Source organism: Caloenas nicobarica, chromosome 3 (assembly GCF_036013445.1).
Source record: "Caloenas nicobarica isolate bCalNic1 chromosome 3, bCalNic1.hap1, whole genome shotgun sequence".
Taxonomy (NCBI): domain Eukaryota; kingdom Metazoa; phylum Chordata; class Aves; order Columbiformes; family Columbidae; genus Caloenas; species Caloenas nicobarica.
The window spans coordinates 37175797-37319975 of NC_088247.1; the positions used below are offsets into that span (position 1 = coordinate 37175797).

At 40.2% G+C, this 144179-nt stretch overlaps 2 protein-coding genes across 8 annotated transcripts; one reads left to right on the plus strand and one right to left on the minus strand.

The window, feature by feature from the left end:
- Positions 1-22316: 22316 nt before the first annotated feature.
- Positions 22317-47128, plus strand: MRAP2 (melanocortin 2 receptor accessory protein 2). Of its 3 annotated transcripts, XM_065630694.1 has the most exons (8): positions 22317-22462; positions 28098-28195; positions 28858-29020; positions 31988-32092; positions 33311-33460; positions 37197-37296; positions 42565-42976; positions 43261-47128. In XM_065630694.1, the coding sequence occupies exons 5-7, from the start codon at positions 33334-33336 to the stop codon at positions 42956-42958; spliced, it is 621 nt and encodes a 206-aa protein (XP_065486766.1). In that variant the 5' UTR covers positions 22317-22462; positions 28098-28195; positions 28858-29020; positions 31988-32092; positions 33311-33333; the 3' UTR covers positions 42959-42976; positions 43261-47128. The 3 variants fall into 3 exon arrangements, with proteins under 3 accessions (XP_065486766.1, XP_065486767.1, XP_065486768.1); XM_065630695.1 differs by lacking the exon at positions 33311-33460; XM_065630696.1 differs by lacking the exons at positions 31988-32092; positions 33311-33460.
- On the minus strand, positions 44054-95700 carry CEP162 (centrosomal protein 162). 5 transcript variants are annotated; one of them, XR_010605902.1, is made up of 30 exons: positions 95455-95602; positions 94456-94626; positions 93508-93611; positions 88144-88282; positions 79612-79749; positions 79164-79350; positions 78126-78178; positions 75750-75865; positions 74756-74786; positions 74241-74363; positions 73393-73584; positions 73139-73220; positions 72039-72306; positions 70906-71173; positions 69088-69230; positions 68042-68269; positions 67230-67367; positions 66191-66303; positions 65372-65480; positions 63463-63589; positions 62384-62547; positions 60822-60926; positions 59525-59749; positions 57749-58419; positions 56726-56867; positions 54689-54787; positions 52279-52413; positions 49908-50129; positions 47014-47112; positions 44054-44424 (listed from the first exon to the last, which is right to left on the minus strand). XR_010605902.1 is itself a non-coding variant. In XM_065630691.1 (29 exons), the coding sequence occupies exons 3-28, from the start codon at positions 93565-93567 to the stop codon at positions 49908-49910; spliced, it is 4278 nt and encodes a 1425-aa protein (XP_065486763.1). In that variant the 5' UTR covers positions 93568-93611; positions 94456-94626; positions 95612-95700; the 3' UTR covers positions 46928-47112. The 5 variants fall into 5 exon arrangements, 4 of the variants coding, with proteins under 4 accessions (XP_065486763.1, XP_065486762.1, XP_065486764.1 ...); XM_065630691.1 differs by lacking the exons at positions 44054-44424; positions 95455-95602 and adding an exon at positions 95612-95700 and having other exon boundaries at positions 46928-47112; XM_065630690.1 differs by lacking the exon at positions 44054-44424 and having other exon boundaries at positions 46928-47112.
- Positions 95701-144179: the final 48479 nt, after the last annotated feature.

The window sequence follows — 144179 nt, forward strand, 5'->3', positions numbered from 1 at the left end:
TATAGTTCAGTTTCATGAAGATTCTGTTTTTAGAGAGTATAACCCACCCGTCACATTCTGAAGATACCTCCTTTGTTTATCATAATTGTTCACATCTCTATTCACTTGACTTGTTTTGCAGTAATGATAACAACAGCAGTAGCTGATTTTTCCCTTGAAACATACAGCCATTGGGGTGGTGTAGCCACATATGTGCTTTTATAAAGAAATAACAAGCAACTTTGCTTACAGTTCTGGATTACTAGACGCAATTTGTAAATTTGGATACTCAAGTATCCAGCACAATGTGTTTTCACCATAATGTCCCTTATGGTATGGTAGCTAGTCTACTTAGGAAAAATTATATTAATAAAAAGGAGGAATTCCTATGATTTTGAGTTGAATGGATGTTCAGTGGCTGTATCTAGCTTTTTTTAATGTGTCGCTGTTTTAATACCTGTAGATCAGATTAAGACTATGTATCATTTAATGGTTTTAGAGGTAGAAATAGTTAATAGAAGGTAGAGAAGTATTATTTAAGGATTTTTTTTGAAAAAATAATTAACAAAGTAAGTAATTTTCTCTTTGCTCAAAGGCATAGAATGTAGGTATTGTTTGTGTATACTGATGACAGGTTCCTACAAAAGAAAATCCTAATAGAATAGGACTGGGTGATTAGAGATTACAGGTGAAAGCTTGCAGAGACAGTAATAATAAAATAGCATAGCTGGAAAGCAGTGAGTTAGTTTATATGAAACTATACTCGTGTATTACAAATAAGGGGGCAAAAGCCTTGTCAGTGAAGTCACTGGGCTCAGCCAAACAGTTTTCCTTTGATGAAACAGTGAAGGATAAATGGTAACGTGCAGGTCAAAGCAAAGATGACCATCAGTAGGAACGCATGACAGCTGCAGCAGGGGAACTGCTGCCTGGGTTTCCTCACATGGCCGCGCTGAGCCCATAGCTGGGTGCTGGGGAAAGGGGGGTGCCATCCCCCAGGGCCTCTCCTGCACGCTGGGGACAACTCTGCTCAGTGAAGAGCCTTGAGGATGTCCTTCAGCTCCTTAAACTCCTGCTTTTTCATCTCTTTCTTCTTATGGGTAAGTTCTTTACCACCTTCAGTTCACTCAGCTCGCCAAGAGGAGTGAGATGAATGTCAAGGCTAATGCAAAGGGAAGGGCCAAGTGTGTGGCTGGGATTTGGAAATGATCAGTAACCCCACAATGAAGGACTTGTGAATAATTGGTTTTAAGCTAACCTGCACAATTGTGGTGGGTTTTCTTTTTTGTTTTTTGATTGTTTGCTTTTTATTTATTTATTTTTATTTGTTTTGTTTTGTTTTGTTTTGGCGTGGGTTTTTTTGTTTGGTCTTTGTTTTTAATAGGACTGAACATCAGTGAGGCAGGGATGTGGCAGCCCCCTTCTGTGTGAGATGGGGTGATCTACAAGCTTCCCCACCATATTTTGCTATCTTCGACAGGAATTTTTCAAAAATATCCATAACCTGTTTCTGAACCTCTGTAAACAAGTGGATGTACAGCCATTGTCCCTGTACAGAGGCAATCTTCCAGCATATGTCACTAAATCTCCTGTCTCATTTAGGTCTTTGATCACTTGTGATGTAAAATAATATCTGATTAGAACTGAAGCAGAGATGTTTCCAAGTGTTCCTGCAGTCTGGATGTATCTCTTTGGAGTCCTGCAAAATACTGTGAAATGAGGTTTAAGGGGTTTTTTTAATTTCTTTTTGTAACTGTCTTCAAGGTAGATTTCTCTTGTATTTTTTTTTTCAAGATTCAATATACTACTAAAGGATTAACAGTTTTCTAAATTTTCCTTATTTTAAATGGTCTGATTAATATACCCATTTTTACAAAATCATTTGCAAAAATCTTGCTTCATTTTCTACAGGTATATAAATCTACTCAGGGCAGGGGCTATGTGATTTTTCTCACTTGGCAGCATAAACGTGGAGAAATTTGGGTTAAAACAAAAAACCAGACAAACCTCTTCTTACCCCAGAGCCACATTTCAACTTCTTGAGCAGATATTGTGAATATAAAATTTGTCAATAATGGGGGGAAAAAACCCTCAATTTATGTTCTTACAGAACTGTCTTAGCATGTGTGATCAGTGATTTTACATTGTAGTCAGAGTCCAAATGTATGTATTCCTGGGACAGAGTAAATATTCCCTGGCTGTCTTTCCATACAGTCCTATGTGTACGCAATACAGATTCACCTCTTAGTTAACTACCTGTCTCTCATTCTTTCATTTTCCTTTTGTTGGCCCAATTTCATATTTTCCCAAGCTGAAGTTTCAGCGCAGGCCAGGATGCTTTGTTCCTATAGCAACAGAGAACTGTCTTCACACAAACTGGGCATGCTGAGTTGCTGTGGCAACACAGGTAAGAAATCCTGGTAGGTGCAGAAAAGTGCCAAACCTGTACTGGCTGCTAAGTCCAGGCATCTGGCATCTGCCAAGAGCTGGTGCTGGATGCCCCAGAAGGGAGCGAAGGGCTCCCTAGGATGCAGATGATGGTATTAAACCTTAAAACAGAAGAATATTCCTCCCAGCGTGCATATTCATCTGTGTTTAACCATGAAGAGAGTGCTCACCTGGCGTATTTTGTAAATCCCAAGGGATTTATTGAGTCTGTTACTGATGATTTGGCCTGTGCATGTCAAAGAGGAATGTCTGGGGTTTGTTGTCAACCTGCAAATGTTTCTATTCGAAATGCACTTTCTTGGCAATCTTGCCTGTATTTGTACCTGCAGGTAGGAAACAAGGCCCTGTTAGAAGTATTTTCTCCTTGTTGAAATAAAGAACCCATTTAAAATGCACTGAGATGAGGCGAGGAAGATCTAGTAATTGTGAATTTAAAAGCAAGGAAAACAAGAAGTTTGAGTCTCTTGTGGGAAGATGCACAGATATGTCTATATCCACCTGGCAGAAAGTGGCAATGAGGGAGAGACTCAAGATTATGTGGCAGAGGAATAACTTCATGCTGCTCAAATTGAGTAGACTGTTAGTTATGCAAGAGAAGCTTTTGCCAGCATATATTTAAAGACAGGTATGTTAGTTAAAACACAGTATGATATAAGCTATTTCCTCACTAAATCAGAAGAAATACCTGGCTCATTCCCAATAAAGATGCAAAAAAGTTGCTAAACCAATTGACCAGCTCAGGGTGGGGAAAAGGGTGTCGTCCTGCTTCCCCTTCTGGCCTTGTTGATCTCTGCTTTGAACTATGTCCCTCACCATCAAATGGAGGTCGGTATAGAAGAACATAAAGCAAAATGCTGAGCATCAGCTCCAAAAAAAGTGAAGGGGAGACAATTTTAGCGAGAAGTCATCTTCTTTAGTTAAAGTTGTGGAAACTAAACCCCAAATGGTGATTGTGTCAAGGAAGAGTGTGCAGGAGAAGCCAGGTTGGTGCTGCTCCAATGCATGCTTGGAGGTGAGCGACAGCTCTAAACATCAACTGTTTGGGAGATGAAAGGAAATGAAGACCAGGAAGATTATAATTTAGGGGCTCCTGTGCACTATAAAATGAAAAAAAAAAAAGCCTTTACTATGTTGATGGTCGATACAGTTGTTAATGCTCTAAATGATGAAAGATGCTCTTAGACCGCTGGCAGGAGGATACATAAAATGTAACTGTGCTTTACATTTTTGAGGCAAGACTTCTACAAATTGGGAACCTGAGTGCAGGAGCAGAAAAGCTAACTCTAAGAGGCACAAAGAGCAGCTGAGCACTTCAGTGCCCACCGTCTTGAGCAATGCCATGTGTGTATTAAGGAAGAGCTACCTCCTATCTCCACAGCAGGCTGAACCACTGTTCAAAAGCCCATCTGATGCCTCTGGTAGCTCAGACTGTTTGGAGCAGCAGAGTTTGCTCCTAAGTGCCACGGACACTGTGAGTCTAAGGTAGAGTAAGGTGGTCTTCACCTACCCTCTAGCCCATAGCCGTTCAATAAGACGAATGAAAGCCCAGTAAATTCTATATGGCAGCAGGTCTAAGTCCAAAAAAGTGTTCAAATAACCATCCTAAATTTATCTACAGCGCCATCAAGATTCTACACCATTCCTCCTAGGAAAAACAACTCTGTTAGCAGGACTTCTCCAGTACACTTGCTAAATGAACAATGTTATTTTTCCGTGCAGAAAATCCTGTGAAATTATTTTCCTATAAGGAATACTGAATATTGAAATCCTAAATAATAGATTTCCTGGGTGGTAGGACTTATATGCGAAGATTCTTCTACATATTTTGAAACAAGTGAATCAAGTTAAATAATTTAATAACTTCCCTGTTGTTCTTTTCACAAATGGTAGAAAACTTGCCAGCAAAGGTTCAGAGTTTACATGCTGAGTTATGGCTTTGTCCTTTTCTTGCGAAACAGCCAGAAACTTAACCAGCCCTCCCCAGCTTGCACCCTGGAAACCACACAGCTCTGTGGAGGCTGCGTTGACTCCGTTCAGGCCCTTAACGTGAGGGATACTAGAGGACTGGTGCTCCACCACCTTGGGACTTTGTGAATACAGTAAAGATGGACCCTGCCAAAATGGTTTTGCAAACCTCGCACCTTCTCTTGCATCTACTGAAGAGTGGTCGGCTGTGTAAGGAAGAGCGCAGGGTTTGTCTCACAGTCTGATGCAGACTGGAGAACATACGCAGCATCCCAGCTTCTGCAGAGAGCCAGTTTGCAGAGCAGGTGTTTGGCCCACCATATGCTCTGATTGAAGAAAATCGTTCATCCCTCTAAAAGACCGGAACTAGTGGATTTTCAGGTGTATAGTTTTGGTCTTCCCCCTAACTGGAGTCAGCTTGTTCTTGCATTTCTCTTGGTTGATGATGCAAGCAGCTACCGAGGCTTTATCAGGTGTTTTATTTTTATTCACATTAAACAAAAGTATTGGTTGTTTTAAATGTGAATGTATGAGATTTCGGTTGCCTTTTGAACTCATCTCCTAGACTCTCACAAGGACAATTTGAGAGATGTTTTACAACTTATACTGTTTACCTAATACCAAGTGACAAAATCAGGGGAATTTCAGTAGTAGGTTTTCTTGTGTCCTTGCACCTACAGGACTGAATCCGCTTAATTTGCTAAACCCAGCTCAGGTGAGCAAGAGTTGCAGTAAGGGCTTTACGTGCTGCATGGGAGCAGAGGCAGTCCACTCTGGTTTCGGAGTTGCATCAATCCACTTTCGGGGGAAATTGTTTGCCTTGCCTCTCCTCTTTTTGCAGGACAGTAGCACTACGTTGAAAGCATTTAGGATTTTCTCTGAGCTTTAGCTTAGATTGAAAGCATTTACTTTTATTGGAAACATTGCCTCTCTAAAAAGTCCGCTCAACAGGACCTTTGATGAGGCTTTCACAAGGTCTCCTGCGGAACCGCACATGGTCAGTGAAGAAGGACAAGAGAGGAAAGGAATTCTCTATCGAGTAACGTACCAGTCTCTGCTTATACAGGCTGTCTGGGTGAATTGTTTTTCAGACTTGTTTATATATCACTTTGTCCAGTGAGACTAATCTCTAGCTTAGTTTACCTCATCAGTGCTGTTGCCTCAAAATGTCTCTCAGCACCTGCTCCCTCCACTTTAAAGGCTCCAGCCACCTCATATACACGAATGTAGCTTATGTGCTTCACAGCACTGATGACTTGTGTGTGCCTGTCCCCTGTGACTAACACTGTGCTCACCATCCCCTCGACAGTGCTCTCCTCTGCTCCCTGCTGCTCTCTTCCCTTTCCCCTTAGGCTGAGTGACTGGCAAACAGAATCATTTAAACTCAGGTCGACCGTCTCAAATTTCAGCCTGAAGTCTCCTCTTTCTGTTTCAGACATAAAGCTGGTGTGCCATCATTTTTTTTTCCCTATTTCAGTTTGTCTAAGAGAAGAAATTGCATCTCCAGCAAACCATATCTTGCTAAAGTTAAAAAAAAAAAAAGCCACAACCATTTAGCACATGTTGAGGATGTAGGAACATGGTGTCTTGCCTATTTAAGGAGGAGATTTGCCAATCTCTCTCTTGAAAAGGCCTTATAATGAAGATACAACTTATCTTGGTGAACACTTAAATCAGTGTAGTGTTCCCTGGCATTCTTTTAGTAAAATAGGAATAATTTTGTAATAAAATGTGTCAGCATATCTATAGCTACTAAAGAGCTTTTCCCAGCCCAGAAAATAATTGTTTTGGAAAATAATCTTTTAAACATTCGTAACTAATAAAGATCTGGCAACAAAACTGATAAGTAGAGGCAGAACTTTTATGTAGGCTCTTCCTGATTATTACTATGACTACTTCAAAGTGATGGCAAATAAAAATCAAATGCAGCTCCTTTTTCTTTTTATCCTTTGTCAGATATGAAGAAAGCCCGTGTACCCTGTGCATAATTGCTTATTTTTCGACAAGAAATTCTTTTTTTCAATTCTTCAAGGTAGCAGAAAAATTAATGGAATTTGTATACTGCAAGCAAAGGACGATTAGAAATAACTGAACTGCTTGAAATATATTTTCATCAGTTGTTAACCTTTTAATGATGACTAGTACTATGAAGACACCTGTTTTGGCTTCATCAGCCCATCAGTTACCACTGAGAGAACCTACTGTGAACTCTACTTTGGTATCCCAACGTGTCCTCCAGCAAAATCGGGCAGCAGATTTAATGCTTCTGCTTTTGTCTGTCCTGCGTCAGTGGTTGGTTTCATGGTGTCATTGAAATGCAGTTGTTAAATTGGAAGCCACAAACTAAGACTGATGGACAGCTTGGATTATACCGAAACAGTTAAATACTTTAGAAAGCCAAATGGTCTCTCAGAGCAAGACAGTAAGGTGTCCTGATCTGACAGGCAGGGTGAATGCTCCAGAGCATTTTTCATGTGTCTGGCTTTGCTTAGGATTAGTTTCTGTAGTCCGACCCTGAAACCAAGTTTATGCCATGAACCTGGAAAACCCATGCAGCCTGGCTTCTGCATATGGCAGAGATCCCTTTGACAGCATGGGATGTGGGTTTCTTGCCAGCTGGAAGGCTTTTTTTTCTCTAGATTCAGTAATTAGTGAATATCTGTGTTCCCCAAAACTTATGTAGATATGGCAGTATAAGCAAGAGTTCCTTTGGATTTGAGGAAATTAAGAAATAATTACCAAAAGTGATTTGCTACCCTAATCCTGTAACAACTGGGTAGTTACCATAGTAATGAAAGTGTTATTCAGTATAAGAGAGAAAATAGCTGGAACGTGCCATGGGTGTTTTGGAACAACACCTAGTTCAGATTCCCCTCACTGGGAATAAAGCCAACAGAAGAATGTCACAGCTAATAAAACAGGACACCAACAAGACCAGAGTATGTCTCAGGTGGGCAAAATCCTAGAGAAAGAGGCACAGAACATATTTTTTCTTCTGTATTCCATGCACAGTTGTACTGTTTTGGCAGTCCAGCCAGTTTCCTACATGAAACGTGTTTTGCTTTTATTTCCCCTTTCAAATAGACTGGTATCATGGCAGTATTTGCAAATAAATTTTACATACTCAAGAGAGTACGAGAGTGAGGCAAGTTCAGAATTTATGTCCTTTTAAACTGTGTACAGTGAAACTCAAAGGTAGTGAATTTTTACTCAATAAAAAATGACTATACACATTTTTAAATGCAGTAGAATCTCCTCTTGGTAAAGCTATTAAGAGTTAATGTAATTCTAAGCACAGCAACAATGCTTAATTGTGTATTGGGATGGTCACACAACCTGAACACCAGAAAAAGGAGCTGATAGACCAAGGCCCAGAGAAGTGGGGTTATCTGGGAGCATCTCTTTGTATGTGCTGCTTGACAGGTGAGGGTGTGCCTCATGCAGGATAAAATCCATCACTCAGGCACAGAGGTTTCTCCTTTCCTGTTACACATTGGAAGTGGCTGATCTTGCAACTGCAGAAAGTCCCCTTGTTGTTTAGGCTAGGGCTCTATGCCCATTCAGCTCAATGCACATTGAGTCTAGGAAGCAAAGGTTATTCCTGTGCTGATGGGGTTTTCTGACCTTGCCGGTCTTTTGTGAGCCTGCAACGTCAGCAGGACATTCCTCTTTCATCCTCAGTCCTGATCTGCTCAGATCTCAGATTTAAAACTAGGTTGAGAACTTGGTTTAATGAAGATGCTTCAGTTTTCTCATACTTCCCTCATCAAATAGTCTACTAGTTCCTCACAAAATGGAAAACTGCTGACCATTCCTTGCCTAACAGTTACTGGGGAGCTTTGCCGGGATGCCAAGAAGGTAAGAACCCTCTGACAGCATGTGGGGTACAATGGGCTGAGCCTACTTCTATGTTCACTAGTCACGCAGGGTGGGATTTGCAACCTGTCAGTGAACTTATACAAAAAATCTTGGGAACCAAGACTCAGGCAAAGCTTTTAGTAGAAGGAAGACAGGTAGTCTCTTGGGAAGAGGGTCCTCAAAAAACAGCCCTGATGTAGAGAAGGCCTTTCCCCTGGGCTTGTTAAAAACTCTGCTTCCGTTAGCCCAAAGAAGATGCTGCTGCTCAGCAAAGCTTCTTGTCCTGTTTCTGCTTTGTAGAGCAGCTGTTGTACTCATTGCTCTCTATGACGGAAGATAAGGCTGGCCCACACTTCTTCTTTGGCACTGTTTTCAAAAAGGGACAGGCCTGACCAAAGATGGATGCAGCCTATATGTTGTATTTCTCAGCAGGTGCTTTGGCTTTGGACTCTTGAAAAGCAAACAATTGACTTAGCCTACTTCTATGTCTACTAGTCATCCATCTCTTTGGAACTGAAAGATGCTCCTGATTGTAAGTTTTAGTAAATTAACTCTTCTTTCCAACTCAGGACTGTGTGTCATAAGGTGGTGAAAATACTTTTAGCAATGGTGGCACCAGCAACTAGAATGTGAACCCCTAGGCACTGGAAAAAATACTTCTAGCTGATGCTGTGATAGTGTCTGTCCTAGTACTTGTGAAACTGTTTAGTTTGAAAAATGCTGCTCCTTTGGGGTAAGGAACCTATTAGCTACTAGTTAGCAGGGCAGCATCCTTAAATGCAGGAGACCTTCAGTCCCTTCTGTTTGTGGAGAAACAGCACCGGCATGTCCTGCTTCTCAAAGCACTCATGGCCAGTAGGGTAGCAGGGACCAACCTGTGACCTTAAAACAGTCCAAGTGTGGCTTCTTTCCCGGGACTGTGCTGGCTTGGATGTGGAGAGCTGCATTCAGGTGAGGCACCACGGCTGGGACTCCTTAGGGGACATGGTGTTCCCTCATTTAGTGCCTTTTGAGAGGGACCGTCTTCACGTGCATCTATGGGATCATCAGCTAGCTCATTTCCAGATGAGCACAATGACTATAGTGAATCATTTTTGGAGTAACAAAATTGACTGTATATATGTCTGTGCTGGGACTGAATGTACTTCCCAGCCTGGCTGGGAGATAAAATTAGAATGAAACAAGGATGAGAGCTGCACTTATCTGAAGCTGACTTGGGCTCTTCAGTATCTCTCACTGATGAAAATATGGACTTAAAAATAGTGCCCACTATCTTGTTCCTAACTTGGGATGATTTCCTGTGTTGGTGGAAGTGAAGGGTAGGAAAGCTTATTTCTTCTCTCTTCCTCCCCCAACTCAGCCTTCACTGAAGAGAAGGAACAGCAGCATAGTAGAGAAATAATAGGTGTTGAGGAAAACATGAACTTGACACAACCCCCAGTTTCAGAGTGCCTCAGAGCATTTCTTGATAAAACGCCAAGCTGAATAACCAGAGAAGAGAGCTGAGCTAAATGTAAATGTTTTGACCGGTGAGTGTTACTTTGCCGACAGGTTCACCAGGGTGTTTAGAGATGGGAATGGGATGCTCTAAGAAGGGTTTGAAAAAGAAAATGAAACCAGCATGAAATTCTCTAATGCCTTCAGAAATCCAGCGGTGAGGCCAAGGTGCAAAACATTTCCTTCTTTTTTCCTTTGGTTTCAAGGAGCATAAGGACAGGCCCTGAATGCATATTCTTCTCTTGTCACCTGGGCCTGTGGGGAACTCTTTTGAAGAACATAAGCAGTAAATGTATGTCTTCTCCCTCACCTCTTCCTGTTGGGCAAAAACGTTTGGTATGACAGAATTTAATCAAATTGCTGATTTGCCTCCCTTGCTTCTTTTGTAAGAATGGTGGGTGTTTTTTTCAAGTCTAGGCTGCTGTTGAATACAAACCTCAAAACTGCTTTTTAATAAAAACTATCTCATCTTTGAAAAGAATCTGTTCTGCACTGCTCAGGTATAATTACCACGGACACTGTTTGAATGGCATAATTTAAGTCCTTTATCTCATGGAAGAAAAAGAACTAATGATTACAAGTATTTCCATTATTTAGGAAGTGCAGACTTCTTAAAACCAATTCAGTTCTTTGGTGGCAAGTGACTTCTCTCATCCCACAGAGCATTGCAGAACATACACATACTCGACTGCATGAACCTCAGAGAGAGGTGGGTGCGGGGCCTTTGTTTCAGCTTTTGTTACAGGTAAGTGCAGGGATCTGAATGTGTATATGGTATTTTCAGAAAGCAGACTCTGTGTACATCATCTTCTAAAGTGGAGTCTCTGAGGTGCTCCAAGATCACAGTAAACCCTGGTCTGCTGGAGCAGTGGCAGAAGGCAGTCTAGGGCCATAGCTTCTGGTGAGGTGTGTTTGGGCTGAGTGATGGAAGATTTGTTTCTGTATTATATTCCATCTTCCCATCAAATCTATTCTTGGATATGTTATTTTATTGCTGCTGTCAAGAAACTGTGATCTGTTCAAAGGGCCTGGAAGTCTGAGCTGAGCATCTTGTATGTCCTGCCTGCCCACCACTGGTTGTTGCCTCTGTCTCTGCAAGGGGCTAGATCCAAAACCTCTTTATTCTGCCATGTGGCTATACCTCCTGGAAAGCTGTCTTACATTTACTCCAATTACTCTACATGTCCCTCTTATACTCCTCACTCTCAGTAAGGTACTTAACATAACAGTGCACATGTGTCAAGACTGTTTACGCTGCTCTTTGTTGCTACAACCTGCCATTCAAGAATTGTCACTGATACTGTGCACGTATCCCCACTGTCTGGGCAAGTCACTTTCTGAAACATTTGGTAAATAAATTACTGAGCTGGTATTGCCATTAGTTCTATTCAAGAAACACCAGCTTGATACTTACACTAAAATTGATATTTTTTTCTGCTATGCAGCATGATAAAACCAGACTCTGGTAGGTTGCTTCTGAAGAGCGACATCTGCAATAAATTTCCTTTTAGCTTATTTTTTCTGTCCTCTTTCAAGACAAAGTATTTTTTCCAAAATGATCATTGCTCTGTAGTGTGGGCTATTGAAAGTGTCTTTATTGGGTCTTGCTGACCTGGAGCTAACTGTTCTGGAAGTCTGCTCCCCAGTGAGCCTTCAGTGACAAGGTGAAGCTTAATTTGGGGTAGATCTTCAACCATCAGGGTTTTTCTGGAGCTTACTGCTATCCCTTCTGGTTTCCATGTTCCCTTCCCAGCTGTAATTTTAACAACCTTCACCAGAGTGAAAAGTGTAAGTACAGAACAGACCCGTTTGGACAAGGAGATGGGATGCTGGCAAGAAAAGGCTGAAGGAGTGAGAATGTGCTGAGTGCCAGGACACACACAATCTTTTTTCATCAGCTGGTTTTGATGTCTTTAAGACTTTTTCTGTTAATGTCAGTTGTATCCTGTAGTTATTTCTAACAGCTAACACTTGTAAATCTGTCTTTGCTATTAGTTAGGCAGTACCCAGACGCTGTCCATTAACTTCATTGATAAATGAACATATTCAGCAAGAAGATGAGTGGACAACTGCTGTTTGTTGTTAAATTGGATAGAAAATCTTTGTGGTTGAATCTACTAGCTGAAGAACCCCAACTGTCAGATTTAAACATCCGTGAGTTAAAATTGGCATTGAGGTATAGGTAAAAAAGATGCTTTTGCTGTAATAAAAATTTAACAGAAATGCAGCTTCTTATTCACATCACAACTTAAGAAGCGTTTCCCCTCCCTTTGGAATGGGAAAATCGAAAGATGTACAACACACTCTCCTCCTTTTTAAGTGTTATGACATTCTTAACAGCAGGGGGGGAAAAAGGGCTCATCCAGAAGTAAATCTAATATTACTCTTCTCTTCTGGGAGGGTAAGATTTGAACTGAAACATTTCTTCATCAGTTGCATAGCAATGTAATCTGCTTGCTATCACATGGTGTATCAGCCTGAGTTTTCCATTCAGCTTCTGATTACAAGTGCCCCAAAACTGGGACAATCCTCCATTCTTTTCTAATACCAAATGCAAGGTTTGAAAAGACTATTCACAAAGATAAATATCTCAAAAGACACAAGTAAGGAAAATAAGTTCAAATTGGGTCTCGGTGCAAGAACGTTTCAGTGAATTCTGTAACTGGCCGAACTCTTGCTGAATAAACATCATGTCTGGCGATGTCTTGAGAACAGTGAAAAGTCTCTGCTCTTGCAATCCAACACACAGAGGTTCATCTATATCTTCTCACGGATAGATACATTACCCTGCAGACTGCATGTGAACTGATCACTTAATCTATATCTATATCCTAAGAGATACAAGCTCATGTTCACCAATAGTACTACCGTGGCCAAATAACTCCTGGTTGACTTAGTAAGCAGGCAGAATTATGGTCTTCTTGGATACAAAAAGCAGGTGAACATGTGTTTAACTGCCCTGATCTCCTCCCCATGCATACAGGTTTTGTCTGGGATAGAATTACTTTTCTTCATAGATGCTTACATGATTCTATGTTTTGGATTTGTGACCAAAACAGGGATGTTTTAGCTATTGCTGAGCAGTGCTTGCACAGCGTCAAGGCCTTTTCTACTTCTCACACTGCCCTGCCAGCAAGTTGCACAAGAAGCTGGGGGGAGACATAACTGGGACAGCTGACCTCAACAGACCAAAGGGATATTCCTACTCATGTGATGTCACACTCAGCAATAAAAGCTAGAGAAAGAAGGGGGAAGGAGGAAACATTCAGAGTTATGACATTGGTCTTCCCAAGTAACTGTTGTGATGAAGTCCCTCTTTCTTGGAAATGGCTGCTGATGGGCAGTAGTGAATGAATTCCTTACTTCGCCTCACTTGTGTTCACAACATTTGCTTTCCCCTTTAAACTGTCTTTATCTGAACCCATGGGTTTTCTCACTTTTAACCTTTCTATTCTCTCCTGGATTCCACTGAGAGAGAGTGAGCGAGCGGCTGTGTGGGACTCAGCTGCCTACCGGGGCAAACCCACAACATGTGGGCAGTGAAATTTCAAGTGAGTATTTGACAGGCTAGGCAAAGCTTTCACAGTCCAAAGAGACTCTAAAGTGAGCTTCAGGCTATATTTCAGACTTGGAGAGTAAAGGTTGATGATCTCATGTTTGAAGTTGTCAGGCTCCCTGAAACTTCAGGCTTGGCTTGCAGCAAAAGCAGCTTTTTGTGTCATTTAGATGAGAGAAAGAAAGGATGGCCTGTCTGCCCCCAAAATCTGAGAGAGGTGTTTTTAATCATGGGATTCACAGAATCACAGAATGGTTGGGGTTGGAAGGGACCTCTGGAGATCATCCAGTCCAATCCACCTGCTAAAGCACGTTCACCTAGATTATGCTGGTATCTCCAGCCTTATGTTCTCCTGACATACCTTGTTTTTGTGCTCTTGTTGCTTCTGTAAAAATGATGAGAAAATGAAGTTTAAATATATTGTATTCCTATATTTGACTTGTTTTTTCTACTGGAAAATCACAGAAATATTTGATACCAGCTGAAACCAGTCAGTGCAGCACAGTGACAAGACACATCCATCAGCAGTTCAGCAGAGTTTACTTCTCACTGCTAATGATGGAGAATTTAATCATACTCACAAGCTAAGATTTGGGAACAGATTTTCCAGTGCATTTTAATACCTCCCCCTTGGAATTGGTATCTGGGGTTTCTTTCCCTGGACACAAAGTGCGACTGTATTTTTCTACTTTGGGCTTCTCAGTTCTCTCTTTGGGCATCTTGCTATAACATCCCCCCTCTCCCATTTAAGCTCAACATGCTTCAGGAAAGGTCCTTCCCCACTATATGGACTTGTACTATGCTTCCTACAATGAAACTGCAATATCTGGAGCTACTGCCAAGGCCTATGTTAAAAAAAAAAATAAAAGAACTGAAGTTCTTCAACTTCATTTGGAGCTCCTTAGCTGTCTCTTCTTATATGTCATGTGTTTTGTTTTGTTCTTTATTTTTTTCTTTTTCTGGATGTTGTACTCAACAAACTCGGACATCAGTCACTTTTCATTATCATAATGGCCTTATTAAAAGATGATAACTTGCTTATCAGGAACTTGATTTAAAAGAAAGATGTAGGCATATTATGAGTTTTGTTTTCATACCCTCCCATGTAATCCGAAAACTATTTTTCTTGAAGATATGCAAAACTGACAAGAAGTTAATAATCAGCTCTTGCTGGAAAGAAGTACCTCAGCATTAATTGTGTCTCTCATGAGGAGACTTCAGGCGTATCACCTCCACCCACACTAATCATAAAACCAGTACTGCGAATTTTTTCACAGTTATATCCCTGTCAAGCTGATGCAAATTTATGACTGTTGTGCTCCTTTTAAATATTAAAATGACTGCATAAATCTGCCTATTATTTATATTATTGAGCTGTTTGAACTTCACTCACTGCTCAAAGACCATTCTAGTACAAGAACTAGCATATCAGGCCTATTGTCACAGGAGGGCTTTTTCGTATTTGATGGTTTAAATGTACCTGGTATCCAACTTTTCGCTTAGCTTTCTAAACCATATGCCTGACTATGTTATGTTCTTTTGGCAGTGGTTTTTGGTTTCCTCTTTCTTGGGAATGGTCGTGCACGTGTATGTCCAGAGTTCACAGAGGGCTGAATGGTGCTTGAAGCTGGTGGCACCCACCTCTGTCCTTCGCTCTGTCCCATTAAGTTCCATTTGAGAACAAGTTGCCAATGAGGCTCTCAGGAACAGTGCTGACTTGGAAACACAGCGTTGCTCATACTAGGTCCAACAGAGCCACTGGACTCACGTTTTGACCTAAGTAAGATGAAAAGAGGTGTTTTTCCCCTACCAAGGAAAGATCTTGGATGGATACAAAATCTTCTTATTGAGCACAGACTTATAAATTCCATACTTGTACAGCCTCTGACACAAGGGACTTTCACTGAAGTAAGGCTGCATGCTACCTGTTGAGGTTTTCAACACTGCAAAGCAGAACTTTTCCATACTATGAAATAATCTTTGAGCCATTGGATGATCCAAGTTCCAGACCCTGAGTGAAGAAAGGCCTGCAGGTTAGCAAGTTCAGCCTTTTGATTCACTAGAAAGCCCTCTATGATATGGGCAGCCTCATTCAAAGGAGCAGGAATGAATACTCCACACTTATTTGCTGGTAAAATGTTCTGACCTCCTGTCCTTGTGCTGGCCAGCAGGATTCCTGTATCGATCACCCTTGCTCTCCATGCTCTCCATCTGCTGAGGTTATTTGGCTTCTAGAGCACTTTAGTTCTCATCATGCAGAAGATAAAACAGTGTGTGGTCTTCTCTGTGACACAGCAGGCAGCTTAAACGTACTCTGTTGAACTCAAGAGTCAGATTTGAAGCTGGCCAAAAGTCTGAGGTCTGCAGACGAAAGGCACTTTGCTATTCAAATAGCACTTACTTACATATTAATAGCTATTTCTGAACCCTATCCTAGTCCAAGCAGAAAGATTATTTCTTTGAAGAAACATGACTCACAAAGATTAGGGGCTAAAAAACCCAATCGTAGTGGAAGTAGATTTAGTTTTATCGAAGGAAACTTTTCAAAGCTGAAGGTAGATAAAAGCCAGTATATTACATATAGACTTTAGTGAGCTGTGGTTTTATACCAATTGGGGATCCGAAATGAATTTTTTAAAACACCAAACCCGTTAAAGAGCAAAATTTTCACTAGAGGTTAAATAAGAGATGAGTTCTAAAGATATGCTTCGTATTTTAAGTGCCTAAGAGAAATGGAAACTGTTAAAATTTTAGGACTGTCTATCGATCACCTTGAGGGAAGAAGGCAATTCCTTCCCAGCAAGGATCTTTTCTTTCACTAGAGATGGTGATTCATTCTTAGTTGCATATTTCTTCCGTACACCCACCAGTATTGGTGCTACGTGACAACTGCCCATGTATCATAAACAGGGTTTGTTTTTATAATATAGTAAACTGTATTTAAGGGGCTCCCCAAAAACGTGATGCATTTCCCTAGAAGAACATGCTTCTTAAATGAACGTTGTCATTACAGTGACTGTTCAGTATCTGTACTATTTTGTTGGACAGTTGGTGTTCTTGTAGAAGTGGGGTGTTGGCCTATGAGTTTTGAAGAAATGAAATTGCTGCTGTGCAATCAGCACAGAACAAACACCTCCTTACTGTCACACTGTCAGCATTTTCAGAGAAGTACTCCTTTCACCTCTCTCATGACCCTCAAGGTATTTACCTGAACCAGAAGAGTGTGGCAAGTATAGTTCATAACTGTACTGCATACTGAAAACCACAGACTGAAAAGAAAGTTTATGTTGTGGTGTATACTGCTTCTGCTTACTTCCCACCCTCAGTTTACCCCTTACAGATCTACTCTGTAAAGGTTAAACTACTTGTCTCTCTTTTTTTGGAGCTAACAACCTCACAGGCTTATGTCTTTCTAGTATCCACCTCTGCTTTACAGGTATCAGCCACCTTTTCCTTCAAACCATTTAATAGATTAACATAAATCAAGTTAAAATCTTCTTCGAATTGTACTTAGCTTTGAGGATGTAGCTTCTCCTTCAGACCAGAAGAAGGGCTGTGTGCATGTTAATTTGCCTGTCTGATTATATCAGTTCATCTAACAAGAGAAATTGTCTCTTGCAGCAAAAAACCACCTCACAGAAAGTATTGTAATAATTTTGAATGGTGAGTTGTGTGGTGGTTCAGCAATTCTATTTCTCAGCAGGTGCAGCCCTGGTTGATAAAGATCCTTTCTACAGCAGTGAAAAAGTTATTGTGAATCTTCGAAGAGCATTTCTGGCAGAGAGAGATACCTGCCGTAAGTTACAAGCCCTGCCCTAAGGAGAAGCCAGCAAGAAAGGAAATATTGAAAAAAAAATACTGAAGCTTTACAACCTGCTCTGAGTAAGGGATGAGCATATGATAGCCTTTGTACAGGACCAGAGAATGAATATCTGAACGCCATCTCTCTTGTGTAAGGGAATGATTTTCATGAAGGATTTTCAGATCCTGCCTTTGCAGTGGTCCACGTGAGCACATGCCCGTTTATCCCCCCAGGAGAGAATGCACCACTCCCAGGCCCACCTGAGCAACGACTGGAGGTACAAGTGGGAGAACACAGACTGAGCAGGGCAGTGGGTGAAGTAAAACCTATGGCAATCTAAACTGTTGTGTCAATACTTGCAAGGCATGCCAATATTAATATGCTAGGCAGGTCACCCCTACCTAGGGAAAAATATAGATCTGTGAAAAGAGAATAGAATTGCTGCAGAGAGAGAGCTGCCCTTGCTAGGAATTCTGGGGATACTTCCAGGGGAAAGATTTCCTTTCCTGCAGCTTCAGGACAGCGAGTTTCTTACAGACAACTTCAGGGACGCTTGAATTTCAGCGCAGGGGTCTGTGAGCACTTGTGAGCCTGATGTCTGAACTCAGGGTCCCTCCTTCCCTTCCTGTAGAGTCCCTGGAGAGACACAACTGCCTCAGCTTCCACTGCAGAACTGCTCCTCTGCACAGCACAGCAGAACCCACACAGTAAAAGCAAATTAGGTTTGCCAGTTCCTCAGTCTGTAAAATAAAGTATATGTCACCTGGAAGGGTTATTGCTTAGGGCAGTTAGGCATACTTGTGATTTGCACCAGTTGCTGTGGCTTATCAAATACAGACGGTGAACATGGCGTTCTGATAGGGCTTTGAACTACATGCTGTAGCTTATCAAATTTCAGGGACATGGAGCACATTTCTGTGTTGTTACTTACTGATGCTGGGCTCGGCAGGCACTGCAGATCATTGTGCTAAAGTATGGCAGAATCATAATCTGTAAAATAAACTAGGATATAGTGCCTATGAATCATGACTAGTTTTGCCAGAATAAAGCTGCTTCGTATCCAGCATAATATTCAGAAAACAGTACCTGGAATTTATTGGACTGAAGTCTGCCTGTCCCTGTCTCCTTGCTTTGCGTACAAGAATGAACTAGGTATCTTTGAGGGGGTTTTTTCCCTCTACATCTCCCAGAAGCAGGAGCTGTTCTAGGAATGAGAAAAGACGCTCCATAAATTAGGGTGAAACATGCTAGCTGAAAAGATTTTATTTTGTGTTCAAAATACCAAGAAAAAGGGATGTTGTGCTAATGCATTAACAAAAGGACTAGATGAGAGTATCTGTATAGGCACAGCCTAGATCACTTGCCACAGGTGGACAGAAGAATATAAAGACTGGTACAGCATTCATCTAATAAACTAAAGCACAGACTACGAGTATTGTGGGCAATTTGCTTTCTTTTCAGAAGTTAATACCTGAGAGGTAACTGCAAGTGTTGGGGGGTGAGACAATTGTCCAGGAATCTGATTACTGATATTTGCTGGTGGTTAAAGAGAGCTCTTTGTTTTAACCACTGACGGTAAAAGTAGGTATGGGTTTATTCCAAGCCTAAGTATCACTTAGTATTTTTAAGAGCATTAGGGTATATCTAGCAATTATAAACCAGTTTTTAAACTAGATTTAAATGTTTGGTTCATAGAAATAACTGCAAGTCACATGCAATATCTGCACTGTGTTCAGATAAGAAAATTAACCACATTAAAATGCCGAGAAGCACACATCAGATGGGGTCACGGTTCAGGTTTCAAACAGCTGTCAGTGGCAGGCTGGTATAGGTATGAGCTTACTTGATTTTTTTATTATTCTTAAAAGGTACTTCAGAACATTCGGTTTATAGAGGGAAAAACACAGGCCGAAGGTCACACACAAAGAAAAAAGGAGTGTATACTAGAAATTCGTGATTCTGAAGAAGTTTTAAAGGACAAAACTGTCAGTACAATGGAGTTATGTCAGCTCGGTGTCTTACTTAAGGGGAATACTCAGGATTATTAGACAGGTGATATTTATCTCGCTTGTGGCTGATGCTGGAGTTATTGCCTAAGTTCTGATCTACCTTTATTGAAAAACTAAAATGGGTTACCAGAAGTAAAAAAAATCACTCTAAGAGAGACAGTGTTCTAGATTATGAACCTTATCCAAAGAATGTTAATTATAGTTACACAGTTACCACAAGAATATACCAAGAAGCTATTTGCTTATTAACATGGAAGTGATACTAAGAGTTTCAAACTCCAACTGGAAATGACGCAGCGGTTTCAGCAGGTGAGCACAAAAGCACCACTAGATGCTCCAGTGGAGGAAGGTGGATGCTCCTACTGCTGCTGTGGGCAAGGAAGGTCTCTCAGAAGCGATTATTCTGCTAGCACAACATGGAGTTTCCCCATGGTATTTCTGCAACCTTGACTTAGTATTAATTCCATCTTAAAAATTGTCACTTGTGAAAGTGATATGGCTACAAGATATGAACATAGTTCATTACTCACACATTTTTGAATTACTGTAATGTGTATCTGTAGATTTGTGTTGAGCCTGCATGGATGGCTTCTGTTAAAACCTTACTCTCCATTCATTGATGTTTTAGTTCTAGTGTTTGATTTAGTTTCGTGTTGTAAGGTACATAAAGTATGCTTTCCCCTTTAAAACTATTTCTTTCAAAACATGAGAAACAGTGGAACTCAAGATAGTTTGAGAGTTTTTTGAGAGTGTAATACAGAAAAACTGTAAATGTGCTAAAGTTTGTTTCTTTATACTGTTTTTATTAACATACAAATGCAACCAAACAACTTTATTTTTGTAACATAGTCCTACTTGTCGTAAGTCGTGCAGGAAAATCCCTCTGATGCCTTCCACTTAAACCAGCACAGATCTGAAAGAACAGCAAGGCTCTTGACTCTGTAATACTCTTCCTTTTCAAGGCTGTTTTTTTCCTGTGTCAATTCTAAGCAAGCTACAGTGAAGAGGATTTTTTTTTCCTTTCCAGTGCTTTCTAGATGACTGCTAAACCCCAGGCAGCAACTAACAATACATTAATCTAAAGATTTGGCAAGAGACAAGGACTGGTAGAATGAATTTCTGCAGAATTTGTTTTAATTGTCTCTACCTGTGTGCCACTAAACCCTGGGCTGATGCCACAGCTGCTGAACCGTAAGAGGGCAGCTGCTACGGATGAAACTCCATCCTCATTCTGGCCAGCCACAGTGTGAGTGGCTGCGCTGCCTCTCCTCTTCCCTCAGCTGAATTCCTTTGCCTTTTGAAAATTCTCACTGCTGGCTCTATTAGGAGGAAGAAACACTAATGATGTGCATGAAGAGACAGAGAATTAAATGATAGGAGGAACAGAAAACAGGTTGTGCAGCACTCTTATCTACACTTGGGGTTTATGCACCTGCAGTTCCACATCTCATGAGGAAAGAACAGTACATTCCTTCCGCTGCAATCTCAGCCATCTTGCTATTACTGAAGTCATTAATTCCACATTTCCACTAATAATAAGTGTTAGAAATGAAATTAAGAATCTTGAGGAAATGCTACAATTCTCCTTCATTAGTCCAGCTGTGGTATGTTTTTGTTTGGCCTGTTCTGCATTTGGTATAAAAGCTCTAAAACCTTTTCTGAAAGGACAAAGCACAAGAGATGTGGTGGAAGTGGGGTACTGGCCACATGAGGCGTTTTTCTTTTGGAGGCAATTTGAATGCTAATTTTTTTTTTTTTAAGGCTGAGAAAAATGCATGAAAGCCTGAGTCACTCTGCCTTTTCAACAGCAGTGGAATTAGCAGATGGGAGGTTCCCATTGTGCTTGTTCACTTTTCTGATCATAATCATGATGCATAGGAATCAGTTCTACATTTTTGAGATGAAGATGACAGTATTGATAGCTTTTATGACTGTTGCTGGAGGGAGACAGCACTGTCCAAGATGATACTTCTGCCTGGAAAGAAATATATGAAAACTAGTGGTTTCACAGACGCCCTTACTTGCACACGACCTGCCTTTGACTGCAAGAAGACAAATGGATACAAACCACATTGAGAAGCTGATACAAAAGAGTAAGTACCAGAGCTCTAATAAGGATCCACCGTAACATTTGAGGGTGGGTATTGCAGCAGGTGGGTGGCTTCGTTGGGTAAATCAGACTTGTTTCCTAGTACTGGATTGAAAAATCAAGTGATGCCATCCATTACAGCACGTGATTGCCACAAAGATGATTAAAAGCCACAAAGGTAGTGAAGGGGCTGGAGCATGTGATGTATGAGAGTCTAAGTGAACTGTGACTGCTTAGCCTAGGAGAGGCTCAGGGTTCTCTTACCAATGTGCATAAATAACTGATGGTGGGAGTAAAGAAGGTGGAGTGAGATTCTTCTCAGTCAGACTGAAAAGATTATTACTGAGATTCTTCTCAGTCTTCTCTTGTCAGACAGGACAAGAGGCAATGGGCACAAATTGCAACAACAGGAACTTCCATTATGTCCTACCAACCCTCAATGAGTCTGTCATTTCTTGTGCTTTGATAACTGCACACAGAAGAGTGAGGTACTGATTTCACATACTCTTAAAGGCCTCTTCATCTCAGGAAGCTGCAGTTCATCGGGATGGAAACGGTGTGAGAAGCCACACAATCCCCACAGTTTTAATGCACTGCCAGCTGGGCCTGGCTGCCCAGGGCCAAGGACCCCACTCACAATGGTTCCCTGTGGGGGCCTACCTATGTGCAAACGCGCTGGCCCCTCCACTCCCAGCAGGGCAGCCCATCCTTCTCGGCTGTCCTCACCCGCCAGTGTTCCGCCTTGAGATCTGTGTGCTCCGGCGCGGCAAGCGACACACGGTGGGCACTGCCAGGTCGTGCTCCGCCCCTGCCAGCAGCCGGGCCGCTCCCTGCTCCGCTCCTTCCCTCTCCCCTCGACGCCCGCGGCCGCCATCGCGGTCCCGGTCCCCGCCGGCCGGGCCGCCTCACGGCCACGAGCGCTGCCCGCACCTGCGCCCGCCCGCGGGGCCGCTCCCGCCCGCGCTGCCCATTGGCCCGGCCGCGTCACGTGCCCGTGCCATGCCGCCCGGGCGGGCTGGGGCTCCGCGGCTGCTGCTGATTCATTGGCTCCGGTCCGGCTCGGCGAGGCTCGCGCGCGGCGTCGCGCGGCGCGGCCGTTGGCGCCGCGCAGGCAGGCAGGTAGGAGGGCGGGCGCCACCCCAACCGGCGTCATCCCGCCCGCCTGCCCCTCAGCGCTGCCTCGTCCCGCCGCCGCGGGGCTGCGCCTTTTCGCCCGGGACGGAGCGGCGCTGCGGGGGTTTGCCCCGCGCTCGGTGCGGGTAAGCGCGGTGAGGGGCCGGCGCTGCGGCGGGGGGTGGTGGAGCGGCGGGAGGGCCGGGGCGGTGCTGCCCTGCCCTGCCTCCCGGCGGGGCGCGGGCGGCGGCGCCGCTGCCCCGAGTGCCGGCAGTTCAGCCTGCGTTACCGGGCGGCTGGGTGGTTCTGAAACCGAGACCTGTTGACTTTCGCAAGCCTCGAGCTCTTAAATACTCCTCTGATTTTTATTTGATTTGAAGTAAATTGTTGAAAGCGCTTGAGGTTGGCGCTGTTCGTTTGATTGACGTGGAAAACGCAACCTGCAGAAAGCTTGTGTCTCGTTTCCCAATTTGTAACAGAGTGATTCCTTCTGATGTTATCAAAACAAAACCAAAGCAAAACAGCTAGAAAACACAGAGCTTGCTTGGAATACATGGGAATTATTTTCAGTCCCCTCAAATTATATGTCGCGTTCTGCTCTGACTGCTGAGCATTTGAATAGACTTGAAAATTCAACCTGTTGGCAAAAATGAGCAAGATAAGTTTGTGGTGTGTTTCTTGTGGTGTGGTTTTTTTTTTTTCTTTTTTTTTCCTAGATGACATTTCCTTTTGTGCTTTCAGACCAAAGGCATGAAAAGGCTAGACATGAGGAAGAAATTTTTTACAGTGAGGGTGGTGAAACACTGGAACACGATGCCCAGAGAGGTGGTAGATGCCCCATCCCTGGAGACATTCAAGGCCAGGCTGGACGGGGCTCTGAGCAACCTGATCTAGTTGAAGATGTCCCTGCTCATGGCAGGGGAGTTGGACTAGGTGATCTTTGAAGGTCCCTTCCAACCCAAACTATTCTATGATTTTATGATGACTGTCTCTTCTCCATGCAGCCTTAGATTACTTCTCCTGTTTTCAGTCTTGCCCTTTTCCCTTTCCCCCATGTGCTTTTCTCTAGTTTTCTCCTGATTCTCACACTTTTTACCCCCCTCTCCCCCCGCAACTGTCTCTTTCTTAACAGTTATCTCTGCACAGTGTTTGGTGAGCAGCCTCTGTTGACAGTGACTGGCGTGATACTCAGTTCAAGTGCCTCTACTGACCTTTCTGCCTTTCTTTTTGCTGGAGATGATCACTTCATTAGCTGGCAAAACTTCCCTCTGAACAGTCTCTGTTCCCTGACATTTGCATCTTATCCTGACATATCAAGCTTGTGCAGAAGTTAATGCCAGATGGTGATTGGAAGCATAGGCATACCAGGAGAAGTTTGCCACTTCTCCTGTGACAGGTGTAGCTAGTAGAGGGATGGGACAGCAGTGGCAATGCTGTCTTTAAGTGTCTCAGCAAGGCTGCTCAGGGATTGTTTGCGAGAACATTGAGGCACTTTTATTTCCAGATGTGTTTCCCAGCTCACTGCCCTGTTTTGGAGCTGCTCCCTCTGCTCCTGTCTGTTACTCTCATTTGAGTTCCCCAGAAGCTGTATACACAGGGATGCAGATTTACATAAGTGCTGTGGAAATAAATAGATGTTTTGGTTTCTGCTTGGAGATAATCGGATAACATTGTATCAAATACTGCTTGTTTTTTCTTGTCCATTCATGGTTTCCTATTCAGTTTCCTAATCAGAGAGTCAAGATAATTTTTAACCACAGCAGTAAATACCTGGAAAGAAGCCAGGGGAACAGCAACTCTCCATTGACTGAGAACAGTCTGGTTCTATTCTTGCCAAAAATAATGAGACATTCTGGGTGTATCAATTGCAAGCAAAAATGTATAAAACAAATCAAGCTATTGCAAGAGAATACCTTTTATTTTTTGAAGGAAAAAAATAATTGAGAATATTAAGAGCTGGACAAAGTAGTTTACTCCCTATTCTTGTGCTGGTTGTCTGCCTGTACTTTGTGGTGGAAGAGGTTTTAAGGTGAAGGACAGAAGTTAACTCTGGCAGCTTGTTCAACAGTTTAAATCAAATTACCAGTCTTTAAACCAGTAATATGAGCTATTAGTGCCAAATTTTAGTTCAAATTTTAGTACAAAGAAAATGAAGGCTCTATTCTGCGTACTCACTGCAATAGGCTTTGGTTGTACTGTCGTAATGATGTTTCCTTGGTCTCTAGTTTAGAGCCTGGTGTAGCACAGAGATGTGGCAGGAATTAAGAATGGGAGAATTCAGATGTGTGCTTGTGAGTTGTGTACTGCTGTCTGATTTACTTGAAAAGAAATTTATATTTGAGGCACCACAATAAATTTTTTGCTTCTTCAGAAGCACTGGAGGGAATAATTATATGTAAAAGACAGGGAAAAAAAGAAAAAGTTCTTGTTTGAAAAAATCCCAAACCAGTTTTACTTCTAATAAATAGCTCTGTTTCAGTGCCTGTTTGAAATTCTCACTGAACTGATTAAAGCAAACTTTCTGTATTGTATTGTAGGCTAACTACAAAAGTTCAGAAAATATTTGTCATTCAAGTGTGAAAGTTTTCACGAAAAGCTGTATTTTTTTAATCTTATTAGTTCTTGGGGAAATGTAACACATAACTGACTTTTCAAATTGAAAAACTCAACCGTTACTTTGTGTCTGAGAGATTATGGCTTTACAGACCCTGCGTGGGTGAGAGCATAAACTGAACATTTTTCCACCGTAGCACGGAGTGTGATAGTAGCTCTGAACAAATGGTCTATCATACCTGTTTTTTTTTCCATCTCTGCCAGTCTATCTTCTGCTGGTTTCAGCGTAGACTAGGAACAAACCTATTTCTTTAGGGAGAACCACCGAGAAGTGAAGAGGTGCTATGGGAGGTGTGCTGTGGCCTCTACCTCAGATCAGATAGACATTATGTGAAGATTAGAGTCTTATTTTATAATGGGAGAGGGGAAATGTACTCAGCTTCCACTCTGCTTGTCAGCCTTGGTGCTTTGGTGGTTTTTCATGGATGCGAAGCCAAAACAGAGCTATGAAATGAGGTCTAAATGCACTCATCTGTTTTCTCGGCTGTGCAAGCCTACCAACAGCTGCTCTGCACTTAAACCCAGGTCTAGCACGCTGCAATGGGGAGCTCCACAGGTTTGGGAAGGTTGGGCCCGGCAGTGGCAGTGAGGCACGGGGCCTCTTCACAGCCAGGTGACAGACATGAAGGGAACCTGGGTAATTTCGGCTCCTAATCAGTGCTGAGATCCCAGAAGCAATCACACGAGTAGTTCCTTCTTTCAGCCTCGCCCCTGTTAAAAATGGTCAGTTTAGGTATGGTTATTTGAAATACTCCTGGTTGTCTCATCTCTTGGATTAAGTTGTTTTTTGGCTACGCTGAGCACTGTGCTTCTAGTGTTTCTTCACGATTTGCAGACTAGCTGATTTGAGTAAATCTAGTCTAGTGACCCTATGCTTAGGGTTACATGCATTGACATAAATTCACAGTGAGATTTTTTTCTTCTTTTTCAAAATTAAATTTAATTCTTTTAGTTACAGAAAATTACAGTGTTTGTTCTGTGGAAGAAGAAGAGCTTTCCTTTCTCTCTAATCTGAATACGGCATCAGATTGTCAGACTTCAGGATTAACAAGGAAACCAAAACATCTCTCTCTCAGTGCTGAGCTTTCTGTGAGAATAAAGCTAATAAAAAGAGACAGTTAATAAAATAAAATAAAATAAGACTACTTTGCTAAGCCGGGAAAAATCAGGAGGATAGTACAGCCCAAAAGCAGAGGCATTCAGGGCAGGCCAGTTGCAAACTTGCTCTACAGTTTACTCTTACCTCATTAGTGGATATGCCAGACCTCTTTCAGTTGAGGGTTTTCTATAACAAATCAGCCTGGGACCTCTGAAAGGTTGAAAGTTAAAAATTTGTAGTGTGAAAGGTTAAAGTTGGCAGTATTTTAAACAGTTGAGAGGAATAGCTGAGTGTTGAATATACTTACATGTACCACTGATGTCAGCATTTGTAATGTTATAGGACTGGAAGTTCGCAGTACTTTAGTCCTCACTGATAGCACTTTTTCTAGTCTTGTTGGTCTTGAGAGAACTTGGGTTTTGAAGCTGCCAGATGTGCACATCTGAAAGGAGGTTGACTCTTAGTGAGGAGATGAAGATGGGCTCGGCTGTACCCAGAGCTCTGTTCTGACCAGAGCCTTGCCGTGTCCCAGCCATGTCCTGAGCCTGCTGCCCTCCAGAAGCAGGTTCAGTGGAGGTTCAGCTGGGGCATGTCTGGGAAAAGATTGTTGAAAACATAATCTTCCCTCTTTAAAACATGCTCAGAAATTTAAACCTGTTATTCAGATGCAGTTTTATCTATTTGTTTTCTCTTCAGAAAAATAGAATTTTCATTGCTTAAAAGGAAGGTTTAGTCTTATTTTCTAGTGTGACTGTAGTAACTGTCAAGGTGTTTTTTTATTATTTGGGTGGAAGGGTAAGTTTTTGTAATATATCAGTTTTTGCCATCTTGAATGTCAAAATGAAGCGGTTTTTTGAGCTTGACTGGAGCTCAGTTTCGTACACTGGAGCCACATGATGGATTGATTGTGTAATTCTGCCCTAGCTGCAGGAAATAAGTAGAATTATGGCTAATGTCACTTTATTATTTGTAGATAATACTGTCTCTTAAGACTGTATATTCTGGCTGCAATTTTTAAGGCTTTTAGTACTGGACTTAAGCTAAGCTATTTGCGTTAGTGTGTTTTGCGAGCAAGTCCCAATAGCTCTACACTAACTGTTCCATCTCCCTTTACTGTCAGCACAGGACTGTAACTTTTTAAGAGCAGAAGGAATACATAGTTTCTGTGATGCAGCCTTAGGTATAGTTCAGCTGTCTTCTCAGACAAGGCTTATGAGTGAGCTTTTATATGTTTGCTCTATCTATTTTCAAATCCATATAGTCGTGAGCTCATAGTACAGTTTGATTTCATATTAGTTTCTGTTTGACTTCCAGGTGGCCCCTGCTGAGTTGAATGCTAAGCAGGCATTAGTGCTTGCATCCATCATTATCTTCTGTTAGGAAAACATTTAACAAAGAAAAGACCAAAACAGTTTGCCAAATTTTACTTTGAAATCATAACATTTAAATTAAGTACAAACAGTAGCTTTACAATTAGCATGCAAATTGTATATAATGGTGTGGAGACCATATTTTACACTGCAATACACACAGCACAAGACATTAAGTGTTAGTACATGGACAATAAGACATTTTCATGAGAATTTATATGTGTGGTATATAAGCAGTTTATTGTTGGAGTCTAGTTTACATTGCACAGTTATAAGGATAATAAAATGTATGTTATATGATGTATAACAGAGTGGTATGAGGCACAAGTGTCTGCAACTTTGTAATTTCTCATCCTTAGTTCCCAGGATAAGCATTGACTAAACCAATGTTTTTTTCTTACTATTGTTACAAAGTCCTTTTGCGATGAATCCAACATCATTCTTGCTATTTTAGTGCCATAGCTCATGCATATGATGCTCTTGGTGAGCATTAATCACAAACATAACCAATGTTAACAGTGGTACTTTATTTCCTCTCCAAGGAAAGTCCCAGGTGTTATGCACTCACAGTTAGCATGTATGATTAGTTTGTCCTTTTTTTTTTTTTTCATTTGTACAGTCAGTTTTCAGCCATCTTTCTATTTTTCTTGCTAAATTTCAGTTGTTCAGTATACCTTGGTTTCCTCTCTTTTATTGCAGGCAAGAAGATTGGGTATTCCCCTGAAAAGACCACAAGTTTGATCTCAAACCCTGCACCTCTACAGTCTTGAGAATTAGCAAGAAGCAAGGACCATTTGGTTAAGTATTTCCTGCAGACTCCTTTCTCATCAGTGGTTGGGAGTGGCACAGCTTGTTCGAAGCAATATCCATGTAGCAGGATTGTAGAAAGATGGAGTCTGTGGTAACTTTCAGCTCATGCAGTATGGAGTAAATCAGTTTGTGACTGCTTTCCTTGCTGACTTCTTTCCCTCTGACCTCACCTATTAGTCTTTGCGATAGAGTAAAAAGGAACATGGTGGCGGGTGATTCCCTTCCTCCTCCATGCAGAATATTGTTGCAGGTATGGGAACAGCCTGAGTTGTTAACTTCTCATAGCTAGCAACTTTTGGGTTAATTGTAGCGCCTAGGTGATGGAGCTGATGCCTGAAGGTGTAGTGTGAAGCTTTCTCAGGCTAGGACTTCTTACAGTTTGAAACATTGCTACTTTTTTTTTTTCTGCATAGCTTTTGGGATGTTCACAGTTTGCAAGGGGCCATCAGTTTGTTTATTTATTCTATGAAGACTGTAAAGTGCTTAGACTCTCTAGCAGTAAGCAGCATGGAAGTATGTGGAAATACAAATGTAGCTTTGGATTGAAAATTTACCAGATTGCTTGTGTCTACCGTATTGGTAGTTTCGCTTGTTCCAGAAATGAACAGTACATTGACTAGTCCACATGGATTTTTTCTTGTGCATGCAGATCAGGTTCAGAGGTGGTTGTTGCTGGTTACATTCGAGGCTGGTTCCAGATGTGCACAAAAACAGATTTGCCTTTGTGCCACCCATGGTGGTATAAACCAGGAAATTGTGCTTCAGATACGGAGTGGGACCAGTTCTGCCTTTACACTGACTCAGTTTGAAAGGTAAGTGGCTGTAAGCATTGTGTGGTGTGCCCGTGATGTCCAGATTGAAGCAAATAGTCTTAAGCACAGTAGTGTCTGGCTCCCAACTTCTGCAGTTCAGAGATGTGCAGATATAGCCCAATGGCCGAACTGCCTTGCTCAGATATGCCTGGCAGGCAAGCTGTGGGCCTTACAAACTTTCACATGGGTTACAAATGAGTTCTTCTTAAGGTATAATTCAGCTCCAGGAGTTGCAGTCGTGTCTCCATGGGGAGTGTCTGGGTACCTGTTGACATCCTCTATCTGCAGAGGCCAACCCAGTGCTCCAGAAGAAAGCCACAAGCACTTGCCCTTTTTAGTTTCCAGGAGACTGATCTGCCTGAATCTCCTGGCTGGCAGCACTGAACACAGCCCTGCTTTGGGGTTTCTTGAGTGATCAAAGTGAAGCTTTTTGTTGCTCACTTACTCCTGAAGGAAATGAGCCAGGGTGAGGAAATGCTGTCTGCATCCATGACCATCAAAGTCAACAAGGGGGGGCTTTCATGTTTGCCTCAAACAATTCCTGTCCCCTCTGCAAAAAACCCTCAGCAAGGTCAATTAGAGGAGCTCCCTGTCATGCTTCAGAGCTGTGGGATGAATCACTGCTATCCACCCCTGGCAAAAAGGGCTCTTTGAGTGCATCTCCTGCGGGAATTCCTTCCCAGAAGCCCTTATCTGGCACCTGCAGTCCCTCCATGACCTGCTGCAGCCTGGCAGATAGGATGCCAGCAGCCTGTCACATGTGTTTGCCCTGCTTTGCTCTTCGGGAGATACATGGTTCACTGTTTTTGCTGGGCTGGTCCTTGTTCCACTATATGAGGCTGACCTTTTTAAGTAGAAAAGTTTAGCTTTAACATGTTTCAGGCTGAGGGTTTGGAAGCATTTGGACAGACAAAGCTTACAAGTGAGTTGTGAACTAGTTTAGGACAATGTTTATGCTTAGCTGTACTGGATCATTTAGAGGTGTATTTTATATTTCCCACAAATCCTGAGACAAAGGTTTAGCCTGATAGCTGGTGATCCAAGTTTCAGTTAGCACCTGTCCCTCTGATAGTGGTTTGTCTACAGTGGAAGCAAGTCTAGAAATGTTTGTAGTCAGTGGTGAAACACCAGAGCTTCAAGTCCTAACCTAAGACTAAAACCAGACAGATTCTTTGTGTCCTGGAAGTGGCTCTTCTCCCCATAGATCATAAATGAACACCAGTGACTAGATCGGGAGAGAGATCTGCATGTGGCCCAATTAATCCAATCTGCCTGCACTTGGGGTTGAAGAAGAAACTATTTCCAGACTGTGCATATACCCTATTCTGAAGTTTTCTGCCTGCCTATTACTGTTCTGTTCAGCTTTTTTTTATAATACTAAAATCAAGGAGGTGACAATGAGCATTGGTGATTCCATATGAGAAATATTTAAATGAAAGACTTCTCTAGAAAGCTATAAAAGCGAAAAGCAGCCCTTAAACAGGAATGCATAATAGACACATCATCAACAAAACATGAAGGAGAGAGGGAAAAGAATGGTGGGAACCCTGTGCAGCACTATGTAGTCTCTTAGGACTCAGTCACAAAACGAAACACAGTCTTGTAAGAGAAAACTGACAGAGCTGAGATGGGAGCAAACTAGGATAAGAATCTTAAGTTATTCTCTGTGCTGTTTGCTTCTCCCAGAAGGCAGCAGTTACCTTGCTTGATTAAAAACAAGAACAACTCTGCCTGAAATTTAATTAGACATTCTTTCTTTGATTCTAGGAAATAATGTCTTCTAGTCACCAGGAAATCAGAGGAGGAACTTTACTGTTAACACAGTCACTTAAAGTAACAAGTACCTCTTTCTGTCGTATTCTTTAAGGGCTGCAAGTAAAGAGTGGGAAACATTCTCAGCCATAAACTGGATTGTCCATTACAGCCATCTTTTTTCTTCCTCCTCTATGCTTCAGGCTATTTATTCTTGCTGGGAGCTTTCTGAGTGCCTAAAGGAGAGTGAGGGTAACGTGAAGCTCCTTTTCCTGACCCAAGCAATGGGGTTGGTCACTTCTCTTCTCATTCCACCTGCCTCCTTCCTGTTGGCAAATTGTTTATTGTGAAAACTAAGCTGGTTTGAGTTGATAAATAGATCCATTTCTTGTTTTAAAGGATTTATATACTTGCTAGTCAAGTTTTGGTATGTATTTAAGGTTCTGAACATTGTAACTGGGTATGAAGTTTACTTTTTCAGGAATACTTCACTGTTTATTTAAAATTGTTTTGAGACATTCCTGCCAGCATTTACTCATGCTAAAATAGCTGCAGAAAGATTTTTTTTTACAAATTAGCTGCAGAAAGAATTTTTTTACAAATTTGAAAAGCTGTTCAAATTCCCTGGGTGAATTTGTGTTCCTCATTTTGTGCCTGATTTTCTATTCTTTACGTGTGGCCCTCCTAGCAGAATGATGTACTTTACTTGCACAGCCTTAGTCAATCTAATTATCCTTAGGAAGGACTAAAGGTTCAGTTATTTTGAGTGACATGGCTATTTAGGGCCTTTCTTTTCAGTAAGTTTTATTTGGATATGACTTTGTGCTCTGAGAAGTTTCACTGTTCACAGAACAACTAATTGCAATAGTTTTTTGAACTACATGAAGTCTTCACCCTGATGGGTTTTAAGTGAATGCAAAATTACCCAAAGCTCAATTCACTTTTTCAGAAAGTATTTTGTAATATGTTCCAAAGTGGATGTCCTGACTCCAACTGTTGAAGCAGCTGTTTTGCACAGAGATGTGCTCTCTTTTGGTATGCATAAAACTGTCTTAACATTCTGAAAAAAATACTCTGCAAAATACAAATCCTTAATGTAGTATTGTGGTAATGACAGAAATATCTGCCAAGACAATTTAATGATGCGTAATGTTGCATTGCAGGTCTTTGTTAATCTGTGGGGAAAATCACTCCTGCTTTATTTTCTTTCTATAGTGACATATTGAAGCTGTTTATTAGCACAGAGAAATTTAGGCTGGAAGGGACCTCTGGTGGTCATCTGGTCCAACCTCCTGCTCAAAGCATGATCAACTAGATCAGGTACATTTTTTCCTTGTATCTAATTTAAATTTTCAGTTTCCCAATTTGTGTCTTTTGCATCTTGTCCTTTTACTTTGCACCTGCCTCTGTCATCTCTGCACCCTCTGACTGTAATTGTAACTGTAGAGATCACTAAGTTCTCGTGGGAGCCTTCTCTTCTCTAGGCTGAACAAACCCAGTTTCCTTAGGCTCTTGTGCATCCTGTGCTTCAGCTCCCTGACCATCTTGGTGGGCTCCCACTGGATGTGCCCCAGCATATCCATGTCTTTCTGTTATTTGAGATACCAAAACCAGGTACAGTACCCCAGATCCAGTCTTACCAGTGGTGAGCAGAGAAGAATAAATACTTCTCTTGACCTGCTGGCTACACTCTTGTTAATTCAGCCCAATACACACTTGGCCTTCTTCACCACATGGTATATTACTGACTCATGTTCAGCTTGTTGTCCATGACAGGTCCTTCTCTGCAGAGCTGCTCCCCAGCAGTCAACCCCCAGGGTGCACTGCTGCGTGGGATTTTTCCCTCCCAGATACAGGACTTTGCATTGGTGATCCTCATGAGTTTCCTCTCACTCCCTTTCTCCAGCTTGTCCAGGTCCCTCTGAGTAACAGTCTGCCCTCCAGCCTCTTGACTGTCTCCATATAACCCAGGAACTTACTACAAATGCACTCCATTTCACTGTCCAGCTCTTTTAGGAATATGTTAAACACTATTAGCCCAGTATCAGTCTGAGTGGTACTGCTGGTAACCAACTGCCAGTTGGACTTTGTATGGATGATAAAACCCTTTGAGACTGGTGGTCCAGCCATTTCTCCATCCAGATTTTCATGGCAGCATTCACCCTAAACTGCTGAGGCTGGTGGTCTTTGGTATTTACTATTTTTGAGCTATAAAAGCTATATTCAATCTAAGGAGCCTGGGTTTGATACCTTTGTACACTTAACAGGCATCTGTGTGGAAGTGAACACAGAAGAGAAACCATTTGTTGACCAGTGGTTGGCCAGCAAAGACAGGCGAGGGAATGTGATGGCTTTGTCTGATGTGGCAGTGATACTGGATTTTAAAGGCAAAGGTGAGAGAGGACCTTTGTAAGTGTGAGTGGCTATTCTTGGGAACACTGGTGAGAAAGAGATCCCATAAATAGGAAAGGATTCTGTATAAAATGAAAAGAGGCACTAGAAGTGTGTACTCTCTAGTAACACATTTCATATCCACAGGTATTTATTTATTGAGGTGCAAGATGTCTGCCCTGAGGCTGATTTCTAACAGAACCTCCCAGCAGGCCTTGTCTAACTCTGATTACACCTGGGAGTACGAGTACTATGAGTATGGACCAGTGTCGTTTGAAGGCCTGAAGGCTCATAAATGTAAGTTCAGTAGAGATACACTTCATTGCAGCTGAGCTTGCCCATCTTGCTGTTCCTACTCTTCATTGTAACTGATTATTCCACAAAAATATCTCTCTCCTAATTTTTTTGATTCTCAGCAATTAGAGTTATTACTCTGTTTATTAGATTATTATAATTGTTTATGATTCTATATCTTGACCGCTTTTCTTGTGTGTGAGAGAACCACAGATTTCTTGGCTGTGGTAGAAATTTGTTAATACTGAGGAACATCAGAGGATCAGGAACAGTTTATAACAGCAAATACAGCCATTGGCGACTACTTGGTATAGATCTGTTTTGCTCTGGTTTTGTTCCTGTTAATGCTAAAAGGGAAGTGATGGGCAGCCTTACAGCTTTTGTTTTTCTTTGTAGAAAATAAATTGAAGGCTATAACAGATCTAAAGAAGAAATTTCTCTTTCTGAAGAAACTTTTGTCCTTGGGACTTCATAGGAGGAGCGTGCCGAATTCAGAATTCTGCTAATACAGGAGCTGTTTTACAGTAGAAGTAACAGGTGGAGGGCAGGGATCAGAGATGAACACTATGGGTAGGAACTGTGAGGAAGTTTAGCTAGGACAAGCTAGTACAACTGGACCAACATTGATGTAAAGTCTAGGCAATGGCTTTGACTTTTAGGAAATTCTTTTTTTTTGGAGGAGGTGGGAAGGAAATGGTGGGTTAAAAAAAAAAAAGTAACAGAGACTAACTCAGAATTACTGGAGGTGTTTTGCAAGCACTTTACCAAAGAGAAGCAAATAATTTTGTTTATTTCTGAGCTGGATGCACTGTGAGAGGGTTTGAGCACCAGTCTTGGAGAAGGGTCTCCATCCAGTGCTGGAGCACTGGTCCAGGGTGGGATACATACTTTCTGCCTCGTTTGATAATGATGAGGATTCAGAGTGGGAAAGAGGGATTGTGGTGGTAATCAGTAGCCCAGAAAGGCTGGTCTCCCTTGGCTCTGCATAGTCAAGAGGTTTTGGAGAGACTCTGTAATGGTCCAAAGAAACTTGTTGCAATTCTTAATAACTTCCAGAAGAACTAGAGCAGAAGTTGCTTTTCAACCTGAATTGTACTTTACCTTTTTTTTTTCCCCAAAGTCTGCTGATTGTGGTATGTATTTTTACAAATGTTAGGTACTTGAAAAATGTAGGTTAGCTGTTATCATGTTTCTATTTATATTCCATTCTTCCATTTAATCAGAAGCCAAACCTGATTACAAAGATTAGCTGCAGTGTTATGTACATGCCCTCTTTTTAGCTTGGTGTGTCCAAGAGTGTGACAGGAGAAAAAAAATATAAATAAGTCACCTCTGGATTGCGGAAGGTGTAGTGGCAAAATGGAGAGAGACCTAAATGAAACACTGAAGAGAACCTGGGCCACCTGCTTTAATTTTAAACAAATCCAAAGAATGTAATTGATACAGCAGAGGGTTGGAAGGGTGTCAGAAGCCACAGTAAAGCAAGGAAAATGTAGCTTTGGGCTCAGTAAACTTAGGAATTCTGTTGAGGTTGGAATGCCAAAAAAAAACCAAACCAAAAAACAAAATGCATGACAGGCTTGTTATTCATGAATTACAGGAACACACAATGCTGGCATGTGTGGTTTTTGTGGAGAGTAGTAGTTTTTCAGAATCTTGATTTATTTTTTGTCTTTAGGGTTTTTTTCCTTTGTTAGGTTTTGCAGCACGATCAGTATAATCTATGTGCATATTTTTTAAGACATCTTACTTGGTCAGGCTTCACGTTCTGGTTATCAGTGCAGTTGCATATGATTGAAGCATATCTGACTAATTAGTAGGTAATAGTAGCTGTAAATGGCTAAATGGTGATCTTTTGAAATATGAGTATTTCTTTTTAGATGAAATTTTCAGGTACTACAAAGTCTGGTAGAATGGTAGATAATTATGAGCTATCGTGTATTAGTAAGGCCGAACACAAGAGGCATCTTGAACCACTGAATACAGGCTATATTTACAGAATGATACAGAAAATAATATAGGGCTCATAATGCATGGAATTACAGAAATAAACTCATACCAGAGTGCTCTAAGCAAAAAGGAGTATTACAAACTCTCCCCGCTCCCCTCCATCATGGATACCTGTATTTGAACCACCCTCTAGTTATTTTACAAAGAGTATTGAGAGTGGGAGATGTGGCAGAGGAGAGATTTGAAACTTAACCTCTTTAGCTTACCAGAAAAAGGGATTAAAGAGTGATTTGATTGTCATAAAAGTATTTTCACAGGGAGAAAATCTCAAATTGCATCAGGTACTTTACAGAGAAAGAGCAAATGGTTTGAATTGATTTCCAGCTCCCAAATCTGCCTTTTAACATGGAAGATATTTCACAGTGAGAATGTGATTAACCACTGGGGTCAAGCAACAGGCAGGAGAGCTGATTCCTTGTTTTCTGGTGTCTTTAGTTAGTCCTGTAGGAGATGGACCATGCTGGTTAAAGTGCCATGCCTTGCTGTGCTGTGCCTGCTGCACCGGGTCAGATGGACCATCGTGGAGCTTTATAACCAGCGAGGATCTCTGAGGTTCTGTAGTAGCTGCATAACAAGAGGTTGAGGGTAAATCTGGGCACCTGTCCTGACCAAGACTTCCCTCTTGTTTGTTTATATGATAATTTTTTTGAACTCTTTACAGTGGAAGTTTTGAATACTTGCGTAAACAAAAAATAACTGAAATGACAGATGAAAAAGCACCTGTATACTTTGGGTCCTGAACCAGGTCATATTTTGGGTTGTTGCTCTGTAGCTTTGGGCCATGCCAGATTGGGCCAGATTGTTGTCAAGAAATATGTTTGTCCTTCTTTAAGCTCAGAGCTTCCAAGAACTTGATTCCTTCAGCAGCAATTGTGGATCAATGTTGAAGTCATAAGTGGGCATAAATTGTTTTAAGTAGGACTGACAATTTATATAGGAGTCCTTTTGCTGTAAATGAGAACAGTAGGTGCATTTTATGCACACAGGCAAAAAGCCATGCTCTTCCCAATTACTTCTATATTTGGCTATTGCATTGGTGTTTTTCGTGTAATTAGCTGGTGGTTTGACATTTTTGTCCAAATCCATTTGGCTCCTCTGACATTGTATTGCAGTTTTCTGTATGCAAGTTGAAATCCTAAATTAAAAATTACTCAGAAATGTCTTGTATATGTTGGTGGTTGTTATTTGTTGAGGTAGCAAATATATTTTTTCCCTGTGGTTCTGTTTGTTTCATAATCCTCTATCCACTGAAAGAAAGCTAGATCTTCATAAACTTAATGTGTCAAAGAAATCCTAATGGTCTCAGGCAGAAATAATTTAAAATAGCAGGAGTTCAGCTCTACAGGGCTAGAGATTTTTGTTGTAAATCAAATAAACCTCTCTTCTGAGTTCTAGCACTGAAGTTTGTTCCAAAGCAATGTTTGGACATGAGCCAGGCATCACAACGGGAGCTGTTCCTGTTTTACTAACCAAGAGAACTCAGTGTCTTCCCTCCTTCAGCTTGTTTCTTGTTTGTCCAGACATCAGTAGAATTTGGGCTAGAAATGAGAGCTTCAGTGGCAGCTTTCTGTTTAAAAATTGATAAAGATAAATATGATTGTCCTTCCTCTTTGCCATCCAGAAGTAAGGTGCAAAGTCTTTTGGATTTTGCGGTCATGCTGCGTGTGGAAGGGAACTTTCTGCAACTGCAGCTGAAATACTGATCATCTTCTTTTCTCTTTCTCACCAGATTCCATTGTGATTGGATTTTGGGTCGGTCTTGCAGTTTTTGTCATCTTCATGTTTTTTGTCCTGACCCTGCTGACGAAGACAGGAGCACCACATCAAGAGTGAGTCTGAAAACTGGAATAATAGCTCCAGCCTGCTAAGTGGCAAATCTGGTTTTGTGCAGCTCCCAAACAAGCAGCAACAGTGCTGACCTTGCCCTGGCTCAGCACTTTCATGTTCTACTCTGTCCTTACAAATGGGTGCTGTCTAGCAGTGTTTCAAATAATTTTTGTTCCAAGCACTTGTAGGAGACCAGTTCTGTAGAATTGTTATTAACGTGTACTCTATTTAGCAAATATTTAGTAGACATGCAATAAGAAGGGAACAGCTGCATGTGTGCATTTTCATGCTAAAATGAAGTTGGTGGGTAGAATGCCGAACAGGTGGCTTTAGATTACTGTTCTGCAAACAAATGGGGTCATTCTAGGTAGGCTTATGTTATGATGGAGTGGAGAAATGTGAATACTGACAGAGTATATACAAATAAAATGCAGTGCAGATGTTAAATTAAGGAAATTGAAGTCTGGAGGATTTCCACGTTTGTGTGTTCTAGTCCAAAAGGTAGATATTGGTAGTATTTACAAAATCTTTCCTTAACCATGTAGTTCCCCCAGTGTCAGGGTGTCTTAGTTTCTGCTGAGAAATTACAGTAGATGTTGAAGTACAGATCAGCCCACATGTGTTTTAACACCAGGGTCCCCTGAAAGTCACAAACTAGTATTTTTTTCTTGTTCTTTACTGCTAAGTATGTGTGGACTATGCCTGGCCTCAACCATTCATCTGCATTTGTGCAACACACAAGCTGTCAGTGTCTCTTCCTCCGAAAAAGTTTGAACCCACATGTCCTCTCAGGCTTGCATGCCATAAAGTAGAAATAAAAAGCCTCTCTGGAGAGTGAGATCTCTTGGAGGCAGGTAGCAACGATGAGAAGCTGATTGCAAAAGGCAATTGTTAGTGCTTATCACTTTCTAAAGCAGCCCACCTGTCTCTGCCCACTGAAGGCCCTTTGCTATTTAGTCCTATGTTGACTGGCTCTGAAGCTTGCTGTAATAGCACAGCTCTAGAGGCAGAGCCGTACTAGGGAGGACGTGCATATATCATGAGCCTCTTCTGTGCTCCTGATTTTTTGCTTCTGTGAGAAGGAAATAGAGGCAGAAGAATTCAGCTTCCCAGAGCTGACTTGCTGAATTTCATGGCTGGTGTTTTTGCCTCCCTTACAGAGTGTCTTAAAGTAGCCAGACTCTGCTCTGAAGTATATTTAAAGTCCTTGTAAATGTTGGTGTGCTGCTTCTTTTCCCTGCAGATCTTGTTTCTTAGCTGACCAGCTGAGTCTGTATCCCACATGAATAATACGACAGGGGAAGATGTGATGAAGTCAGTTTTATACCAGGGAGAATTTAATATGGATATTTGTCAAAAGTTTGTATACTTGTAAAAATGCACTTTTAGGTAGCAGAGGGCTGCTTGATATCTCCTACTGTATTTCTGCTTTCTTCATCAATTTTCTTAGAATAGGTTGCCTGGAGAGTTTTGTGAAACCTCCATCTTTGGTCACCTTCTACATCCAGATAACCTGACCTGAATTCAGAGTCAGCCTTGCCTTCATCAGGACATTAGGCTAGAGACCTCTAGAGGTCCCTTCCAAACTAAATCTTAATGACTTCAGTTGCTGAAGGGAGCCAAGTCATTTCCTTTCTGTATTCCTTTTAAACTTCCTTGCAGCTTTGGGAGATGTGTGCTTGAATGCTTGCCCAATTAATACGTATGCTGAGTGGGCACCTTTAACAAATTTGAGCACTCTTGAGATTTGGTAACCCCCTGTGTACAGTACTGGAAACAGAACATCCAGGAATATGCTAAGGGGAGCAAATCCTGTTGTTTCCTCTTATTTTTGATACACATATGTAAAAACTGGAGAACATAAATACCTACCTGTAAACCCAGTGCAGACTGTGGTTTTATAACACTTTGCTGCATCTTCTGTCTTTATACCTGACTGGATTCTTCATGACTCATGGTTTCATTAGTGAGCTGTCTTGCAGCCCTCCTTTAGAAATAGATGTTAATGGGGTTCCTGGGTCTTGGGAGAAAGTCAGCCTGATTGATGGACGTGTCTCTAACTTCAGTAAGTCAATTTGACTGCTCCTTAAAGTGCCATTAACATGAGAGATAAGTGTAACTGTGTTCAGATGGATGGATCTGAAGTAGAATACTCTTGATTTTTCTAGTAGTATGCTTTTCTCGGCTCAATATAAAGGGGTATGATAGCATGTACTTTCAAAATTGTACTAGATGTTCAGAATTGGGTACGTGCTCAGACCAGAAGAAAAGGTTCAGGATACGGATGGGGAGAGGCAGAAATTTACTTACTTATGGAAATGATGCCTGTTGCACTTTCCGTTTGCTCGCATGTTAGTGTATGTAGAACATTAGGTCATGCAACAAAAAGGTGTGTTGACAATCTTTCTGAATTGCTGCCTGAAAACTACTGTTGTTCATCACTTGGGAGAAGATAGTACACTATGTTTGTTTCTGCATTTAAAAAGTCCTTAAAAACACATTTGTGCACCAAATGCAGGTGTTCATGTAACGTATCGGTACAAAATCTTGGCTGACGTAATCTCCAAGTTTCATGCAGCTGTTCAAGCAGGTTATACAATTAGTTGCAGTAAAGGTGAAATGACTGATCGTATTTTTATTTTTTAAGAAATCAGGTGGCTTTGGTTAAGGATTCTGGGGTGAAATCTACTCAGTGAAATGCAGATCCACTGAAACAAAAACTTCTACAGATATATGTATGTGTTTGCTGAAAATTTATTCAGGAAGGCTTCTCAGGTTCACGGTAGCACTTCTGCTAAGGATCTGTTCAGATGTCCCAAGTTCCCTTTGGGATGTCAAACCCCGCTGTTTTGGAGGACTGGCTACTTATTGCTTTCCACGGTTTGCCGAGTACCCCAGGTCACTTCAAGGAGTGCTGAGAGAAGGGTTGTTTAAGCTAGAGACGAATGTCAAGTATTCCTCTGTTAGAAGGGTATCCTGGGCAAAATGATCTGTACCCTGACAGGACACTCAGGTCCATTGGGTAATGTCCAGAGCTTAATACTGAATCCAGCAGACCAGAATCCCACATCGTAGGCTGGAAGATTCCTAGGAAAGTGAGCTTGGGTTAGTTCATTAGCAACTGCTTGTTTTGAGTGGTTTTCAGTATGTGTGATGCTCAAGGTGTGTGACATTCACCTGTCTCCTCTTGTGTTGGCAGCTTCTGGGACTCTGAGAGTCCTGTTGGCCCAAATGTTGCAGAAGGGATTTGACTGATCAGGTGTCTGTGCTCCCTTCCACAGTAAAACTGGGATTTCTTATTTTGAGTGTTTTGAAAAGATATATCCTGAGGTATACTTGTATACTGTAATGAGCAAGAGTATGCAAGTTTCTAGTCTAGTTTAAAAAAAAAAATTAATTTCCTCTCCAGAATACAGGAGGATAGTGTTTGTGAATTTCAGAATCTGAAAATATGACTGTGTATTAAATCTCGTGTTCCCTACTCATTAGCACAGGATTGTTCTCGTATGTCTTCAACCTCCTGGGTCATTATGAAGGTTCTTTGCGTCTTCTGTTCTTCCACTTTGGCTGGGTTGCCACTGCTAGTCTTGCATGCCCCTCTGTACAGTCAGCCTTTGCTCCTTCATAGCTCACTGGATTATAAAGCACTTTCCACACCTATGAACTAGTTTTATATCTCTAATAGATGCATTTTAAGTTTTCTTCCAAAGTAATTTCTTCCTAGGCTTATAATGCTTGTACTTCTTTCTGTGCTTATTTGCTACCTCCACTGTCTGTACCACAATACTACATAGAAACTCTTGGTGATGGATTTGCAAAACTACGTACACAAACTCAGAGTGGTGATTTCTGTTGCATTATAAATACATGAATGTCAGTCATCAGTTCTGAAGGCTACCACAGTATTATTCCAGTTTGTTTGCCTCTTGCTGTGTATGCAGTAGATTATTAGTGTGTATGTCATAGATTATTAGTTAGTTACTGGTCTGTGTTGCGTCAGTTTAAACGTTATGTTTCTATTATACATGCTTCATGCAGAATGAGCCAATACAGTTTTGATAAACCAGAGGACTGCTTTGATATGAAGGCCAGCGTAACTGATTTTATTAGGATGGAATTCTTATATCACGTAATGGAAGTAAATTACCATTTGAGAAGCAAGGGTCTCTAAGATTAATTATGGCTAAAAGACTAATGGTAGGTGTCCTTGGAACTTGAAGGTTTTAGGGGCAGATTCCTGAATGTGCCATCTGAGGCTTTCAGAAGCATGTAGGCACCTACCTCCTACTGCAGGACCGAGGGAATTAAATTATAATGTTTCTCTGAAAATCTCTGTAAGTGCTGGTACTCCCTTAGGAGTCCAACCATATGGCTCCAGTGTCATTTGCTACACGTTCACATGTGAGCAGTATGATTTATTAAAATTCTTACCTGACAAAACTTATATTCTGCAAATATGTTTAGACTTTTCACTATTCATCATGCCTCTGCTGCCTTTCAGATGCAAGTAATTTGCATTTTGCGATGATAGCATCAAAATTCAGCCTGACAAAGAATATATTATAATATTATCTGTAAAAATTCCATCTAGCTTGAGCTTTTCTTGCCCCCAGCTGTTGATAGCTTTTGCACAAGTCCATGTAGATTGCAGCTGGTTTGAGCTAACACATCTAGAAAACTCCAAGAAAGATGTAAAGATGTCCTTCCTGGGCTATGTGTCTGGTTAAGGCTGCCAGTCTTTACAGCAGTTTTTAGTTCCAGCTCTCCTGATTTGGAAATCTGAATGTCATTGACTGAGGTCAGTGGAAAAGATGGTTTGATGTCCGGAAAACCAAGCACTCAAATTATGCCTTTAGTGACAGCAGTGCTGCTTATGTCTCGGAAAGATTTTCTCTACTGAAGATTTTTCTCAAAGTGTTCTAAAAGCCATTTTAAAAAAGCTTGATACTATTTGATGTCAAGAGGAAATACTGAAGAGTATTTTTGAGCTCATTCAGTGAGCCAATTATTAAAATATATTGATTCCTAGAAGTACCATTTAAGAGTGCTGGCATTGATAACTTATTCTCATGGAAAATTATCACAGCAAATCAAGACTTAAAATAGCTTCAGCGGGAAATTATAAATAGCACTGGCTTTTAAAGTCTGTTGTCAATAAATTTAGGGTTTCTTTTCTTCCTGATCATAATGGTTTCTGACACCAGTTTTGCTGTTAAGATCTTGGATAGTTCTACTTTCAAGCTTACTGTATTTTTCTTTTTCCTCCTTAGCAATGCAGAACCTTCTGAAAAAAGATTTCGCATGAACAGTTTTGTGGCAGATTTTGGAAGACCTCTAGAGTCGGAGAGGGTCTTTTCTCGTCAAATACCTGAAGAATCCCGGTCACTTTTTCATTTCTGTATTAATGAAGTGGAACATTTGGACAAAGCAAAACAAAGTCAGAAATGTCCAGGTCTGGAGAGTAATATCCACTTCCAGGAAGTTCCCAGGAGCAGTGGAATGTTTGAGGAGGACTTGAACTGCCTCACAAAATTTAATATTCCTAACTTTGTCAACACGGAGCAGAACTCTTCACTAGGTGATGATGATCTCCTCATCTCAGAGCCGCCAATCTTTTTAGAAAGCAAATCAGTCATGCAATCTTCCCATCGGATCCTTGACTGAAAAGTCTTTCACTTTAAGGTAAACATTCCTGCATTCCTGTTATTGTCCAGTCTGAAGCCTTTCTTGGCCTTGTGGTGTTTTGACAGAAGGTATTTTAGACCTATGTGTTTTATTGACAGAACTCGGTTGAGACAAGAAGTAAAAGAGTGGATGTTTTTTTCTGATGCCTTCTGCAGTCTAAACCTTTTGCCCAGCATTATTTTTGCTTCCTGATTTTTTTTTTCTTTGTTTGCTTGGTTTGTTCTTTGTTTTGAAGTGACTGTTTATGCCCAGCTTCTGAAATATATGATAATATTTTGCAGGGACTGTGAAGGCTGGAGGCTGGCATTGGGAGAGATAAGAAAACTCCTCAGCCAAGAAAAGTGTAAACCTCAAGACTGAAGCAAGGAACAAACAGGCAGTCGCTGGGGGAGGTTCTGCAGCTTCTGCCACTCCCAGAAAAGACACCTGAAATTGGGCAGCACCGTGGGTATCTGCTTGGCATGAACATCAGCTGCTGATTCCTAATTGCTTTTTGGTGCAGGTTAAACCCAACTTAAAAGCTTATAGAGCTTTAATACATTGCATATTAAATTGTTTGATTACAGTGTTTACAAAATGCTACCACCACCTGCTGCTGAGTAAAAGCAAATCGGTGCTTGAAATCATAGCACTTCTGAGTGACGTTCTGACAGCTGCGCAGCGATGACCTGGAATTAGCATTCTACACACAAACAGTGATTTTTTTTTTTTTTTTTTAATTGCTGATGCAAACTTCCTGTTTGGTAAAGACAGGATTCAGTAGCTAAATTGCAGGAAATCTGATTAAAAATACCCTTTTTTGCAAATAGAGGTACGGTGGTGGTATGTTAAACTGCTGTTATGCTTTGCTTATAGGCTGAACCTTCACATACTTTTTGGCTCTATACATGGCCCTTTTTTGACCAGTGGGCCACTGAAGGGCAGGCAGGCTTTGAGCTGTTGAGAGGACCAGCTCCAAAAGCATAGCTGAGCTACATGTCTCCTCTGTCTTCTTTTTGTACTCATTTGGGATGCTGTTGCAACCACAGCTTTTTTTCCTAGGGAAAGGTTTGTTAAGGAATTGAATAGGTGTAATTTCAGCCTGGACATTTATTTTTTTAGAGAAGGAACAAGGTTCTGAACCTTAGCCAGTATTTAAATTATGTTTCAGCTTTCCTCCAAAGATGGTAGCTCATGGCCAAATGGTTTTAGAGCAAGCACGTAGGATGCAGAGGAACCAGGTTCAAATCCTTTGCTGGATTTGGAGTAAGAGTGCTCTGCAGGGAGTTAACAAATATTCCACTAACAAATGGAACTAGTGGATTCCAGATCCTGTGCCTGTCTGGGGTTTCTTAAGACTTACCTGCTTTGTACACAGTGTGTTTGTGTCAGAGTGAAAATGTAGCAATGGGCTGCTGATACATTCTTCGGACACTTAAATGCTAATTAATTCATTCTTCCTTCACCTGATGAATAGAAAAACATAGCAAATAAGTTGTGCATTAAAAGAATATAAGAGCTGGGGGAAACCTCTTTTGTTTTCGTCTCCTGTGCTGTTATTATAAACCATTATACCTAAATTTCCTGTTTTCAAATGTAACTCTTGCACTACTTCCTAGTGTTTAAAGTAATGAGATGATACTTAAGGCAAAGCAGACTGTTTAAAACCAGCCAGTTATTGTTGAAAATAGTTCCCAAGAGAAGACTGAAGAGAACCCTGTTACAAATGAGCACAGCTGCACGGGTCTCCAGTAGCTGCTTCAGGGGCAGAAAAGGCTGCCTCTTACAGCAAGTACTTAACCATGAGTGAGTATGAAAGCTGTGGCTGAGGACTTGCCTATTCTCTTCCCAAATTAATAAATTTTGGGAAATCTGCCTTCTGAACATGGCAACAGCTTCCTGCTGAGGCACCTCAAACAGCTGTTAATTATCTAATGGTTAAGCTTTGTCTGAACTGAAGCTCAATATTGTTCTTGCTAACAAGCTCTGGGACTTGTACAAACTGTGGCTTTTATAGCCTATTTCTGGATGAGTGAGCTCCCTTTAGTGATGTTTGATCTGTTCTTTTCATTTTTTTTTTTCCTTTGCCATACTTGAAAACAGGACTGCTGCTTAAACAGGGGAGAAACCTGGGTAGAATCCAGCTCCTCTGCAATCCAGAAATGAAGCTCATTTTTAAAGCATTTGAAACTATGTTTTAGAATAATGCAGGTCTGGTTCCTGAAAAAAGAAAAGCTTGCTATTCCCAGTGGGCTAACCTAAGCTTGTCTTCTGCCATCTTTAAATCTGTGTGGATTTTGTTTAGGCGCATAACTGCTTCTTTGGGAAGAAAGGAGAAGTATACATGTGTATGGATGCTGGTGACATTTAATGCCTAGAAGAAAAGAATTTAATAAAATGATCAAGGGATAATACCAACTTAAGAATACAATTCAAATGTGTTGTAAGTTATATCCCTCTAAAGCATGTATTAATCCTGTAAAGGTATTTAAGTGTTTGGTTCTTGCTTCTGTTCTTCCATCTACTTTTTCCATCTTATCTCCTTTCTATCTTTAAAGTCCTTTATGCTGCTTTTTAAAGAAAAATAACCTGCTGCCCCACACTGCACGGCTCCCACATGGCTTCAGAAGCTCTGTGGCAGCAATACAGTCTGATTCAGATTTTTGCTCTGCCTCTGCAGTAGAGCAAAAGCAAATGCAGAAACTTTCTGCAGTCTTCAAAAGCAGTTATTTTAAAGCTGTTCTTTCTTTCTTTTCCCTTTTTAAGAACTAACAGACATGATGTTTTGTCTCAGGGGAAAGGGGATTGGTATAATAACCAGCTTTGTATAATGTATTTGAAAAAAAAAAAAAAAATCTTCTCCCAGTAAAGCAGCATGAGTTGGTTCACTATGAAGTGAAAAGAGTGTGTTTTGACCATGGTAATCCTTCAAAAGGAGTACTTGTAATTTAATGGAGTTTGAAAATGGAATTTCTTACTGCTTGGTCTGTCTGTTTCAGAGCTTCGTCTCAAAATTCACTAAATGCATCACCTGTGGTAGATTTAACTTCATGGAGAGTTCCCCTAGCATAATTACATATGTTTGCTTGCATAAACATGCACTATATTCTGTAAGAAGTTACTAGGTCAAGGTATGTATTTCAGTTTTCAAAGGTAAATATTTGTGAAATGTTTTTCTGTGTAAACAAGTTTCACTTGTGTAACTTTTTAAAAAACAAATAAAACCAAAATAACCTACAATGTAAAGCCAGAAAATACTTACTTATAGAGAAAAGAAATGGAAAGGTAAAACCATGAACTTCTCCACTGGCAACTAGTGATGAAATGTTCTCTGAGGCTAAAAGGTGAAATAAGTGATGTGTATTGGTCATTGGTCATGCAATTTAGTATTTATGCATTTGAGCTGTAGATCTTGAATACTTTATAACTGACACTTTTTGCCACTGTGTGATTGAAAGCACCCCACAAAACCCTCCCAGAGAAAGAACTGCAGTGTGCTTTTCTACTCTGGCCTGTCCTTCTGGCAGTGAAAGATGACAAAGCTAAATAAATTAACTGGACATACTGGAGAGCTGGACTGAACTTACTCAAGTAGCTTCAGGTCCTGACAGGTAGCAAGGACAGTACAGAGCCAGAGTGTTTCACCACATGCTTTCCAGAAAGAGCAAGTTTCCAAGAAGAGCAAGAGTTGGAGGCCTGTGCTTTCTTGTTTTTGGACAGGAGGCATGTAGTTAGCTGTATGAGAGGCTAAACATTACAGTTCAAAGTTATCAGATGACTTCCTGTTCAAAAGTGTCAGGGTAGCACTTGATGCCTGGCCCCACTTCCCTGCAGAACTGGATTTGCACAGCTAGTGCTAGGATACAGATCTGTTTGACTTCTTTTTTTCCAGAATAGGTTAAATACTGAATAGAGTAGCAGACCTCAAAATGTATTCTATACTATCAAATAAAGTCTTCATCCATGATAACCTATTTAATTTGTTACAAGAAAAATTGACATGTATTTCAGAAAACTTGCAATAGAACACACTGCCACAAATGCCATGATGAGACCTGATATTCTTCTGCACACTCTGTTTTCTTCTCTTGCAGCAAATGTCTTCCTTGTAATCTAGGTCACTGAGTCACCCAGCCAGCTGCTCACTTGATTTCCTAAAAAAGCGTCAAACATGACAATTCAAATTATTATACTCCAGCTGCTTTGCTGTAAACAAGTGAATTCCAGCTACCCATAAGGCATTGATTCATAGAAATGATGTTTCAGATTCTTTTAATCCATTCATTATAATGCCTCATGGAAATGTGTGATTAAACAGTATGGCATAAAAAAAGGAAAAACATATACAAGAGTATATAATTCTATTATTCTCTGAAAGATCCCACTGAAATTCTGAGTGGAATACAGTAAAAGCTAATAACCTGTTTTGTCAGCCTTCTTGCTCTGTTTCAGGGTATTTTTCCCTTTCAATATGGTTAAGTCTGCTGGGAAGTCAAGAACTAAAAACTCTTGGGCATAGAATTTAAAACTTGGCCCTTAGCTCTCCAAAAAGAGTACCATTGCTACACCACTCAAGAGCAGAGACAGTCTGTTACTGTGTAGAGTGCCCACTTCATGGGGGATGCCTAAAAACTGGAGACCGTGCTTCAGTGAGTGTACAGCTACCTATATACCCGTAAGAACGCAGTATAAACCATATTGTAACTTATAGTAATGGTAAATAGTATTGTCCCTGCTCAGTAAAATAGAGTCAGAGAGATAATTTAATTTGAAATTTAATTCAAACTAAGTAAGATACCAGCATTTGCTGAGAAATTAGTATAAGAATTTTAAAAGGTGTTTGAGTGAACTGTGTGAGCACTAAACACCAACTCCCTCTTGATGACCTAAGGATTCTACATTTGAGAGAGTTACCAGCAACGCTTCCCCTCGGCAGTGCCCAAGCACAGCTACAGCCAGAACCTGGCCTTCCTGGCAACACAAGGGTTGCTGCACTTAAAAAAAAACCAATTAATTTCAGGTCATGCATTTTAAGACAATATTACGGACCCAGCAAATCGCACAGGAAATAAATGGTAAGTTGAAATTAGTCAGTTTTATCCTTTTTCATTTGTAAAACAGTCCCAAATCAAGAAAATAGAGCATATTTACACAAATAGCTGATATTTTATATACAAAGCATTATTGTATTTACACATTTTATGAATAAAGACTAATACTTCATTATTGGGGGACAAAATACCCATACTAAAAATACTGAAAAATCTGAATATGAAGCAACCAAGATTACTATATTAATTGTTAACTGACCACTTTTTTATATCTCTATATAATGTGTATACAATCTCACTTTGTGTGTGTGTGTGTACGCTCAAAAAAACCCCACCACCCAACTGTTGCTTACTGTGTCTAGATGGTATAATTTGTTATACTATTTTGTTCTTTATGTGTGCTCAGTCCCATGCTTGTATAAGCCAAAAATGCATGCTTACTGCTGGTCCCTGAAGAAGCATGACATGTATATACATATACACAGACCCGAACTATTTCACACATGACTTAAAGGCTTCAACCAATACCTGAACAGTAGATCCTAGCTTTTATCTTCTCTTTGCCTTAAATAAACACAGTTGATTATCTACAACCTTGATAGATGTGCTATGGAATTGTTAAGGACTTGGCAGTGCTGAGACTTCAAACTAGCAATTTACTGATTTCATTGTTTGAAAAACTTGTCATTACAGCCACCAAACAGACTGCTGGTTGTTCTTTTCCCTCAAGCTGGTCCATCTCTTTTTTGAAACAAGGGACCAGAAGCTTAGCACACTAAGTTACATGTTAGTGATGCAGTAGGAATTGCTCCTATGTTGTCTAGTATCCTACAGGCTTTACACCAAGGTGTATAAACTCCAGCTGGGCATGAGAGGAGAGGGAGAAGGCAACCATCTCTCTAACACTTAGCTTGGTATCTGCTCTGGTGCTTGTCAGTTCAGCAGAAAGTTATATCCATGTTCTGTATTTGGGTGGTAGATTATTCCCGCTTCAGCATACTAGTCTCCTTTGTCATTACTGAAGACTATTTTTTTCCTGTCCCCTTTTCCAATTTGCTCAGTATTTTAACTCTAAATTTGCCCACTGACATATCCCTGCAGTTGAGCCTTAGTACACTGTCTTCACATTTGATTGGCCTCTTTATTCTGTAAAGATCATCAATATAGCCTTCCCTTTTAAAAGGGATACCAAAAACTACTCTCACACTGTATTTTATAGGCTTTTTTTCATATCTGTCCCATAACAATTCAGCTTGAGCACTCTGCCATCGTTCTTACTGGCAGAGCTGGAAATATCTGCAATGTAAATAGAGAATAGTTTGAATTTGATCATTATGTGAGAACACCTGCCCTGCTCCAGCCCTCCAATCACTCACAAAGTTGAAAGGGGTCTTTAGGATAAGAGGAGGAGTATTTTATGGATTGGACAGAGAGAAGCAAAATGTTGGAAAAAGGAGGATTTTCATGCCCTACCGAATGAAAAATAGTAACTCTATATACTAAAAATATAAGCCAAACAGCATACTGGGCAAATTGCTCACAAAGGAATTGTGGTACAACAAGTTATAAACAAAAACTAAAAATATTCAGGCACGTTCTACAGTATCTGCAAAAGCATCAAATGGAATTTCTCAATGGTAATTGAGTTTGTGGAATAACCCCAATATTCCTTTTTTTTTTTTTTTTTTTTTTTTAATATGGCATGTAACTCCATTTCCAATGAAACATAAGACATACAATATGACTGAGGTGTTGCTCAGTGCAAATCTACCTTTGGACAAGCAGGATTCCAGGACGGAATGTAATTCAATTTACAAGCGTTACATTAATGATTTTCAACAATATTGTCTATACCTAGCTTTGAATATTAAAATTCTGCTTCTCTAATCAACTCATACCTAACGCGTCTTCCAACAGCCGTCTGTCATGCTGAATCCACTGGAATTAGGTGCAGGAATAACCACCCCTTGTTTCTGTAGTTCACGTAAAACATCTAATATCGAATCCAATTCCACTCGAAATTTCTCCAGTTCTTGGTTCTTCCTCTGTGCCAATCTTCGCCACTTCTCAACCTCGTGGGTTTGCTGAGCGTCAGTGAGATGTTGTGTCAGTTGGGTTGCCTGCAAATCAGAAGCAAGTCAGCGCTGGGACTCCCTCGTCAAATATGCTGCCAACACGGCCCCTGTGCAAAAATACGCCGCTTCATTACATTCGATGCTCAGTCCCAAAGCCCAGTGCTCACATTAAGTGGAAACAATTTGTTCTGAATATTACAAAAATCATTCTGATAGCAATAAATTCCTTTAAATATTTGCATTAGTGACAGAACGGTAGCATCCATTACTGACTAATGAGCCTCAGGAGAATTAACCTCTCCAAAGCAGCAATTAAAAGTATGAATATTTAAGACAAAACTGAGCCTAAACCATAAAACCGTCTGTAATCAAAATGAACCTTTTGAATTGTCATTTAAATGCATTAGTTAAAAGAACACTCTGCAAAAGAAACAAATGAAATCTGAATGATGAGTTATGGGCTATTCCTGTACTATTAAAAACCAAAAGTTCTATGAATTATCACAAAATATCCTGTAGTCACAAAGGTCTTAAGCTGCTGCAGATAAAAGTTTGAATTTATTTTTACATTAATCCATAGCATAATCCTATTAAATTACCCCAAATAAAAAGTGTCACAAGATATCAAAATCTCCACATCATTATTAATTGTAGTAGATTCTTGAAGGAATGCTCTAGCATTCAACGGCCATAATTATTGTATTTATAGTTTGATACGAAGGGTAACCCTTTACTTCCTTGTCCAGCAATTAGTTTTTCTACATTGTTCAGTTTGTTATTATTCATTTGAGGGAGTGTTTGGTGTCCCCCTGCAGATGATTGAAAGTGCAAAAGTAGGACAAACAAAACCCAAAGCTTAATACATAACAAAGCCAGTAGCACCAGGAATGATGAAATTACCTAGTAGCAACTCTTGTGTATACTACTATTTCTGGTTTTGTTAAATACATTACAAAACATCTTAGTAAATATTTAGTAAATATTATAGGTCAGGTAATCAATTCAGCGGAGACAGATCACAGACTAGGCAGCAGCAGACACTACAGAAATAGTAGATAACTTCTCACATTATACAAAAGCAAATGAACAGCATAAAGAACTATTACAGTTGCCTTCAGCAGGACAGAATGTGAATAATAAAATCAGTCACAGCAGAGTCTGTTCTTATTCCACTACTTGTTTTATGCACAATTCTTCTGGGGAAGAAAATTAAATATCTGCTGTAGAAATGTATGAGAATAAAGCCTTCTACCATGAGCAATTCTGCACATAAAATTGTATTACTTGACATTTGGTTTCAAAACTTTAGAACAAACTCCACAAACTAAGAACTACTACAGGTTTGATTATCTTCCAGTCCAACTGCCCTCCTTTGACTTCATATATTCAAATAAAACCTAAGTTAAAACACAAATGAAAGACAATCATATATTTAGGTGATGAAAGACTTGAATTAAAAAAAATTATCTAGAAAACTGTTTCCAGATGACAGAAGCTCCCCAGAGAGATGAAAAATCAGCATGAAGGCCAAGACATAAAATGAGATTTAAAAAACCCCCCAATGTAAAATTGTTTTACTCATTCAAGGGACATAAATAACAGATACAAGAAGCTGTATCACAAAGATCCAACCTTCATAATCCAAAACTTTTAGTTTGTGGAGGATAAAGGAGTTTTGTTGTTGTTTTGCATATTAAAAACAGTATGTGGTAGATTTCCACAAGATGTTTCTATACTTTTAATGCAGCTTTTCAGGACTAGAAAATAAAGTGACAGTTCAGTTGAGGAATACATCATAGCTTAACCAACTCTGCATCGCAAACTCTCGTCAGGTTTTCAATAGCTTTCCTTGTGGAACTGAACTATGAAATAACCGCATGAGACAAGGGACTTCTAGAGGTGATGTGGTCCAACCCTCTGCTAAAGCTGGGCCTCTGTAGGTCGGGTTGTGAGGAAGTTACACACCTGATATGTGAGCCATGCACAAGTAATCTCAATTGCCACAGCAAGGAAGGGCTGACTAGCACCACATCAACATTCACTTGCATCCGCAGGCAAAGACAAAACCACAGCTGTATCAACAATTACTTGCCCCTCTGCAATCTGGGCTAAACGAGCCTGTGCAAATGCCACAAAAGTATAGTTAAACCAATAAATTGCTGTTGAGAAGTAAATGTGGCCATAGCTGGTGTACCTTTTGGATTTCTTGCTCTCTTTCTTCATGTCTGGTCTCTATATGCTTGATTTTCTTTTCCAGGCACAGGAAATGTTTCATTTCAGGACTTTGGCTCTCCTTAGCCTCCTTCAGTTCTTCCAACAATTTTGTCACCTACGGTTTGAGAGAATTGATGAAAATTGTTGTCATTGTGTTAAGTAATGTATAAAAGAGATTCTTTTCAAACTATTTGTGTTGTTTAATCACTTTGTTCAAAAGCTGCATAGCAGAAGAGATAAAAGAGAAATCTCCTTTATTCAGAAGCTTAAATGGAGGCTCAGGGACTTAGATTAGGATCTTTCACTTGTAAGAAATGGCCTAAGGATATGAAAATCTAGTTATTTTTGATAAATCAAATCCTGTTCATAATACGTTATGAAGTGATTATTCACAGTCAATTTTTATACTTCTAAACATACTAAAACATTAACAGAGAATATTATGATTAGATGTTCTTACACAAACCCTTCTCACACTCTGGATAAAGATCAAATACAAAATGTATCAGTGTATTTCTAAGGAATAAATTAAGACAAGACATGCTGCTAACAGACAAGATTACAAACCCTCTTTGGTCTAATAATTGCCAGGTCTAGTCAACTCTACCAATGACTTGCAACTGATTTCCTAATACAAAGCTGTCCTATGTTCAAGCTGTTATACCAGATAAGTATATGGTTATAGTTAATGAAAAACATCCATGAACAGCACTTCTGAGATTAGTATTCAAATAAAAATCTTCCAGTGAGCCTCAGAGAAAAGTTTGCCTTTTTTGAGGTACCACAGTTTTAGACAGAGGACTCTTGATCCCATTATGAATGGTAGCAGTTTTCGCTATCATCACTAATTATGTTTGCAGATTTAGTTGCCTTCATCTTTTAGCTCAACTTATTTAACCATTTAATGCTTAAAATGTATTTTATAAGCAGCACAGCAATGATGCTAGAGAGCTAAAGCAAGGCTTTACTTTGACATTTCTCTCTATATGGTCTTGCAATTTTTTTTAAATTTTTTTTTTTAACAAAGGCACTCCATTACATTTTCTTAAATGTCAGCACCTCAAATCCAGCTTGTAAACATGGGTCAGATAGGATGCTCACTCTTTTAACCATCACTATCATTAATAATCTGTAAAGCAAATGGTACTCTTGCCCTGTTTTCCCAGGAGTAAATACGATCTATACTGAGATCACTGTAGTGAATTAAGCTTTGTATGGAAACGTGATATCTGTCATTAGACTCATAATATGAATCCAAAGTCTCAGCCTTTATTCAGCAAATGCAGAGCTTGTTCAATAGGAGATCTTTTTTGTCTCCCTACACACCCTCACTTTTCTATAAATACTTCACAGAGTTGGAATTTTGCATGGATAAGATAAATACTGAATGAGTTTAGTGAGATCAAGAATAATTACATTAAGTGCATACTAAACATATGTTGATACTTCTCTCATTTCTTCTAAATATGGGCAGCAAACAAGATTAAATGTCTGGAGTTCTCAGTCCCTTATAGAATAGGAGAATTCCTTCTTCATAACTCCTGCAGGTTGATTACTGTATTATCAAAATTAAGTTAAAATTAGCCATGTTCATAGATCAAGGAGATGGTGAATTAAGGTTAGGCACAATGCTAAGACAGGTTACATCCTCCTCCTGAACAGGAGGTGATTAAAAAAAAAAAAAAAGGTTGGCAGCACTTCAGGAATGACAAAAGCACGGCCAATAGTTCAAACAACTTGAGCTAAAAGACAGCAATTGTACACAATATTGGCCCAAAAATGAAAACATGAACAAGTGTAATTTTTAGATTATATGCTATTAATAGAAGTAGAAGATTAGGAAAAACCTAGAATACCTCCCTCAAAAACCAATGAATTTCAGAAGAACTATTACAACTAACTTCTGTTCTTAAAAGACCGCAAGTTGAATAGATATCAAAGGAGAACACCAAAAATACAATCACCTATGTCAATTTTATGGCAATGAAGGATGAAAAAAGGGAGGCTTTATCTGAACAAAGAATTTGAAAACAATAATAAAATACCCTCTTAATAAAGAAAAAGTCCTGTTGTCTATTTACTGCCCATCACAACTCTCAAAGAAGAGGCTATGAACACTGGGATTAACATGCTGATCAATTTTCATACAGGTGTCAGACTTTTATAACATTAAAAATAATATTAAAAAAAAATTAAAATAATTCCAAGTTTCACTTTCTGTGCCATGTTGTTCTCTTGTTCACATTAGAAAAATATATTGCATTCTCAGGTATAATTGATGTAGAAGCAATTAAGAAAGACACTGTTTCTAAGACTTATATTATTTGAGGCTTTACAAGGCTGAAAACTTTTATTAGAATAAGGTACCCCTAATACAAGTTTAAATATACCTCTTTTTGTAGGAGCTCCTCTCGCATCTGTGAAACTAAAAGGGCTTCCTGATGTCTCTGTTGTTCACTGATTTGTTCTTGGAGATGTTTTATTAATATCTAGAAAAAGATTAAAAATACTTGTAATTAACATAAATACCCGTAACAACATGTGTAAACGTATACAGGAAAAATATGCCAAAAATATAATCAGTATTGCAGCACTGCAGGTATAAGTGATGCATATTTTAACTACACAATCTCTAACACGAGCATTGTTACATAGCACACATGTGCATCTAAACCAGGGGTGTCAAACTCATTTTCACCTGGGATCACATCAGCCTTGTGGTCGCCTTCAAAGGGCCACATGTAATTTTAGGACTGTATACTGTAACTACTCCTACATTTATACAATGTATCAACCCCCTACATTTATAAAATGTATCAACTCCCTACATTTGCACAATGTAACCACCCCCTACATTTATACAATGTAACCACTCCTACAGTTATACAGTCCTAAAATTACATTTGGCCCTTGGAAGGCAACAGCGAGGCTGATGTGATCCCTGGTGAAAATGAGTTTGACACCCCCGGTCCAAAGAATATGAAAACAAGTCTCAGTCTTCAAGTAACTTTCCTCAGTTATAAAACGCTCTGAAATAATCCAAATTCAGTAGCTCTTTACTTTCATACAGTGTGTAAAACTCCCAAAATTGTAATGCACAAATACAATCACAGGCCCGGGTCCTCATGGGGGACTTCAACCACTCTGATACCCACTGGAGGAACACCATGGTGTAGGCAATCCAGGAAGTTCCTGGAGAGCACTGATGACAACTCACTGACCCAAGTAAGGACAGGTGATCCTCTGGGCCTTCCACTGACAAACCAGCATGGGTTTGTTAGGGGTGTCAATGTCAAAGGCAACCTTGGCTGCAGTGACCACGAGATGGGGAAGTTCAGGATCCTAAGAAGGGGGACCAGGCCAAAAAGCATGATCATAAGCCTGGACTTCAGAAGAGCAGACTTTGGCCTCTTCAAAGATCTGCTTGGAAGATGGGATGGGGCCTGGGGAGGAAGAGGGGCCTGAGAAAGTCAGTTGACATTCAAGGATCACCTCCTCCAAGCTCAAGAGCAGTTCATCCCAAAAAGCAGAAAGGCAAAAACGCCAGGAGACCTGCATGAATGAACAAGGAACTCCTGGCAAAAACTCAAACATAACAAGGAAGCCTACAGACGGTGGGAACAAGGACAAGTAACCTGGGATGAATATAGAGGCACTGTCCGAGCATACAGAGATGTGGTTAGGAAAGCTCAAGCCCACCTGGCACTGAATCTGGGGAGACTGGCAAAGGCAACAAGAATGGCTTCTGTGAGTACCTAAGTGGCCACCAGAACACTAGAGAAAATGTAGGCCTGCTGATGAATGGGCCGGGGCCTTGGTGACTCAGGACATGGAAAAGGGTGAGGTACTGAAGTCTTTATTAGCAAGACTGGACTTTAGGATGATGAAGGGACTGGAGCACCTCTCCTATGCGGAAATGCTTAGAGAGCTGGGACTGTTTAGCCTGAAGGAGAGAAGGCTCAGAGGGATCTCATCAACGTTTACAAATATCTGAAGAGAGGGTGCAAAGAAAATGGAGCCAGGCTCTTCCCAGTGCTATCCAGCAACAGGAGAAGCAGCAAAGGGCACAAGCTTAAATTCAAGAGGTTCTGTCTGACCATAAGTAAAACTTCTTTACTGTAAAGGTACCCAAGCATTTATTGGGTCTCTAAGCCCAGAGAAGTCATGGAATCTCCCTTCTTGGGAGCCATCTCGACGTGGTCCTGAGCAACTGGCTCTAGATGACCCTGCTTGAGCAGGGTTGGACAAGATGACCTACAGAGGTCCCTTCCAACCTCAGCCAGTCTCTGATTCTGTGAATATAGTGGCACTGGCCCATTTTTGAAACAGTAGATCCTACTTCAAAGAAACATAAAGTTTATAGTAACTCAGAAAGAAATAACATGAACAGATATCTATACACAATGAATGTATCTGCTGTATCTTACCTCTTGTGTTGAAATTCTGCTGTTTAGTTCAGCTACTTTAGAAGCAGAATGCTCCTTTGCATGCTGGCAAATAATCTTCTCCACTTCCCTCTGATGGGAGGCTTTCAGAGATGCAATGTATTCTGCTGTGTCTTCCTGCATCCTGAACAGTGACAGGAAAATAAGATGTAGTAAAGCAGCTACAGACAGTTCTTCAAAAATGCAGCAAAGTTTCTCACTTGAACATATAAAATATCAAAAACGTTAAAGGCTGCATGTCTTCCAAATTTCATAACAAAACCTCACAAGATAGCACCACTGCTGCTCTGGCGGGATGACAGAGTGTGAAGCCTACAATGCTGGACATGTGCCTCATTTAAGCAGAGGCAGCTAGAATACAGAAAACTCAGCCAATCATCGTTTTTTGGCTCCTCATAAAAAAAGGAGAGAAAATAGGTGCTTTTAAATAATAGTTCAGCTGCCCTATTTCAGGTATCTATTTTAGAACAGAATGTGTTACAAGCTAAATATGCCAACTTTGACTATGAATGGATCCAAGGGAAACTAGCTCAAGTGTAAAGTTTCTACAGCTGGTCAAGTAAATTCCAAGCAAATTCAAGTAAATTCCACTGTAAAGTTTCTACAGTTGGTCAAGTAAATTTCACTGAAAGCATACCCAGGTGTGAAAGAAAGTATCTGTACCAAACATTAATGCTATTCAACACAAATATAAAACATGTAAGATGCAATGATTTATACTGAGATCTTCTTACTCAAAACCATAAACTGTAGCATTAATGAGAAGGATTATTATAGGTTTGTCCATAGAATCATGACAGTGCACTGCTCTAAAAAAGCCACAAACACCACCACTGTCCAAAAAAGTCCCCAAACGAATAATAAACAGTAAAAATGAAATTTGTAGAGAACACTGGCCAAGTATGAAGTAGCTTCACACGTGGCTGACATGTTAATGTGCCACTTCAATCCTGCATCAGCCAACACTTTAACAAGGTTTTAAAAGGAACGTGTTTGAGCATTTACCTTCGTATGCTGTTTTCAGAATAAGCCAGTGTTGCTTGAGACCTCACCCTCTGCTGGTTCATTTCTAGAGACAATCTTTCTAGCTCCTCTTTCAGCTGTGCATTTTCTTGAAGAACTTCCAAGAGATTAGAATCGGAAAAGGTATGTGGTTGGTATGCTTTGTCATCGTTGAAAACCCTTTGGAAGGCTTCACTGTTGCTGGAATTCCTTTTGTCTGTTGCCGAGGTATTCTTTTTCAGGATCTCTGTAGAGTTTTCCTTATTATCAGTTTTATTTCTCAAATTATTATCAGACAACATCATCATCCTTTCTTTTTGAAGTTTCTCTATAGTTTTTGTAAGGTCTTGTATTTCTTTGTTTTTGGTGACCAGTTCTTCATTTAGTTTTAACAGTCTGTCTTTTGTGTTATCTTGCTTCATTTGAAAGTCTGTGGACTGTAAGTCTTTATTATCCTTTTTACTTCTGAGTTTTAATTGGGAATTTTGACTTTTAAGGTTTTCAATTTCTGTCTGGAGGTTTTTAACGGTGATCTGATGGGTCTTCTTTAGATTCTGAAGCTCCTGTTCAATTTCTGTAGATTGGGATTTATCACCGTTCAGTTTTGGTGATTCGCTCATAAATTTGTAGGCAAGTAGTTGCTCAAGCTCTACAAGTCGTTGCTCATACTGCATCTAAGGGAGGAGAGAGAGAGAAGAAAAAATTGTTTCCTTAAGTATACATTTATTGCTAGTTCTTTTTATTAAAGCTACTGCACATGTGAAGCAAGATTTCCTAAGGCAGAATACACATCAGTTCAGAAATCAGTGAGTGAAAAATTATGTGAAGCAAACTTAAGTCTGCTGTAAAACAGAATTACTCAAAACATTTACTATAAATTAATCATCTACTCACAATGAATACAGTAACTATGGGAAAGAAAAATTGACAAAGAACTGTTTCATTTTTATATAATTGTGTTCTCTACAGATGTTACCCAGTCGGACAGGCAGAGTAAAATCTTATTTTAATATAGCAAGAAATCTTTAGTTTTGTTAAAATTTGCCGTTATGTATTTGCCATGTGTCAGTTTGCAAACATTACTGACGTATGCCTCAAAATTGTACTCCGCATTTTAAAAATAATCTTAAATTTTAACAGGACAGTTTGGTTTTTTTTTTAATACAGAAGTATAAATTCAGACACACAGAACCTTTCTTCCTAATGAGCTGAGGAAAACCTAACCTTCTTTATAGCGTGGATAGCCTCTGAGGAAAATGTAATGCCTTATTCACATGGAGAAAAGGAGGAACAACTGGCCAGTTTTCCTTTCCTGCCCATTAAGCACCTGTGCAGTTCACCTTTTTCTTGAAGTAAAATGTCAGACTTCCATCCTTTCCTATCACAAATCTTAAGACTCGCTATCATGTCATCTTTGGACAGAATGTTTAGTGTTCCCAGACGTTCCCTGAAGAAACGCCCTTTGAAACTGCAGCCTTTGGTTCCAGCAAGAATTAGGTAACCAGCTACTCTGATCTACAGGATGAAATCCTCTTATCCTACTTGTAAGAACTAAATTATTATGCCTCATGATCAGTTTCAACACTACTTTAACAATTTCAGTGCTCTTTTTATCTTAGGTGCTGAAGCTACTGAAATTCTGGCTATAAATTCTTTGAGTATTTTTTCCCTTGAATGTCATCTTTGCCTTCAGTTTTCATCGCTGCGCTGTGTTAGACCCCAGAGACCTTGTGACTGTTACTTGTGGAGCAGACTACTCAACGAGCCTCCAGCTTTTACCTTTATTTTTTGAAATTGTTGTTCCATGGCACGGAGACTTTTTTTAGCTTCATCATCTTTACCTTCAAGTTCTGTTTCTAACTTTTTTATTCTTCTCTCCAAAAAATCAACTGTTTTTGTGTTAGCTGAAAGATCATTAGTTTTCTCAGCAGCAGCAGCAGCATAAATCAAAGCAGGCAGGGAATTTGGATATCTTCTTTTTAGAATTCCTTCCATTTCTCTGATCTATCAAAAAGAAAATTAAGTTAGAAGTCAAAAAGAATAGAGTTCTAATGAAAACTGAACTAAGTAACAGAATGTCAACAACTGTCATGCACTTAAGCTGGGTGAAGAATGAAAACTAGAGATGCATATGTTGAGAATTTTTTACATTGTTTACATTTATGTTATTATGTACAGAAAAGCAAGACTCATTTCTTACTGATTGACTTATACATAATCTTAAACAAAGTATTGCTCTGGTCTTCAGATTAGTCTTGTGTCAAATGGGTCTCTTATTTACTTTCTTAGGACTTAAGTTGTATATGGCTCTTAATGTTGTTGAAGTACTTGCTTTTTTCTGGACTTACATTCACATTCTACTTTTCCAACTGTTTCAGGGATATTTCATAACCATATTGAAAAGATTCTCCCAATAACAGATTATATGCCTTTTATTTTGGAGTCTGCAATGAAATAAAACTAACACCTTTAATGCAAGTCTAATAACAAGCCCCTCTTATCTACGGATAAGATATTCTTCGCATTAGAATACTGCAGTCTCTTTGCCATTTGTCCCACATCCCTACCAAATGCAGCTGGCATCCACTAAACTTCAGAAAGCCCACTCCCACCCAACTTTTCTTCAGTAGAAACATAGAATTTTAAGGTCTCTACTCCCCCAGTTTTCATTAATCTTGTAGGGATCCAATAAAATTTAAACCTCTACTCTTGAATCAACTTGGTTGAAATTGGCCATAATGTTAAGGGGTTACTGAACATCGACAAAAGGAGTTTTAGAAGATAAACAGCAAGGCTGTATATGCTTTTGCCCTCTTGCTCCTTTCCAAGAAATTTTAAACAGTGTTTTAATGAAAAAGGATTTAAAAAGGGATATCAGTAATTAGCTTATTAGGAGATAGTAGCAAAAGAGTCCTTTGTAAGTATAATAAGTAATTGCAGCTTTTTGTCTTGAGGACAAGTTACTTCTTCATAGGGCTTCATTCAATGCATTATGTTTATGAAAGGGCTGGTAAGTGTTGTCAAAGACCTTATCTGAAATAAAGGTTAAACAAAACGCAGCTCTATTATTGCATACTTGTCGCTCAAGATCCTGAATTCTTTTAGCATCTGCTGCTCTGTCCTGTGAACGTTTCTTCGGTTGCACACACTGATCTCCAGCTTCAGCTCTGAGCTTCTCAACCTATCCGATTTATGAGAAAATAAACTAAAATATATAGTCAGAGACATTGTCCTGTAGTACAAAAGTAAGCATTTAAAAACACACAATATAATGCAAGTATTCTGCAGGTCAAAACCTGGTAATAGTAATTTCTGTACTATCTGATTCTTGAGGTTCTTAAACTGAGTTACAGCATCTTCAAGACACTTAAGCTGAAACTTGCCATGGAAATCTAGAAGAGAACTTCAACTCTGGGACATTCTTGTCTTCAAACCAGTAAATCTGCTTCTTTCTGCCATACTTCCAGCACACAGGCTTGGTTAATAAGCTCTAATATAAAGTACTACAGTATATTACATGAATTCAGGGTGAGGTAAGGAAATAGTTTGTGATTTGCAAGGCTGTGCTGTATGACAAGATACAAAGATAGCCAAAAAGCAACTTTACTTTGTGCCTAAATAAATGCTGACTCTTAGGACCAGGGTAAGAAACTGGATACCTAATTGAATTTCCTACCTTTATCAGCCACTACAATCACTGTACAGCAATATTACACCTTGTATAGTTGGAAATATTCCTATCTTGATTTCTCATGTTGGCAATGTTAACATAAGTAATGCTTTTATGCCAGCATAGTTTGACTAAATTGATTGTTTCTATGAAGTCAGAGCTCTTCATTGTTTTTAAACACCAGTCCATCTTGGAGAAAATGCAAAGAAAAATATTTTCTTTCACAGCAATGATATGTTGATCAATGTTTGATATGGTGGTATTTAAGGGATCTCCTTCCCTGGCTGCTCCTTCAGAAGCACCTCCTTTCGTCTGTGATCTCTCTAGTAAAACACTATGAAAAAATTCCAAGATCAATTATATTTTATTACTGGTAAAAGTCTTTATTTCTAGAAATCCTAGGTCAAATCTATTGACAAGCAGGCAATGTGAATCTCGGAACTATTCAAGATTCATATATTAGTTTTGTTTGCCTTATATTTTGAGTGTTTTGGCTTTTTTCTTCCTACTACAGCAACCAGAGAATTTTTTGTAAGAAAGAATCTAGAACCACTACTTAAGAGAAAAAAGTGTTGCCTAAGCTACCATGGAGTAAAAAGGAGGAAAAGAAAACGACAAGAGGGATGTTCCAAGTTGTTAATGTAACAATGCACTGCCTTTTCTTAGTCACAAATTTTGCAGGTTTTAAGGAAACACATTACTTTTGTTTCCAAAAGAATCATCAAGATGTTCAATAAAAGCAAAACCAGGTTACCACGTTCTAAGCACTCTGCACTTGCAACTCTCACTGCATATGCAGTAATATCAATTTTGCATATAAAGACTCCATGTTTGATTTAAAGGTTATAAACAGTTTACATGTTTTTCTTGAAGAAAAAAGGACTATTATGAAGGACGGAATTACATTATACTCATCACTAGGAAAGAAATAATTTAAAATTTCAACTTATAAAGCGAGATATCATCACCTCTAGTTTCAGTTTCTCAATTTCTTCTCTTGCATCTTTAAGACGGGCTGCATCTTTATCCAGAATATCTTGATTTTCTGCATACCACTGAAGTCTTCTTTTCAAATGAGCAATTTCCTGTTTGTATGATTCTTCTATCATTTTAAATTCATAAGACTTCTCATCTATAAGAATAAATCATCCTTAGTCTTATTAGTAGTTATGCATTGAAAAAGTAATTAGTCAACACTATCCTTCTCAGCACATTTAATATATTTACTAATCCTGTTACTGCACTGAAGTTTTAAAACTAGAGCCTAATTAGGATTTTAAATGCAACAGTATTTGAAAAAAACAAAACAAAACAACAACTTATTTCTCTCATACATAGTAGTACCCAATGGTTGACAGTCACCGTGGAAGGTATTTAATACAGAATCCCAGGGGGATCTATTCTTGATCGTGTTGTAATAAACAAATTTTCAGTAACAACATGGATGACAATACAGAATATCTGCTTAGGTATATATTGACCATACTCCTGCCAGTTATGGATCAAGCATTTTGAGAAGAGACATGGAGGCAAATATTACAGCTCTTAGTGCTTTTGATGCCTGATATTGGAAGTAAAAGAGTCCAATTTCTGGCCCTCTCTCATTAAGAAAGCTAAAGTCAAACTGCAAAGAATTCTGAAAAGAATGTTTTTAAAATGCCACAAGGCATCAGGTTAGAGGTAAAAAAAGGGCAAGATCTAAACAGGAGACCAAGATACAACATAGTAAATATTTTCTTATGAACAGAGCTGTTGTATAAATGGAATAGTCTGTTTTCCATGCCCAGCAGGAGATGGGCAAGAAATCGAACTTCATAGGCAACAACAAAGAGTTCGGCTGGATACAAGAAAAGGCTTTCGAATAGTGCCAAAGTACTGTAGCATGTCCTTCACTGTATGCTTTTATCAGAAGTTTAGTCAATATTTGGAAGTGGTCTAGATGCATGTGGCTAAGTAATATTTTTATAAGAATCAAGTCTTAGTTACATGTTTATTTAGTAAAGCACAGAGTAGGCAAAAATTATTCAACAAAATGAAGGTGCTTTACCTGATGTGGAAGTAATCTGCACTTTTGCTAAATCTCTCTCCTTCTTTGCTTGTCCCAAGTCTACCTGAAGAGCTTGCTTGTCTTGTTTGAGACGTCTTATCTCTTCTTGCAATTTTGTTTCTTCCTTCTGAGTTTTAGAGTACATGGTAAGACAAGAAAAACTGAACACACATTGTCATACAAAAAACCTGAACACGCTTTTAAAATAAAATGATTAAATCACAACAGTTGTGTGAGACCACAGCAGCAATAAGGTTTTTATCTTTTGGTATTATTCTCAGGCCTTGCTATAGCAAAGCAAGTGAAAACTAAAGCTAAATATAAAAAAAAATATATATATACTTTATATATATATACACATAATCGTCTCAGAAGCAGAAAACATCTGCATTTTGAGAGGGTCAGTAAAGAAAATCGCTTTACTTATTTCTAAGACTGTAGCTTAAATGGACATGTGTATTGTCCAACAGTTCGTCTTACTACATTCTATTTCTTGCCATTTCCTGCATGTTCTGTTTATGTGTGATCACAAGTAAACTTCAAGACTAAGTAGGAGGGAGAGGGAAGCTCTTGGTCCTGGGGATCCACAGGTACAGGGAGCAGCAACTGCAGGGGCTGAGATTTTGGGGCCAGCCAGTAAACAGACCAAGCGTCCAGGGCCAGCGATGGCCACCATGTGCATGTATTTGTGTTACTGCTTGTCAGCTCCGATCCTGAGCTGCTCAACAGGATAAGGCTGTTTGTGCTCCTTGTGTCTCCAAGAGTGCTGTTTGTATTTCTGTGGTGTGAGCAAAGGCACTGCGCTCTGTGTTATCTGTGTGCCTGACCATGGTAGTGTTGTCTCTGTGTCTCTCTCCACCTTTGGATCTTGTGGTCAGTCTCATTACAGGCTGGACCTAAGAACAGGAAAGTGCAGCAGCAGCACCTATGAGGTTGGATCTTGGGGAGCCCCTGGAGTCTTAAGAGCTCAGTCAGCTCTATCAGACCAGGAACACCTCTGCTGGTCCTGAACCTCACTGGACGCCAGATCACAGAATCACAGAATGTTAGGGATTGGAAGGGACCTCGAAAGATCATCTAGTCCAATCCCCCTGCCAGACCAGGAACACCCAGATGAGGTTACACAGGAAGGCGTCCAGGTGGGTTTTGAATGTCTCCAGAGAAGGAGACTCCACAACCTCCCTGGGCAGCCTGTTCCAGTGCTCTGTCACCCTCACTGAGAAGAAGTTTCTTCTCATATTTAAGTGGAACCTCCTGTGTTCCACTTATCGCAGAAGATCCTCTTATCACATGCCTAACCTGTCTTTGTTGTTGTTGTTGGGTTATTTTCCATCATCATTCATTTTCTTATTTATTCATTTTATTAAAAAAAAAAAGAATGAAGAAGCAGGTTTTAATTTCTAGTCTATCAGAAGAAATATGTATCAGAACAGTCTCCACTTCCAGGAAGCAGAACAACAGAAGTTCCTGAAAACCTTTAATTTTAACACGAAGCTTACTAAATATCCTCCCTCAAAATCACAAGCATCTACAGGACTACAAAAAAAGTTACATGAGTGAACAGCAAATTATTATTTTCATTCTGTTGTTCTTTTCTAGAACTTGGTACAGAGCGGGGATAAACACTCTTCAGGATTTTTCTTATGTGGGAAAGCTACAGAGGTATCACTGCTTTCTGCAAGCTCTGAGTATATTCCAGAATGACATGGCAACATTGCACTTCTTTCAAGTGAATCCGTGTCTTAAGGGATTTCTTCCAGAGTTCACATGATGAGACATTTGTGATACAAAAGTGTGGCAAATAGTAGCATGCTCTGCTACTTTCTTCAGTTACATTATTAGTCTATGGTATGGCTAGTTAAGTGGTTTTTGTAAGAACACATGAAAACCAGTCTTGGTGTATACCTACCTGTGCCGCTCGAAGCTCTGACATCAATTCTGTGAAACTCCAATTTCTGGCTGGTTCAGAATTCTGCACGATCTGTGACTGGATATTATTAGTCTTCGCTATCTTTTCTCTAAACAGTAACAGCAAAAACATTTATGCAATGCAGTGACTTGGTGTACTAATAGTGGCATACTAAAAACGAAACACAACCCTCCCCCAAATGGTACTACAACATCAATCTGTGCAGACTTAAAGAAGCAACTATGCAGGACAGCTTTCTACAAAAAAAATACACCTCACCTTTCGCAAACTTGTTTGTTGAGACTACACGAGGGAGGGAAACAAAACCTACTCTGCCTCAGTGCAACTCATCTATGGCAGGAATTTGTAAATTAGGAATACACACAATTGCTAGGTTTTTTTCCTCTTTACTAGTATAGTATATATCTAGTATAGTATATATCTAATTGTTCTTCCACTATGGGGATCTCTTGTGGCCTCTGATCTACCCTGTACCTTTGACGCGTGAGCAGAGACATAATACCAGAACAAGTGTAGCATGCATTACACTCTGCTATGAGTAAGAATACTTGAATTTTAGCATTGAAATAGTCCCCAAATGAAAGACTCTAGTCTTCCCACAGGTCTGCAAGAACACTAAGAATTAAATGCCCATTATCAACATAAACCAATACTCAAAAAAAAAGAGTCAAAACCATAAACCCAAGAAACACTGGAAAACATGCATCCGACAGACTCCACAGTGATTATTCATAAATAAAAATAATAAACACAGCTGAAAACTCCAGAGATTTTAGGTTAGTGTTTAAATAAGCCTACCTCAATGCTATTAATTCAGACATTAAACACTGATTCTCCTTATACATTCGTTCCTCATTTTTTTTGTTTTCAATCTGTAGCTCTTTCATTTGTTTGTATAACCTCTCATTTTCCTAAGATGAGACAGACAAAGAATGTTAATAAATTTCCATTTTATCCAGTTCAAAACCAACGGTCTATGATGTGCATAGTTTGCCTACTGAAAAAGCGGAAGCAAACACTAAATGTTTTATTACTAAGTTCCTAAAATAGATATCTACTTTCATGATAGCTTTATGCTAAAGTAGTATACAGCAGTATTGAATCTTGGCCAAGTGTCTGCTCACTCTGGAGAACCCAAGCCAGTTCCTCTGCAAAGCTACCCCAACTATATTCTAAAAGCACCTACATGGGTTGCGCGCTGACGGATCAGAGCACAGCCTGCCCAAGCTCCAGTCCCACGAACACCAACCATCCCCGATTCGGGATGTTCACAGCCAGATTGGCAAGACATCTGACCAATACTCAGAAATGCTGCTGCGCACCAGCTGGGAGCTGGTTAAACTAATTTATTCGATTCTACAGCTGCAAGTATTCAAAAGAATTATTAAGCTTGGATTATCTATTTCTCCACTTAGACTAAGTAATAAAAATCAGGCACACTTATAAGGTTTTGTTGAAATCAACTGCTCAGATCCCATGAAAAACATCTTAAAACCAGAACCCTCTAGATTTCTGATATTGCTTAAAAATGCTTGTTTTCTACTGCATTTGGGGCAAAAAGTTTGTAGTTCTCTACTGGCCATAAAGTATTTTCCCAGTTCTCAACTGACAAGTCAGCATATTTTTACAATTTATAATGGTTACATGGAATCGTGGAAAAACTTTGCCTAAACTACATGTATGAAATACCTTTAAAAAGTGCAATACATGTTTGCCCTTCACACCTAAATTGCACTCACTTTTTGGATAGCAAGATAACTGTTTTCAACAGAAAAGTAGCATCCATTAAACAATTTTCTTTCTGAAACTGGTTAGAACACAGTTCTGTGTGGTATACCTGTTGGTAACCTTGAATAATGACCTCTTGATCTTCAATTTCTTTTCGTATTTGTGCCAGTTTTTCTTCAGTGACAGGAACTGTTGCTGTATGATGGGTCCATCTCTTTTCTTGAGTCAGTTCTTCCATACTTCTCAACTTTCAGAAAGAAAAAGACACACAATTAATAAGAACATTTTGTTAGCAATATGGAACTCTCTACAAGACTACACTTTTATAATAGAAATAGGCCAGGCTTTTCATTAAATATGAAAGCACACCAATGAGCCAATCTTATTTTTGGAGTTTTACAGAAGCATTACAAACCAGGTGCAAAGTATAAAAAGTTTGGGAAAAGTTAACAAAGTTTTAGCCTCTTCTATTCTTGTGTATCTAGACAGGAGGGTATAGTGGAATAACCGTGGGAATATGCCATATAGACAAAACACAACATTGAAAAATGCATCCAAAAAATAAACAATATCTCATCACATAGTACTTATTATCTACATAACAACTGGCATCTGCTAATATCTTTTTTTTTTTTTTTTTACATAAAAGTGAGTCAAATCTTTGCAAAAAACCTGCTGCAGAACTTTCAAAATAGAAAACTAAAGGAACTTGGGATAACATAGTTTATCTCTGTAGAAAAAAAAAAAATAATGTCTTATGGGCAATAAATGTAATAGTGGGTACGCATTTACAAACTAGCAGCACGTGTGTAAATCTGAGTTTTCTGCTCATTAACAATTTATGTAAAATAACATTAATTCAAGTTTCAGAAGCAATGTTTCTCATGGTCTATAGTAGTGGGATACAAGATGATGAAGTACCTTACTCTGAAGAACGTAATTTTCCTGACCCAATCGAGAAAGCTCTTTTTCATGCTGTGTTTTCAGTTCTACTATCTTTGTCTCTATTTCTTTCTCTTTTTCTGAAACTGTGCTGGTCAGCTGTTGAATCAATTCACGAGCTGTGTTCAGGTCTTCCTCTGCAACTTGCACTCGTTTCAGCAAATATAGCTCTCTACCACAATTTTTCATAGGAGAAAATGATAAATCCTAATGAAGAGAAAAATTCAGCGAAACATTACACCAAGCTGATTGTTTACCAAAAATTCCACTCATCGATTTTATTTAACTGGCTTGTCTGGCTCTTGGCAACCACATAACGCCCTTGAAAAGAAAAGAAACAAACAAAAAAAAACCCAAACAACATTCTAATAGCAAAACATCCTGCATTTACTTTAATGAGCTACTTTATAATTTCCAAAATATGTCTGAGGAAAACAAGCCAAAAAAACAATGAGAAACAAACACCTCTCATACGAGAGCCACTACCTGGCTACTAGAATTATTCTATTATGCATCTGAGTTTTTGAAAAGCAGTAATGACTTAGGTATTCAATTTTTTTTTATACACAGTTTATAAGGAAGAAGGAAAATCTGTCATGGTTCTGCAAATCAAGTCATCTTGGAGAAGTCAGAAGATACTATTAAATATTCAATGCAATGCAAACAGAAAAAAACCTCCAAACAGTTGTACTATTTAACAATCCTAACAGAATACTTCTATGGAAATGTTTTATTTAGAATAAATAATTTCTACCAGAAAATAGCAATTTTTAGAAATTAATAAGTGTTCCAACTTTTAAGTATATAGAACCACCCAAGTAATAGAATTATCCACACAACTGAAAAGCCGTATGATTATACTTGCATATTTTAAAAGCAAAAACTATTATTTGACTTAAGGGAAGTCTTTATTCAAGATTTCAGCATTTGCCAATCTTGTGATAATTATTAAAAGTCTTGGCAAAATAGGTTTGCAAGCCAAGTGATACATACTATAATTGGGAGCATCACTGATTATTACTTACATGTTGGTATTGCCTGCAATAATCCACAGCTTGGTGTCCAAGATTGTTAACAACTGATTGGCCAGACATAATTCCGTTAATGCTCCCCTTTGAAGTTTGTTCATTTGTTGCAGATCTTATTATCCTAGTAGCAAACAAGGCTTCTTCATTTAGGCAGAAAGTAAAATAGAACAAAATTAAATTCAGAATTTACTATGTCCTTCCAAAAAAATCTATTCATGTGATCTACCCCTTAGGCATATAAATTAAGTATTCTACAACCTGAATTGTGAATTAAATGTAGAAGCTTAAGAGCAATGGGACATTATGCAAAATGTTGTAGTTTTTCTTTTAGGAAGGAACTCATGGCAAGATAAAACAAAATCCAGGGGAACAACTGAAACAAGTAGCTGAATAATAAATCCTTCGTGAAACAAGGTTAGCCTCAGTTCTCTGCTCAAGAAGTGGCCAGTTACCTAAGCATACAACATATTTCAAGCTATGGTGAAGACACAGCAATTTGCAAAATGGACTTGACTGCAGACAGCATACAAAGACAGGCAACATCTATCGGTTGCACCAGATAGCAACTTGACTGGAAATTAAAAATCAGGGAAGTTCCCCCTAAAGAGTAACTAACATACATGAAATTATTCACACCTTAGTCTTCTGAAATACAGATGGTAACTACAACTGCCTTTCCAAGTCTGCCTATAGCAACGTAAGCTAAGAGCTCCTGCTTAGGAATGCTATACTTGAAAACAAACTGACAATGTTCATTTTCCAGATTTAATACTTTCTACATTTCTCACACTATCCCCTCACAAAGGTGCTCCCTTGGCACTGATGATTAGGGGATTGCTTGATTCAATGCCATTCTCTCATCCCTGTGAGATTAACTTCTGAAGTCACCTGAAAATGCTGCAGAGAATGGTTATAGCTAGAGAGGGAAGAAGAGGTTTGAACAAGGCCAGTGGCTTCATTTTCTCAGGACTCATCACTCACTTCACCACCTCCACCTGGCTGTACACTCCCTGCTTCCCCAGGGAGCAGCACAGCAATGCACTGAGGAACTAAGGTCCGTTAGTTTGACAGTTGCCACTGAAGCATCTCCCTAAAACGGGCAACATAATCGTAAACTGCTTTTCCTAACACTACTTGCAGGGTTTTTAAAGGCATTACATGTTAGAAGTGTGCTAAAACCTGGGCATCTATATTTTCTCATGTCTCAGAGACAGCAAACATTAGTGCAAAGACACTAAGCTGAATTATCTCAAGAAACTCTTCAGGCTTCACGACAAAAATAAAGAAGTTCAGTCCTTTACTTGCGACTCAGCTTTCACACGACTACACTGGTATTCTCCTTTCCTTAGTGTTACAAGAGACACGAACAGAAAATAGGACTTTCTTGTTAGTGCTTTCTTTGTACTCCAGGAAAGCAAAGATAAATAAAAGCAGCTAAGAATAGAAATTCACATCACACACAGAAGTTAGTGTATCAGCAAATCTTTGCATTTACTGTAATGGAAAATGTAACTTGTAGATACTTATTGCTGAACGCCAGCTTTTTCTTGTTTTGTTCCTACTGATGAACAATAGGTAAGTCTCAAACATAGTGGTGGTATATGTTAGTGGAAATGAAACAAGACTATAGTGCAAAGCTTTATTTAAAAGTCTCCCAGTAACTTCATGCTGATACAGAAAAAACTCAGTACTTAATTGTGTTTGGGTTTAAATTTCGTCTATAACATTTGGAATTTTTTTTCCTCTCCTTAAATATGAGCATGAACAGCAAAGCTCTCTGGCTCTTAAAATACAGATTTCTTATGATAGAATTACCTTTACATCTTGCTCTATCTGCAGGACTTTTGGATTTCACACTGGTCTTTTTGAAAGTTTCTTTTGGTGCTTTCTTTTCATTAGCTGGAAAAGACTGTTTTGAGAGTGAAGCGGGTTTCCCATATCCAGAACTTCTAACCACCCCAGGAGGACCATATGAAGATTTCTTTTTATGTAAAGATGCTGGACTTCTGATGTTCTTGTACGACACTGGTTTAGTTGTCACTGATTCTGATCTCTCATTCTTCAAGGAACAAGACTGAAGAGCCTGTGATAGGGCACATTTGCTTAAAATAAGTTTTAGGCTCTAGTGTGATCTGAAGGTAGCTTTCACTACTAAAAGAACATAGAATCAGTTACCAGAATTACACAGCTGTAGGACTCGGGGCAGAAGGAAAAATTATTTTTAACCAAATTAATAGTATGTAATTTTACACAATGTTTCTGCTCCACAAATATACATAGTTCAAGTATTTTTTACTGGCTCCATTTAGTTGTTCTGGGAAGTTGTATTAAAATGAGAAGATCTGGGATTGTATAAATCTTGTTATGAAATGTTTGAGAGGATTGTGAGAACGTGCAAAACTTGGAGGATGTTAAGAAAAAGGATAAAAACTAGGTGAAGGGAGAGATTACAGTGGATCAGATAGGAACAAGCGTGGGAAACAGGGAAAACAAGATTAAAGAAGCTGGCGACATGACCGGTTTGCTGGTCAGTACCATTGTCTAAGCCCTACATTGATCATTATAGTCTCTCCTATACTCTTATTGAACTATTTCTAGCTGTTCTCTTCTGTAGATACAGTTTGCTCTCTGTTCTGAGCCCCTGTGTGTTTATACAGGCTCCCCTAAAGGGAACACGTGCTCAGACTCGCTACTGGCTTGAGCTGGGGACATGGAACCACAGGAACCTTGTGCCTGTGGGGCTGGGACATGAAGAATCCTGCTGGTCCCAAAATCCACTGAATTTGGCTACCTCTAACAATAGCAATGGTAACATGAAACTTTCAAGATAAACAGCAACAGTCTCTCAATTTCTAAACATCAGAGCATAATCAAATGACAGGCAGTCTAAAAATATATACATTTTAAATGTGTTTCCATATAATAAAAATCTGGTTGATATTACTCACTTGTTTCGTTTTGTTGCCTTTTGGTGAAAGCAGAGAGTCTTGTGCTATTTTTTCTCTTAGTACATCAGGCTGCACTTCACTGGTCTGAATTTCTTTCTCAGTCACCCTCTCAAAGTTATCATCATTCACAGCTGTCTGCAGCAATATGCTCTCTTCTCTGTTAAATTTTTCAAATAAGTTTGTCTCCCAAGCTGTGTTATTCTGGTGCTCTTTAAAGGGTGAGTGGCTGAAGAGGTCATTTGCTGTGCTGCCTACTAGTTTCATAGGACTACAAGAGAAAGGAATAACATCATATATAGTAAGACTTTTGCTTTTTGCTTTTCTATCACTCTGGAAAGAGTGGGCCATTTTTCCTTTAGGTACCAGCTGTAAGGACTGCTTGAATTTGAAAGAGCCACTAGGCTCCTTTTAAGAACAACTTTGCAGATTTAATTATACAGATTAACTCCCACTCTGTGGGAAAAGAGCCATTTCCCAGCGGTGACTGTTTTGAGGAGGTACCAAACTTGGCTACAAAATGAACACCCGCAAGCATGCAATTAATGCTATTAAAACAATGAATGGTAATTTCTGCTGGGTGCAGCTACACAGTGAGTTCCCAAAAGTCATTTGCTAAGCATAACCTATTTCTGACAGGTCCAGGGCCTGTGCTTTCTCTGTTAGACACAACAGTTGGAGCAAACTAGAAGGAGGTATGGAGCACAGGTTAGTAAGAATCACAAGATTAAGCAGAATAAGAGGATTTGATCTCAGATTACGGAGGCTGAGTTGAAATCTGAGTTGGGGGACAGGAAAGAGTAGAAGACTGGGAAGGCAGAGATCTAGCTGTGGCAGCTGTGAGAGTGAGGAACACTCCTCCAAATGATTTGGCAAACATTGCTGCTTATCACTCAGACAAAGTTTGGGAATCCCTAGTCTAAACCAATTAACCCTGTATATTCATTTTACAATTCACCGCAGATGCCATAATGCCAGTGCAAGTCATAATGAAATTTCAGAATTAGGGAAAAGACAGATGAGTTATTTACCAAGTTGTTTTTCACAAATAGTTAAGGTACTTCAGTTATTGCAATTCTTAAAATGCATTCTGAAATAAGTACCTTTCAGGCTCCACATCAAAACTTCTGACATTACATGAATGCCCTTTAATTGGTTTCATCAATTCTTCCACAGTAGGTAAGTCTAATTAGTGCAAAATAGTAAAAAAAAAAATGAAGAAACAACATTAAAAAACTTAGAAAAAATATTTGTAAAAAGGACAACATTTAAAAATGTTTCATAAAGTATTAAAGATATTACTAGTTCACTCATTTTACATGCTTGTACAGTACGTGCCTTCCTTTGAGGTATTTACCTGATTCAATAGTTGACATGTTTTTTGGATAGATGTCATTATTTTGTGAAGCACCTTGCACTAAGCATTCTGAGACTGCCATTGCAGAATCCTGCAATTTTTGTTCATCAGTGTCTCCCAAAGACTGATCGATATGGTGGTACGCTTGGTGTAGCGCTTCGATATCACTGGTGGTTTGTCCATAGGAAGTACCTGTGAAAAATGCAGGCTCATAAGAGATAATACAGGATTTTCTGTTCTGGGAAACATCCCACTGGAGCCTGTGTTTCAGTTACTAGCTTGGTCTGTTATGTGGTGAGAACAGTGATTTCAATTACGAAAAAAAAAAAATCTCATTTTTACTATAAACAGTTGCCAAGTTAATTAGTACATACTAAATAGTCTCATCTGCAGTTTGCATGCCTCTCCACCCCCCTCCCTTGCCTCAATATCAATACTGAAACTAACAGCATATGTAATATAACCATTTTAACAGATGCCATCAGAGCCGTACTTTGGATATAAGTGGCATACACTGTGATACAAAATTTGATAAGAAAATGTATAATTGTGTTCAATGCTGTCAAAGAATTTTAGCTATGATGAACAACAAAAGAAGAGGGTATTTAAAATCAAACTGCAATGTCAAAAGCGGCTTTACAGTTACCAAGTGTAAAAAGGTGTCTTTAGCAGAAACATTACTTTTTCCCTGAGATATTTCCTCCTCCTTTCAAGATTTGTTACTAATAGCCATGTTCAGTGATAACCTAAGAACAAATGAAGACATCAGAGGCACCTGTTCTACTAAAGAAAGATTTGGGTGTTTGGGTTTTGTTGTGTGTTTTGTTTTGTTTTACAGCAACCCTTACCTGCTTCATTAATTTCAATTCCAGTAACTTCTTCAGGTAGATCATGTTCACCTAGAGCTACATTTGATGTTTCAACAGCCTTTTGAATTTCTGTAGTTGAGTCTTGTGAATCAAGTAATACAACTAAAACCAAGAAGGTAAATGTTAAAGAAAACATAACTCTCTTATTTATACTCTGTTTACACTGAAATTAGAAGTATACTGAAGCTTACTTTGATGTACTAAACATGCAAAAAATGCTATATAGATTATTCTAATGACATTAATGGTAAACTGATTAACTCTGGTTGCAAGCACCAAAATCTGAGAGCTGACTAGATGTAGTAAAATAAAATATGACATTGAAAATCACTTTGTAGTGCTAACAGGTATATTAATTTTTAACCATTTCCATCCAGACTTTCAGTAGAACACAGTAAAATCAGATGAAAAACATCGAAGTAGTAAAAATCGGGTAAAAAAGTTTCAGAAAGTTACATTTAGTATTATCCTACTGAGCAAAGCTTATATTTTACCTTTAGCTAGCATGCCAGCATTTGCTTCTTCCTAACAAAAATAAAGAAAAAACAATATTACTTTTTGAATTTCAGGGAAAAAACCCCACCACATCTGGATGAACTTTAAAAGTTGGTTCAAAACCTAAGAACAGTTCTTAGAACTATGAACTAAGCACTTCTTGGTGCTTCAAGAATGTGCATTTCTCTAAAACTCTCCTTAGGATGCCAAAAGGTCCTCAACATCCTGTACTCTATGAACTCTCTCACAAGTGATTGAGAACTAAGTGCTACTCTGCATAAATGGAACCTCCCTGGTTCTCTTATAATTTGACAAAAGAAAATAATGTAGCAGCAAGTACATTACACTTCAGTTCTATTTGTTCTTTTTTCAGACATTTATTTTAAATATTATCCTAATAAACTTATTTTAAAAGAATTTTTTAAAAACATTTATCTATTATAGATTGACACGTGGTGCTCTATGGACTCCTTTCGTAAAAAAGCAAATCGGAAGGTGTGGTCCAGGAATGCATCTGCTGTGTTCCAGCCACATGTGCTCCACATCCAAATCCCTGACTAAGCTACATGACAGTAACATCCCCAACACTCATGCAGAGTAGATTTTTGGTCCTCTGTCCAAAGTGCTCCTCTGTACAGAACTACCCCACTCAGTCGGTGTCATCTGCTACTGTAGACATCACCTTAATAGCTCCAAGTGAGAGATTAATCACTACCCGTTCTGTGGCTGAGGCTCCAACCAGAGCTCATCATTTGTACACTCCACAGCTTTTAATTCAAAGGAGTAAGCAGGAAACTGTGTAGAGAACTTAATCCTTTCAGTTGATTTATCACAGGAAAGCGTATACCCTTAATCGAACAATATAGTTCCAAGACCACTATATTATTTTCTTTCAGACAGTACATATCATATAAAGGTTTACTATATTTACAGTTACCCATTGCAGAGCTTTTAGAATTCATGCAAGTCAGATAAATGTTTAGTAAGTCATACCTGTTCTTGAGGACCTAAATCAACTCCTGACATGATGTTTTGATTCACCTGACTTCCCTCAGTTTTCAAGACAGGATTATCATCTGTTTCTTCTTCAAAATCTTCACTGTAGCTGCCTGAAAAGTAAAATAAATATCAAATAGAATGAATATTCAAGGAAAATCAAACAGTAAGAGAAAGCTATTTCCTCTTCCCCAATCTCCTAAGAACAGCTACTGCCACTATTACTCCTCTCACAAAAGCAACAGAAAGGTTGAGAGACTGGGTGAGGTACTAGAACTACAGTAAAAGTCACACGTAATCTCTTTAAATTCAAATGAAGTTTGTCTTATTATCAGATATACCTTACCTCTGTCTCCTTAAGGTGTACTTGAATTGACCCCTTTTATTCAATCACTTTCTCTCACTTAGGGGTGAAATGATGCAATTTTCCCCAGTAGACAAAGTACTCTGTACATCCACCTTGACAACTCCAGCAGTTTTTGGGCTCAGAATCTGTAATTCTGCTTCCTCTAACCTGCTTTGGTGGCTCAACAGCCAGCCTCAAGAGTAAGCATCATTGTGTGTCAGAGAACGAATTTTACAAGCCAAATGCTTTTCCATCAGCTACCCGGATCCTTCCACAAGTTCTCAGTCCCTGTTGCTGTATCTCCCCTACTCAGCCCCTGTGGCTCCAGGATTCAGTGGCTGCATCATCCGTATCCCTTAAATCAGGGATGTCAAACTCATTTTCACCGGGGGCCATAACAGTCTCGCGGTTGCCCTCCAAGGGCCAAACGTAATTTTAGAACTGTATAAATGTAACTACTCCTACATTCATAGTCCTAAAATTACATTCGGCCCTTGGAGGGCAACCGTGAGGCTGATGTGGCCCCCAGTGAAAATGAGTTTGACACCCCTGCCTTAAATGTAGCAGCATTGCAAACCCCTGGTTTATAATGTGTTCTTTCTAACTCATATGTAAAAGACACTCTGTGGAAAGTAACTATATGAGCATTCTCTTTGTTTTTGGACCATGAAAAATCTCATGAGCTGAAAACAGCTCTCTCATACTGACTTAAGGCATACAGGATGCTTACAGCATCCCTGTACATGTGTTATCCACAATTTATTTTGTTATTTCATGGCAAAGACTAAATCGAACCATGCAAAACACAGAGATTGTTCATTCCAGGTATTCCATAGAAACGGTTTTCCTAAAAAAAAGAGGTATCAATTTCATAAAACTGACCATAATAATCAAGTAATTTCAACTTTCCCATCCACAAAAAGGCTACCAAATTGTTGTAGCATTTCTGCTGCAACTATCATGGTCTCTTGCAATCTACAGACTAATCAACCTTGCAAGGAGAAAAGATTGCCTGTGATTAAGGTTTACAAATACAGCCTTTTTATATTTGGGAAGTTCAAGCCTGACAACAGTACTTCTCAACAGTTCAGCTAAATATATAAATTTGAACACACAATCTTTGATTAAATTACAGGAATACACTCTATTACATGTTAGCAATGAAGAGTGAAACAAAAGAGATGACAAGTGAAAGACAAATGCCATGGAAATTCAGGAAAGTGATCAGGTAAGAGTAATACTGCTGATTACAGAGATCAAACTCAGGTATGAAAAGATATACAGATGACAGTTGAGATGTCAGAGTAACTCGAACATTAAGATGTATTTCAGTATCAGGGTCATCTTTTTCTTCAGTTTTTGATTGACAGTTGCTTGGGGTTTTTTTTGCTGTTCTTCTTTTAGGTATCGGTGACAATAGATTAAAAATCCACTTCAAAACAAAAAAGCACAAACTAAAAGCAAACCCCTGAAACCCTCTGTCTGAACAACAGCTGCAGCATTGTAATGCAAAGGCAGATGTAAAGGCCAATGTGAGAACTACAGATAACTGCAAATCATTCATATGAAAATTACATTGGCTTTCAGATAAATAAAAGCTTTACCTACAATGGTCAGGGTGATACGGGAACAGAAGTTAATTGGTTTCCATGTTCCTCAGAACAAAAAAGTTCAGTGAGGATGCTGGGCTGTCTTCTGAATCTGAAACCTAGAAAGAGTCAAATTTCCTGACAAGCTCCGAAGGCAACACGGAGAATAGAACAAGCCACGAGACTGTATTACAACTTTCTCTTTCTAGATCTTGAACTTACATCCCACTACTAACAGGAAGATCCTGCACTACCCTCTGACACCCTGCTGTGACATTTTCTGAAGACTTTGCATTTGAACTGGAGCACTAATCCACAGCTCTCATTTCTGTTATTCTGTTTAATGAGGTTCTTACAATTCTTAGGGTACACACAGAAAAAAACCAAAAAACAAAACCCAAGAATTTTTAAGTTAACAATTTAGAAAGAAGGTATTACCAGATTTCTCTTCATGTGTGGATTCTTCTTTGCCTTTTTCAGTTTTTTCATTTCTGAGAAACAAAATGAAAATTTTACTCTCTTCTTAGACAGCAGAAATAGAGGTTTTTTTCTCTAATTCCAAACTTTGATACTTCTTGCAATTTGCAATAAAATTAAGAATGTGGATTTGTCCATCATATCAAATCATAGGTAAGAAAGGTGGATAAATATTTATTTTAGTAATTGCTGACATTTAAGTTTTTACAACTCTCCATGGTTAAAATTCTCAATCTAACTCTTAAATCACTCCCTTTCTGCATTTCCTCTGCATTTCCTCCCTCCTGCATTTGCTTCTAAAAGAAATTTTTATCATCAGGTTTGCTTCCTGTTCTGACCTTCCCATTCTGCAATAAAAAACCCCAACCAAACAAAACCCCAATATCTCTCCTTTGTTTCCCTTTTTCCTGTAAAGTTAATGTTTTGTCCTTACCTAAAACTTTCCAGAATTCTGACCCTCCAACTGTTTTCATATTGGAAGTTTCCTTTGCACTCAGCATTTTTAGCAACAGCAGCCTGAATTGCCCCATTTTTCTCACATATATTTGAGCTTATTTTCACACAACTGATCATACATGGATTGCCTTAGTCTCTGGAGATTTTGTATCTTTCCTCTCGAATCCTTTGAAACATCATGTCCAAGGAGACACAGAATCTTTCCTGATCTACTTCCGTGTCATCATCCACTGTTAACTTTTCATTTAGTTACACTTTACAATTAAGAACGTTAAATCAACTTGTAACTATTGGGTTATGCACAAGAGTGTGTAGCTATGTCCACTCATTACCAAGTCATGCTCTCACATTATTCCTTTATTTATTAAACTCACTTGAGTCCCAAAACCCAAACCAATCAATCAAACCACAACAAACAAACAAAAAACTGACTGAAATCATCCAGGAACTTGTCCAACAAAATTTCAGTGGCCATGGTGTTCAGATACCCACGTCACATGTGACCAGTAATATAGTCCATAACTTTTCTTCCCTCTAAATTACCGTACAAATGGCGCTAGTAATACAGAATCATGGGAATCCAGGTCTTTATTTAGTCTTGAATAATCAATAGTAGAGGAAGCTTCTTGTTCAAGTTTGGCAAAGAAAATTTCTTTTTCTTCTTGCTCTTCCAAGGTATCCAATCCAACTCCCACAACACTTTGATTAGGCCCAGAAGCTAAAACCGAATCTAAATTTCAAAACAAAGAATAAACTAATTGTGTCTGTGCTGTATGTCCACATATGATAGTCATAATAGTTAACAACAACTATGGACAGATGCACAAAATATTAACAGTATCAAATAATCATAAGCTAGTACCAAGATCCTTCAGCTCATGAGATGCAGCTGACAGAAGCGAAGAATCCTGACTTGCAATGAATTAGTTTGTAATTATAGTTTATATAGATCTAGCTAACTTCATTAAATGGCTGCACTCTCAGTTCTCACCATTTATCTCCAGGCTGTCTCTACTTAAGGAGACAACAATCTCATTACTTTTCTGAAGCTGCATCTTCTCATCAGTTTCCCCTGTAGGCTGTGAAGTGTTCTGTATCTTGACAAAGTTTCCAGTGGCTCCAAGCATTCCTAGGAAAAAAGAGTTGCAATATTCTTGACTATCATCTAAAAGCTATTCGTATGACACTTCAGTCTTTTAATCATCTTCCAGAACCACCAATTATAACCCCATATTGCAACGGTAAAGACACCGTCTCACAAATCACATCTATTTAAATGGTTTCTATTATGAGATCTGTAAATCTTGTTTAACTACAATTAATTAGTCTATTACATACATTTTATTACCATCCTTCATATTTGAACACAAACTTATAGTTCAGCGCAGGGCAAATACAACAACTATAAAAACTGACTCCTTATGAAGGACAATGACACACACAAACCCTGTACATTTCTTTGCTAAAAGGCTATTAATTTTGTTTCATCTACTATGTACAGACTTTTCAAAATTGTAGCCATTGGCCCAGGAGTTCCTTTTCATTTGTTGCAAATTAAATGCTTTAAGGAAAAAAATGTGATGAACACCCAGTTCTTCCATTCTGTATGTTTATGCAACCACAACATGCAGTTGCTCTCCTTACTGTAATTTCATTTTTGTGAGGGTTCAACATAACCTTACCAACTTTGTGCGTGAATTCTACTCTCAGACAGAATGCTGCCTTATCTACTTCCTTATGGAAAGCCAAAAGCCAAATATTGCAGTACATTACTAGTTAAAAAGCAATACCTGCCCCTAACACACATACATTTATACTTAGATTCTTTAGAGGTTCTCTTAGGAGAAAGGCTAGGAGAAAAGCTGTTTGTGCATTTTATCCAATGACATATTAAATGATGTAACAGTTCTCACGGAAGGGAACAGTAACCACGTCCATCTTTTCTAACACACATCTCCAGTTGGTAAAACAAACTCAGAATTTTGTGTTCTGTCTGACCAAATGATTTAGACTGTAGCTGTATCCTTGTACTGAACATACTAGGAGGGGTGAAGCTCAAATCCTGCTGGTAGGAGACTGCAGGAGATCTGTACTTTAATAACCCTTCCAATCAAGAAGACTAAACCCGTCTTCCACACGCTGATCAAGTGCTTCAACTCTTGGCTGTCATTTTGTCCTCTATACAGGTCCAGCCAAGTCTGTTTTAAGAAATGCCACACTTGCCTCTGTCATAACAAAGGAGAATCCTCTCCCCAGCACGGGGAAGGAAGAGTCCCAACACCTTTTCCTTCCCTACCGGGCAGCCCTCATAATGTGCATTCAGATTGTAAGAGCCTCCCTTTTCAGAAGTAGAATAGGGTTTTTTTATTGATTTCAATGACAAAGTCCTCTTGCACACTTTATTAGGAGGCTAAGAGCATAAGATCCTACATTTTGGAAATGACTTCAACATTCCCATATCTAACTTCAGCTCCATCCTCAATACAGAGCTGACTTGCCTCCCATGCAACAAATTAATAGCAGAGACATTGACTAAAGGTCAAGCTCCACATGTATACAAACTTTATGCCTAAATAAATAATTTTTTGCTACTACATTGAAAAGTATAAAACAGAAAGCTCAAAATGCTGAACAGAAGTGAAAAAGTACAAACAGTCCATTTCTCTGGTAGCTAAAGTGAGTAATTTAAAGTTATTTACCCGGATGGTGCTCTATTCTAGTTATCAAGACAGCAAAGAGGAGTCTGTTTGCAGCTGGGTCACAAGATTTTTGCAGATCTTTAGATTAACTATAATCTTACCAGACCTTCAACACTGTATTTTTTTTCAATGGGAATATGTTAGCAGAATCAAAGATTAACTGTCACAGTCCTCCTATATAAGATTTACAAGAAAGGAGATTGAAACATACTTCAGTAAAATGACAGAGTGTTTAACAGAAGAAAATTTTAGAGAAAACAATTTTCCTGAGTTGTTTTATTTAAATAATCTCAAACTCAATGAACTTTCTGAACAGACTTACATTGATCTTGAAGGCTTATGCGATTTATGTAAGCTATCTAATAGTTTAAGTATTTTGCCAGTTCAAACCAGACCAGAGCTTTCTTAAAAAAGCACTTCCCATGATAATCTGAAAATCAAATACTGGTTTGCAGCCATTGAGTTTTGCAACTCAGCCACTCACAATTCCCAGACGCACATCCCCAATTACAGGGATACCACTGTTGCTAATGAAGGCAAGAATGTTTTTTTTACTCACCCTACACAATCTGAACTCTGAGAAACATCAAACTTGGAAAAAAAAATCAACTTGGATGTTTCAAGGCCTCTTTTCACTGTGTTGTTTTGGCTGTTTGAACAGTCCTACTGATTTCTGTGGGGCTTGCAAGAGTGATTTATTTTTGGGGGGCATATTTGTTACTTTTCATAAAAAGTTCTTGAAGCAGCTGTTTTCTTGAAGTTCAAAGATTTCACTACCCATATTTTCATGTGCAATATTTTGTAAGGCTAATGATATACAGTATTCTTTTTAAAAGTCCTGCCACTTGAAATCAATTAAAATAAGAACCTGAGTTTCACTTAGAAAAATATTTCTAACCACAACACTTGCACAGAAAAGTTTAAAAACATAAATGAAAAGGACTCAAACTTACAGACAATGACAAAATCTATTTAAAAAGTAACTTCTCCTTGATCTGACCAGGACCGTCAGAATTGAGCCACTTTACCTTTTTAATATCATGTAATATACAGTAAATTTGTTACCCTCAGAATCGTCTGGACTGTCAGAAGTAAGGTTTCCTTCTTCTTTGTTTAAGTACGAATCTTTCTTGTCCTTATGAAATTTTTCCAGCATTTTGAATTTAGACAAAGCCTTGCTGCGAGATGCACTAGAAGAAGGTTTAGGGGGAACTACTTTTAAGTGTACACAAACATTTATAAATTTTTACACATAATGGACAGGGAATAAAGAGAAAGATAAGATGTGAGAATTCAAATTGACACTTCCGAAAAAGTAATGCAGTTTAGTTTCTTGTAGATTGAATTATCTATAATTTTCTAGCTATAACTAAAAATTAAGGTTAACAGTTGTAACTTCTGAGAACAAAATTATTTTTCCTCTCTTTTTTTTTATTTTTTAAGAAGACAAATTCCTTCTTGCTCCATGTATACTTTGCATTCAAATACACTGTTCTAAGAGCTCAATATATCACCTGAGAACAAAGAAAACTAGTAAAACTACTTCAACAGCAGAAGTAGTTTTGTACTACAAGTTTTGAAAGAAAGCATCTGGATCGGTTCAAAGAAAAGTGAAAAAACATAGGTACATAAACGTGGATTATTACTGTCTTGATCACTGTCAGGTGCAAGAACTGCATGTTGTTTGCTCAAAGCCTTGTGAGGACTTGTTTAGCAGCAAATACAACCAAGAGCCTTTCATTCACATTAGCAGAATTCGGTTTTAGATAAGAGTACCTATGCTGGAAACTGTGCTCTCTCATGATAGTTAGATGACAGTCACATTACACACATTATTATACCTCAGGCTAGCCAGGTGCACTGTATTAAACTCTTCCTTGTTCAAATTCTCAGGGTGGAGGGGACTTCTAAATTGGATAATTCACATAAAACTCTTACGTACAGGTCTTTTCAATTTACCTTGATGCAAGAGAGAGCAAGAGTAGCCCAGGGGACCAGGCCAAATACTTCTGCTCTCTAGAAACAGGGCCATGGGGATGTGTGGCCAGAAGCCAACACAACTCGGAAACCCATGATGACTAAAGGAAGCTGGCGAGCATATGGCAGGTACAGTATGGAAAGAGAAATGGTATAAAATCCATTCTGATGCAATGCCTGAGTCTTTTCTTCTCTAAAGTGATGTCCAAGTCCACTAGTGAGGCGTCACTTCTCTAGATTTATATTCTCCAACATTCACTGGAAAACTAAGTGCTTACAGCATGCCTTCTGCTGTAAATAATGCAAACACCTGATACCTTCTAAAACAATAATTTGAAATAACTACCGGAGTCCTCCTATTGCTCACATTCCAAATATTAAGCCTAATTTGAGAAATAGATTCAGTTTGAGTGTTTCTCTCCCAGACCGAGATGCTTTATAGCTATTCTATGCAAATGAGGCTTACGAAAACAGGGCAGCGCGCACGCTCTAGTAAGCTGACACAGGGAAAGGTTCTATAGCCTACATAGCAGATCTCCAACATGATCCAAAGACCAAGTGCCAAATGTTTATTTGTCATGGCTCTCTGAAATTTTATTAATCTGCTTGAATTTAACACCAAAGTCATATTTGAACTAGTACATACAAGTGAATCCCTATTGTCATTTACGCAAAAGTATATAACTCTTAATAATTCTTTGGAGTTTCTCTGCAGATAGCATAAAAAGTGATTTCACATAAAAGGCTGAATCTGAAGTGACATTGACTAAAATAATCCTGCAGATTAAACAATTTAGTTTGTCATTATTACACTAACTGTACTGTTTCCATTCCAGGGGCAGCATGAACTGAGGAGCCTACTGGTCAGCAGAGGGAAAAGAATCACATCAATAGAAAATAAGTAGAATACTTATCTGACTGCAGTGTTTGAAACTAAACAAGTAGAGCAGTGAGCATTAATACTTCTTGAGTATGAAATACAGAAAGCATAAAAGATTTTCTGTTTAATAAACATACTGATTTTTGTTTAGATTTTCAAAGTGATTCCTCCCCCCGCAACAGGCTCACATTCAGTACTGTCTGTCCTAATACATCACTATAGGTAGTGATGTATGATGTAACGACAATTGAGCAAAAATTCACACAGTTATTAGTTTCTTCTGGAAATGACAAATGAAGTAAGTGGCAACTTGCTTTCAGTGAGAACACTATGGTCAAATGGATGATTTGCAAAGGATTTTCTATAGGAAATGCACTAGTAATACAAGGCTGATATTGAATAAATATAACAAAACGTATTTAAACAAATACCAGACTGGGAATCTGAATGAGGACTCTTTTGTTCACTATTTTCCAGTATTTCAGCATGACTTTCCATCAGTTTCTTCTCTTTCCTCAGTTTAACAAATCTTGTTTGAAAATCTTGAAAAGTAAGACAAACAGCAAGGACAGGCAAGCAAGACAGGACTTCTTATTATCCAATTTCTTTTTTACCATTTAAATGACCAAAGCAAGTAGAAAGGACATTAGTTAGAGGTAGGTCTTTAACCTGTCAAATATGTAAGACAGTATCTGAATCATAATTTGCACATTTCAGTTTAAAGCTGAAGAACAAAGAGTTCAAACATGCCTAAAATAATAAGCTGAGTTATTTTAAAATGTACTTTATACTTCTCAACCAAATGACTAGTAATAGTCTATGGTGTTTACCATTAATCTACAAAACCAAGTGCAACCAGGCTATTAGTTTAAATCTCTATTTCCTGGCACTTCTGTTAGAAGATGCCTTGGAAAAAACAATCGGACAACAAATAGATGTATAGCATATATTTAGTCTTCCAGTAATCTCTCTTTCTGTCTTTCAAGAAAGCATGCTATAGATACCGAAGTAACTCAAAATGAAAACCTCAAACTGGAAACAACTTATCAGCTTGGTGCATTACCCAAGCTCATTAGCCAGACTTTGTTAATATAGCGATCTCTCTATACAGTGCCACTCAAACACATCAACTCATACATATGGAGCATGTATTTGTAACGTAGTGCCATACTGTGGGTGGAGGTAAGGGTTATTTACGTAAGTTTAGTTCATGATGACAATAATAATTCTATTAGCTGACAGCCGGTTAATAGAGTCCTATCTGCAACCAATGTGGAGGTTCAAGCCTGGAAAAATACAAAGGAACTCCATAAAATTTCAAAGCATGCCAACATTATACTTCTCAGAAATTAAATTCAGCTTATTTCCATATTTGTTATTATCACGGCTTTATTTTTTTCTCCAGGACAATTATTTTGCTGTTTAAAGCACATTTAATAATCTTACAAAAAGCTACAAATTTAAATCATCATCTTCTCAGCCATCCCGTGCAGTAACTTATATTGCAGTGCTGCTGTGCCTTCATCCATTGTTAATACATCTGAGCAACATACTGTGTAACATACACCTGCTGAAGAATATTTGATCTGGCAAAATTCTATTTGACAAGCATGCAAGACAAACAAAGAGACACGCAGAGGGAAAAAGGAGCAGTTTTAGAAGACTGCCCACGCTGAATTCCTTACAGTCACCTGACCTGTCATTTTAAAACACTGCAAGTAGATCTACATGAACTAAAAACACAGCATAGTTTGTAGTGCGCACACACACTTATAAATCCTCCTTTATGTGTGAGATTCATCATTCTCAGTTACAGACACATAAAAGTTATCTGCTTTTGCAAGTGCAGAGGAAATCTCAGTTTATACTGAAAGTGGCCAAGCTGGCCTCTGCAAACGGGTCTCTTTTGGCTCCGAGTTAACTGCCCTACAACTAGACTCCAGTTAGCAGAATGGCATTCATCATAGCACAGATTGCTTCTGTACGCAGTTCCTAATCTATCAAAGTATATGTTAATACAAGTGCTACCATTTGCAAGCGCCCAGTGCGACAAATATAGCCCTTTCCTCATGGGATGATAAAACCAGGAGCTCTGCTTCGTGCCATAGAGCTGTCCTCTTCTGGCCAAGACAGAACCTGGAAAGCTGTCCACTAAAACTTAAAGGCCTCTCTGCTTGGCAATAATAAAGTACTAGGTGGGATATGGCTTACTGCATATGTCCCACAAGCATGGAATTCTATGCAGAGAGTGGTGACAGAGGTGTAGATGAAATAAAACATAATCTGGCTGACAAAAATGGTGCTTGGGGAAGAATTCAGTGCACGGATCTAGCATATTTGCCCCACATTCTTGTATTCTCAGTTTTACTATTTCCAACTGCCAACACATGTTGGACCTTTGATTCAAAAAGCATTACACACAGATTACTTTCAACTTTCTCCGAAAAAAATCCAGCCCCTCATCAAGAGCATGAATATGAACAGGCTAGCTTCTTCTGCAAGTAAAGAAGATTCCCTTGTTAAAGGAGAAGCTTTTTTTGAAAAAGCTTAAGAAAATCCAACTAACCAAACATAAAAAGTTTACCAGAAATCTCTTTTTCTTTTGTATATCAACCAACCGCAGATCAAGCATGTTTCAGTTCTAATTATTTCTTCTGATTCTGCTTTGCATTGTAGTTAACCCATACAAGCACTGTTCTCTAAAACTTGTAATCGCCCTGCCTTTTAAGTACATATTCCAGTGTTTTTTGGCTTAAGTAGCATGAGAAGCACCAAAGTGCTTTATGGGTTGCCTCAAGCAGCTCTGAAAAACCATGGAAAAATGCTGAACTTCTGAAGCCACCTGAAAATTTTCTTTGATAGTAGTAGAGGTCATGCTAACCGCTTGGTTCTCACACTCTGACCAGCAAGAACACTCCGTCTTTCCATTTTTTTAAAACCTGTAAGGAAATCACAGTATCTCATAACTACCTGAGAAGAACTCTCTCATATCCAAGTTTTCCAGCAACATCTTAAAAGGCCGGGGTAGATATGCAGTCCAAACAACATCTGTAGGGTTATGCCTAAATGGCACAGCTGCTGACTCAAATTTGACTCATAACTATGACAACACTGACAGGACAGGGCTATGCTCAAAATTGGAGACTACCAGCAGTATCTTAACTGTGTCACATTAAAAAAATTATTTCTGGATCTTTCTGTTGAGCTCCAGTTTCAAGGCATACAAATCATGACAACAAGAAGCCACCAACTACTACAAGAAACAAGAGGCAATCACCCCATAGAAACTAACTACTCATAGGCTTTACTACGCAATAAGAAAACAATGAAGATATGGAAAACTAGAGGTGGAAAGCTTGCAAACAATAATATATTTTCTTCCACAACTATGTGACCAGGTCAATACTGAACTAGCAAACACCATTACAGCCCTTCTCCTCTTGAGCCGTGGTTCTCAGCAAGGGCAACACTGAGAACACTGACAGACATACATCTTTGAATCAGCTGCTGTTGAAAAGTTTTTCTGTGTTTCCCCAACCTATTACAAATGTTGCCATTTGCATAAGATTATACACATTGGTCTTTTTCCTCTTAGTTTTGAAAAGAGAAATGTATTAAAAGTCAGTATAAGGAACAGGTTGGTTAAAAACCACACCTATGAACATCTCAGCAGAATTCCTAAGTTACATTTTCTAATTATCTTATTCTTTATTATGCGCTTACTATTTACAAGTTTTAATAACTTGAAATCTACAGAAAAACAGCAGAAATCTTGCTTACAGCTTGAATACGATCCAATTAAAAATAATAGAATTACATTTGCATTTTATACTTTATGAACTTGCATTGTAATGTTCTAAAGCATTTGAGTGGCATCTACTTAATCTGAAACCAGGCCTATATGAAGTATGAGAAAGAACTAGCCTGACCTCCTGTGGCCAAAAAAATGCAAAACTACATTATTTACCACCATCATCCAAATCTTCCTCAGATATCCACCATGGCACAGAATCCTTTTTCTTCGTTTCTTTTTTCCTGGGTTGTCCCAATGTCTCAAGAATGCTGGGTTTTTTCTTTGGATTTCCAAGTGAATCATCTGAAAGAGACTGAGACAATGGCATACAGGATTAATGACAGTTTTTACATTTTCACACTGTTTAACTGTCTTTTATGCCGCACAATTCTGGACTTCTGAGTTCAGATGTCTCTCTTTACTCCCCACAGTCTGCCTTTTTCGTATATGAGTGACAAAGTTGAGTAATGAACAATAACTATATTAATGTGGCATAATACTGCATACTATAATAATCCTGCTGCCAGAATCTGGATATGTTCAAAGTTAACTGCTTAGTAGAGTATATGTTCAAATGAACGGTATAATCAGCTCTTTTTCAATTAGTTACAACATATAAGAACCAAAATCCTGAATACATCCCTGAAGATAATGAAGTAGGGCAGAAACAGTTTTGTCTTGGCCTTGTTTTGTGCATGAACAACATTGTTAATATTCTAAAAATAAACCTTCACAAGCAATATTCTAGCTCCCAGCAAATCAGATTTCAGGTTTATACTTTTTTTTCATGGAAATTAATAGAAATGCCAGAGCCATTCCTACCCAACTCTGTGTATCAAGATTTCATCTGTGTTAGTCATCCAGAACATTTTTGACTGGTGGCTTAAATCAATGGAGAAAAACAGTCTATGAGTATGAACATCCTATGAATTCAAGTTACTGAAGAGTAACAGGAAGGAAAAGACCTACAGATACTTCAAAAGACAATAGCACTTTTTTAAAGTGATGCAGCTTTTTTGTTTGTTTGTTTTTTAAAAAAACCTAATCTCTGCTCTTTTCCTTTACTAAAGCTCTTTGTGGCTTACAGCAGGCTCAGAGCCACAATTAGCTGTCCAGACGTTGAACAAGAAGCAAATGGAGAGACATACAAGAAGATGCATGTGTATAAAGTAACAGAGAAGATAATGTCATTGTTATTTGGGTTTGTATCAAGCTGGCAAAACATAAAACAATGCATATTTTTACTGCACTAAGCTAGTGCACTGCAATCTTATGTGTTACGTATTCTTTGTGCTTAAACACAGTAAACATGGGGTTAAGGAGAGCAGCATACTTTTTATTTTTATCTGTTTTTTTAGCCATAATTGTTGAAACCAATTGTCCTAAAGTGTCTTAGAGAACACAGTGAATAGAGTTAGCAGAAGTCATAAAGCATAAGAAACAAAGAATTCACATATGAAAAGCATCATACGAGAAAATTTCAAAAGCTTCACTTTTCTAATAGTCACAAATAAGAAACTGGAATAGTATAAACAGAATACTAGAGGCAACAGGATTGTGGGTACTTAATATGTAAAACACAAGAGGATGTTTTATTAAAACAAGCCTCTTCAGTCCGCTGCCTGACTCCTATTGCATAAAAAGCACAACCACAAAAGCCTACCTTTACTATATATCTAATGCTTCAATTTATATGGCCCTAACAAGAACATGCATAAATCGAATGCAAATTATCCAAAACTACCTTTAAAGAAAAAATAATTACAAGTAAATAGTATTCTTATTAATATCTCTGAGCAGTAACATCTTTAGAGATTGCAGTTTCACTTGAGAAAACTAAATGCCTGTCATACATTCTCAGAAAGAAAATTTGAGTGCTCTGAGCCTTGCACTTTATTAAAACACAATTTTAATAAATTATGAAACTGCTAGACAACAGGACGTATGGCAATTTCTTTAAGTTGGCTCAGTGACACTGAACAAACCAGCTTTACATTCTTAATAAATGTCCTATAAATAACTTCCTTACACTGGTCACAGTGCAAGTCCTAGTGCCATTGTCCCCAAAGGTCAGGCTGCCTCCTGCCAGCGAGAAGTACTGACAGGTACTTGACGCAAGCTCTGTTATCACTAGCCTTTTCATTTATGACTCACAGTATCCTCTATGCTTCAAGCAGAACTTCAATGATGCTCATACTCCTCAGAGTACTGTAACTAAAGAAACTGAAGCTCCCACAGGTTGTTCTCAAGTTCTGGAAACTTTCAATGTCCAGCCATCTTGTCAACGGCAGACAGTAAAGTTGCAGCAGCTGGGAAAGAAATGCCGACACAAAAATACCAGTGCAGTTTTCCCAACGTGTCGGTTGTCTCAACAGTGAAACTTACAGATTTTTTTCTTGTTCTGAAAAAATAAATAAACCAACAAACTTTTTGGACCAGTAATGGCTTTTCAGCACCAGTAAGTGGCACTGATTTCTTCCTTCTCCTCCTCTATAAAACAGCCAGTCATCCTTTCAGGATCACAGATTTAAAAAAAAAAAAAAAAACAACAAAAAACAACAAACAAACACCAACAAAACCAAAACCAAACCAAACCAACAAACCAAACAAACAAAAACCCAAAACCAACCAAACAAAAAACCCCAAACAAACAGTACCAGTTGTTTAATCTCAATGTAAATAAAAGCCAAAAGAGCCAGTTTTAAGAACTGGGACAACTACATGGCACATAATCAGCTTACCACTTCCTATACACATGAATGAACTTAAGAAAGTAGTACATAATACAGGACTGGATGTAAAATACTCAGACTTTCATGACCAGTTGTCCCAATTATTTCACAAAACAAGCCTTTTTCAATAAAACAAGTCTAAGCCAAATTATACTTTTAGTACAAAATAATATTTCATATATTTGTTCTCTTAGTAAAAAATTAAAAATGTTTTTCAAACATCATTTAATATGCAGTGTCACTTTTCCAGATACTATTCTACAGATTTTCTAATAAAGATGGTAGTCTCTCCTTTTGAAAGTCTTCCTCTCAGCTGCCCATGAATATCAAGTAGAACAAAAGTCAACATAGAAGACTAGAAGCAGACAATGGCTTTTTGATAATTTTGCTTTGCTTGAAGTGTCATCAAAAAAGCAATTAATTGAAGCACTGTGTATTAGAAAGAGCTCCTCATGTTGCATGTCTCAAGGGAACTTCACAGCCAACACTCTGAAAACCTAAGAGCTGTATCAATATGATAGATGATGCTTAAGGGAAATTAAAATGACACTAGAGGAAGGACACTACAGCAAGATACCGGTGGTGGGGAGTGGAAGGGTCACAGGGACGTAGACAATGGTGGAGGAAGAGAAGAATCATGGATGACAACAGGCCACTCTGGAAAAGGGTTGGGAATATGCGTGACTGGGCGGAGGGATCATTAAAAGACCTGCCCTACATGCAGTAATCGTTATTACACATTTGTGTTTTCTTCTGTATAATAATAAAAGCCTAGAAAATCCTCTTCACTGATAGCTGCATAAGCCAAAGGACCTTAGTTTAATCCTTATATTAGACCCGCAACATCCAACTATATACACAGCCTTCCTTTGAAATTTGTATGTTTTAATCACAAATATACACACAACCCCCCACCCCAAGGCAGTTTCACTATGAGTTATGTAAAAGGAAAACAACATCCTGCTCCATTTCTTTTCAGAAAGATTTGCTTAAACAATATTAAACCTTCGTCAAACTACTAAGAAACAGTTTTTGCTATTCCCCACACTGTTGTTATACTTTCAACACAAACCACCTACACAGCAATTTCAAACAAAGGAGTACACAAGTTTCTCATCTTTCTAACATTAAAAGGCTGCAGAGTTTTTATAAAAAACAAAAGCAAAGGGAGGGACATAACAGAAGATGCATGCATATAAAGTAACAGTGTCATTGTTATTTGGGTTTGTACCAAGCTGGCCAAACATAAAACAATGCATATTTTTAATGACTAGATTGGCAGTATATGTGTTTAAGCAAGTTTATAAACACTTTTAGTTTGAAACGATAAAAAACAACTAAGACATGAGTTGTTAAAAGTTACATTCTCTGTAACATGCCAAATACCACTTAGGAAAAAAAAAAAATCAAAATCGCTGTTTTGAATTATTCTAACTCAAGCATTCTCAATGTGGGCAATAGTCGAGGAGCAAGAAGAGCATGTCAAAAGCAGAACGAAATGCTAGAAGCAATCATATGCAGAGTTTTGTCAGGTGCACAAAACAAATGAAAGAATAAATTTCCTTTCTCCTCCCAGAGCAACTCCCTTCATAACAACAGTAAGGAAAGAATTTTTGACAGAAATGTAGAGCCTAATTTTCTATTTTTACTAAAATTAATAATTTCAGTTAATTAAATAATATTAACTCGATTACATCACTAAATTAAACACCAAAATCTACCTTTAAGTTATTGGTGAATCTTAATTTTCAGATGGCATTTTAGTTTTCTGTTCTCTCAATTTAGTATTGCTCAGTGAAGTTACATTTATTCTGTATCTGTAAAAACACCTCACAAGCTGCATGGTCGAGGCAGAGTTGCGGACCTACCTGGGAAAGCTAAAATCTTCTTGAAAAAGAAGCCTCTGGTTACTACAGACCTTTACTACACAGTACAAAGTGCAAATTTTATACAATCTAGCATGAGTGAAAATTGTAGCACAGCCTCTACATCCAAAAATCTTCAAGTATATATTACCTATAACAGAGACCACAAGAATATTCTCTGCCATCATTAGCTACGCTGGTACACAGTAAGAGAATCTAGAAAAGGCCTTATGTATGCAGTATTTCTATCTTATGGTTACCACACTGTGTGTCTTGATAATCCAGAGCACAAATTCTGAAATTACAGGCTTATACACAGTGAAAAAACTATAACAAGTTAGGGCCTTTTGACCACATCTGATAATTGTTAGCTGAAGTCATAATCCACAGACTTGCATGGTTTTGTCTGTATTCAGAATCACCAAGCACCATGAGGAATAAAAGGAATCAAATTAAAATTTTCTAATCACTACAACATACTTCATTTTGTTAGGATTAATACAATAATTTTAAAATAGAATACAGTGAAATTAGGTATTGCACAGAAAAATAAGGAAACGGTTAAAATGTTGCTTCTGCCTACATACAGGAAAAGGTTTTTATCTCATTTTCAAGTATACATCAATTTGAAGCTTCTGCTACTAAATAACATACACAATTAAGTTGAAACAAAAATCAAGCAGCAAGTGCTCTTTCTGAAGATACAACCTAGCAGTCGACAAAATATTTACTCACAAAACTGTTCTCCTGATTTCAATACAGCAAAATGGTACGAATTAGTTTTAGCAATGAAGTTAAGACCTTGCGAAGGCACACATAAGACAGCTAAGTGAATTATGTGATAAAAGCACAGCTGCATCTTCCATTTCATATTCTTCCACACACAATTTCCTCCCGCATTTTAATAGAGAAAAGGGACGTGACCTTGCTCTGAAGCATACCTCTTTCAGAAACTCTTCAAACTGCTCATCTAATTCTTCTTTTGAAAATCGATGAGCCATGATTTGCAACTGGAGACCACCTTCCAAACAGCTGAGTTTAAAAACTAAGATTTAAAATAAAAATACAGTTAATTAAAAGCATTCTGAAATCAGAGGTAGCCTAGTGATCTGCTGCTTTCATAGAGATGTATAAGCAAAAAAAACCAAACAAACCTCGAGATGCCCAATTTCATTCTTTCCACCCCTAATCCAAATTATTTACTGAATGAGACAATCAATGCAAACACATCTGGATTACCCACATTCCTCATAATCACAATACTCATTTCCAAACCAACAGTTTCAGTATTTAAACTTTGAGGGATAAACAAAATATGATTCTCTTCACCATCTTTACATTTTTCTTCAAAAGACAGCTCTCTTTGCTACCCACATTTAAGCATTTTGTCAACTATCAAACAAGAATCCACTGCAGTAATACCTCCCATCCATTTTAGGGGCTTTTAATTCTTCTCTATGCTTCTCCAAAACTGGAGACATCTAGCACTATGAGCTTTATCCCATTGCCTCTCTTGTGCTCAGGACTCAGTAAACAATAAATGCATGAAAGTCTCTAAGATTAGAAGATGACATTTGGGTTGATCTGCCCTGACACAGAAAGCAAATGTCACTTGCCCTCCTCCCATTCCCAAAAGTCTGTGTTGACTTCTCAGGTATAAAATACGCCCCACACTGCAAATGCCACAAAGCTTTTGTATATCAGACTGCTCAACGCATATGGCTACCTTCAAAACTGCATATGTACAGCAGTATTAAACTACCGTAGCACCTTCCAGGCTGAAAAGTGCTATGTAAACATAAAAGGGCTAAACATTTGGAGAAATGCTTTTACCATTAAGTAAAACCTCCCAATATGGAGCCCTCTCAGTACACCGGACTGTTACCTACCTAGTAAATTGATTTTGACAGGCGAGTTGTGACAACTGCTTCCTGCTTTCACTCCTTATTCATCCATAGACCACCCGACACTTGGCTTTGGCAGTTAAAAAAAAATGATAGGAGACTGCCCAGACTTTGAATTGAATAAGGTATTCTTATGTAAGCACTTGGACAGTATCTCTGAAAACATGGTAAGAAGATTAAGAACGTTACCTCTCACGACACACATAATCCAGTATCCTTTTATACTTTTACATCAAAGAACACTACATGCTGACCACTAGATGCTTTAACAGTTTGCCAGCTGTGCCAACTACTTAAGCAAGTGGAGAATAGTTTAATTCCAGCCTTGCCAGAAAAACAAATCGATTCTTCTGACATTATCCATACTTCTGTCCACCTTATAATTACAGCTTTTATAAAAGCTAATGATATAAAACTTTATTTTCAAGAAGACAAAAAAATACGTCAGAGACTTTCCATAACCGTAGATTATAGACAAACATTATCCTTCGGAAATATACTTTACAGCCACAGCTTTAGAACTGGAGGCTCACGAATGACTCAGCAAGCTGTAAAGCAAAGAAGCCACTTGCTGGGATATTTGCCATAGCACAGCGTGGAAAGCAGAAGTTTTGGGAAGGTCTGGCTGAACCTGAGGGATGAAGTGAAGCTTGTACGGCCTAACACGTTGTATGTGACCTTCTGATCATCCGAGCTCCAGGACCAGCCGGGAGCTGACCCTCCTCCGGCTTCCCCGGCAGCACACGCAGGGCCGGGCAGCAGCGCTGGGGCCGACAGCCCTTCTCCTCCCGCCCCGGCCTGGGCCCAGCGGGGTCTGCCGCGGGGGGCGGCCCTGGCAGCGCGGGGGCTCTGGGCCTGGCGGGAGAAGCGCAGCCCCAGCGGGCGGGCGGGGCCCGAAGGGAACGCTCCGGCGTGCGGCGGGGGACAGGACATGAAGCGGCCGGGAGCCGAGCGCTGCCCCGCCTCGGGGCGCCGGGAGCGTACCTGGGTCGCGTCGGGCCTCTCCCGGCCAGGGCCGCCTCCCTGGCTGGCGGCGCGGTTGCCTGGGAAACCCTCCCGGCCACCGTACTGCCCGCCAAAACTGACCGCGGGGGGGGGGGGGGAGAGGGGTAGGTGCGTCACGTGATTGCGCCCAACCCACCGGCTTTCCTCTCCCGCCGCCCGCGCGCGTGGGAGGCACGTGACGGGAGATAACGGCCTCCGGCCGCCATTACTCCCGTGGCAAAGGCCGCCCCGCCTGGGCCCGGCCCGCGCCGCTGGAGGCGGGAGTCGCCGCGCGGTCACGTGAGGCGGCGGCGCGCGCGCCCGGCCGTGCGAGAGCGGCGCCGCCTGGTGGCCGGCGGGTGGGCAGCGCCGGCGGAGCCCGTCCCGGGAAGAGCGGCCCGGGAGGGGGGCCCGGCAGCGCCGCCGCTCCCTCCGTGACGGGTCCCGCCGGGTAACGCGGCCGCCGCCGCCCGCCGAGGCCTGCCCGCGCACCTGCCTCCTCAGCCGGGGGGGCCGGTGCCGGCTTAAGGCGCTGCTGCACCCCCCCGTGCAGGGGCGGGCTCGGGGCTGCGGCGGGGCGGGACGCGGTTCCCCCGCTGCCCGTTCGGAGCTCGCTGCCCGCCCCGTGCCGGCGCTCTGCGGGCGGAGCGGGGCGGTAGCACGGAGTTGTGCTTCCCCGTTGGGCGGCGGTGCCGGGCCCGGGCAGAGCGGCCGGGTTCTGTCCGCCGGGCCCGCGGGGATAACGCTGGTACCACCTGCAGCCACAGCTGCTCTGTCGGCGCTGTGGAGGGTGCGCTGCTGCTGCCGCCCTTCGCCTCGTCTTTTGCAAAAGCAAGATGGAAAGAGTTAAATGTACGTTACTTTCCCTAATGCCAAGGTCACAGAATCACAGAATGTCAGAGATTGGAAGGGACCTCGAAAGATCATCTAGTCCAATCCCCCCGCCAGAGCAGGAACGCCCAGATGAGGTTACACAGGAAGGCGTCCAGGCGGGTTTTGAATGTCTCCAGAGAAGGAGACTCCACAACCTCCCTGGGCAGCCTGTTCCAGTGTTCCGTCACCCTCACTGAGAAGAAGTTTCTTCTCAAATTTAAATGGAACCTCCCGTGTTCCAGTTTATACCCATTGCCCCTTGTCTTATCACTTCTTGTCACCGAGAAGAGCCTGGCTCCATCCTCGTGACACTCACCCTTTATATATTTATAAACATTAATGAGGTCACCCCTCAGTCTCCTCTTCTCCAAGCTAAAGAGCCCCAGCTCCCTCAGCCTTTCCTCTTAAGGGAGATGCTCCACTCCCTTCATCATCTTCGTTGCCCTGCGCTGGACTCTCTCCAGCAGTTCCCTGTCCTTCTGGAACTGAGGTCAAACCCAAACTGTCCCTTCTCGCTCCTACGCAGAAATCCTCCCCTAAAGCTTTCCTAATGCTTCTGCCTCAGATGTCGGTTGTTGTGCTTTTAATACATTTTAGCACATCCCTGGAAATGTTTAAAATATGCAGAGAAATTAATGACCCCTGTTTCCCTGGCTGCTGTCTCTCAAATAACCACAGAACAATTGCAGTCTGTGCTTGCATGTGCTCTCCAGCCAGGGTCTGTCAGTCGTGTTTGTTGTGAGAGTCACGTTGCTCTAGGAATTTTTACGCCGGCATTTAGTAAATGGCAAAATAAAACAAGCTCACTTAAGAACACAAATGAACATTGTTCGCACACGCATGCACTTTGATGCTCCATTGAGCAGACTTGGGATGAAAATATTATGAAAGGAAGGTTTCTTCGACGAGTGTTGGATACTCATCATAAGTGAAAAACTGGTTAAAATCCTATCGCTGTCTCTCATTTCCTGTCAGAGAGATAAAGACTGTGCTTCCAATATGGCCTTTATGTATCCCAGATTTTTTTAATCTAAGTATAAATTATAGTTTAAATTGAAAGAAGCAAAGAAATACGGGCTCTGTATTTTCCACCCAACTCTGTAGGAATTTGCTGAAGGTGCTGCAACACTTATTTCAGTCTGGCCTTTTGTCCGCAGATGGGGTATTATATTTCCATTTGCAAAGTATGGGTTATTTATTCTGCCTTTGTGTGCAACTTCTGCTGCTGTCTATGGGAAATGTGGGAGCTGATCAAGGACAGGACGCCCACATAAACTAATATACTAGAACAATTTGTTAAGCGTGACAGCCTACTGCTGATGAAAACATAAATTTCCAGCTTTTGCTCTTTGCTCTCCTCTCATGAAATAGCATGGAACGAGGCATGAGAATTTGAAGAGAAATATGGAAACTAATTAAGAGTTGTCACTCTGATGCTGCATGCCTTGATCCTGCTCAGATTTAAGCCAATGCAAATTTTGCTGTTAACTTCAAAGCAATAGCCGTGACATCATTCATTGATCATGAGACTTACTTCATATATAATAAAATAATCACATCAATGGCTCAGTCCTGCAAGCTGCTAAAAAACTGTAGCACATTGAAGCCTTTCTGTTTGCAGAAATATGTTCAAAGAAAGAGGCTTTTACAAAGTATAGAAAAATGTGCAGAGGGATCAATGCTGTTGGAAACCTCCATGCTCATATGGGAAGAAAAAAAACCCAAACCACTCTTGATGACTGTGGTGGAGAGGAGGCATTGCCTGGTGTTGAAATGTCATCCAGTGCATTCAAATGACATGCACAATAGCCACTTGAAAGGTTTTCATTTCCTTCTAATGCCAACCAGTCAGAGCATTTTTCTCAAGAGCTCTTAACAGCGGAGCTTAAAAAACAGCAGGACTAGCCATGAATTTCAGCCAGGAATGTGGCAATTTGGATGATGATGCTAATAAAGCAGAAGGGTAGTCACAAATTCTGAAATAGGTCCTGCTGGACAGAGCCCCAAATTATAAAGTAGAATGCTGGCTCTGCTGAGTTGAGTGGGAAGCCTTTGACTTTTATGAAACCAGATTTTGCTGCTGTAGTCATTGGCTTCTCATTTAAATGTGTGGCATCTGTACACAACACAGTTTTTTTCTTCAGCTTGCTAAAATATAAGGCTTCATGGATGGGTAAAATAATTCCAAAGAATTAATGGTAAAATTAAAAGGTATAAAATATCTATACCTTTGTTTTTGCATGTGTAATTTCAGATTCGTATCATCCATAAATGTCAATAGGGAAAAAGACATCAAATAAAAAAGAAACAAAACGTCTGCCACATCCACTTTGGCTGAGGCATTGCATTAGATAGTGTTTCAGTACTGAACTTGCAAATATGTGAAACATGAGATTATGATAATAAATATTTAGCTATATTCTTGGTTATGTTTTTTTTAAAGGTTAACAGTTTCATACTGAATGAAAAGCAAACAAACAGTGGTGAATTAAGAAGTTAAAACTGCATTCTCTGTGCATGCCCATTGTGATAATACTTCCTTACATGACTATGCAATAAAAATCCTTTTCAGTATATACATCAGAAAAAGGAAAAGCCTTCCATAAAAGTACAAGTTGTGCAGAAAACTGAAAAATTATATGAAAGTGTATTTCATATGAGAGACAACAGTAGTCTGGTATTGTTAAATTAGGATTAGTTATGAAGTAGTTCACCTAACTATAACTTAAAGGATTTTTTTTTAATACTTTCACTTTTGTTTCACTGCAGGTCTTCTTTTGTTCTGCCACTGATTAACCGTAGTCCTGATATCCTAAGGGCCAGGTTTATGGTCGACTGCGTTACAGTAGTGAGCATGAACTCAGCTCAGCATCTCACCCAGTGTCTTTTCCATCATGCAGCTTCTCCACGGGCTGAGAAATAAATTCTGCGTTGTATTTCAAATTGTTCCAAAGGCTTAGACCAGTTGCTAATCTTATTTCTGCTTCATGATTGTGTCCCTTGAACTGACCTACAGGTTTAGAAGCTGGGCTGACCATTTCCCAGTTTCTGGAGGTTAGCTGACATGCACCATTTCTCAGACTTCTTCAAAACGGATTCTCCCTTTGGCTCATTTGTGTAAATGCTTAATGGCCTTAATGCTGTGCCCTCTGCTGCCAACTTTCCGATTACCCTGAAAGAGGGGGCAGCGCGAAGTAGCTGTAATTACTGGCTGCAGGTGTAACCCCTTTCCCATCACAGGGAAAGCTGCTACCACCAGCAAATGTGAGCAGTTAGAAGTTCCTGCAAGAGGGTGGATATTTGCAGTCAGCAATTACAGCTGCTTCTTGCTCTCTCAACTTCAAAGAAGTGCATTTGCCAACATTTAACACTGCTTTTTCTTCTGTTCCCTGATTCTCTACAAACTTGTAGGGAAACATTGCTCTAGTGCATAATCCAGCCAGTGACGCAAGATCCCTCCTGTCACAAGCTGTTGCTTTTGATAAATCCTGAAAAAATCATTGTGCAAAGATAGATACAAACAGGGCTGGGTGACCAACCATAGCACATTTAAACTAGCCTGACAATGCTGCCTTTTGCCTACTATAAGTCCTTTTCCAGTGAAAATTCTCAGTATTTGGTATTGGGCAGTGCACCTATGACTCCCGCTCTCCATGGGGACTGAAGAAACAACTTGGATCGCTTTCACCCCAAAGTCGTTTGAACTGCAAACCCTCATCTGCCATGAATATTCTCCTTTGTATATAGAAAGTTTTATAATGAATTTTTCTCTTTGCATGAAGACATACCACGTATCTTCAGTTCTGAAAAAATTAAGGTAAATATTTTTATTAGAAATTCTTAGTGACTTAGGAAAGATTAAACTCAAAAAACTCCGCAAAGAAAAATTAAGTGTTCCGATTTATTCAAATTTTTCAGATCTGTAAAATCTCTCATTAATCCTGACAACATATCTGCTTAACACTGGCAAGAACATTAGCTTTGCATTTCAGATTTTCACTTGGTTATTTTTAGTTCTTCTGAAGCCTGGGAAATAAGAAATATAACCACTTTGAACAGTCTGGAAGAGCCAACTCTAGCAGGGCCTCTGAATCTGATTAGATAAAACAACAAAGAGGTTCTGTTAGGGCAGAGGCAGGAAGAACTAAGGTGGGTGGCAATATCTGTCATAACTCAGGGGAAATGTAGCCTCAAAGCACTCAAAAGTGGGTGAAAAAATAACATAAGCAGTAGACAACTTTCCCACATCTTAGGTCACTCTCCAAATGCAGTTTGAAGAATTTTCTCTGTGCTCAACTTTTTTTTCTTTTCTTTTTCCTTCCCTTTTTTTTTTTGTTTTTTTTAAAGCACAATAAACAGCACATGCATGTGTGTTTATCTTAAAAAGCTAATTTAGGCGAACATCATTTCTCTGCAGATACAGATAAGTATCCGAAAAAGGAGCAGTATGGCAAGTGCAATTACATTTTTTGGTACAGAACGGCGTAAGATCTGAAGTAATAGGTTCGCAATTTTCCACATTTTCTTCGGAAAGTAAGGTAGCTTTAAGATTGCCACGGGAGATTTCTCCCTAAAATACATCTAGTCATAACATCACATTTTGTCCTACTGGCTGAAAAAGGGTCAAACTATTGTGTTTAGTGCAACTGGGAGGTCTTCAGGTATTTGGGGGGTTGATTTAAAAATGATCTGTTATTGGAGTGGTGGGAACCTGGAACACCCACTTGGCTGAGGATCATGCCTCCCTGCTTCCAGTGCAAGATGCTTATTTTGGGTTGGAGTCCCCTCTGAAGTGAAGTGGTGGAAAAAAAGATTTGTGCATCTTCTTAGGAAAATCAGTCAAAATGTTTTCAAAGCTGCTCTGCTTTGAAAAAGCCGCTCTACCCCCAGTGCCGAGATATGTCTCTGTTAGAGGCTGGGAGCACTCCCTTTTTGAAGCTCCTCGCTAAGCGTGTCCCACACCAGCGAAGGCTGCAGCTGAGGAACGTGGTGCCCACTCCTCGTGTGGAGGCGTATGAGAACAGTCCCTCCAACCTGTTCTTTACCTGCATGTAGCTGCCGGCACTTCTCTGGTAACTCCAGGTCTGTCTTCCCCGGGACAGGTGTGGGGCATAGCAGCAGGTGCATATGTGCATGGTAGCTAATGCTAATTTGATACCAGTTTGCACTGGTAGTGAAACACTGGAACAGGTTGTCCAGAGAGGTGGTAGATGCCCCATCCCTGGAGACATTCAAGGCCAGGCTGGACAGGGCTCTGAGCAACCTGATCTAGCTGCAGATGTCCCTGCTCATTGCAGAGACCTTTAAAGGTCTTTTCCAACCCAAACCATTCTGTGTTTCTGTGATTCTGTGATTGCTCCAGTGGCTCAGACCCCCGTGGTGGGCTGAAGGCGTTCAGCACACACATACATGGCTTCTTGCACTGAAATAGACCGGTGGAGCTGTAAGCACCAGAGTTCAAGCTTGTTGGGCAGGGTCCACTTGACTTATGACTCCTGGCAAAAGGCTTGTCGTAATCATGCTGCTGAGGTAATAATTTCATTAAGCAGTTAGGTGCTGGACAAGATTGTCTTCTGGCTTGAAAGGTCATTACTTGTTGATGGATCACTTGCTTTGCCATATGCTAGCCTTCATTTTTAGAAATAAAATTTGGAATGACCGTTATTAATTTATTTGCCAGGAGTTTGATTTAACTTTTTAACCAATAATGTATTCCACAGTTTTCCTGACTTTGTGTCTGCTATAAACAGTATTCCTGGGAACCAGGCAGCTTGTTAATGGTGTTTCTATGGCATTTTCAGGAGGCTAAAGGTAGTTACAGTGTACATTTGGACAGGAGAGCTGGAGTGTGAAATTTATCCCTATTACCTTTTTTCCTCAGGCTTTTTTTCTCATTATAATTTCATCGTAAGTTATTCTGCTCCATATTTTTTATTTTCTTCGAAACTGTGCTATGAGGTTCAGTCCTACATTCCTGCACAGGGAATTGAGCATCAGTTCTTAAAAGCTAAGGGGACAAAATCAGATCCTTGCACAGAATTGTGGCCAGTATGAGCTCTGCTCCACTGGATCCATGGACTGCGCAGGTGAATGTGTAGGGAGCCATTTTCTCTCAATGAATGGAAAAAAGGTGGATGGGGGCATATGGATAATCTTTTCTGTCTTTGGCCAACGAAGGAATAAAACCCCCAGAACTCAGGTTCACATGTAATAATGAAAACTCTGGGACCTGTTAACTGCTATCAACCCGGGGGGACAGGGAACAGGTTGGCTATTACAAATCAGTTCTCTGTGTGAAGCAAGTTCACGTATTTGTTGATTTAACGTAGCTGTCTCTCTTGTCATCCTCTTGCTCATGGAGACACAGACCTTGGTCCCACACTGTTTGTACTGATGCTGTTAATGCAGAGCCAAGGGATGGGGAAGTCAGAGAAATCTAAGATCTCCTTCTCCACTGCCACAACCCCAGCACTGTTTGGGGCCATTTCAGATCGGTGCAGATCGCTCACCTACAGCACACTTAGAGCACATCACCTTTGCTGCTCTGTGCTGGCAGCGCTTGACAAGCAGGTCTCATTGTCCACCAGGCAAAGCAACCTTTTTGGAGTCAGCACGTGTCCCCTGTTGGTTTTTTTTTTTTCATACCTGGAAATTAAGATAGTTTAAACTGGTGTTCCGTGTACAGAAAACAAAACCCAGCCAGATAGGTACTATGGAAAGGAAACCTCAACACTCTGAAACTCTCAAAGGTGGACAGGCAGATTTATTTAATTTATTTATTTTCCTAAACAGTGCTTTAGGTAGGGATATGACCTCTCATTACCTAGAGATTTCCAGCAGCTGAACATTTGGTGTCTGTCTGCCACCCACCTAGTTCCAAAAATGCCACCAAGAGATCGGCTTGTCGAAGGACTAAAATAGCCCTTAAAGCTTAGCCTCGAAGGACTATGTCACCTGCTCTCCTGTGCCTTCTCTTTCTCTCCATATCAACCCCACTAATCGCCTATTAGCTCCTAAAGTACCAGAAATAAACACCAGCAGCCCCGAGGTTCAGACAGTGTATATTAAGACCTGTGAAAACTGCCTTTTGCAAGCATTTGTCTGGAAAATAATACCTAGCTGAAGTATTCTGAACCTAGTGAGGTTCTTTGTTGTTTCAGGCTTCTGGGAAGTGGTCATTTTCTTAATGTGATAAGAAACTGAAATGTTTTCAAAGAAAAGACACTTAGATGTGTGGCTGCGTGGATTAGTAAGACTGGAAGCTGCTGTTCCACAAATCCCCTAATTATGACAAACCTTCCCTGGTGAGCTGCTGTATTTGCTTAATAGAATATTAAGCTATCATCTTTACTTGTATACTAAAGGTATTTAGGTGTCACTGTTATCTTGCAGTGTAATAATATTTGGTTTGAATTGATTTAAGTTTGGATAAGCTTGGGCTTTCTGTTAATTTCCTCCACTCTGAAGGATAAAATAGCTCGGTGTGAAAGGCTTTTAAGATTCAACAATATTGTTCAAGCATGGCATCTGCAACTAATAATAAAGACTATGCAACTTCGATTGAAAAAAAAAAGTCTAATTATCATGGCAATGGGAAGATGGTTGACTCATCTTCGGCAGTTTGGATTACATGTGTGGGATTGTGTTTTGGATGGAGCACTCCAGAATAGCAACACTCCATCAAAAACACAGTCATGCACCTGTACTCCAAATGGCTGAATAAGGCAAAACACATGTCATCGGAACACTGTGAATCAAATTAAAAAAAAAAAAAAAAAAAGAAAAGAAAAGAAAGGAAAGCTGGAAGAGAAATAAAGACAAGTACCATAACACTGGTGTGTGTGAAGACTTGTTTCTCTAAAGCTCCTTGAGTGATTTATTTATCGCTAAACCTCTGTTCACAAGCCATGTTTGATTTTGCTTGATGCTGATATAGACACTGCAACCGGATCTTATGGAAAGGGCTGCCAGCAACTGTTTGATCCTGATAAATTACAATAACAGGCACAATTTACAATGAGAAGCTATTGCTGCTTCTGGCCTTAATGTGTGATGAGGTTTGAAACATGGTGAGCCAAAATTCTCCTTAGCTGGTGGCCCCCTCGGACCACTTACAGAAAAGTGTAAGAGAACCATTGAGCAGAAGAAAATTACATTCACAGCAAGAGCCAGGCCCAATTTCATATCAAAGGTGAGCCTGTGTGTGTATGAGTATCTGCCAGCATTTGGAGTGAAAGAGATGTTGTGGGGAAAAGAGCTACATAAAGAGTGTATAATCCACATGTTTGGAAACTTGTGTGTTAACTGAGTAGCCCATTCTCCTGGTTCCTTCTACATGTGCACACACACACCAGCACCCCCACCCTCCCCCCAACATTTATGCCTGCAACGCATATGTGTTGTGAATATTGAAGTATTTGCTTTGGAAAGTTAATTGATGACTGGCTGCTTATTTGATCTTCACAGTGTCGAGTTCAAAACGTAATAAGGCGATAAAAACCACCCAATAGTTGGACAAGGAAAGAGGTACAAATTCAGGAGGGGATGTGAAGTGATATGGATTAGACCCCCCCTGTGTATTTTCTTTGCGGTAGCATTCCCAGACACCTGCCTCTGATTTCAGAAATGCATACAAGCAACAGTCCGCACCCAGGAGAGTAAAGCCAGATTTCTTGAGACATTTCATTGCCTAGACACTTTTGATAATCCCCTCAGATGCCTTTTTTTTTTTTTCATTCTTTTTAGGGGACTTTAATCAGATTAACACACACATTTTTACTGGTGTGCCAAGAGTTAGCTGTCCTCGAGGCCCATGTTAATTATCCAAAAAAGGTACATACTAACGAATGAATTGGAGTGAAAGGGATGCTGCAGGAAAAAAGAGGAACAAGAAAAAGGTATCAACTACATCTTTAGAAACCTGTGCATTCTCTGAGCAGCTCATATTACTGGTTCCTCCTGTAGGGAAGCGTACAAGAGCAAAGAGACAATTTCACACACATTTGTTAGTGAAATGTTGAGAGATACTTGAGAAAGTCTCTAGGAGTAGCGGCGACATTCAGTGGCTCTGATGGATTGTTTACTAGACTTGTGAAGAATTGTGATGCACCTCTCCTAGCACTGGGTTCCTGCCTTTGGGAAGTGTTCAATGAACCAAGGCTGTACCATAGCTCTTGCCTGTCCTCATCTTCTGTTGGTCCTCTCATCCAGCTGCCGTCAGGCTCACATGGGACATGTCCAGAGAGGGTCAGGAGAAGTTTTTTTCCTCTATTCACAACGTGATTCTCTCTCACCCCAACTTGTACACACTCTTGCACACGAACAGCAGAAGCTTTCCTCTGTTTTCCTATATCCACAAACCCAATTTGCCCATGTCCTCTGCCTTCTGTAGCCTTTGGCAAGTAAGCTCTGCCATTCCTTTGCTTCTCCCCTCTCATTTACCATTTAAACACACACACACACACACACACACACATATATATATTCCACTAACAGTTCCTCTTCTCCGTTGAAGAAATGTATGTATACATGTACCTACCACCCTCTCTCCCTGCCTCTGCTCCCCCAGCTTTTATACAGCATGAGTATTTCCCATGTCATCTGCTGGAGAGAGGCAGGCAAAGCTGCTGCACGTGTTTAAAAAGTTAGTGCGTATGCATGAACACACACACACATGTGCATGCACATGCTCTCGTGTGCAGGTACACCCTGTCTCAAGGAGTGAATGGTTGCCTGGCTCACGGAGAACAAACTGGGAGAGATGAGCACGGACTTGTACCTCTATAGCATGGAGCACAGGTGAGGTGCAAAGCCTTAGAGAAGGACCAAGTATGAAATACAGGTTTTGAATGCAAGTGGGACAGGGTCTGAGGAGCAAAGAGATATATATTTCTGTAATTCTAAACATAGACGAATGTTTAATGTCAGTATCTATGGTCTCCGTGTAAAAGGGCAAACTACCTGAGAAAAAGAAGCTAGGAATTGTTGCTTAAAATATGCGCATTTGTATTAACTATTCTGCAGGAAATTTGGGTACCAATAATTAGGTTGGATAATTCTAGGCCAGGTTCCAAGATTTTATGCCTACCAAGGAGGCATATGTTAGAAATTGGAATTAGACATGACAGGTCAATCACAGGAGAACAAATAGTTGAAGTCAAAATATTCTGAAAAAGGGATCAGCCTGAAATTAGATTATTAGTTGCAAAAAGTGGCCTGAATGTTCAAAACCAGCACACCGTATGGGAAATGCCTTAAATGAATCCATTTTTTCTGAATGTGGCTGTTCAAATTGCCAAAATTAGCAGAAATCAAAGTGGGATTTTTTCTCAGTTGGTCCCATACTGGAAGAAGAAGCACGACTGTCATTTCCCTGCACTTTTGGGGAGTGTGACATATCCACAGCTCAGTGGGTTCCCAGAGTATACAGGGTGAAGGTGACTACACATCAGATAGTCTGATCTCCTGTCCATGGGAAGTATTGTGGTACTGGGACTGGTAACTCGTTTGACCATGACTTGCCTTCTAGGAAAGCAACCATAAAGATGTGGCTTCCTCTAGTAACTGGTTCCAGTCAGTAATAATGATTACTCCTTTTACTCCTCCATATGTCATCTTTGCTTCAGCTGAGCCGACATTGCCGCAAGGAGCGTGGTAGGTTTTGAGAGAGGTTTCTGCATGTCCTTTCTGCCTTATCGAGGCAGCAAAGTACCTCGCATAGTTCAAATTTCATCATGAGCCGTGTTTATCGAGTTGTCACAGATAAGCCTGGCTCTGGAGGCACATGTTAGCATGGGGAACAGAAATGCCAGCAGTGAGCACATATGGTGCTGTTTGTACTCTTAAGTTCGAAAGAACTAAACAAATTAACAAATACAGATGTTTAAAATCAGTAAGAGTGTTTAATGAAAACAAACAAAATACTGTAGTCTATAAAGCAAAACCTGTTTTTCTTTTGCCCCTTTTGGCCAGCTGGAATTAGTGTTTTTCTGAGCCTATACCCTCCTTTGACATATGGGACGTTTTTGAGGGATGTTAGTCCCAGCAGATGCTGGGTGGCGCTTGGGTGGATGCCTCTGATTTTTAGTTAGTTAATAAATCAGCTTTACAGCCATGTGTATCCTATGATTTAACACATGCGTAACAATAATACCAGATTAGGAAGAACAAACTGTTTCACTGCAAAGGATATTTTATTTCTTAGTAATATTGCATACAATATGAACTTTTCTGTAACATAAACAAAGGATTCAGGCTATTTTTTCATTTAGCCAATGCCCTTTATCCCCATGGGTCAAATTGTGCTCGGAATTGCATTAGTACAAATGCAGAATACCTCCGCTGAGCTCAGTAAAACTCTTTCCATTCACTTCAAAGGGTGCTGCTTCAAACCTCATATGCAGCCTGCTTTCCACAGGCACCAGCAGCCGCTTCCTGCCTGGTAAACTGCTTAAGTGACATTCCCTCAATTAAAAAGAGTCATGTAATGCTTTACCTAATCAGGAGGTTAAATAGTGTCATGTTGGTTTCCTACAAAAATCTTTTTCCTACGTGTCCGACTCTTGCTTTTGCAAGGAAAACTTGCTTTTTAATCTTCAAGCTCCCACTTCAGATATGCGCTAAGCTACTAGCACACATGACATCATCCTTGGCTTCAGCCTTTGAAAGTGAAATGGTATTTAAAAATATGAAATTCTGGTAGCAATGTCACACCCGAAGTTGAAGTTTAAAACAAAACTGACAATAAAATCAACTGCCAGGAAACGGACTATTTTTTAAATTAGACATCTATCATGTCAGCTTTGGGTTAATCTCTGGAGCCAGCTTAAGGATGGATGAGGTAATATTTGCACATGTTATGAATAAGATAGAATGAAAATGGATTTTTTTTTTTTTGGCTAATGTGCTACAAAGATTATAAGCCTGATGGTTGGAATCAGTACGAGCTGTGATTGAGGGGTTATGTGTGAAGCAGCAGATTAGAATGGTTTTAATATGTTGCATGATGGTCTCTGAAAGTCCCAGGCTATGTACAAAGTGTTGTGAATAGGGGCGCTTGCAGGAGGTAGGAAGATAAGCGATAAGTGGAGGGTTGACATAATTCTGGAAAAGGCTCTCAGAGCAAACACATTTAGTGGATAAGTTTAAGGACTTGGTCTCATTGCTTTAGTCATGAGTGCCAGAGATTGAAGTTTAACAGGGAGTCAGGACTTGGTGACAGAAACAGCTAAAAGATGGCTGGATGTAAGTTATACTGCATAAAAGAAAAAGAAACATTGAATCATAACCTGTTATAAGAGCAACCACTTTTGCTATTACAGAAATTACCTGAGAATTTGTTTTTGTCTGTGTTAATAGTATTTAAAACACACGTGGATTACAGCAGGGGAAGGGATTCCATGAATTCCCATTTTCTGTGCTTTTTGTGAAAGCTTTTCTTAGCCTTTGTCCACGTTGCTCTCTAAAGCATATTCCTGGCAAAGACCAACATTTGCTCAGCGTTTGCACCAAACTGCTTGTGAAAGGTTGACATGTGTAGAAACTCTCAGAGATATGGCGTAGAAAGTGCGGGTCTCGGGTGGCTTCAGTCTGTCTTGTTCTTCTTTTTTGGTGGCCTCGATGGTCTTTGCATAATCTTGGCAGTTCTGGAGGCGCAGTTAAGTTAAATCAGTCCTTTCCAAGAACCTGCCCAGGGGCCCATGCTGCAGCCCTGTCTGTAGTGAACAGCTATGAATTGCTGGTCCTTTGATCTGTTTCTCCACACCACTGGTGCTTTGTACCTCCTAGAAGTGTGCAGGAGCAGAGGCAGGAGAGGACTCCAGGGTAAGACTCCACCCACAGGCAGTGACATGAGTTTTGTCGCACCTTTTGTGCCTGTTTCCCTCGTATCCTTCACTGGAAGAGGACTGAAGGACATACAAGGCACAGGGAGAAAAAAAAGTACATTTCCTCAGGAATGTGGGGGCCAGGAAAAAAGATGTTGTGTTGGTCTTTGGATCAGAGAAGAGAAGGTCTGTACCACAGCCATCTCTGTTCCTCTGGAGAGATATGCAGACAGGAGGCATTTCAGCCAGTAGTATCAGGTTTACGAGTGTAAGAGCTGAACTTTCTCCCAGGTATTTTTGCTGTGAGCAGCTGTGAGTTTGTTGCAGTCTTCCGGAAACTCCATAGTCGGGGAAGCTGCAGTCTTTATACACAAGACAGGCTTTTTAGTGGGGCCTGTTACGAGAAGACAAGGGGTAATGATTTTAAATTAAAAGAGGGGAGATTCAGGCTAGACATGAGGAAGAAATTTTTTGCAATGAGGGTGGTGAAACACTGGCCCAGGTTGCCCAAAGAGGTGGTAGATGCCCCATCCCTGGAGACATTCAAGGTCAGACTGGACGGGGCTCTGAGCAACCTGATCCAGTTGAAGATGTCCCTGCTCATTACAGGAGAGTTGGACTAGATAACCTTTGAAGGTCCCTTCCAAAACAAACTCTTCTATGATTCTGTGATTCTAAGTGGCCATTTCATATCCAAACATAGTGTTTATATGGGTAGCGTTGTGTGCTTGTCCATGAAAGAAATACCTGATGCTGCAATATACTGCTCAAAACACATCGGAACAATGGAAATATTGACTTTCTTGTACATTCCGGCCTGCTACCTTTATTTCTACATGACAACTGTGAAGAAATTAGAAAAGTCTGCTTTTGGACCTATACTTGTAAGGTTATTGTCATTGTCACAAGAGATGGCCATGAATACCCAAACAAACCATCAAGAAAAAGCAAGATTTAACCCAGAAAACAGCATGACTGAAGCTCACATTTTAATGTCAAGAATATTCATTCTAAAATTTATATATCTGTTCTTCAGCTGAGCAATGGGTCTGAAATTGATTAGCTATGTTTAGGGCAAGGACATTGTGCTGCCTGAAAATGCCAGAGAATGCCCAGGTGAGAGCCAGGAAAAGAAGAAAGGACTTAACGCGAGCCTTGGCTGTGGAAGGGACCCAACCAAGGAGCTCAGCTTTCCCCAAAGAAGAACACACTGAAACTTCTAATAGGACCACACAAAACAGGACACAACATAGAGCATTTTCATTGCCGGCTGATACTCAATAAATGGTTGGAGAGGTAAAATCATGAATAAAAAGAGTCGTTGTGAAGGTTCTGTATTTTTCAATAGAATATAAATTGATCACACAATATTCACTACTTTCAAAAGAGAGTCACTAGAGAAAATGTGAAGTAACCATGACTGGGATTGGGAAGGAATGGAACTGAAAAGGTTTTAAAAAAGTTGCACTTCTCTATTTCTTATTTCCCTAAGAGTCTCGGGGTTTTTTCTGCATTCATTTTGACTTGTGGAAAGCTGTTTACGTGTTATTTATGCTGTATACCTCTCTGTGGAGAAAGTTATACAACATATATGTTAGTGTCTGCAAGTGTTTATAGTTGTAAATGTTACTTTTGTAGTTTGCCAAATGGAAAATACACCAAATGGCATCTTCTTGAACCTGTAAATAAATTGTTTTCCAGAGCAGCCATCAAGCACATCATGAAAGGAAACGGCAGAGCAATTCCACTGACAATAGCATGAAAATTATTATGAACCAGATGTGAAACAATGCAAATATTAGTGAAAAGAATACTTTCTGTCTACTTGATCATGACAAAGCTTCAGAAAACACATTCATACTGATTGGATGTGCAGTGAAAATAAGTATGTGATGCTCTGACTGGAACTGCAGGCTGAAATTGTTCTGGATGAGCCTGCAGGCTCATTGGTCTGAACGCCAACCAAATGCTGCTTATCCCTTCAATCAGGACTGAGCTTTTCTTACAACTTCGGCACACTCCCTGTGGGAAAGAAGCAATGGTGTCCTTCCCGGGACAAGAGGGGCTCAAACCCACAGCTCTTTTCTACTCCACAGCCACCACTGTTAGGAATGCCCACAGAGCCTGATCGCCAGGTGGCTGAGCAGGTTTATACCACAGACATAGGGAACTCCATTCAGTGCTTCAACCTTTGGTGTCTGGTGCTGTTTGTGATGCTGCAGGGTGTCCCCACGGAGTGGCTGGCTGCCACTCTGGAATGCAGGGTCGTTAGGTGTGGCGGGTCATGCACTGCACCTGCCAGCCCCTCAGGGATGTCTGAGACACATCAGGGCATTTTGAAGGGCACCAAGACCTGCTTTTGTGCAGCTGAATGCATGCCCTAGGTGTTTCATGCAGCAGTAGGAGGCTGCCAGCTTGGATGCGAATATGAATAGCGGTTCTACACTATGGCTGAAGGCTGAAAATAGTATGACCCTGGCATTTCAGATAAGGTTTCACTCTGGAATTACCAGAGTACTGGTGCTAGCATTTAAATTATACAGAATAATCACGTTTTCTCTGTTTAACTAAGGTTAGAGCTCTTCCTTATCCATAAATGAAGTGTTTAACAACTGACCAGGTTTCTGTTGAGACTGGATGAGGGTAAACTGATATGATTATAATCTGACACATTTTTCACCACTGATGCTTCATGTGAGAACTTCGACAGTCCATCTGGCCTCAGTTGGTGGTTTTCTAACTTGCCAGCTAAACTTCAGCCTGTTGTGACAATACTATTTCAAAATAGCCACATCACCAAGTATGTTTCAAAATGTGAAATGTTTATAAAAATAAATATCCCTGTTTCAGCTTATGCAATCCCTGCCATCCTTTACCTACCAAACTGTGTCATGTGAGCTTTTATTCTGTTATTAAAAGGGAGATGTAAAGTCATGTGGCCATCCTATCACAAGCTTCTGCCAGCTGTAAACCTCATCACAGTTCCTGTAAAGTACATTTCCACAGATCAAGTTACTGCCAGGGAAGACTTTAACAATCTTCTACCCTACTTTCAACCAGCAACAATTAGTATTAGCAAATGGTCCAGGCCACTGCCTGGAATCACATATGATTTCTATTCAAGAAAGACAAACTTTTATTCAAACCAGACCCATAAGCTGAACACATGAGTTTCGGTGCTTTAAATAATGAATCTAAAGTAGTTTCTATCATTCATTTTAAAAATCACTCTCACATTTGAAATCAAGTTGGCTATTTTCCCTTGTCTGTATTAGCCATCTGGTTAGGGTGCCTTTTCTAACACTGGTGTCTAGGGCTAGGATTTATTTTATTTTATTTTATTTTTTTAAAAAAAAGCAACCTTCCTCTTCCCACCTTATTTTTTTCATTTTTGGAGCTTGTACTTGTAATATAGGCAAAACTCATCCTATCTTTGAAAAACGGAGAAAAAAAATGCACACATGGCATAACTTCCTCTATAAGATTCTTAATATATTTTACAGTCAAAATGTAGTTTTGTATGTGATGATTTAAGAAGGCACACACATGCTTTCAGGTCATTAAAGTGCATTGTAAAAATAATAGAGACACAAAGGGCTTATTCTCAAGAAACGATGCACACCCTCCTCCATGGAATATTGAAGATCTGTTTCATTTTTCAGTATAAGGCAAGTTCAAGATGCTATTTCCTTACCACATACCTCAGCGGTGCGTGACCTTAGAAATAAAAAGTGAGAGGATTTATACGCAAAAGAAAAATCTTGGCACTTCTTAACATTTTGCTCCTCTTCCTAAACAAAAGGCCTTCAGAACAAATCCTCTTACTGCTGTTGCAAGAGGGTTGCTGGGTTGGCCAGCTTGCGCCTTACTCTCTGTGGATGCTGGGCTGAGTGAGCCAGGGAGTTTGTTAAATGCTGCTTTGTAACAAGCACGAGTGAAACAACATGTAGTTAAAACTGCCCTTTTTCCGTATCTGATGACTGACTCTCCGCTGTGAGGATATCAAGCACATAAGTAACAGCGAACTGTTGCTGATCTAGGTGGATAGATGATGGCAGAGCGGTGGATGTGGTCTACCTTGATTTCAGTAAAGCATTTGATGCAGTCTCCCACAGCATCCTCACAGCTAAACTGAGAAAGTGTGGTCTGGATGATCGGGTAGTGAGGTGGACCGCGAACTGGCTGAAGGAGAGAAGCCAGAGAGTCGTGGTAAATGGGGCAAAGTCTAGTTGGAGGCCTGTATCTAGTGGAGTGCCTCAAGGGTCAGTTCTGGGACCAGTACTATTCAATATATTGATCAACGACTTGGATGAGGGAATTGAGTGTACTATCAGCAAGTTTGCTGATGACACCAAACTGGGAGGAGTGGCTGACACGCCAGAGGGCTGTGCTGCCATCCAGTGAGATCTGGACAGGCTGGAGAGTTGGGCAGGGAAAAATTTAATGAAATATAACAAGGGAAAATGTAGAGTCTTGCATCTGGGCAGGAACAACCCCAGGTTCCAGTATAAGTTGGGGAATGACCTATTAGAGAGCAGTGTAGGGGAAAGGGACCTGGGGGTCCTGGTGGACAGCAGGATGACCATGAGCCAGCACTGGGCCCTTGTGGCCAAGAAGGCCAATGGCATCCTGGGGTGTATTAGAAGTGGAGTGGTTAGCAGGTTGAGAGAGGTTCTCCTTCCCCTCTACTCTGCCCTGGTGAGACCTCATCTGGAATATTGTGTCCAGTTCTGGGCCCCTCAGTTCAAGAAGGACAGGAAACTGCTGGAGAGAGTCCAGCGCAGGGCAACAAAGATGATGAAGGGAGTGGAGCATCTCCCTTATGAGGAAAGGCTGAGGGAGCTGGGTCTCTTTAGCTTGGAGAAGAGGAGACTGAGGGGAGACCTCATTAATGTTTATAAATATATAAAGGGTGAGTGTCTAGAGGGTGGAGCCAGGCTCCCTGGTGCCTGGTCCATTGGTGACAACCAATGATAAGACAAGGGGTAATGGGTACAAACTGGAACACAGGAGGTTTCACTTAAATATGAGAAGAAATTTCTTCACAGTGAGGGTGACAGAACACTGGAACAGGCTGCCCAGGGAGGTTGTGGAGACATTCAAAACTCACCTGGACACATTCCTGTGTAACCTCATCTAGGTGTTCCTGCTCCGGTGGGGGGATTGGCCTGGATGATCTTTTGAGGTCCCTTCCAATCCCTAATATCCTGTGATTCTGTGATTCTGTGATCCAAAACCAGGTAAAAATACAGAGAATGAGGCTCTGAGGTAGGAGGCAAAAAGAAGACAAAACTGAACCCTATATGTGGTGAAAAAACATGGCACCTTCCAGGAAGAAATATCTGGTTTTCAGTGAAAATAACTCCCACCGATTTTACTTGAGGATTGCTATGGCCCAAGACTGTGTTAAATGCAGCCAAGTGAAAAAAAAGCAGTCACTGTGTGCAGACATCTGCAACTGGGTGGCATTCAAGATTCCCAAGGTTGCTATTGAGAATCTTTTCTCTGTTACTGTCAAATGGAGGTGAGAGTCTGACAAAAAACCCCAAAAGCTCAGCCTTTTCCTAGGAACACGGTCCATGCTGTGACATTACAGCCACTGGCTTAAAGCTGGTACTTTGCAAAACCAAGCTTTGGTCCCCACAATGAAAGACTATATCTGGAAGAAACTCCTTCTCCCTATTGAATTGAAGAGAAACATATAGAATTAGAAAGGAGAAGCAACAAAAGGAGGTCACTGAGGAAATTGAGGTGCTTACATAGCTGTGGAAAAGAGATGGTATATGTGTTATCAATGCACTATAACAGAATTAGAAGTAAAATCCGAAAGTCAGTTCAATCAGAACATTTTTCCAACTAAATATAGCCCCACTCTTAACAGGTATGCTTTGGCAGAAGGAGCCTTTCTGTATTTTACCATCTTCTCTAAAAATATAAAATGTCTTGGTACACAGAAAGAGGGCTCAATAAACTGCCTCTCCACGGCAGTAAAACACACACAGTATTTCCGATAACATTTGGTCTTGGTTTACTGTCTGTCCTTGCAACAGTTCAGGTCTGCCCTCTGTGAAGGTGTTTGTTCCCCCTGGGTAGATGAATGAGAAAGAATTCATATTTTACCACAAAATCACCTCTGCCTCTATCCCTGCCCTGTTAAAACCAGATCAGTAAGACAAATTCTATGTCATATGATAATCTGAGAAAGCAGAGCGTAATACAATTTGGTAACAGCAGTCCCTGAAGGCATTCCTGGAGGTGCAGCAGCCTGTGAAGACAGGTAGTCCTAAGCTCAGGTAAGGATCTGTGCATCTGAAGGAGTCCATGACAGTCCTCTACATGGGTAGCAACACAGCAGCTTCCATGTGCCCCACCGCTTGTCCAGGCTGCCCAGTGATGCCTCCCTACATGCATCAACCAGCAGCATCCTCAGCATGAGGACAGTAGGAAAGGACAGTGTGGGGCTCACAAGCACCAGTGTGGAGGAAGAAATAGCCCAGCACCTTTGGTTCACAGTGAGAGAACACTGAAGCTTTGTCTGGGGCAGGGGAAAGGAAATGATGGCCACCTCCATCCCACCATGAAGGATGTCCAGCATAGAGCGTTCAACAGCCGTTCATATTTACCACTGGTGCAAAAATGGGCTCCTGTGCCATAGGCTGGAGATAAGCAGCCAGAAATTTCAGGCAGAAGGATGTCAGTTTGGCTTCTAGCTACATGAGGACATCCCTCTGCCTTAGGTTTTTAAACCTGCCCTTCTAATCTAAATAATAAAGCACTGCTGGAAAAAACATTTGCAGCATTGTGATCAGTCAACGAGGAAGGGTTTGCAAAGGGAGGCAATATCTTTTATTACGCTAGTCTGAAAAGGCAGACAAGCTTTCAGCAGACAAACTCATCCTCAGGTCAGTAAAGGTATGCCTAGAGAGCCATCAACATTTTGGCTTTCTAATCACTTTTCTGGTAAAAAAAACCAGCCTACAAAGTAAGTAAAACTAAAAGCAAGCTGAAATTGCACAGTGTCCTGGAAAGCTTTTCTGTAACATTTGTACTGCTTACTGCATTTTGGGAATCTGAAATTAACCATAATTTTAAAATCTCTCAAAGATCTCTGATGATGTGAAGAACCATTAGGTCACCAATCAGCAAATACTTTAAAAGTTTTTAGAAGCTTTAAAAAAAACTTTTTTAAAGTGACATAGTAAATAGACTTACTGTTCATAGAGACAGATGTGGTAAGAATAGGAAGGACAAGCATTTGCCACCAGTGCTCTTGAGCTACACAATGGTTCTTTATTGAGCAGCCATTGCTAGCTATGCCAGATTGTTTATTTATGATGAGCTAGTCCACACATCCCTGCAGGAAGATGCTGTTTGAATGCTCTCACCATTGTTACTGGCATTTCCAGCTCCAGAGCTGTCACAGATGGGAAAGAAGTCTGAAGAAGATCCGCCCAGTGCATACTCCTCTGGAGAACCCCTCTTCTCAGGCTGTGACTCCTGGTCCAGAGCATCAGACCCACCTGCAGGGAGTCATCTTTGACATGCCAAATATATCTGCCCACATCCTCTCCTGTGCTCTGCTCAGACCTGGGGTGAATTAGGAGTATGGGGCAAATGCTGTCACGCACACGGCCTGCTTTCAGGGGTAGCTGTCTAGACCATTTCCTTGTGGCTTTGGCTCAAGAAGAGCATTTTCAGTGTGATTGCCGGAGCACGCACACAGGAACGCTGGGCTTTATGCAAGTGATGCTTCACGAGTTGGGGGTGCGTTGCATGGGGGTCTCAAGAATTACATGTCAGAATATTTCCGCTAGAGTCCCCTTCATTTGTGCTCTGCTGGAGACATTAAGCCCAGCTATTTGCGGCAGAGTGAGGGATGTAACAGTCACCATCAGCCTGGAGAAGCTGAGACGCAGCGTCCCTGCGGCCAGGAGCTGGCCCCCAGAAAGCCCCCCACGGCCACCATCACCCCACCTCAGGGCTGCCACCCGGGCAGGTATCAGCAGAGGGTGCTCCTGCAGCGAGGCAGCCCGCTCCCTCTGCCATACACCCCTACGTTAAACAGTATACCCAATAGGAAATATTGGTTTATAAATTATTAACCACAGTACTCCGGCACGCTAGCAGCCTCACATCTGTGGCCATTTTACGTAAAAGACAAGTAATGGGAGAAGGTGAGATCTTCAAAGTGTCTTGTAACCCAAGAAGGTCTGTACTGTATAAGCACAGGAGGCAGCAAGGGATTACAATAAGTTGTGTTTGGGCTACAGCGAGAGTCCCTGCTCTTCAGGCTGGTGTTTGATTCCTGGGGCCAGCAGTGCCTTTGTGAACAGCAAGTTTCCTGATGGTGGTGCTGAAAGGAAGCTCTGGAGAGAATACTTCCATCGCTTTCTCTCCTTTTGAGTGGGCAGGCCATGGCCAGGTGCTGAGTATTTGCTGGCACTGCCAGTTGCTGAAGCATGTACGGGGATGTACAGGGATATACAGGGGATGGGAGGAAGGCTGCAGCAGAGGGTTAGAACAGCTGAGGACCAAGTGCAGAAAGGACTGCTGCTAGGGGGAGAGGAAGGATAAAAGCAGAAGGAAAAAGCAAAAGAATAAAGGGAGGATATACTCCAGTGTCCCCAAAACACCTGCTGGCTTTGCTGCATTTTTTACTGTGATTGCTTCTCTGGGTGTTTTCAAAAATATGTGCGTGCCTTGTGTGCACATGCAAAAAGGAAGTTGTAGGGATGCTTTGTGATGTGGGTCTTGGAGCCTGCCATGTGGATACTAGATTAGTTTGATGACTTGGAAACACGTCCACCTTGATGACCTGTAAGATTTGCTGTAGACAGCTGGATTCTAGGGACCTTGGTCGTCTTGTTAAAACCCATTAATGCTCTGACTGGGTCATGAATACTTCTTTCTGGCTGACATTTTTCTATTCAGTTATTTGCTTGTGTCCAAGAGATTGGAAGTTGAAAGAAATGTGATTTTTTTCTTAAGTAATTTTTGCTATTAAAATTCTCACTCAGCATGTCCTCTTGTTGTCATGTTGAGAAAACCTAGTACAATTATGAAGCATTTGGGTGTAGGAAATAAAATAAAACAAAATGAAATAAAATAAAAGCATTTTTGCACCATCTCACACTGTTAGCTCCTGAGGGATGCTCTCATAACAATGAAGAGGGAAAAAGACATAAATTAGGCTCTAACTACAGCTGACTAAATAATAGCCAGAGTTTTTTGTCAAGTAGGTTTTTCAATTATTATTTTTGCCAGCTTCAGCAGGAAGAAATTATTTGACCAACACAGTTATGTTTTTTCCTGCTATTAAAACAACTTCGATAAATATCATCTTCTTTGCCTGCAGTGACTGGTTGGCTCTTCATATTATTTTCTTTTAACCACCTCCTTAAGATACACTTTTTCTAAATGGCTTATATGTCTCCTTTTCAAAGAGGCATTTACAGGTCAGAAGAAAAAAATTACCCAAACCAGATTCCAGACCCTTATAATGAGCAAGGCTTATTCCAAGACACTTTTATTTCCCCTCCTCTTGACACATCTCTCCTATCAGGGCTGTATCTGCTCCTTTCCTCTGTTTCTCCCTACAGGCAGACCCATCTGCTCCTCCTGGAGCCCCCTGATTTGAGGGAGATGAGGGGTGTGTGTGAGAAGATGCATCTGCCCCTGCAGACAAGGCTTGTCGTTGGAAAGTTAGTTCAGTAGTGACCTTTTCTTCTGCTCCACAGTAGAGCCTTCAGCTGGCTATCAGTGCTCTGGGAACAGCAATAGCCACATGCACCAAAATTGAGGTGGGCCAGCAATGATGTGTAGCAGCATATATCGGAAAAGTAGCTGCAAGTCAAAGAATATATGATAGCTGGGTAAGAACAGGATCGTCTGGTGGATATGAGGAGGCTCAAGTCCGCTTTATCCATTGCTGTTGACAGTCTTTATAAGTGCAGACTTTTTTAAAAAAATAACAAGGTGTAACATCAGCTATCTATTAAAGCAGGAACATTTCAGCCCTGTTTATCTCTGAAATTCCTTGGATTATCTTCACCAGTGACACTATTAACTTGTCCTGCCTTCAAACAACTGCAAATCGGAGCATTTCCCCAGACCTAATTCCTCTGGATTTTTCATTATCCAAATGAGCCATACTGTGTGAAGTGGCTTTTTGTTCCCTGGATTCACAGGATTAGCCAGGAGGATGTGTGTTTTGAGGAGTTTGGAGAAAAAGACATTTTAAGCCTTTGCAAACATGCGGCACCTTTAACACAAGTCATTTCAGTTTTACCCCTGCTTTCATAGACATTTACAAAGACTGTAATTTTAACACTGCAAAGTGAAAATGCAAATTCTGCATGTGGAAAACTTTCCTGTAGTAGAACAAGGATGCCAGGTTCATGACACATGACACCTAAAAGCATTTTTTCCTCCACATTGTTACAGACTTGACCTGATCCCGGAGTATCTTCTCCCACACCAGCAGAATTCAGTGGCAAAATTCCCATGTACTGGCCAGGACGGGACCCTTGAAACCAAAACCTCTCAGTCACTACACAATTCCCACCGAATCTGAGGAGTGCTCACGCGCATCGAGGTTTGTTTAATGGACTACATTAAAGGACTGCTATGTGCGCTCAACAAATTGCAGGATCAACCTGCTTGCCAAATGACTAATGTAGGATTGCAGCTGCTTGAGTCGGCCACATTTAGAGTGTACCAAGAATGCTATGAAATGGCAATTCTGCTCCAGGGAGTTTTCGTGCTCTGACTCACACATGACAGAGGATAAATATTAGGGGGCTGAAGGGGTTCCTGCCACTACTATCCCCTCCAGCCAGCCAAGGGGGCTGCCTCCCTGCAGGAAGGTGCAGCACCAGGCTCGGGCAGCTCCTGACCTGCTTATGACATTGGCAGGAACCAAAATTCTGGCTAATTTCAGACTAAAGTTTGTGCCTGTTTTGTCTTTCTGTTGAGTCAGGGTGGCTGATTCATTTGCAGTTCAGAGTGGGGAAAATCAAGTTAATCCATACCTAAAACATCCTAAGATTTTTGGTGGGTAGCACAGGTAAAATACTAAAACATTAGGGACACCTGTAGGCCTGAGGATTTTTTTTTAAAGAAAAAAAAGTGGAAAGATTGTATAATGAAGTGTCCTATTTTAATTAGGAAAAATAAAAATATTCATTATAAAACGTTGTTGTGAACAGTTAGGGTTTGGTTTTTTTAAACATTTCTCAATCTGTAAGAATTTGTTAAAAGCAAAATATGTTTATAAACTATGCATTCATAAACCTGATGTGTTCATAAACCTGATGTTGTCAGGTCCACATTTATATAAAAAAAAGAATCAGCCAGCTAAATGAAATACCTCTGTCTTTTGTTCTTTATTCTAAAGTAAAAACAATGCTGAAGAACATTTTGATGTTCCTCCTATGACAAGTCCCTGATCCAGCTGCAAGCTTAACTGCCTGACTTCTAGCATTAGGTATATGTGTAAACATAAGGATATTATGTAGTTAAATTTCAGCATAGAAACGCACAAAGTTAGGTCTTTGTCTACTGCTTTATCAGTGATGACCTGAAATCTTAGCTCAAAACATAGATGGACTTTACTTGATACTTGCAGTGAATACTGTGTGTCCAGTCTATAACCTGAAGACGAAATTACATGAAATTAAAGAAATAAGAGGTCAAATTACAGCCTGTTCATAGAATATTTGCAAATATATGTAAAAAAAAAAATCTGTAACTAGGCTGTTAACTATGGCTACACCAAGGACTGTTAGTTCACGTGTTTCTCTGCAGGGCTTGGAGAGACAGGATAACTTGAAAAGCATAGAAGCCTGCATCCGAGGTTCATGAAAAATTCAAAACCTTGAGTTTTATGGATTTCGGTTGGATTCATACATATGGATCAATGGCAAAATATTATTTTGGCATCACAACCACTTTTTGTAAAATTTCATTTAGTGCTTATCAAGTATAGAAGACAGTAACTGAAATGTTTTTGAGTTTAGTTCCATCAGCTATTGGTGAATCTTGTCTCCTGATGGTTGCAGTTCTGAGTGTTTGCATGCTCTATGTGAAATTGGCCTTTTTACAAAAGACTTATACAAATCCTAGAATTCCTGACTTGCAAATGGACTGGAATGAATTTTAATCTTTTCCATAATAGCATGTTGTCCTAGTTGTTATATAAAAAATTAACTAAAACTCAGCACAAGAAAATGCCTTCAGGCAACACTTTTCTGCTACTAGCGATATGTTGGATTAACTGTTTCAGCTCCTTGAACTTCCAAGAAATGTAGTGGTTGGCAAAGATCAACAGATTCTCTGATTAATACAAAAGCCTTGGTTTTATGAAACTGGGATCCTATTGTTTTAGAACAACAATAGGAAGACCTTTTTTTTTTTTTTCTCCTTCCCATTTTTAACGGAAAGGTTCTCCTGGGCTAAGCAGTGTGATACCTGTGCTGCTACATCATGGTCAGCAGAGCACGAATGAAAAGAACTGGGACTGTTCCAAGTATATTTATTCCTGGGGTGGTTACATGGAGTTTCCCTATGCAGAAGTGAGGGATCACCACGGAGCCTATGTGACAGAAATGAAAATTTGGATTCTTGAGTAAAATCGCAGAAGAAAATCCTGTATTTGCAGACAGATCACGACTAAACAGGATGTTTAATAACTGAACAGCATTAGATGCACTGAATAGATGAAATCTGTATTCTGGGGAATAGTTCTTACCACAACAAGAGATTCTGTCTTTATTCCTTGGAGGCTGAGGGGAAGAACTAGGGATTATGTATCACTTAAATGTGCCACACACACTGTCTCTGAACACTCGGGTAAAGAGAAAAGTGCTTTCTAAGGTCACGGCTTCTCCTTGCTTAGTTGGATAGCTTTCAAGTAAAAAAAAAAAAAAAAACAAAAGAAAAAAAAGAATAAAGAATGAAAAATTAATAAAGGAGTGGAATTTTTACATGTTTCACGTTACCTTTATTTGTTAAGATGGAGTATGATATGTGGAAAAATTTTAAATCTTTAAGGAATCTTTTAATATTTTAGTTACCTGAAATATTAACTGATTTATTAGGTTCTATGATATTGGATCCAGGTCACTACAGGAAACACTCAGCCGCAGTAAGTCTCTACAAAAAAATAGGTCAGACTATCCATATATCTTCTTATATTATTGGGAAATTGCTTCCCAGATAGCCCTGTAAGTAGAAAAGTGAGGTTTTTGCATCTCAGCATATCCCCAGTGGTCACGCTGTGACTTCCTGCACATGCCTCTCTGTCCTATTCCATAAAAGAGCTCACTTTGTATTCCCTAGAATATAATGAAATATGGAGACAATGATATTTTCTGATTTCTGAGCAGAGCACGATGTGACATTCTAGAAAAAAACAATGGCCATACCTCTTGGTTGCACATTTGTGGAGCTTCATCATCTCAAAGGCAAAAGAGCTTCGAAAGCTAGTGACAGATTGTAGTCTTTTCATGGAAAAAACCACATATTTTTTAAAACAATGTGTATTTATTATACTAACAGAATCTAACTTAAAGTCTACTAAAACTTTATGGATTTGTCAGAATTACTATACTAAACTAAACTGTACTATTTGCTCCAGACCCTTCTTCCATTTTGTAGTGTACATGCGCATGCATAAAAAGGCCAAGAGGATGAGTAAAAAATCTTCAGTGCCAGAGATAAAATGCTGTGAAGGTACAGGCAAGACTTGTTGTTTCAGGTACTGGATTTGGGACTGTTTATTTGCCTTAGCCCTTCTCCCAACACCTGATGAAAATACCTCTGGATGCTACTGTCATTATACTCAACAGAGGCTGCAGTTTTCTGCCCCGGTGTTGCAGCCAAAATTGAAGACCAGCAGCTAGATCCAGAGTTCTAGAGTTGAAAGTCCTATTGAAGGTCAGGTATTTTAATTCAGGCTATTTGCAGCAGGTTGCTGTGTAATTTGCTGTCAATCAGGACACTTCTTGTTTGGCTTGGTCGTACTATAGAATAAAACATGGTGAAAAACACCTCTTGGAGTGATAACCTACAGGCTTATGTTCAGTCAGCCTCGCTTCACTCTGAAATGCCTTTTTTAGTATTTTGTATCGAGTACGATGCCTGAAGGTCTATATCAGCCACAGGAAACACTAAGCACAGGGATTTATGTGGAATTGGTCTGCCAACCCAATGGGTGACAAGCAATGGTAAGACAAGGGATAATGGGTGCAAACTGGAACACAAGAGGTTCCACTTAAATATGAGAAGAAACTTCTTCACAGTGAGGGTAACAGAACACTGGAACAGGCTGCCCAGGGAGGTTGTGGAGTCTCCTTCTCTGGAGACATTCAAAACCCGCCCGGACACATTCCTGTGTAACCTCACCTAGGTGTTCCTGCTCCGGCAGGAGGATTGGACTAGATGATCTTTTGAGGTCCCTTCCAATCCCTAACATTCTGTGATTCTGTGATTCTGCCCAAATTCTGGACCATGGAGCTCTAGGCAGCTCTTCCCTCTTAAGGATGTGTTGCAAAATTCTTTCCCCCTGAATTATGAATCAAGTTCAAGGTCTTGATGGTTGTTTGCAAAAAAAAGGCAGGAACTGAGCTGAGGTCTGGGAGGGAAAACCTTGGATGGCTGCCTGGCTTCACCTTGAAGGCCCTGGCAGCAACAGGGACAATCCATCTCCATGGAATAATCTATTACAAGAAAGGGGCACCATCTGCACCTGACCAATGAAGAAGTTGTGCATCCATGACCTGTTCTCTCCAATACACCCGTCCTCTCTGTGTACCCAAAAAGCAAAACACAAAAGAAAAAGCCCAAGCAAAACAAACCACTGCCATATACATAAATCTTATTCAGATAATCAGCCATATACAACATACACCATGCTAAGGAAGGAGGCTCCCATACTTGCATGCTCTTGTGATGATGAGTATTTTCTGGCCTCCAAGTCCAGGACTCCTGCATATTTGGGGAGTTACTTTGCTCACACTCTCACTATGGTCCAGGAAATTTTGCATTCCTGTTATATTTGCACACTGGGATGACCTAGTGCATCATTTACACATTGCTATCTGAAATGCTTGTTTATACAGTTTTAGTTACCATGTCACAGGAAAATGATATAATTTGTCTACTTCTAAAAGCACAGCATGAAGTAATCTGAAGAACAGTAGGTTTTAAGGAGACCAGTGATAAGGAAAGGTTATAGAAGCTACATTTTTTTTGTCAAAGGCAAAGGAAATCTTTGAAGTGGCCTTGTCTAATAAGTCAAAATGAAAAAAAAATGAAACACAGATGACCCAATCTACTACATGAAGCCCAAGTATAGCTCCATTAAAAGAAGCGGGCATTGTAATGACCAAGTTTTAGACATTATCTAATAAAGATATTAGGACTGGTGTTTATGCAGTGCAGTGGATGACTTAAATGCCTAAGAGTGGAAACCACAACATCTAATAAGCTGAACTGGAGTCACAGAAGATAAGAAATGGTGAAGAGAAAGGTATATCTGAAAGACCTGTCCTACTGTGGGACTTATGTTATTAACCCTGGACTCATTGAGACTTGTAGCCTTGAATGTCCTTTTGGACTTAGACACTTTGTCACCCTTTTAATGCAACATCTCCAGTTTAGTTATCCACACCTTTGTGGATTGGCCAAAGTAGTTTCTGATAACTTTGGAAACATTTCTATTTGTCCCATTATGGTTAATGTCTTCCAGGTGAGAAGGTGATTCTGTGATATGGTAGATAGGCGAGGTTTGGAGGATGGAGGGATGATTGCATGTGTTTTATCCCATAATTTGCTGGATTAACTCAACACGTGAAACCACCTTGTCAAGATGCTCTGTCCTTTGTCTTTATATCTTGCCAATTTAAGGGTATGTTCTTTCCATGGAAAAAGGCCTACGGTGTCCTTTGTGTTGGTGCTCTATTAGATGCTTTTTTTCTCTAAAAGCTCAAGTGAGAGGACAAATATCTGTCCTTGAAGATCTTGCAGTGGTTACCTGATTTGGACAAGACAGAGTAATGCTGCTTTGTATTGTGGCTAAGGAAAAATGCAAGCAAAAAGAGTTTGCCCACTCTTTTTTAGGGCAATGGAAAGTGTGCCCATTTGGCAAACAGAGTTAACCACTGGTTGACTTGCCATTAGTCAGTGGTTCTCTGCACAGTGCAGCTAGAACATCTCCAGTGATGGGATGTGTCTTTTGCACAGTGTCCAAGTCTCACACCAGCAGAGCAGCAACAGCTTTGCTCACCTTTCCTCTGGTGGAGAAATGGATTCCAGCCTGGCTCCACACTCACTGGGTGAACTTCCAGAGGCCATGAAGACCTTCTGGATGTGAGAGACTACCTCTCTGTCCATGCTGGCACAACTGTTTGCAACACTTCCAAGCTAAGTGGGAGCCTATGGCTGTTAATAAGGAGCCCGTCCCTACAGACCAGTTCTCCGGCATCAGACAGCTCTCTTTTCCAACCCATATATCTCCTTTAAAAAGGTTGCCTCTGAGTCAGTCACTGAGAAGATTAAAAAGTTATTTCTATCTCTGGATGGACATGTAATGAATTTTTATAGAAGAAAAGCCTCTGTTTTCTCTCTTTCACATTGCCAGTCTTCCTGCCGTTTTATTCCTTGAGGAACAGAGCAGCTGTCAGGAACGTGCATGCGTTTCCCTGCAGTTGCATCCACAGTGACAACCAAAAATAATACAAGAGGGAGATAATTAACATATTGCTACTTTTCTCTTTGTACTGTGCTGCTTACACATGTATTTACTAACATGCTGCTCTATCATGACTCCCATTAGAGTTATAAAATTTTCCTACATATGGGCTTTAAGCTTTTCTAAGCACAAATTTGACTTTTATTAGAGAAACTTGATATAAGACAGTAATTTCAAAACTGAATTATTGCACGCTTATTGGCTCAATTTGTGAAGTTTTATAAGATGCCATTATTTAATTCCCAGAGCCTGCTTACAGCTGCTGCTGCTCTTCTTGGAACACCTTTTTGCCTTGGCAAAATTGCATGCTACAACCCCCTCCAGTTGGTAAACACACAAACAGACCATTGAGGGCTGAAACAAAGTATTCTGTATGTTTCTCTAAGTGATCCTAATGCCTGCGTGAAGGGTTGAGTCAACACTTTCGAAAACCAGGGTTTTCTGTGCATGACTGCGCAGGCAAAGAGTTATCTCTGGAGCCAAGATTGCAGTGTGATGGTTGGGACGGTGAGTGCGTCTGGAAGCGCGGTGTGGTGCAGACATACTTAAACTGGGTTTAAACAAGGTGGGTGAGGTACTGGGAGGAGGCCAGCAGCCAGGGCTGGGAAACTGGCTAAGTCCATGGGCAGTCAGTCATCTTGCTCTGTATTACCACCACAGCTGCTTATGCATGGCATGACGCCTCTGAGCTCCTCAGCAGTACAACTTGGGGCTGCTGCCTGAGGGAGGAAGAGGAGGAGGATGAGGAAGAGGAAAAGGAGGAGGAGAAGGAAGAAGAAAAGGAGGAGGATGAGGAGGAAGAAGAAAAGGAGGAGGAAGAGGAGGAAGAAGAAAAGGAGGACCAGAGCTGTGCTGCAGAAAGGCTCTGGCCAGATGCCTCAGCAAGAGGCATTGCCCCACACGTCTTTGCCTCAGGGATGGCAGCAGCTGAGCAGGACAGATGTCAGAGCTGTGGGTGTTTTCTGCACCCCATGCAGCTCTCTGCAGCCATGACTGTGCCTATGCTGGCCCCTAGTCACAGGACCACAGGGTGGTGAGATTAAACCTATTTCAAATGTGCCCATGTTGTCTTCACTGAGGCTCCCAGGCAGACAGCAGTGAGGAACTGATGACATCTAGTAAGGCTGGGGTGGACTGGAAGGCACTGTGCTAGGTTGCAAACCAGGAGTAAGCAGATCCTTACTAGATTTTCTATCCTTGTCCAAGTTTTCCCTCAGTATGGAGAGATTTTTAAACTTTGTCCTCTCATATTTGTCCTGTGATGTTTGTCCTGTGTAACATCTCTAAGGCAGGACTGCTCATAAGACATTAATCTAACCTCCTAAGTGTTTGGTGAAGAGACCCAAACTGGGCTGCGAAGTGGCTTAAATTTCTTTTAATTGCTATCATCTCGCAACATTCATAAGAGGCTCTTTAGTTACTGACTATCATAATAGGATGTTTTCTGGAATTGCTTCCTTTGAAGAACTGGGCAAACATGGCCCAGCATTACACTATTGTGGCCTGAGGGAGTTGATAAGGAAGGAGGAAATACTAGTGGTTCTCTAAATCATGCTACCAGTTGGTTGACATTGTCTTTAATTTTATTCACCTATCTCCAAGGAACCTGCAACAATGACTGGTAGTTCATTCTTGCTGTAGCTGATTTTCTTTTCCATATGTCTCAGCATTCCTACATCTGGTGCAAGAAACCATAACAAAGCAAGCAAAACCATTACATTGCAAAAAACAAATGTTAAGTGTTCTCGAGTGCGCGTTGTATGTGTGTATTTTAAAATGTGGCCATTTATAGAGGTGTAAGAGGTGGAAAACAGCCAGATTCATTTCAGCAGACATGTGGAAGGGTGCCCTAGTTGGGAGGATGGTCCAAGGCACGCCCTCACTCTCTAACCACCAAGAGCTCCACGCTCCTCTGGAGGGAAGTGGAAGGCAGGAGCCTGGACCATGAAATCAGGAGCTCCAAGTGTAGCTGCACCCTCTGGAGCTGCCTCTCTAGGATCATTCTCAGCACAGATTTTTTTCACTTGATGAAATTTGTGTCTGATCTAACTTTAAATATGCTTAAGTTAATGCTAACGATTCAGCTTTGTTGAAACACTCAAACTTATTTCAATAAATGTACCCATTTATAGAGTGTACATTCACGGTAACCTGAATCTGTTGCTACCCTGAGGGGAACATACCTTATTTTCTGAAGCTCAGGGTAATTTCCTCTGTAGACTTGCCACCCTTCCACCAGCTAATAAGTTAAGTATGCTGGAGATTAAAACCACTATTCAATATACCAGGTGATAATTTGGCAATCCTGCAATGGGAATATGACTTTTCATTGCTTAGTCATTTGTTTGCTTTGTAGCGTTTCAGTCAGTAACTTTAACATTTGAATTCAATACCTGGCAAGGTGTCCTATAAGTTGTTAAGCTCTCTGGAGAACATAAAGATGTTCTTGTCATTGTGAAAAGCTAAGATCACTCAAACCCAGTATCTTGTTTCTAGCAGTCGTTGGTAGCAGACATGCAGTGACAGAAGACACAAGGCATGTAGAGCTTCACCCATCTTCTTACCCTCTAGCAATCAGTGGTTTAGTGATGCCCTACACTGAAATTCAGTATGATTAATAACTTGAGACAGACCTCCCTCTCATCAAACTGTCTGCTTCTTTTCAGCTTCCATAACTTAACTGCATGCAGTGTTAAAAACTACTTCTGTACAGGCATTTTAAGCATCCGAAAATTTCACAGGTTGCACAGGGAAAGAGTAGGTCCAAAGACACTGTGTCTACCTCCAAACAGTAAATAGTGATTTCTCATTCATCTTTGCCATGCCACTTGTGATACTGTTGGTGACTCTCTGATGTCACTTTTCCGCTGTCACTTTTCCAAACTGAAGACACCTAACCCAAGTATTCTGCTCTTGAATGACAGGTGCTGTGTAAGCTGAGTGGTATGATTGACACACCTGAGGGTTGGGATGCCATTCCGAGGGACCTGGACAAGCTCAAGAAGTGGGCTCATGCGAATCTTACAAGGTTCAACAAGGCCAAGTGCAAGGTTCTGCACCTGGGTCAGGGCAATCCCTGGTATAAATATAGGCTGGGGGATGAAGGGATTGATTGAACACTGTAGTGGATATTATATGTACAAGGCAGATAGTGCATGTACGCTTAGAAGCACAGCCAAAACCCCCAAAGCTGCTTCTAAGACAGTGGAAACACAAGTGCCCTGGTATCCCTTCACCTTGCTTGATGACCTGTGGACAAATGATTTTTTTTGGGCCTGAGTAGTCTTAATTGCATCTCTGAAATTCATACCCTGTTCTCCAGCAGACGTAATCCAAGTGTGTAAATGATTCTACAATGCAGGACTGCATCTCCATTTTATTTGCTTTATTATGTTGATGCTTTCAAGGGCAAGTGCTGTGACTTTTCCAAACCTCTTTGCCCATGAGCCTCTCCAGGTCAGACAGCAAGAGCTTCCCCTGATGTTTCCTTCATTCTCTTCCTTCAGCCAACGCTCTGTGGGAAGGCAAGTGTGTTATGAAAGAGGAGCTCGTTTCCTAAGCAAAATCAAACCCCATCCAAGTCTTGTACTGTAGTCCTCTCTGTACTTGCCATGTTAGACCACTATCGAGAGCCATACTTACTTTTACCTTCTAATAGTGTATTTTGGTCCTCAAATAACTAAAAAAAAAAAAAAAAAACAAACCAAAAACCAAACCAAAAAGAACTAAAAAATAACAAAACTGCCATCCTCAGATCTACCCCCAGTGTGTCAATCATACAGTGGCTGTTTTCTGCACTGATCCTGTTTCCACTCAAAGCCATAGGAAAACTCAGGAAAGGATAAACCTGTTTTGAGGACCGTGTGGACCACAGTTTCATCTGGGAAAAGCTGATTCCTTCTAGACCTTTTTTGGGACCTGCACTACTGCCCCTCTCCTTGCTTAATGAGGCCTGTGAGCATAGAGCTGATTTAGTGGAAACTAACAGTCAGAGTTTAAACATGCTCTGATGACAGCTGACTTTACTTGCTAGAGCTGTTGCACAAGCCTTTTGCTAATGATTAAAGCAGATGGACAGGAGGAAGAAAGCAGAAAGCTCGAATGTGTGAGAGGTGAAAGGGCAGGAGAATTAGCCCAGAGATTTCCTGTGGTCTGTGGGTGTTTTGTGTTGTGTGCTAAATCAAAGAATTGTTTTTAATGAATGAAAGAGCTATACTTCAGCAGCTTAATTACAGCTAGCCTTTTTCTCCCACCTCAGTGCGAGCGGGAATTATTTTAGATGTGCTTGTGGCAGAGTATAAAATGGCCTCACTTCACCTTTCTGGGGTGTTATTCTGCAAACGCTTAGTTTGGGGTGGCCCCCTGAAAGGCCAGGCTGTGGAATGTTGCTCATACTTAGCAGCACGGCATTGTACGAGGCAACGGGGAGGGCGAGGGGGAGACCCCCAGTTGGGCTATGTGTTAGCCAGCGGCTACCCACAGAGCAGACGCAGTTGTTACATCTACTGTACTGAAAATTTGCAGGATCTTTCTTTACATTGGTCTTTGCATGGCCCTACTACCATACTGTTATCTTTATTTAGTCGGTACTGAGCAGCTGCTATCTCCTCTGCCCCAGCAATGTGCCTCGCCAGTGTGCCCTGTCTACCTTGGAGGCGGGAACAGAAAGACTTGGGGAGCACAACCAGCTTGTACGCAAAGGTCTGAGCCCACGAAGGGCATGATGTGGTTGTGAGGTGTTTGAGGGACAAACAATCCCAAGCTGAATCTCTGAAGGGCATGTTTCTGACCACCTCTTTCCTAGGCATTACCCATTGCATTTCTAGATAGTCTTATTATCTATATAAAAACCCTATCTGTTTTTAAAACTTATTTTCTTACCTTTTTCATGTTCTGTGCTAAAGTACTCTGTGCCCTTCTTTTGCATTTTGCTCAGGTTTAAATACCATTCTTGGATTTCCTTGAATGACACCCAAAAGGCCCTGATTCTATTTTCATTTGCCAGAGTATCAGTGTAAGCGAACTCTTAACTACATTGTATTCTGCTTTACATGGCTACAGTGATACCAAAATGTTCTCCCTTATGCTCCAGTGATGAAAACATTAAATAGATTTTAATTCCATCCTAAGAAAAACTGTAATATGACTGCTGCTCTTCTTACTCCAGCATCAACTGCATTGCGAATTAAATTAAATGCATTCCTCTGTCAAGGAAAACATCTGCAATTCAAGTTAAAAATTGTGTTTGCTTTGGTGAATTTTATAATTCAAACCTGAATAGAAATGATTTTGCATAAACATATGAGGAAAAAATGTAGTGCTATTTGCCCAAGTTCTTTAAATTTTGTTGTTTAATATGTGGTTTTGTGAGGAGTTTGTGACATATCTGCATCAGCTTAAAGATAAGATTTTTTTTTAATTAGGTGAAAATTAAGTGTACATAAAAATATCAGTGAAACTATGAGAAAACTCTTTGCAACTTACATTCTCCAAAACTCTTCTGTGTGGAAAAAAAACTCCACTTGATGATTCCAAATAATAGCAATGATGATGATGATGATGATGATATAAAGAAGTGCTATGAATTTTGCAATGCACAGGAATTTTCCAGAATAGCAAAATTAGCCTATTTTCTGCATCTTTCTGTTGCTATTTTATTGTTGCTTTCACTTGTCTATTGCCTGTAATTTAACATTTGGAATAGTAATTTGTTTTAACCTTTCCAATAAAACCATGAGATTTCCTCTCTCTCTTTTTAGTTGAGAGTCTCTGCAAATTTTAGAGTTCTCTGTTCTGGAAGAATCTAATTGTTGTGAAGTAATCCACCTTGAGAAGACTGTGAGGACTTTGTACATTCTGGTGAAGATAGGTAAATAAATATCAGGAAAAACCTTGTGCCGAAAATCAGCATGATTTTCCATTTGTATATGTGCAGGCAGACTAAAGCCGCAGATAAAATATTTTATGGAGTTTGGCTCAAGATGAAAAAAGAACCAAACCAAAATAACTTTTGTTCCTGTAAAAAAAAAAAAAAAAGCACAAAAACCCCAACAACTTTTGTTCCAGTAATGTCTCTCCAGCTTTGATTTAAGCTTTAGTTTCATTCAAAAGAAACCACTTAGCTTTGTCTGGTTTGAGAGTCATAATCATACGAAATAACCATGTTTTGCCAAACACAATAAATCAGCCCAAGTTCAGTCTAAATTTGTCTCACATTTTTTCCAAATTCAATAAATATTTAGCAGGTTGGACCAAGGTTTGAGGTTTGTAATGGATTCCCTGACTGCATTTGGCCTCCTTTGATGGTTTGATGCAGAAAGAAAACACAGTTCTGCTGAAATCTAGAAGGTGTTGACCAAGGGAGGCAGATGGGGGTCTGCGTAGCATGTTTATGTGATCCCCCAGAATTGTTTAGCACATGAAAATCTTTGTCTAATGGAGCACTCTAGCAATAATTAGCAGTGCACCTCATCATAGGCATTATGGACATTTTGATGGCACTTCAAATCCCCAATCCCCCACTCGAATGAATTCTTCTCTGAGTGATGTTGTCTAAGTTCAGGTCCTTTGACTTCAGACAGTGACACTCTTTTGTCGGGTGATACTGTGTAAAATTATGAAACTATGTAGGCTACTTTTAATCTGTATTTATGCACAGGATCTTCTTGATACTGTTGTGTTTCTGTAATGGGATATGTATTTACTAAGCCTGGAAACATTCCTCTCTATCAGTGGAAAGATTTGTAGTTTGATGGATGTTCTTAATTTGCTGAGGAAATAGAGAACCATGGTGATCATGTGACTTAGAGATAGAAAAATCCTGATTTATAACGGTGCTGTGAAGTTTGCAACACTATCTTTCATTTTGTAACTTAGTCCTGCCATCCATTCGGAATTGTTTCATTTCAGCTTCCAAATACAAATGTCTTTTGTGAAGTAGTATTGTCAAATTTCTTTGAGTACACAAAATTGTGAAATTTTCCTCATGGCAATTTTGGGTTTAGGGGGTGGTAGAAACAAAATGAACAAACACGTGGAAAAAAGCAGAGCAGGATTGGCAGTCCTGCATGAAACAACCTGAGACATATTATGTACATAGGTTGAATTTCTTGTTAAACTTTAAAGAATTAGATAATGTATTATTTTCTTCTGCCACATCAATTTAATATTATTGCTACATTTGAGAAAAAAAGAAAAGATTATTTTAAAATGTGATAGAATCTACTTCTGCTTTAACAAAACTACAATTAAAGGAAGAGACACAATTACAGAAAGGAAAATACTATCTGCATTTAGTATCAGTAGAAGTAGAGAGTTGATTTTAGCTACTTCCCATCACAAAATACACAACTAAAATATTATTGCTAGTGAAAATTAGTCCAGGCTACTGATTGTGCTTGTTTATGGACGTTTTGGTCCTAATTTTCTTGCTTTACATACTGTGATGCAGCATAAGCAAACAGTGAAATGGATATAAAGCTATCTTTCAGTCACATTGCACGTAGGAACACATGATGGCAATTATGAAAGACAATGTACTCGGACAAGGCAATATGAGCAGGTACTTGAAATATCCAGGGCTGGCTCCAACCCTCCTGGTTTTGTTTAAACGCCCATGCGTTGCATGTGTTGGGGATGCCAATGGGACCTCGAGATGGGGGAGAGATGATATTGGGACTGTTGGGCACAGTCTGATTTATGTTCAGACTCCACTTGTGTTCAGAGCTGTGCTTGTGTTACTAGTTTATCTCTGGATATAACAGTGGGGGACAACTGAATGTATCTAAAGCCAAGATGAACTTTTTTTTTTTTTTCCAAGTTACCACATGAATCTACCATCTGAGCCAGGGAAACAAACAAACAAAAAAACCCCAGTCTCTTTGCAGCTGTCCTTTGCAGCTGTCTTTGGAAGGAAGAGCTATGTAAAAAGCAAAGCATTATTTTCCCAAATGTTCTTAAAAGTGTGTGGTATTATTTTTCTAAAATGATCAGTTTTCTCACTTGATCGCAGTTGCCCAGCTATTCGCTCATCTCAGTCGTTCTGTATTTGTACTAGCAGTTTATCTTTGGAGGGGCGAGCAGTATCTGTAAGATACATCACATAGCCAAAGAGGAGACAGCACACCCCAAAATTTTGAGGCCAAGAGGGGAATCAAGAAAAATGACATTCAGACATTAAAAGGGATGACTTTGAATTCTAAGAGGTAGGAAGCTGGTGAAAGCAGGAAGCAAGGGAAAGATGCATTATATGCTGCATATTTTATTTCACTTCTGAAACGGCAAAAGGAGGAGCTATGGACAAGATTAAAGGAGAATGGAAGGTGCCAGGACCAAGACAGATCCATGCATAAGCCCCGTAGTCAAGAGAGTTATTTGTTACGTTGTTTTTCCATCTTTTGCTCTGGAAAGGAGGAGGTCTGGGATGTGACACAGCAAAAGAGCTGGTGTGGAAGAATCGGCAATGCTGAGAAATTGCCTTCCATGGCCCTGAACAGGGCGCGGCAAAGGTGAGAGGAGTCCCCCGGCCAAATACAAGGGCTGGTAGAGCATAATAAGTGCAGAAAGCCCAGTGAAGGCTGAATGGAAAGTCAAGACCCATCCGTTCAGTCGGGAAAGCTAATATACAGAGGGGAGAAAGGAAGTGAACAAAAAAGGGAGTAACACATGTCAAAGAACAGAAAGTAATCTAGAAAAAAAGCTCTTGCAGAAAGGGGACAGCATTTGCTACATGTAGCCTGAGAGAACTAAGCCTCTATGTGTGGGAGCCAGTCCAAGACTCTAAGTTAAAAAAGGGTAAGAAAACATATCAGCAGGAGTGCTGAATTGAGATCAACAGCAAGCATCCTTACAGGTCACTGGAAAATCATCGTGTGCCAGTCATTACCTCACTGTGACCACAGATATTTTCTAGCTAAAGTGTAAAGAAAAAATGTATTAATCTCAGATATCCATGTGTGTGAATTATAGATCCGTGATGATATGCCAATGATACCAAGTGAGGTCCTCAGGTCTGATTGGCTTCAGTAGAGAGGTAGCATTTGAGCCCTGATTTTGGTTTGCAGCCATCTTCTCTGCCATTTTGTAACACAGGTGTCTATCCCAGCCCAGCGGGCCCAGCTCCCAGTGGAAAAAAAAAACCCAAACAACAGGATTTGTCCTGTATAACAAAGGACAAGAAAATGCCTTTAGCTCCACAAAAGAGAAAGCAATGTGATGTTTGACAAGAGACAGTTCATTTCAGTGTGGCCGTTGCTGTGTAGCAAAGTCATTGTAGAGCCCACTGGAAGATGCTGGTGGTGGAACCAGCCACTGTTTTCTTGCATCTTAACTAAATTGCAACAACAAATCACAAGCTTGGGACAAGCTGAAGATGAAGTGGTGGCCTGGACTGCAAATGTTCTTTGTTTCATGACGTGCAGTGAAAACAATGGTAGAAGCAGTTGGGAGGTCATATTTTAACAACTGAACTTTTCCATTGTTTTATATTAATTCTCATAAATACTCATTAACATGACACACAGAGTTGACTTGTGTAACAGTTTGCAGTATTTGAGACCATTCTGTTCATCTGATTATCTTATCCCTCACACATCTAATAGTGACAAGCTAGGCAAGCTGAATGTCAGTCTGCTTCATTCCTCCAACTAATTCAGTTACTCCTCTCTTTTACTCACTTTATTGCCCCTGTATTTCCTCCTTATTAGACTGTCTGGTAGAAGACTAGTCGAAAGGAACTCACACTGCACTCTGGCTTCTGCCTTTGTAATCATCATAAACTTCTCAGGTACAATGTCTTCTTGCCATATTATACACGCTACGCTTCATTCGCTGAAGAACCAGAAAGCCTAATGTATGATGCAACACTTGCAGAAGAAAATGTATGGACACATTTCATAAGCAAGTCACCTCTAGCTTCCTTTTCCCAACATTTCCTGCAAGCATGGACTCCCAATTTGTGTTTCCTGAGATATAAAGCCTTAAGCATTTGTTATTCTTATCACCACCACTACTATTATTATTTAAAGAATAGTAGTGGTTCAGAGCAATGTTGTCTCAGCCACTGTACAAATGAGTGTCAGATTAAAAGAAAGTTCTTCTATCCTAGACAAATGAAAGTATTAGTAAATGAGATGAGGAAATGTTCTGATTAAATAAATAAAAAAGTAAGGAAAGTGAAGAAAAACTTATACGTTCTCTAAAAAGTTGTGACAAAGTTTTGCTAGTAAGAAAAGAGAGTACAAAAGGCATTTGAGAGCTGAGAGTCAGGGCTGCAGAGATGTAGCGGGTGTCCCAGCTGCTGGAGACAAGCCTTTGCAGACCCAGGTCACTGTGAGCTGTGAGGGCAGCAAAGACCTCACACCTCGGCATCAGTCTGTGTGCCAACTGAGAAGGAACTGGTTGCCATTATGGACTGAAATGCACAGACAGTAACATGAGCTCTTGTTCAGCTCTCTTGTCAGGATTCATTGCCTTATACAATGATCAAAGAACGAGAAGGGCAGTAGCTGTTTCTCACATATATATGTGTGCTACTTCAGTCTGGCTGAAGAGCTCTCCCACTGAGTCCTTAAAGCAACTGGGCGGTGTCCTGTAGGTAGTTTACACCAGGTGGTCAACAAGCTCCACCCCAGTGCCAAGGCTGGTACTCAGCATATTGGAGCTGATATGCGACAGGACTGGTGCAAGGCCTGAAGATGGGAACGACAGTGTCATAAAAGGGGTGTCTGTGAGGGGCACCGCCTTCTGCATCCTTCCTTCACTAATCTCAGCCCACGAGGAGTCCAAAGACAGATGCTGCTCAGTAGCATCATGCTTCTCTGATGAGCAGCACCTCATGTGTTTCTATTGGCATACATAACCTCTGCAGGCCTAAACAGTCTACGTCCACTCAATCAAGTCTTCCATTATGAAGGCTTCATATGAACCTCCTTGCTATGAAGTGAAGCTGTTAGAAGACTTAGAGTGCAATTTCACTGTACATGGCATGTCCATTTGAGGAATAGGGAGTCTACAGCTTGGGCTTTATATCACATACACAGAATAGGGTCCTTCTGCCATCAGAGCAACCTCAGCAAATGCTCTTGGCTTGATTTCCAAAGTTGCTGAACATCTGTTGTTCTTGCTGACTTCAGCGCATGGTGCAAAAGCTCAGCAAGAGCTTTGCAACTATGAATGTCAGACTGACTGCGTGACATCCTGAAATCTCCTGTGGTACAGGGAGGTCCACAGTGGGTTTGATGCTGGCATGAGACCAGTTGTTTCACTACGTGGGAAGAAAAAAGCATTCATGCTCTGTGGCCAAACAGGCAATTGACGGGGGAAATGCAGCAGTGGCACAAAAAATGTGGTGCAAGCTGAGGCAATCATCACTCCAGCAAGCACAATGAACACCTTCTGGCTACATACATGGCTACATGTGTTATGCATTAGAGATACACATGTTAACTATACCCATATATTTTTTCCTTCTGTAGAGATAGCCAAACCCTGGTACTGAAGGACACTTGACTGACTGACAGACATAACATGATCCATTGGATTCACAGGTCTATGGGCATGGGAGGCCCAAGATGACTGCTGAGCTGCTGACCAGTAGCTTGACCTTGTGTGACTTTCTTTCTCTGCTACTGCTCTTGGTTGTCCATTCCCTGCAGTTGTAAACTCCTGTCAGGAAACACCAACAGGAGCTGGGGGAATAGAGGTAGCTATTTCCAGTCAGTGCTACTGCCTGCTGACGATTAACTTCACCTTAGGAGGGGCTGCAGGTTTGAGCAGGATGGCTTAGGAGAAACAGGGGTCGATATGGAGTTAGTCAGGAAGAGAAACAAAGGCCAAGCATAGACTTAGAGGTAGATAAGCATGTGAGAATCTGTGAGAGTTCACTACCCATCTCCCTGACTTAAGACAAGATCTTCTGTGCCAAATCCATTTCTGGGAGATGCATTTCTTCTTACAAAGGCCACCGGTACTAGAAATTGCACAACCTTCCTTAGAGACACCTTCCAGTGCTCAAGGATCCTTATGGATAGAAGGTTTTCATAATGCCTGACCTCATTCTTCCCTGTTCCAATTTAAGCAGGCTATTGCTTGTCATATCTAAAGAGAGGTGCAAAGCAAGATAATAGGTCCTTCCCCTTTGGCAGCTATCATTCAAAACATTCAAACCTTATTACCATTTCTCATTTCAGTTTTCTTTTTTTCTAGGCTAAGCAGTACAAAATTTCTTCTCTTTCCTTGTTTCCTCGATCTCTGCCTTTTCTCATTGTCTTTCTCTGAGTCCCTCCCTTCACATAATTTTGAAGTGCTGCATCCAAGACCAGACTCAGAACTTCAGCAGAAGTCCTCCAAGCGAGCCAAAGGATGTCTCATACATGTCACTCCTGTTTATACCTCCAGCATTCACCTTTTCTGCAGTTTCCAGCACCAGTAGCTTAAATTTGATGTCCAAGCCAGGGCCACCCATTAGGTCCTTCTCTGTGGGGCTTTCCGTGTAACAAGCTGTCCGTCTTGAGGAATTTAGGCTGCTGACTACTGAGAAATAAAGCACTCTCAGGACAAAATAGAAAGCTAGTGCTTTGATACATGGTTCACTTTGAAATGGACCATTATTTACCAAGCAAGAACCGGAGAATTCAGCACAAATAAAACCGTTCTCCCAAGTCTGTGGAAAGCTGTCTGGCCTCAAGGCCAGTTTGATTTACCCTCCACAGGCCAGGCTGCTGTAGCAAAGAAAGCTGCTGGAACAATAGTAGCAGCCGTAGCAGCAAGGAAAACAGAAGCAGCGAGGTTTGCAAGAACTGGATGCTGGCCATACATCTGGGCAAGCCCACTGCATGCAACCCATGATGCAAGCCCTGCTCAATGCAAACAGATGTGTGTTTAAACTCAGCCTACCTGTAAGTTTTTAGCAACTGGAGGATCCCCTAGAGTTCCCTCCTTCAGCATTAAGCATGTTTCCATGCTGGAACCTCATGGAGAAGGGCATGGCAAGGGCAGGAGGGAAAAGTCATAGAGATTTCCCATCAGAAGGGTCTCTTTGGTCTTCCGGCAGAAACTGATGCCTTTTTCCTTCACTCTTTGTATTCTCTTATTTGGGCATATGGTTTAAGTTCTAAAGTAAATCAATACTAGTGAAAAAAATCTCCCCCAGTAAATAGTTTGAAGTGATATTTTGCTTTTCACTCAGAATCCTAGCAATAGCCAAATCAATGGGAGCATTTCAGTTGTCCTCAGTTTGAAAAAACAGTTTGCAGGAGGTACTGCACTGCTCTGTACAAAGTTCACTGGTTAAGGCTTAGTCTTTATTTTTAGATAAAACACAATCTCTTGATATGACTGTGTGAAGAGTACTCTGTGTGCGTGTGCGTGTGTGTGAGAGAGAGAGAGAGAGAAGCACACAGCAGTTTTTATTTTCTTACTTTTAACGGGGCTATTTTGTGAGGCTGGAAAAAAAATTGTTAAACTTGCCTTAATTGATTGTTTAAAGTACCATGGTGGATTTGTCTCTTAAACATAGCCCGTGGTTAAAGTTCCCGTTGCATTGTATTTGAAGTAGGTCCTTTGTGCTTTAAAATGAAAACTGTAAAACTTTTGGTGTTTAAGGCTTTCTGACTCTGAGTTAATTGTTTTGCTTTAATATGAGCAGAATTAAAGATATTAAAAATCGACTGTTAGAGCACATAATTGTGGCCTCCCATCTATTCTTCTTGTGGAAATGAAAGGAATATTGAAAGAGTTTCTATTTTACAATACCAGAGGTGGCCAAGCATTTACAACTCTATATATTCTTTTAGTTGAATTCTTCTAAACCTCACGCCTGGCTAGCAGTTTTCTCCCAGACGATTTTCATTTTCAAAACATTCACATCCAATAAACTACACGAAACATAGTGTGAGAGAAAAAAGGGGACAGGAAATGGCTCTGTTGCATGGTTATTACATCCTATTGCCTGTGGCTTGCTTTGTTATGAGTTTTAACTATGTAAATATGACGTATATGACATCAGAATTTAATCTAAAGCTACTAGGTGGGAGATAGAGTGTGACTTTATTGTTAAGGCTAAAATCAACTGGGTGTTGACAGGTCTCAAAAGTCACTGAGTATAAGCTTGAAAAGGAAAAGCTCAGACTGATAAGCTGTTCCTTGATTGACAACTTCAGGCTTGACTGCAAGTATTGAAAACAGTTGAGCAAATGGAAGGAAAAAAAGTTTTATTTCATAAGAAACTACACTGGGAAATACAGGAGGATTTATAGGCTGATGTAGCACAAAAACATAAGAAAAACAGGTGTGAGGTTTATAAAATCTGGAAACTGGGAAAGGACATCGTCCGTGAATGATTTCCCCATTATGGTTTAATTAACCTTGTAAAAGCCCCTATGCAAAAATAATGCTATGATGGAAGGAAAAAATAAAACACTGGTGTCCACTAGCTTCGACTTTCAACAAATCATATGTCAACAGCTTATGGCAAGGAGATGGGTTGAAAAAAATGAGAAGAAAATAAGAGAAAAGGACTTCGGTGGGAAATAAATGCACCAGGGAAAACAACACACTGATTTTTCATCTTTCTAGTGAAGTCAGACCAATTTTTGGCACTGTAAAATCCATTATAGAGACAATAAAATAAATACAGTTTAAAGTAGCAATCATGGGTTGATTGAAATGTTATGATGGCTGCACATGCTATATCTTATCAAATACTATCCATAAGGAAGCATTCAATTCATATTGTGCCAATTATCATACTCTGTGCATCATAAACTTTTACTGCTTGTTATGGAATGCCACTCAGTCAACTTTTTCTTCAGATATTGCATCATCAGAGTCAGATGGAAAACATATTCTAATGTGGCAAAGTGTTAAAGAAATCTAATACTCTGGGGCTGAATGAAAATGTTAAGGTTCATCTCCTGGATAAGAAAAACAATTTATGAATGCAATATTCATTTCCTGAGGTGGGCATAAGCAAAAACCTCATCTGAAACTTAAAACCAAGATGTTGGCCTTCGCTAGTTTCCTCAGTTTAACTCATTGATGTCATGTATTATGGACCATTGCTAAGACCACATCTGGGAAGGACTTGCTTTTTTCGGCTCTCCAGATCACTTTTACGGGGAACTTCTTGTATAATTGCATGTGCTGAGACTTGAACTTCAAGGGCAAATGGATCATGTTTCACTTTTAATATGTTACTGAAGAATATCAAAATAATCTACTTGTTTAATTTTGATCATGCCATCTGATTAACACTTTGACACCCTGAATCACAGATGTTAAGTACTACAGAGTAAGGTTTCAGTGAAGCATACAAACTATAATGAAGCTTTGTGAAGTCACAGGTCTGAGGTTAATGTATTTACTTAAGCGTTCACAGTATGCAAAGTGGTGCTGTATCTATCAAAAGACAATTTGGACAACATTCATAAAACACACCCATTGTACATTGGGATAGGCACCGGAGTCGGCAGTAGCTCGCCGGGTTGGGGTGGAAATATACCTCCTGGAGGAGGTGACAAAGTGCTTCTGATTTCTCTCTCATGGGCTTCACAAGTGAAGCAGGAAGGGTACAGTAACAGGAATTCAGTCCAAAGGACTCATGGATAAGTGAGTGGTAATGGAATCTTGGACCATTTCTGATGCGCCTCCTACAGGGAAACAATAACACCAGCAAACAGTAAGAGTCTCCAGACCTGCAGGGAACACTTAGAAGCAGCTGAGCCAGGGAACATTCCAAGTAGTGCCCTCAGGTATAGCTGGCATGCTGAGGACCAGATCAAATTCTGTTATCTGGTGTATCGAATCAGCTTGCATAACTCGTAGTGTGTACCTCTTGATCCCACCAAAAGCCACATTGATTTCAATGACAGCTCACAAAGGCAAGGTAACCTTAACACAGCCCTAGAAGAATGCTTTTCTGAAGGAGACTTGGATTATTTTCTTCCTAAATTACCATGGTTTTCACTTGGTAAGTTTACTGAGAGCAACTGCATGGTTTGGTGAAAGCATCCCAGGATCATTATAGATGTAAAATATATGGCAATGTATCAAGGGGTGAGAAAGTGTGCTTGACTCTGTGATTCAGTGTTGGCCCAAATACTGGTTCCAAGCTTTATTCATCTGGATTACACTTTTTTTGTGAAGTAAGCAACCATAGATGGGAGGCAGTATGTTATGGAATAGGGAAAGACCTATACTTAGCTTCTTCCAAGCACTTCAACAAGTTTCTCTGTCTATCCTGCAGTTGAAGACCAGCTGAGGTATCCTACTGTAGACCTCTCTTCTAAGCATTGGAGAACATGTACCTGCAGAGATTAAGTCTCCTAGTACGTCATGAAAGATTTACTCTCTGTGCAGGAATCATATATTGCCATAAACATTGCCCCCAAGGAGACATCTGTAATAGTGGACAGTGAGTAGGGCGGGAGCCACTCTCTTCAGTACCATGAGTAGGGAACCAAATGGGTGTTACCATGTTTGCTGCTCCACAGGGGGAGTGTATTTATAACAAACAGGAGTTGCCAACCTTCCCTGGTGGACCACTAAGTATATCAAGCTCTTAATCTAGTTAAAAAGCACACCATATGTAACACATACGTCAAAACACCAAGAAGAGAAAGAAAACTGCAAGATGGCAGATGCTCTGCAGGTCTCCAGCTGTTCCACGGGGAAGGAAGCAACCAGGACCCCAGCAGACTGAGTGACCACCAGCTGCTGTAACATCTGATGGGCCATTTCTCCTTATCCCTGAGCATCTCGGTTATCCACCAAAACATCGCTGCTGTTGCTCATGTGCAGCAGTCTCAGCTTAGGAAACAACTCCTGTGTCACTTGTGACCTACACATGCTTCAAGAGTCACAGGTTGGCCACTCCTGTTTCTCTTTAATTTAGCTGCCTGCAGTAAGAAAAAGGCAGCCTGCTCCCATAAGTGTGTATTTCCATTCTATGAAATATGACCTGCTCCTGAGTCTTTGATCTCTCTATCCCAAATAAGAAATCTTAGCTATTCCCAGTTTATCCTGGCAGAGAATTAGTTGGCATCTATGATGTGTACATGATACCAGGCTCTGTTGCTATAATGCCTCTGACTTACTGTTGCATCCGTGTGCTTTCTGAATGAAAAAGTAGGAGTTTCACCTTCTTTGCATGGCCCGTTGCTCTCCGAGGCCGCATTTTTCCTTCTTGCATAAGAATTAAGAGTAAGGTTTGCAGAAGAGCTCAGCAGTGGATTATTTCTGTTATTTTTGAAGTCAGTGGGATCAGAGTTAAGTCAAATCTGAGCACTAAAAAAAATTTGATCCTAAAAATGGATAGGAAAAAATAAATAGTTTCTTCAGTGTGCTGTGGAACTTGAGAGTTTCTGTAGGTCCTTCTACACCACCAGCATACTGGGAAAGCTACTGTTCTTCCTTCATACAGAGAAATACTCTCTATCCCTTCTTCCCACTAGTAAAGTGGGAAGGCACAATCACATTCCACGTATTAAAGAATGAGTTGTTCTGTTGTTTTGTTTTTTCTTCCTAAATCAACTGTTGCTGGTCACAAATACAGCAAAACACCAAAGTCTGAATCACAAACCAGAAATAATACAGTCAGGTGGCTGTTTGCCATGCCAAGGGCCATGATAAATGGGAGTTACTTAAGGGGAATGAAAAAAAAAAAGTACCCTCATTGCATCTTTCAAACTCTTATTAGGCTTTCTACATTCAGTTTTTGAGTGCATTTTTTTGCTTTTTATTAGACCACAGTGCCAGAACTCCTACCTCACACTTCTGGACTCCCTTGGCAATGTCATAAAAACAGATCCATCAGCTACCACCAGACTCAGTCCAACAAACCAGTGACAAAAGAAATGTAAATATAACCAAAACTGATTCCTTGAGTAACAAAATAGAATAGTTGTGCATACTGCACATTTTTCAAAACTCTTCGGAGTAAGACTATTTTTCCCATTCAGTTATGCTTCAGATCTGACACACTATACAGGAATATTTGTCAATGAATTTCATAATCCTTCTGACAGAATTTACCACTAAATTGCTGCTGTTGTTACAGCTGCAGGAAGACTAGGGGCCTTGATCCAAAACTCAGCACTAAAAAAGATGTGGGAACTCAATACTAGAAATGATGTGGGAACCTCAGCCAGGCAGGGGAGCCAAAGGGGGAGAAGGAGGGCATCTGTTTACCTTCCTTTGTGCCTTTCCTGGAGAGCCGAAGTGACACTGCCATCAGAGGAACAGGTCAAAGAGCGCAACACTTCCCACTGGGGTGAGTTTGA

Excerpts from the sequence above, each read along its gene's own strand:
- MRAP2 (XM_065630694.1), top strand. The coding sequence starts at position 33,334 with ATGTCTGCCCTGAGGCTGATTTCTAACAGAACCTCCCAGCAGGCCTTG. Across the intron at positions 33,461-37,196 it reads AGGCCTGAAGGCTCATAAAT|ATTCCATTGTGATTGGATTT; the intron begins GTAAGTTCAGTA and ends CTTTCTCACCAG. Across the intron at positions 37,297-42,564 it reads ACAGGAGCACCACATCAAGA|CAATGCAGAACCTTCTGAAA; the intron begins GTGAGTCTGAAA and ends TTTCCTCCTTAG.
- CEP162 (XM_065630691.1), bottom strand. The coding sequence starts at position 93,567 with ATGGCTCATCGATTTTCAAAAGAAGAATTAGATGAGCAGTTTGAAGAG. Across the intron at positions 75,866-78,125 it reads CACACATGAAGAGAAATCTG|GCAGCTACAGTGAAGATTTT; the intron begins GTAATACCTTCT and ends TTTACTTTTCAG. Across the intron at positions 52,414-54,688 it reads AGGAGCTCCTACAAAAAGAG|GTGACAAAATTGTTGGAAGA; the intron begins GTATATTTAAAC and ends CTCAAACCGTAG.